The sequence below is a fragment of the Natator depressus genome, chromosome 4 (assembly GCF_965152275.1).
Source record: "Natator depressus isolate rNatDep1 chromosome 4, rNatDep2.hap1, whole genome shotgun sequence".
NCBI lineage: Eukaryota > Metazoa > Chordata > Testudines > Cheloniidae > Natator > Natator depressus.
The window spans coordinates 139,098,184-139,230,778 of record NC_134237.1 but is presented as its reverse complement, the minus strand read 5'-3'; the positions used below and the strand labels follow the sequence as shown (position 1 = coordinate 139,230,778).

Sequence of the window (132,595 nt, the reverse complement as noted above, 5' to 3'; positions counted from 1 at the left end):
AGAATCCGGGCTGGGTAGGTGAGGGAGGAGAAATCGCAGTGGGGCAGGTTTGCGCAATCCCTGCAGCATGGTCCGATGCGGTGCGCATTGAACAGTGCGGCAGGAGCCCTGGGTTCTGTTCCTGGCTCTGCCGGGTGCCCGTGGCTAAGTCACATCCCCTCGCTCCTCTATAATGGCGGCTAATCACATTCCCCACCCTGGCGAAGGACTTGCAGATCTGTGCCGGAGTGCTAAGCTGTGTTGTCTAGAACCCCCTCACGACACTCTCATCGGCCCTATTACAACCAGCGCCGGTGAGTGGTGCCCATTAGCACAACAGCCACGTGCCCGCTGGGTGTGAGAGTCCCTCTGCCCTGCCGTCTCTTCGTCCCAGTGGAAAATCCCCCCAGTGCCCAGCACAGGACAGAGCCCGCAGCGAACACACCCAGGGAACGACGCCCTCCCAAAATCTCCACTGCACAGAGCGCTGGGAGGAAGGAAGCCAGGCCAAACCACTGGCAGAGGCATAGCGAGGCCATGCATCTAAATGGCATTGTCCTGCACCAATCACAGAAAGGCACCCATGGGCCAGCGCTGCACTAACTGCTTAGCAGCTGCAGCAGGGCCAGGTCTCAAAGGCCTCTTTGAGAATGGGGTTAAGGCGTGGCAGCCACTGAACTGTTTGTTTTAACGGGGTTTGCCACTGCGTGCCTCAGTTTCCCCATCTCAAAGCGGCGGGTGGAAGGGGGCGGTAGGTTTGCAAAAGCGATCCAAGATGCTCAGGAGAGCGCTATAAACGTGCCAGGGTTCCAATCTTTCCCGTTATAGGTGAGACCATTTACTTAAACCTGGTGCTTCACCCTGTGTTGCGATGCAGCCACCTCTAGGGTGAAACACAGCCGTCCTGCTAGCAGCCGCATTGAGAATTGGTGAACAGGAAACCAGCATGTTTTCTCAGCCCCGTTGCTGAGTCTCAAGCCTTGCTGAGCCCCGGCAGGAAACGCCACACACCAAAAGCGCTGACCTACAAGCGACTCTGCCAGGGTTATTTTAAACTCGGCTGCCACGTGAGCAGCCTGCGAAGTGCTTGCCAGCCCCTCCCGGGCATGTGGGCAGAACTTTTCCAGAGATTAGCAAATCGCTTCCAAAACAGGCCCTGGGGAGTGGAAAGAGAGTTTCATTTTTCTCGCCCCTTTGAGGAAGCCAAAACTGTACACGTGATGGGTGGGGCTGGTTCATGGAACCACGTGAAATCTTGGCTCATTTGGCTAAGCATGTAAGAGACACCACCAGAGATGCAGCGGGGCCAGGGTATTTATAAGTAGTTGGCTTGCTGCTGTGATTTAAAACTTTTTTTAAAAAATCACTCAAGCGTTGGGATTTAACGTAGCTGCCTCCACATTAAAGCTAGGCAGGAATTTCCCCCCTCCCCCACACTTATATCCTTTAAACATTACAGCCCAGGAATCCAAGCCTCTCGCAGTTTGTATGGAGACTGGGAGAGTCACTAAGGCAGAGTGGGTGCGAATCAGGCCTTAAATAGCCCAGACGTTTGGAAGACGAGGCCCTTATAGCAGCAGGTTTTAGATTTCCTGCATCCCCCCCATCACCCCGCACAGAAACCCAGCACAAAGCCCAGGCACTAATATTAGCCCTGTGTCTACAGTGAATCTGCACCCAGCTGTACAAATGTCATTCCGCCATTAGCTGGTGGAGACCTGCCTACTGAGTCCTGGGCCCGCTGAGCTCGGATGGGGTTGCACCTGCCGACTGGGCCATTGCATGGGCTAAGGGAGCAGAGTTAGGCTAGTGCCAGTTACACAACCACAGCTTGCAATCCGTGCTGGTGCACCTAGCAGGATCCTTTGCAAATTCCTCTTAAAGAGCCCAGGGCCCCACTGTCCTCGCCCAGAATTCCCTTCCTTGGAGGCTCTGCTCAGCCCAGAAACTGTTGTGGGGAAAAGTGGTGTGTGGAGCTTGGAAAGTATGTTGGAAGCTTTTATGGTCTCTGACTGCCTCACTGCAGGATTGCAAGGAATTCACAGGCTTGACCCGGCCGGAGAGGCTGCTACACCTCCCTAGGCCATAAAGTGCCCTGCAGCACCACAGAAATAAATGGCAACCTGAAGGCTCATGCCATTGTTCGCACTGGGTGTGTGCAAAGTGGATGTGAAATGCTAGCAGTTCAGAACAGCAGGGACTTACGGGGGCAAGTTATTTTGTGCCTGTGCAGGAGGCCGTAGTGTAAGTTTGCTCTGGGTGTGGCTACACCAGTGCAGTTTTCACAAGAGTTCGCACATGTGGAGCTGGATTCTCCTGGTATAAAACCAGTAAGGTCAAGTGGATTGAAGAACAAACTCAAGGAACCTGACCTGACAAGGCTCTTCCCTTGGTAGTGGATACAGTTAAAGCTCAAAAACACTGATTGCACAAGGCGTACTTTTGACCCAGAAGTTTATTTTTCTCTTGGTTACACATCACTGCAGAGGAAACAAGGAGATGCCTTGGGAAATAAGTCATGACGGGGGTGTAAATCTTTTAACACAAATGTACAGACAAAGAAAACAAAGCAATCACGCAGCTCACAATACCCAACCCCTGCAATCAGCTTCAGTCCAATGAGTTTCCTGCACAACACAGGCCGCGGTAGAGGCTGAGCACCCCTATGTTAAAGGCAGGAAATTTACACTGGAGGGTAGTTTAGCCTGAGTCTCTGCTGCCTTGCACCTCATGGTGTCATTTACACCAGTGTAAGTTCGGATCGGGTAGCATTTCCATTGTGCGGGCCAGATTGGTTTAAAGCTCGAGTTACCACCACTTAAGTCAATGGCATTGCTCCATACTTACGCTGGAAGATGCAAGCTCAGAATCCAGCCCACTGTGTGGGCTACAAGTGGTACATCGTTTAAGCCTCCAGCTACATAGGGGGGTTTATTCTTGTTGCATCCACGAGTGACTGATTTGATGATTTGTAAAAATAGACATTGGAAAGTTTTGGGTCATAAATATACATGAAAGATAACCCTGGAAACCCTCCCCCCACACCACATAAAAATCGCTGAACATATCCGGAAATAGTATTATTAAAATACAAAATCTGTTAAATAATTAAAAAAACCCAACACACACCTTGCGTCAGATGCAATCGAAGAGTTAATGTTCCCAATGATTCAGAACTCGGATTGGTGCCGGAGGCACCGCCTGATCTCGCCTCCCCTTTCACAGGACACCGTCCTCACTCGGACTCCAATGCAGTTACTCCTGATTTACGCCAGAGCACGCAGAGCATCAGGCCCTTACGCAGGCACAAAGCTACAGCCAGTCTTGCTCTTTAGCTGCAAATTAGGTTTAAGTGCTTTTCCCACATCGCTGCTAACTGAGCCCCGGTGTGGGCATCCCAGTGCTTCTAGTTTCTTGCTATTAAGTTAGATTCAATCCTTGTGGTTGCCTTCACTTAGGAAGCACCAGAGGGGCCAACACAGCCGTAGCTGCCCAGGATGATCACAGAACACGGGATGGAAGAGTTTCTCCCAGGTGGTTTTAGTACATGGCTATTCGAATAGGCTGCAGGATTCTCGGTTTCACAGCCTGTCTGGTTTCATCGGGTCAATTCACACTAGTTATTACCCATTAGATACACCCGTGGGATAGCCCTGAAGTCAGGTTCCTACTGTTTCAGTGCAGTTACACTCATTGAGCATCGCAATGGTGAATCAGGCCCCAGAATTCCACTGGTCACAGAGAAGAACACAAGCTAGCCTACAAAAGATACATTTGCACAACAACAAGCTCCCCGGATGGCGTTTTTACCCCTCGCCCACTTGTGCAAAGACAGGTCAGTATTTGTGGAAGGCGGTCAGATACTACAGTGATGGGCAGCAGTGTCAAATCCTAAAACATGTAGATGGGGAAGCTGAGGCAGCGAGAGGTTAAAGCCCTAATTCGGTTCTAAATTTACCCTGATGAAAATCTGGATTGACCCCACTGAAGTCAACGGAGCTAAACTGGGTTTTTACACCTGTAATTAAGAGGAGACTCCGGCCCAGAGCCTAACTCAAGAAACCAAGGTGGCCCTGACTTCCCCAGGCTCGACTCTAACCACCAGACTCTGCTGCCTCCATGAACTGAGCATTGTGATGTAGAGGGAGGAAGCAAAGCCAATCCTCAGGCTGCAGAGCCTTCCCCACCTCCCCTAGGAGGGAGATAAAGTGGCCAGTTTAGGCTAACCAAGGTCCCCTGAAGCAAGCAATTTTGCAGCCTAGCAGGACCGCCGCAGTCCAGAGGTTGGATGCTTCGCTACCCTCTGATCTAGGCGCCTCACAGGATTTGCTTTCAGTCACGTCACAAGTCCTGCCCAGCAGCATTGCCTCAGGTAGAAGTTGGTATTTCCACCTTGTGCCACAAACAGGCACTCTAGGTGTGACCTGGCAGGCGTTAAGGGAACCGTCTCTGACCTCAAGAGCAGATTAAAAAAGGCACTGGGGTGCCTGTCTAGCAGAGCTTTTTTCAGCACTGAATTTGGCTAATCCTGGAGCTTTCCCCCAGACCCCAAGGCCCTTCTTTTTTAACACCCCCACCCCGCCCCTGGAGCATTCCCACTCTTGGCCATGATTTAAACAATGCATGTAAGATTAAAAGGACAAACAACGTCCCTGGCTAAGACAGCAATCCACGCTGCACCAAGGGCCATGCGGCTCCAGGAGGCCTAAGAAACTGAGCTGGGCCAAAATGAAGATCTCAGTCAAGCACGACCTTCCCCCGAGTCAGCTTCCGATTGCATTTGGTTTGTTTAACCTTTCCAGAGACTGAAGGCACAACAGCTTGTGGACACACACATCCACACTCAGGACAGCTTGCAGGGGGCGGATGCAACACTCACACCTCTTGCAGCAATTGGTGGATGCTCGACAGCGCACTGGTTTTCACCTCCTCAAGGCAGTGCGGGTGCTACTGCAGATACTGAAAGATGATCCCACCAACCAGGTCAGAGAACAGTCGGCACTTGAAACACGCAGACTTGGACAGCGTCAGCCGACCCTCGCATGGTACCTGAAATATCCAGCCTAGCTTCTATGTCCAGTGCAACCACACGTTCGTGGAGGATCTGGGTCAATGTCAGAGCTACAAATCCTACCCCCGGTAGGAGTTTCACAGCATGGAGAGGGCAACTAGCCCAGGGGATTCGGAAGCCCTTGAGCGCCACACAGTTCTGTCGTTATGGGAGGTATGTGCGGTTACGGGAGGTATGTGCATGTGTTACTCTGTCCCATGGCTTCCTGGCCAAAGAGTAGATGGATCTCCAACCGTGTCCAAAGAAACTGGCTTAGCAGAACGGTTCTCACCTTGGGAACCAGCCCGAGCCTTGCGGCAAGGTGTGTCAAGTCTCTCTTCAATGCATGTGGCAGTCGCCCTGTGGCCCCCCCACCCTGTCCCCCTTCAGAAGTTCTTGAGGCGGCTGTACAGCTCCCGCTTGCTCTTTTCTCCTGCCCACGTGCGGCTCTTCTGGCGGAACTTCCGCAGGTCCTCCTTGAAGTCCTCGTGGTGCATGGGACGGTAGTCCCGAGGTTCACAGTGCGCCTGGGGACAGATGCACAGGGCTCGTGTTAACAGAATGGCCAACCGCCCCCAGGGTGACCCCAAGCAGGGCTGAGCCCCTTCCCACCCACAACTCTGCTACAGTCAAGAGCCCCTTGGAACAGCTGTTGGTTTACCTGCTAAGAGCGGCCAGATGTACAGCAGTGTCTAAAACCGGTGACAATGCCAGGAGGTCCCAAGGCACTGCAGCCAGACTGCTCTTGGCCCTGTCCTTGGTCCCCTTCACAGGCTAATCAACAAACCCCACCCAGAGACACTGGCTCCTTTGCTGGCTTCCTGCAGCCACCTGGAAATCCCCCTATTTGGTTTTTAAACTTGCCATGGACTCAGTCACCACCAGCCCCGCTCACAAGGCCTCTCCTTCAACCATGACCTCAGACCCCATCATGCCCCAGTCCCCAGGGAGGGGAAATGCAGCTCTCTTGTGTCTCAAGCTCCCCCAGTCTGTGTACAGTGAGTCACTTCCCTTCTCTAAGTCTCACTTTAAGACCCGTCCCGCTCTCTGGGTCCCCTTATTCTGCCATTATGCGGCACTCAGCTGCAGGTTCTGCAGAGGCTCAAAATCTGGAGGTTTTAAACAGACCCTGGAACCTCTTGCTTCCAGGATACTGGCTGTCCCCATTCCAGAGGGTGAATGCGCTGGGGCAGGGAAGGTATTTTGGTGCATGCCATTGCCACCTGGCATCTGCCAACCTCAGAGCAGGTAACACAAGCCTTAGTCACATACTCGGCTATGCTTCCCATTGCACCAGTGGGTGCCCCCAGCCAAAGGTAGTGCTTCTGGGATGGACAGACAGACACACTTCACTGACAGGAAGACTCCGCCATGACTTACTTGGTACTGCGGGAAGAATTCTTTGTATCCTCCTTTCAAGATGTACAGTTCGGGATAGTGTAGGTTGGGGTACTCATTGCATGCCCGATCTTTTTCCCTGACAAACCGGCACCTTCAAGACACAGAAGCATGAGGTTAAAGATCATCTGACCCTGTTCAATTTTGCGCACACAAGGGACTGCGTTGAATGCCATTGTGCCATGGAATGATTGGGCCAGATCCTTAGCTAGTTGCTCTGAAGTCAGAGCTGGGTCAATGTACATTGGGCTAAGGATCTGGCCCACCGTTTTCCATAGCACCTTTGGCCCAAATACATTCCACCCTAGAGGTGGCTGCATTTCATAGCCCGAATGTGACAGCAGCACTGCACAATCCCTCAATCAGCTACAGACTTCAGTGGCATCGCTCCGGGTCTATGCTGGTTAGAGAAGGGTCAGGCCCAGTGTCCGGAAGGAAGGATTTAGCCTGATGTGGAAGCTGCAGGGAGAACCATAGAGTTGGGATTCACCCAGGCCATGAGTGGTCAAGAGCGCGGATTCTTTCGGTTCTCTCCCAACAAGACAGGCTATTGCACTCAGACAGAAAGACCGCAGTTCTGGAGTGCTTACAGGACCATAAGCCAGACAGAGCGAGTCAATGGACAACAGAGTCCTCCGGAAGCCTAGATCCAGGAGGCAACTGTCTATCATTTAGTCTTGTAGGTAGATCTGTCAACACACAAGTTTCTTGGGGACCCAATGGCTCAGGGACGGATTAACCGCTTTGTACCCGTCCCAACATCTTGGGATCTATAATTTGGTGGGATGGCATCGCTAGGCCAGGGATCATTCAAACAATTCCTGACTGGTACAGTCAAACTGGGTCCTTAACAACCCCCTGCAGCTACATCGTTTCAAGCTCTTTTAAGTACACTAGTGTCTAAACAGAGACCCCCTCCTCTGTGGCCGGTAGACAAGGGTGTTGGGAGGACGTGTAGCTCCCACACAGCTTGTGGCCCACTTACATTCTGGGACCCCTCTCCGAAGAAAATTCACAGTGGAATATCACTATCACCCTCTTCTGCACGTCGAACGGGACGATGGGGTTCTTCAGCAGGAAGTCCTCTACGTCCTGCTCCAGCGGCAGGTTCACAGCCCCCTGGAGGAAACGGCATTTCCAAGTCAGAGGCAGCAGGAAAGACCATCCCCTTTCTCACTGACCCAGAGAAGCAGCAGGAGGTGTAAAACCCTACAGGACCACTGAGGTCTTAAGAAACAAGAGGGCTTAAGGGCCTGATTCCCTGCGCCACTGCTCATCACTCAGCATGTGCAATGGGTGAACTATGCTACACAACCAGCATTTCCCCTCCCCGACCCATTGCCAACAGCAGTGTTCGCATCCACCATTGTTGTATGCTCCTGGGATCTTTGTCCAGTGCCCACAAACCCACTAAGCACCTGTACCCCCATTCAAGTGAAGGGAATTTGCAGGAGCAAATGAATTTTGCATCGGTCTTCATTGTTGAGGATGTGAGGGAGATTCCCAAACCTGAGCCATTCTTTTTGGGTGACAGATCTGAGGAACTGTTCCAGATTGAGGTGTCATTAGAGGAGGTTTTGGAACAAATTGATAAACTAAACAGTAATAAGTCTCCAGGACCTGATGGTATCACCCAAGAGTTCTGAAGGAACTCAAATGAGAAATTGCAGGACTACTAACTGTAGTCTGTAACCTATCATTGAAATCAGTGTCTGTACCAAATGACTGGAGGAGAGCTAATGTGACACCAATTTTAAAAAAGGGCTCCAGAGGTGACCCTGGCAGCTCACTTCAGTACTGGGCAAACTGGTTGAAACTATAGTAAAGAACAAAATTGTCAGACACAAAGATGAATGTAATTTGTTAGGAGATAGTCAGCATGGTTTTTGTAAAGGGAAATCATGCCCCACCAATCTACTAGAATTCTTTGAGGGGGTCAACAAGCATGCGGACAAAGGAGATCCAGTGGATATAGTATATTTAGAGATTTTCAGAAAGCCTTTGACAAGATCCCTCACCAAAGGCTCTTAAGCAAAATAAGCAGTCATGGTGTAAGAGGCAAGGTCCTCTCACAGATTGGTAACTGGTTAAAAGATAGGAAACAAAGGAAACAAAGGGTAGGAATAAATGGTCAGTTTTCAGAATGGAGGGAGGTAAATAGTGGTGTCCCCCAGGGATCTGTACTGGGCCCAGTCCTATTTAACATATTCATAAATGATCTGGAAAAGAGGGTAAACAGTGAGGTGGCAAAATTTGCAAATGATACAAAACTACTCAAGATAGTTACATAAGAATGGCTATACTGGGTCAGACCAAGGGTCCATCCAGCCCAGTATCCTGTCTACCGACAGTGGCCAATGCCAGGTGCCCCAGAGGGAGTGAACTTAACAGGTAATGAGCTAGTGATCTCTCTCCTGCCATCCCTCTCCACCCTCTGACAAACAGAGGCTCGGGACACCATTCCTTACCCATCCTGGCTAATAGCCATTAATGGACTTAACCTCCATGAATTTATCCAGTTCTCTTTTAAACCTGGTTATAGCCCTAGCCTTCACAACTTCAAGTCCCAGGCAGACTGTGAAGAGCTACAAAAGGATCTCACAAAACTGGGTGACTGGGCAACAAAATGGCAGATGAAATTGAATATTGATAAATGCAAAGTAATGCACAATCGAAAACAATCCTAACTCTACATATACAATGATGGGGTCTAAATTAGCTGTTACCACGCAAGAAAGATCTTGGAGTCATTGTGGATAGTTCTCTGAAATCATCCACTCAATGTGCAGTGGCCATCCAAAAAGCGAACAGAACGTTGGGAATCATCAAGAAAAGGATAGATAATAAGACAGAAAAGATCATAATTGCCTCTGTATACATCCATGGTACGCCCACACCTTGAATACTGTGTGCTGATATGGTTGCCCCATCTCAAAAAAAGATATATTGGAATTGGAAAAGGTTCAGAAAAGGACAACAAAAATGATTAGAGATATGGAACAGCTTCCGTAGGAGGAGAGAGATTAATAAGACTGGGACTTTTCAGCTTGGAAAAGAGGCAACTAAGGGGGGATATGATAGAGGTCTATAAACTCATGAGCGGTATATAGAAAGTAAATAAGGAAATGTTATTTACTCCTTCTCATAATACAAAAACAAGGGGCCACCAAATGAAACAGGTAGCAGGTTTAAAACACACAGAAGAAAGTATTTTTTCATGCAATGCACTGTTGACCTCTGGAACTCCTTGCCAGAGGGTGTTGTGAAAGCCAATACTATAACGGGGTTCAAAAGGGAGCTAGATAGATTCATAGAAGATGGCTCCATCAATGGCTATTAGCCAGAATGGGCAGGAATGATGTCCCTAGCCTCCATTTGCCAGAAGCTGGGATTGGGTGACAGGGCATGGATCACTTGATAACCTGTCTGTTCATTCCCTTTGGGGTACCTGCCATTGGCCACTGTCAGAGGACAGGATACTGGGCTTGATGGACCTTTGGTCTGACCCAGTATGGCCGTTCCGATGAGCTCAGCATCTTGAAGAGAATCATCCCACTTGTTTGGGTGCCAAACTCTAGGCACCCAAACATTTTACTGTTTTTGCTTGAAGGACTGACCCCGGGGTGACGGAGGAGAGCAGAACTCCCCGGCACTGGCTCCTGTGCTCACACCACTGGGCCATGCTGCCTGTCAAGGTTAAACAGAGACAAACAAGGCAGCGGTTCTGACCTTGATGTGACCTCCTTCATATTCGTAGGGATACCGGCAGTCCACGATCACACAGTTCTCAATGAGGCTGTTGAACTGGCCGTTCAGTACGGCCACCATCTGCAGCGGAAAGAAGAAAAGCACACGGTCGCTTGATGCAGGACTGTGCTGTTCCGCTGGTCTAAACAAGCCCCCGCTTCCCCGGGGCCTGGCCCTCCTGCCACCGCGCAGGCTAAACAGCTGGAGTTCAGACTCTGGGCTGCAGAATCAGGCCTAAGCAGCTGATGGTCACAGTGAGGGCTGCAGGGGGTCACGGCGAAGTCACGGACCAGATTTAGTACAAGTCACAGGTATATTGCAAATGAGGGGGCACCAGCCAGCCACAGCAGCACCCTCTGCCCCAGCACCTTTACCCTAATCCCAGCCTGTTGGAGGACGGGAGGCTGGGGGAGGGAGAGGCTGGAAAGTAAACCTCCCCCACACTCACCCCGGGCCTGGGTCCCTGCTCCGGCCATTCCAAGCTACAACACGGGATCACAGCACCACTCAAGTTTGGCCCTGCCACTCCTCCATTAGGGCCAGGACAGTGACGCATGCGAGATTGAGTGAGTGATGCTGCAGCCCCGTGCGCCAGGTTGTAATGCCCAGAGTGAAGAGCGGAGCCCATCCCTGCAGGACACAGTGGAGCAGGGCTTGCTGTCCATCTGCCCCACCACCCCAGGGGCTCCCCTCCACACAGGGCAGGGGACCCACTCCAAGCCTTCCTGCAGGAAGTCAGACAGAAGTCAGACAAAACAAGAAATCACAGTGTCTAACTTTTTACTGCACTGTGATAAACCTGCAGCCCTAGTCACGATCAGTTGCCTCCTTACCATTTCTGGGGAGATGTATTTCAAGTCCTGATGTTTCCCCTCCACAGTCTGTAGAAGATAGGCCTACAACAAAGGAGCAGTTAGCGACTGAAGTTAAGCTCTTTCCTTGTGGAATGTATCCGGAGCTGGGGTGATGGTGATGGTTTTTTAGAGCATTTCCCAGCATTCCCAATACCTCAGATCAGAACTTTATAAAGGGGCACTATGAATTCACTTGGGGGGCAAAGGTTACATTTTTAGAAGAGTTTTAATAAGACTCATTAAGACCAAAAGAAATCATTCCTTTACCACTCCAAGGCAGACAGTTGTTTCAAACCAATCGTTCATCTGTGGGGTTGGAAATCCCAAAGTGGGACCAGTTCTGCCCTCTCTCCTGTTGTAATTGTACAGCTGGGGAGGAGCTGGCATGAGCAGCTGCCATTTTGATCTGGTCGCTTTTATAAAGTTGGCATAGGTGGAAGGAAGGGGCAAGACAGAAGAATCCACCACCCTTGTGTTGTCTGTAACATGCCAGGCACGATTCACAAACAAACAGGCATTCCTTTCCGTTTGGACAAGGACATTCGACTGGTCTGTTTCACATCGGCGTCTAGTCCGTTTCACGGCCCACACAAGGGCAGGCGGCTACTGGGTTTCCAACACAGCCTGGGGAAGGTTTCAATAGCTTTTGGGGGTGGGGGAGGTTCATTTTGGTCGATTTAGTATGAAGGGGTTTTCCTTCTCCCCCCCCCGCCCCAATACCTTTGAGAAGTCCCCGATGAGTTCTCGGTGGTCATTATCCAAGATGTTCTCAATCTCATCATGGCAGAAGGACCTGGAGCGCAACAGCCGAGCTTTCTAGGAGGAAACCGAGGCTGGATGTCAAATCCATACCAGAGAGCCTTCTCTACGAGAATGCAGCTAGCAGCTCTGGGCGGAGGAACCCGGGGTGGAGGTCTCTGGCTTGGGCTAGCCAGGAGGTCAGACAAGAGGACGAGAATGCTTCCGCAGACTGCAAGGCAGAAGCGACCATCATGATCATCTCGTCAGACCTCCTGCCTAGCCCAGGCCAGAGACCTGCCCCACAGTAATCCCTAGAGCCGAGCTTTTAGGCAAACATCCCATCTTGATTCAAAAATTGTCAGTGATGGAAAAATCGACCACAACCCTGGTAATTGTTCAATCTGGCCCTAAAGACTATGATCACCGACTTTTATGCTCCCAGCACAGACACATGGATCACCAATCCTGGCCAGATTTTGCAGCTATATGGTTAATTCAGTTTGGTCCATCTTGGTTTTACCACATGGGGGTGCCAGAATCTAAAGAGGCAAGAAGCCTGCAGCCTTTAACTCATGTTATCAGCCCTATCGAAGTCTGTGGGTCTGGATCCCTCTCCTCCAGTGCCTTGAATGTGGTGAAGTTCCTTATACTCTGCACCAGGAGTGAGAGACAGGGACAGCACGGTTCTGACACAGGGAGCGTCTCACAGCCGCTCCGCGGGAGTGCCAGGGAGGACACACGGCAGCCAAGTATCAGGCTCACAAGGGCTGCAACTGCGCTTGACAGAGACTCCTCTCGGCCGTATCTCTTAGGTCTCACCCGCCCCATTTTCCTAGTGGCTCCTTGCCCCTTGTGGGGGCTCAGCTCGCGTTGTGGTCTGTGGGCGACAGGCTGGTGCGCCTGCGGGCTATGCGGAGGTGGGAGATTCCAGCTGGGTTACAGCAGAGAATCGCTGGCTCCTCCCAGGACAGCAGGAGGAGGGAAGAATGAAGAAAAACGGATTTGGGAGGAGCAGGGCATGGGGAAAACACCTCCCATGTAAAGGGACAGCGCCCCTCGACTGCCAAGGTGCTGGGGCCCATGTTCCAGCGCTGGGAGAGAAGGACGCATGACATGGCGGAGCTAGCCAAGAGGCTTCCCCCTACCACCCACTGATTTCCGATGGCCGGCTGGGCCATTCCAGATGCCTACAGTACAGCCCTAGCTAGTGATTTCCTGCTGAAGGCTTTGGGGGGGCGGAGGAGAAGGGAGATCTCAAAGCATACCCCCGTATGTCTAGTAGCCAGCCCTCCCTGGGCTGGGAGGTTCTGGAGCCAGGGAATGGAGAGGGAGATGTCCCTGGCCCCAAGTCCGTCTCTGTATCACCTACCGGCTCCTCCGCCTTCTCCTCGATCGGGGTGCCAGCCACACTCTTCCGCCTCTTGGTTTTGACCGGAGTGTCTTTGTCCTGTGGCCTGTCCAGACGCTTCAGGATAGGCCGGATCATGCTGCTGGGCATGGAGGGGGACCGGAAGAGCTGGCGACATTTGCTGCGTCTCACCAACCTCTGCAGAGACAAAAGCGAGACGTGGTTAGAGCCTCATTCTGGCCTCTCGCTCCCCCATGGACATGGAGGGCAGGGCAGCCGTTTGCTGCGGCCTGGGAGGGGCAGGTCTAGTCTGCCCCATTTCACATCCCAGGGGGGGCAGTTTGACCCAGACACACCGATTTTGGCTTCACGCTTGGTTTAGGAGACACTAAGAAGCCACGGGCCCAATTCTGCTCCCAGCCACACCCGGGAGGGGGAGCGACTCCGATTTGGTGTCAGTGGGGCTCAGGGAGGAGAATGAGGTGCAGAACCCTGCCCCATTTGCTCCTTGCACATCAATTGCCTTTCTAGAAAGGCCTCCCAGCAGGCCTGCCTCAGACTGACCCCAGCACGACGGCCAGTCGTCGGCAGAGAGCACACGGGCACCCCTTCAGAACAAGGGGAGCACGGTCTCCAGGCTGGCTCGCCCGGCACCTTTCACCCCCTGCAAGCTCCCTGAAAGGAGAGGCCCCGACCCTGCACCAGGCTCCCACATACCAGATCAGCACCTTCCTTTTTCACCAGTGGGGCAGTCAGCAGGTTCTCCATCCCCGGCGGCACGTCCGCATCGCTCTGAGAAAGAGGCAGCGGGATCAGGGCAATCCACACCAAGAATGAGGCAATGGATTCCCACCAGCCCCATCCCATCCTCCCCTCTTGGCAGGGAGACTGAGACAGGAGTTGGCAAATCACAAGCTACTGAGGGGCTGCAGGAGCCAGACAGACCCTGTGGTTCTCTCTGGCTCTCAGCAGGGGCCGGAGGGTTTCCCTAAGACCTGCGCTCTGCAGATTGCTAGCTATATTTGCCCCATGAACATTCATTTGTGATTCTGGAGTCAGAGATCACCCAGGTACAGGGGAGGGACTGGCAGGTCATCCAGACTGAGTGTGGTGGATCGTCAGACAGCCCGGGGAAGAGGGCAGCGCATCCCCTGCCTGAGGGAGGCCAGGAAGGAGCGAGGGGCTGGGTGGTAGCGCATGAGCCAGGGGGATGGGGTTGTGCTCCATTTCGGAGCAGGATGGGAGCACAGGCTCGAGGCTTAGCTCCCGAAGCCAGTGCTCCCCAAGCTACGATCCAGCAGCCTGCAGGAGCAGCTGGGGCGCAGGATGTTAGGGAGCCGTGAGGGATGACCACACGCACGCTGTACCTTCAGCTCTTCCTCGTCCAGGATCATCATAAACCCATCATCCTCCTCGTCGGTCACGAAGGAGGTCAGGGAGGAGCGGCGCAGGCTCACCGGGCTCTCAGCTTCCATCCCCATGTTCTCCTTCTCGGGGGTGCCACACTGGGGAGCACACAGCGAAGGGGGAGGGGTTAGAGCGTGCCTGGGGGCTGCAGACTGAGCGGGAGCCGTCTGGCTGCGGGACCTGCCGTGATGTGGGGCTCTGAAGGAGGCCTCTGACAAAGGAGGCGTGCAACTGGGGGACAAGCCACCAGGAAGTGCAAAGCCATGGCATGAGACGTGGACCCAAAGTCACGGCCACCTGTAGGGATCCCAAAGCACTGAGCTAGCTTGCTGCCTGCCGGGTGCTGCCAGAGCAGTGCAAAGTAACCAGAGCAAGGGACAGATCCTGGCCTGGTACCTCCTTCACCTCCTGTCCCAGACAGTCAGTCACTATTAGACACTGACTGTACCCTGCCCCAGAAGCAGGTGCATTTCAGCCATGGGTAGCTTCTGTATTTACACATCTCCACCCCGGTCCACACGGCAGCCCAGGTGCTATGCAGATGATAGGGATTAACATGAAGAGGGACCCTGCATCAGCTTCACGGGCGCAGGATCCCGGGTCCTGGCATCACCACATTAACAGCAGGTGTTACGTGCAGCTGGTACCACACTATGCTCCAGACCTCCCCACTACAGCCATGCACACCCCCCCACACCCTATCCCGCCCCCATCCCCCACCCCAGACCCGCGCTCACCAGGAGGTCCGGGGCGGAGTTTGGTCTCTGTGCAAAAGGGTCCTTCTCGCTGCTCCCATCGAAAGGGTGAAGCCGGCTGTGATTCGTGGGCCTCAGCGGTATCTTAAATACAAACCCCACCTGCGAAGGCCAAAGGCCTGAACGTTACCCGACCGGGGATGCACTTCACAGGCATTTTGCCCAGCCCTTCTGGGCCACCCATGCTCGGACTGCTTGCCAGCAACACGCCATCCGAGCAGGACGCAGCCCTGGCTTAAGTGGACATGACTCAGTCACCAACACTGAAGGGCTTGTGCCACTCACACCGGCTCTCCCCAGGCCAAGGCACGATGGTTTGCCAAGGACAGAGGCAACACAAGCCCAGGGCTAAGTCCCACCTGCCTGAGACCAGCCCTTTTCTGGGCTCGCGAGATGGGAGGGTCAGGCTGATCAGAAAGGGGCAGCCGCTGGAGGGCTGAAGGGGCTGAAGCTAAGAGGCTTGGGATGAAACTGAGCAGAGAATTCAGGCTCAGTATCTGGGAACATCTCCAGAAGGCAAGACCCCTTCATAATCCAGCAGGAACTAGATGGGGCACGGCCCCAAGGAATGGGCTGTAAGGGACAAGCCCACCCTGCTCCTTCCTTCAGTGGTGGGGCTGGGACAGCTCTTGAAATCTGCTCCCCCGTCACATCCCCAGTCCATCCCTTCTCTGCCTCCCGACTCACATTCTCCTTGTTCTCTTTCCGGCGCGAGGGCCATTCATGTGTCTCCAGGCTGCTGAACTCCTTGGCGTTGGAAATGTGTTTCAGGGCAGGACTGGTGCCCAGGAGCCTCTCCTGGACGAGAGGGGGAGAGATCATCAAACCTGCTGCCACACAGGCTCCCGCCACCATTCAGGGCCCTTCCCTACAAGTGGAGACTGGCCGACAGGGGGTGGATCCCTCGATAATTGCCCTGTTCTGTTCATTCCCTCTAGGGCACCTGACACTGGCCACTGTCAAAAGCCAGAATACTGGGCTTGATAGACCATTGGTCTGCCTCAGTCTGGCCATTCTTGTGGTCTCTCCAGGGTCCACGGTTCTGACACAGGTTTGCCATCAGTGGGTCACCTATTTCCCCACTTCAACGCAGCACCTGGGGGCTCTTTCTTCCCCCACTCAAGCACGTGACAGGGGACTGACCCATTATGTGTGCTGGATGCTGCTCCCTTCAGAGCCCATTACGGACACTTCTAGCCCAGACACAGGAAAACTGGGGGGTCGGGGAAGTAGCAATGCACTCACCCCCTAAGGGATGAGCTGAACCCCCAAAACACTGAATCCCTCCCCTCTGTCATGGGCCAGCAGCCGTGGGCTCATCTCCTTGGCCAGCACAGCATCCAGCCAGCCCCAGCCACCCTGGCCGCAGCAGGTCAGTAGCTGTCACCCTTGGGTTTCCCCGAAGCCGGCACTTCCGGCCTTGTGATCAGATCCACAGAGGGGAGACGGGAACTCACCGGCAGGGAGTGGATCCTCCGGACGGGGAATCTGTTGCTAAAAAGACAAAGCAGGAAAAGGTGTTGGTCAGCAACCCCTTCCAGAGGCTGTGCCATCCTGAACCCACCCTCCCCTTCCCACTCAGGCCCCAAAAGCCACCAAGAGACCCTGCAAGAACTGACTGGTGCAGGCAACCCCACAGCTGACTAGCTCTCACAAGTGACCCTCCCACAAGTGAGGGCAGGGGAAGCAAATCTCTGTGCAGGTTGTTGTACAGGAGGGGCAGCGCTAGGGGTAATCTACACAGGTGGGTTTGATTCTCCTACGCACAAATTAAGGCTGCTTTGCACCCTTCCGGCAGCGTAAAGGCCTCTCAGAACAGAATGGGGTTGCAGTCACACTCAGTATTTCCGTGAGGGGAGCGGCGGAAAGTGGCCTTAGCGTGAATGAGAACCGGGCTCCGTGCTGACGGGCACCGCCTTTGTGAGCGCAGCTCCGCTCCCCGACCCGCTCAGCGGTCTGGACATGGCATTAAGGCCTCTCCCTGTAGCGACTGATGCTCTGAACATGGCAAGATGGGAGAAAAGCTCTCGAGAGGGCAAACAGCCACTGCAAAGGACAGCAATGGATGTGGGCTCTACGTCAGCGGCTGGACGCTGCCAGAGGTTTGTTTGGGACCCGATCGACCCTATCACAAGTGGGAAATAAAATCCAAACAGCCTGATCTGCACCGAAGAGCTTGGCCCTTCCCTTCCCTGGGTTCAGCATGCATGTAGGGGTGCAGCACAGGGAGGAGAGACTGCGAAGGATAAAATTCAGCCTTTACAAAGAGGGAAAGAAAGGTCAATGCACTTACCCTTTGACAACTCTTCCCGATTCCAGAATTGCTTTCTCAAAGCTGCAGGAGGAGAGGGAGGAGAGCTGCGTGTTACCTTCACATTAACACGAGCAAAGGGCCTGCATCTGAGCCAACTTACAGTGGCACTGACTGCCCAGGGAGAGGTTAAGGAGGCGTTTTAACTCCTGGGCCCAATTCGGCTACCCTTCCTCACACTCAGCAGCTCACTCCACAAGCAGGAGCCTAGGGAGCAGCGCCGTACTCCACGCACCCAGAGACTAAGCCATCTGGCCCAACACGGCTTCCCAGCTGGTGAAAGGAGAGGAGACAGTGGGTCTCCGGTCACTCCGGACAGCTCCAAAAAGCAACAAAGTAACTGAGAAGCGATCAGGTCCATGGGTCAGACTTCCACCACCCTGCTTCCCTTCATCCCCTCAAACACCTCCTGCCCCACAAGCAAGCCAAGGAAGCTGCATAACAGAAGGATGGTGGTGTGTTTAGAGTACGGCACAGGCCGGATGCCTGGGTTCCAGTCCCACGCTGCTCAAGGTCATAACAGCCAAGGTTGTTGAGAGTGGCTACTGATTGCAGGTGTCTCTGAATCTGGGCCTGCGGGATGCTGTGCACCCAGTGACTTCAGACGAAATTCAGGGGGGGAAATCAGGCACCCCAAAGACTGTTTGCATATTTATGTGGGGGGATGGGGGAGGAAATCAGACCTAGGCTGTCCCAAGTTGCGCATCCTAAAAACAGAAGCCTGCAAAATTTGAGGCCACGTCCTGCATTGTGCCTGTCAGCCTGCAAGATCTCAAAGCCCCGACATACAGACTAGGGCCCTGGTTGCATGTGGGGCTAAGCCATGTTTGAATACAGCTGAGGTCAGCCAGGTTTAAACCCTTGTGCGGGCAGGGTCTTAAAGGAACGCTGGCTCCCTGCGTGCACGAGCCGTGTCGTGCCACTTGAGTGAAGGAGCACGGATTAATTAAACGCCCTCTGAACAACAGGGTGGTCTTGGAAAACAACAATCCAAGAAGCCGCAGTTGCTGCTGCTGACCTAGTTCTGATTCCCATGAAGTTAAATCAAAGCTTGGCTGGGCGGGGCGCGGGCGGGGGGCTCCCTAAAGCCAGCCGGGGACAAAGCTCTCCCAGAAAGAAAGCCAATAAAAGCGCCTTTTGTGAGCTGGGCTGCAGAGCCAGGCTCCAGATAGCGGGGGCATTTCTATAGCAACTGGCCCGAAGCGGCTGCTTTCCACCTGTATGTAAATGGGCCCCGTGGTGGGAGGAGAGGTTGCCGGGGCTCAGCAGCTGGTCGGGAGGGGTGAAGTGTGGCAGCACAATGGGAGGGGGCTGCCCCTCAGCACGTGGGTGAGGGGGGCCCCCCCAATGCCAGGCAGATGGAAGAATGTGCCCAGCCCCAATTCACTCCAGACAGGAGGAGTGGGGGGGCTGCAACCTTTGGACTCTCTCCCTTGTGGAATTCAATCCTCCAGCCTGCCTAGCAACCTTCCCACCACCCCCCATCACCAGGTGACCCAGGGGGCTCCCGCTGGAAGGGAGCTCGCGCTGGCCCGCTTAGGGAGTGCAGGCATGTGGGCAGAGGAGCCAGGAACCATCTGTTCACCTCCACCCCAAAGTTACACATTCTCCAGCACATCTGTCGGGGGGGAGGGAAACTCCTCCCAAACCGTCAGAGCAGGTGCGAGGAGGGCGAGTGAGGGATCGCGGGAGGAGAGCAGCCGCTTGCCCAGATGCAACCGCCTTTTTTTAAAATGTCAGATGTCAATCAAAATTGACAATAGAGCTTCCAAGAGCCCAGGAGGGTCCCCAATCGCCCGGCTCGGCCTGACTCACCCGTGGCCTCCAGCGTGTGCAGCTGTTGACCCCAGTGCAAAGCAGTTTCAGAGTGAAGCATTTGGCGCTTGTTTCAAGCAGGACTAAACACCCCCCCAGCTCTAACACCTGAGAGTTTACAGGAGTGGGGGGGTGAGGCTCTGTGGCCTGCGTTGTGCAGGAGGTCAGACTAGACGATCGTAATGGTCCCTTCTGACCTTAAAGTCTAGAATTCTCCCTGCATGCAGCATCTAGCGCTCGCTGCCAGATCTCCAGTGGCCCTGTTCAGAACGGCCCCCACCCACAACAGGAATCCTGAGCCATTCAAGGGGAAGGACGTTTGAGAGCAAATGCAGAGCTACCAAGAATCCTCGGTGGCACCCCACGCCCAAGACAATTGTTAACAGGAACTCAGGCAGCCCCACGCAGCAGCAAACTGCAGTGCAAGAAAGAGCAGACCACAGAGACCACCACAGCTCCTTGATCTGGCTGGGGTGATGGGTTTAAGATCCCCTCCCGCTTTTACTGCCTTCACACCTGAACCCAGCCGGGAAGGAATTTTGGAGATGCTGTCCAGGACTCTGGAGGTCAATGGATTTGCACCTGGGAGAGCAGTTACTCCACATTTACACCCATGTAACCAGAATCTGGCCCAGCAACGGTGACATAAAGCACCTTCGTGAGCGCTGCCTTCGATTTCCTGTTTGCAATCGATTCTGCCGAGTTCTGTTTGAAGCAGAGGCCGATTCAGTCCGTTGGGGGAGTTGCACAAGGGATGAACCTGGCCCGTGGTCCATCTACAGCTAGCTGGTTTCTGAACTCCAAGAAAGATTTCAGACCCCAATAGCCACAGCCCAGAAGGCCTAATTGCTCAATACCTTCATCCCAGTATTCAGCTGACGCAACTCCAGTGAAGTAACAGACGGCCATCCCGCACAGAGATCTTTAAGCTCAACTTGAAAACAAAAGCCTATGTCCAGAATGGAATAACTAACACCGATTTCCAGGCTCAAATCTCAAAGGGACTAGAAAGAACCCTCTGCCCATATACATCTATTGAAAGCCTGAGCTCCAGATTCAACAGTGCCCGGGAGCCCCTGGGGCCTGCTCTACACTGCAGACCAACAGCGGTCTATCTACATCACTCAGGGATGTGAAAATCCACCCACCTGAGCAATGTAGTTACACCAACCTAACCCCGCTGTGTATACAGCGCTATGTGGATCGGAGAGTTTCTCTCACCAGAACAGCTACTGCCTCTCGGGGAGGGGGATTAACTACGCTCTCCTGTCGGCGTAGAGTGTCTTCACTAAAATGCTGCAGCAGCCCAGCTGCGCCGATGCAGCGTTTTGAACCGCAGGTGCCAGATGGCTCTGGAGAGATGCCAGCTGTCCCTTAACGGCCTCGTCTGTGCACGGATACCCTGGCCACCAGCGATCAACACAAGGAGAGTTGGCAGCAAGGCCTGGGGATGCAGCATCAGAAGTGAAGCCAACACCAGTTCTGTCTGTGGGTATGTCTACGCTAGGAACACGACAACCGTGGTCGCATAGACACTTTCTTCAGAGCCAGGAGGGTTCTTCCACCGCTGGTGTTAATCCACCTCTCTGAGAGGCCGTAGACTTATTCTGCTGACTTAGCAGTGTCTACACCAGGGCTTAGGTCGGCTTAGTTACATCTCACAGGGCATGAAATTTCATGGCTGGAGCTAGTCACTGGACTCAGATAAACAATCCACCCCTTCCTCCTCCCTGGCTTCTTCCCCCGCTCTCCAAAAAATGGATTAAGCTCACTTGTGGACAATCCTTGGAAAAGTAGATCCAATTACAACTTCACTTTATACTGGATTACAGGAGTCAATTCCCCCACTACTGAAATGCAGCCACCTCTGGGCTGGAGCACAGAAGCTGTTTAACAGTGCACAGCAACACTTCATGCAACTGTTTGGGACAGGAATTGATGGGGGATGGGGGGAGATACTGGGAGGCAGAACGGAATTACTTCAAAACAGGGTTTGCAAAAAGTGCCCTGACTTTAAAGGCCATGAGCAAATTCACCTCTGATTTGACAACAGGCATCTCCAGCAGCACAGCACCCCCAAGCGATGCACTGATTCAGTGCTGCCTTCCAGAGAAAAGCACCAGTCCTGAGTCACCAACACCATCTTGGGCAGCATCTAGGTTTGCTTGGGTGTCTCCCATCCAAGAATTAACCAGGCCTGTCCCTGCTTAGCAAGGCTTCCTAGGATCACAGCACAAGGTAGATGTACCCAAACTCCCACATTAACCCTTAAAACTCCAGCTATACTGTAGCTCCCTCTTTTCCAGGGTTAAGTGGAATCCAACAGGCCAAGTGACAAGGAAAAGGAGACATTAACTTACACTTCTTCAAAGGGTTCTGGGTCCAGCTGTCCAGGGGAATCCAGCCCAACTCCTGTGCAAATGAAACACCCATGGATAAGTCCCTAGGAAAACGGAGGTGGGGGCCTAGCAGCAGCAAGGGTGCAAAACCTCAGCTTCCTTCACATATATTTCATCTCTTGGGGAGAGGTGAATGGCGGCAGGGTGAAAGGCAGATACTGCCAGGTCTGCCGACTTCTCCACCAAGCTGCCCGCAAGCCAAGCGGAGATGGATTTAAAGTTCATTGTGATTAGGGGAACCAAGCACACTAGCCCTTGCCATTCCTTCCAAGGTTAAATTAAGCCTCCCCCGGGTCATTAGTCAAGTGTCATCTCCATTTTATAGACAGGGGAAGCGACTTGCCCACAGCAAGTCAGTGGCAAGCTGAGAACAGAATTCAGGAGTCTTATCTCCCAGTCCCCATGGGCAGCCACAAGACCCACTGCCTCCCGGAAACAGGAGTTGAACCCAGGAGTCCTGATGCCCTGTGCTCTGCAGCAGTCACTGCCCTCCACATAGGGAAAGAAACTTGTTACATACAGTTACTTCTCGCTCTCCCCAGGGCACAGAACGAAGGCTTCCCAGATTCCAAGCCCTGCCCGCCCCAAACTCCCCCCTGGGCCAACGGTGCTGGACTGCAGCTCCCCCCCAGAGCCCACAGTGCAGGAGGTGCCAGAAGCTGCTGCCTTTTCCCAGAGGGATTGATTTAATCACACACCCCTCCACCACATAAAAGGTTTCCCTTATCTGGGAATGGCCAATAACTTAAAGGCAAGTCAGCCTCACTTCTCCCCCATACACACACAGTGCTCCCATTCCAGACAGATGGCTTAAATGTAGGTGGGACTTTAGAGGAGATTTCAAACAGGGGGCAGGTCACTCAACCCAGATCATTTTTAGTGATAATAGTGTAAACAAAACCCAGCTGGTGGGGCGGGGGGGGGGGGGGGGATTAACTGCGTCCCTAGTCCATACATCGTAATTCAATCAGGCAAGGACTGGATTCCTAGGCATCCTTTCCCCTGCACTCAGAGCATCCCTCGCTGGCTGGGGACCTGGGACCCTAGCAAGGCTCTGGGCCTTAGGAAGCATTGCAGGAAGCTCCCGAAGGGAAGTGAAGGCTCTCCCCACAGGGAGGAGAGAGGGCCAAATGGAAGAGTGTCTCTTTAGCAGATGTTCCCCCCACGACGGGGACAGCAAAGGAGAGCCCAGACACAGCCGGGATCTGTTTAAAGGGGAGGGAATTTAGTTCACGTGGAAGTGAGCTGCGGACAGCACGGATCAGAGGCAGGCAGTATGTAAGCACGCTTCCCAGTGTCCCTGACCCACAGCCTCCTGCGGGGCCAGTCCTGGGCCTCCCCCCGGGCCCACGCCGCTTGCTCCTCACACCCGGTCTGCAGCACGGTACCCCCTCCACGCTAGTCCAGGCCTCGGCATGCTTGGCCTGAGAGGCCCAGCACAGCAAACTGCATGGTGGGGAAGTGGTACAAAGACATGGGAGACCTCCCCCTTACACTCTCCAAAAGTCAATTGCACTTGGAGACCTGGCCCTGCCCCAGCGTCCAGGGACAAAAGCCAAGGGAGTGGCCCCACACCACAGCAGTGCTGACCTGAATCCAAAGACTCGGACCACCCGGAGTCCTGCGACGACTCAGACGAGACGGAGTCCTGCGACACTGAAGACCATTCGCTCTTGAAGCCGATCCCCAGCTTCTTCCTCTTTGGGGTGTCATATGGACTGGAGGGGGGGGCAGAGAACACAATTACTAAGAAGCCAAAGCAAGAGGCACGATGACCCACCTAGGCTGAGGCAGGGGGGACACACAGCGGTTTGGCAAGGCAGCGAGGTTCAGGACTCCTGGGTTTCTCTTATGCGACCCCGGCACAGAGTCCCTGGATCTTGGGCGAGTCTCTCAGGCCTACGGTTTCTTAGGTGTCCACTGATTTTGGGTGCCCAACTTGAGACACCCAGTGCTTGGTTTTCAGGAGGTGCTGAGTCCTCAGGTGGGCGACACAACAAAAAAACAAAAAGAGGCCCCGCCTGCCCACCCCGAGGCAACTGAAAATCTTGGACACCAGCCCCACCTCATTGGTAAAATGGGCATAAAGCTGTCGCCAGCCATCCTGGGCTCTGTCACTCACACCTGCAGAGCCCGGAGATCCTCAGAGGGAGGCGGGGGGGGGGGGGAGCTAGCAGGGGAGCTCGAAAGGATCGTTAGCTATGAGCCAGAGATAATGGTGTTTAGCGCCCTTCCTCCAGGGACCTCCAAGTGTTTTATAATCCTGCGGCAGGCCCCTTATCTCCACTTAGATATGCGAAGCCAGGGGGCAGAGAGGAAGTGATTTGCTCAAAGTCAGAGATGGACTCTGCGGCAGAGCATCCATCTCCAGAGGATTAAAACAGGGCAGATCCTCAGCTGCATAAACTGGATATCAAAGATTTCCATGGAGCTGGACACTGGTTTATACCCCCTGAAGGGTCTGGTCCAACATTTCCACAGCACCTGCCACCTGGAAATGCCTTACCGGGACCTGCCCTGTTAGAACTGCTTGAGCAGGGCACTGTACACCTATGTACAAAGCCCTTTACACATGCTAACGAAGCCTCACAATAGCCGTTAAGGAAGGTGGATTTTCAGAAACAGCTGAGTGAATATGGTTGTTCAGTCTAAGGCCACTGCCGGGGCCGGGCTAGCACCAGGAGTGCATTAGACCCACTGTGTAGTTCTGGAAGAACAGGAGTCCTTTGAGGGCAGAGGGCTGAAATGAGGAGGAGTAGGAACCTCAGGGGCTTGTGAAAACATCTCCCAGCCCCTCACCACCACTGGCTTCTCTGCCCGAGGGGCTGGCACAAACGCAGGCTTCCTCCTGCGAAACCTGCAGGAGGCAGCTGGCCCAGTGTCTCCGCTCACCCTGCCGCTCTGGAGGAGGCTCTCTGTACTAGGCCATGTGCTTAGACACAGCGGCTCAGGCTGCAAGAAAACCCCCCCCCTTTCTCTTCCCTGAAAAGTACAGCCCTGCCAGCCTCGAAGGGAAGACAGCATCCTGGGGCACATACCGCTGATCAACCCGCCCCTATGAGAAACAACAACTCCCCCAATCTCACCCCCACATTCAACCATCACAGGCTCAGTCCTGGGGGTCAGATCTAGGGGGGGGAATACCACGAGAGTTAGGGTCAAATCCTGACCCAACAAAGCCAAGGGGGGATTGCCTGTGGTACCACTGGAATCAGGATCTGGCCCACGGCGCAATTATCCAGAAGCCCATAAGCAATACTGCCAGAGGTTTCAACAGGGCCAGGATTTCACCCCTTCCTTTCCCAAACTCTCCCCCCGGAGGTGAAAAAAATTACTCTGCTGTGTGGAGCAGGATCCTGGACACCCGCCCTCCTGCTCAATGGAGAAGGGCCAAAGGTTGCTCCCGGGTACGTGGCTGTACGTCCCTACCAACTGCACACATGGAAACCAGCGCAGAGAACTCAGTTCACTCATCGATTTGGGGACGGAGCTGGCACGGTCTGCCAGCGAAACCAAGGGGAACTTTGCACCCGTGCCTCCGGGGAGAGCAGGATTGGGCCCCTTAGCACCGCACTATGTGGTCGAGACTGCAGCTGATGGTAGAAGAAAGCTCGCCTTCCCCAGGAGCCCATTTGGAAGGGAAGCAAGCAGGCAAAATGAAGCTAGGACAGGCCCGGCTCGCAGCGAGCCAGCGGCTTCCTGCGCAGAGTCATTCTGAGCTTTGGCAGCGGGCTGCTCCCACCCAGATCCCACTCGAGCAGTTATTCTACAGCAAGGAACATAAGCAGCTCTGTTCCCCCTGCATTTGGGCCTTGAACGAAGGCATGGAAATAACATGCATTACACCGCATGTAACTTCCCCCGCCCTGGCCTCAAAGCCAGCTTGGAAAAAATCTGTTCCCCGAGGCCCAGCTCTCAGAAGGTATTGCCTCAACACAGGGTGCAAGGGAGATTGCACATTGCCACTGAGTTCAGGAAAAGCAGGGCCTAGGGTGCCTCACAGCAGGGCTGCCATGGTTGGTTGTTTAGGCCGGGCTCTTAAAACAGGTCTCCGCAGCTGGAGAATTGGGACACTGAGCAAGAGAAAATAAGACTGGCTGGTTTTCTACCTGATTTGCTCTGGGAATTATCTCCGACCTGGGGAACGCAGCGGGTCAGACGAGGTGATCACAATGGTCCCTCCTTATGAATCGGGACACCACTAATGGGGCTCGATTGTGCGTGCACCCTGGTCTAGGACTGTACGTGCCCTGGCAGAGCGGGCACTGCCCTCCCCGTCTCTACCCTCAGACACACCAGGGGCAGCTTCACTGGTTCTGGAGCGGGGTCAGGATCAGGCTTGCTTAGTTAACTTCCAGCCACGCTCTTCCCGGATGAGCCGCATGGCGATTTGCCCTTCCCCCAGGGCAGGTAGGGCTGACAGCCCAGCTCTGCCCGGTTCTGGAACCCCCTCTTTGGGAGCGGGGAAGGGGAACGCATGCCCCAGCTAAGCCCTGGGGCCTGCCCAGCTGGGGATCAGGGCCAGGGGCTGCTCTTGGGGTGAGGGGAATATTTTGCAGTTTGGGGTTTTGATCATGCCCCCTCTGCATGGGTTATATGAAATACAGGAGGCAACCCCAGTCCCTCACCCCCCCCCCCAATACTTATAGCCCCCCCCCCGCCACAGATTCAGCAGCCAGGTCATCTTCCTCCCCACACCAACAGAGTCTGCATGTCAAACACATACTACACGGAATATACATGCAATCCACCCCCACCCTGCATACAATGCACCCACATCATCCTCACAGAGTGCATGCAATCCTCTCCTTCCCCTCCACTTCATACAGTGCACCCACATCATCCACGCACACAGGGCATGCAACACACACACACACAATGCACCCACCCCGCACGGCAGCCAGCCACCCTTGCACGCCGCCGCGGCACTCACCTTCCCAGCCCGGCCAGGTTGTTCAGATTGAGGGTCAGGTTGGTGACTGGAGACAGGACCCCGGGCGACAAGAGGCCGCTGGCCCCCCGGGGGAAGCCGCCGGAGAGCCCGGGGAGCCGGGACGGTCTCACCGCCGCGCTCCTGCCCCGGGCAGGGCTGGAGCCGCCCGGGACGCCCTGGCCGTCCATGCGGAGCGGCGCGGGGCGGTCGCTGCGGGGCCGGGCTCGGGCTGTTACGGGGACCCCGGGGGCGGCTCTGCGCTGCGGCTCGGGGCATGCGGGGCCGGGCGCTGCGGGGCGAGCATCCAGCGAGGCGGCGGGGAAGCGCCCCCCGGGGGCAGCGAGCGCCAGGCAGGACTCGGGGCGCTGAGCCGGGCTCCCCGCTTCGCTCTCTCCGGCTCTCTCCGGGCTACAGCGCGCCCCAGCCCCGGGCCTGTCCTTATATTCGAAAAATAACACGGGCGGGCGGGGAGCGGGCAGCCAATCGCACGGGCCGCCCGGCAGAGCCAGCCCCGCCAGCCGGGGGGGGACCCGCAGCCCCCAGCCGGGGAGGGGTCAGGCTGCAAGGGGGGGGAGCATGCGGTGCTGGGAAAGCGGCTCGCTGGAGCAAACGGCAGCGGGGCGGGGGGGTTGCAGTTTACAGCGCTTGGGGGCGCCCTGGAATAGGGGAGCCCCCTCGCCTCATCCCAGGAGTCCCCCCATCTTTGTTCCCCTCACTAACCCCAATCCAAGCCTCCTCCACGCCCTCTCCTACCGCCTGGGACGGGGATCGAGCCATCAAAAGTCTGATTCCCCCCTCCCCTTTTTTGTTTTTTGGTTTTTTTTGCTTCCGCAACCTCAATGTTAAACCCCCTGCAGCTTCGGCCCCAGAGAGGTGAAGTCCCACAAAGCCAGGAGCCCCTCTGTCCGGGGCCTTGAAAAGAACTTGGGTGGCTAGAAATGTTCCAGGGTTTTTTTTATTTAAATGGTGCAATCCCAGGGGAGGCTGTTTGGGATTAAATCCTCTCTGCCCACCCCCCTTCCCGCAATGTTTGCAGCCCACATGTTGCAGCTTGATCCTAAGGAGATGGGGGGGGGGAGTTTCTTGAGGTGGTGGGGAACCGCTGGGGCTGGGAGAAGCTGAATGTGAAACTGGCTCAGAGCAAAAGCGAAAGCTGCAGGGCCTGTTATCATTGCCAAGAGTAAAAGCAAAGAGAAATGCCTGGAAGTAAATTAGATGCTCCCTATTGGGACAGGGTTTTAATGGTCTGAGTGACGGGGGCCTGGGGAGAGGGGGACGTCTTAGACCCTGATCCTGCCAGCAGGTCCATGCTGCCGAAGCCCCTGCAATGTCTCAGTTCACCCCATCCCATTGCTTAAGGGCTAGAGCAGCAGCCTCAGCCCCCCTCCTGCATCCTGCCCCCACCCCACCCCACGAGCAGGGTGACGGGGTTGTGTGGCTGCTCCACCTAAATGCTAATCTGTGGCCCAACTTTGCAGCTCCCTGGGCTGGGCTACTTGGGCTTGCCACAGAGAGCATCTGCTGGGCTCAGGTACCCCTCTTTACCTGCTCTTTCCCTCCATCCCCAAAGCCACATCTCAGGGCTTACGAGACACCGAAGGTCCTGCATGGGGCCTGCACCAGGGTGAATTTAACACAAGGGCACCATTCCGAGCCACCCAGCCAGCCCACCACGGAGCAAGGATCCTGGCTGGATCCGAGGAGGCCAGTTGGGTCAGGCAGGTCAAGGGAAAGTTCGGGGAGTGTCCATGGGCTCCGTGACTGTGCAGATTCAGGGGCCAGATCCCTGCACGGTGGCTGAGAAAACTGGTTGTTTATTTTCTCAAGCAAAAAATGAACCAGGAAGTTGTGCAGTGAAGGCCTAGCCCTGCCCCCGTTGAAATCAATGGGGTTTTTGCCATGGATACCTGCCAGGAGTAAGAACTCATACTCCAGTGCACCGTCCATTAACCCTTTGGAGACTGCAGCCCCTCGGTGCAGAATGAGCCCCTAAGTATTCAGGGAAAGACCCGGGCTAGAAGAGCTATTCTGAAGGTAACAGCGGATGCAAACAGCTAAAGGAAGCAAGGTTAAAGGTGCCATTTCAAAGCATGAGGCCTTCCCGGGGTTCCTGCATGTGCAGAGAAAGGGGAATTCTGCTCCTTGGCTGTTTTCTGTTTTTCTTTCTTTTTTCTTCTGTTCAATCCAAAGCCCACAAAAGCCCACAACATGTTCTTTATCTTTTTGCCTCCCCACCTCCAACCTAAATATTAAACCCACCACAATTTTCAGACTCAGGCATGCTATGGGGAATTTCCACACAGCCATAAACAAAACCAGGTACATTTTATCACGTAGTTTGAAGGATTTATTCCACAGATTCCCTGGGAAAACGGTGAGATCCCTCCTCCTCCCCACCCGCCCAAAGGCAATTCCCTTGTACTACATCTGTAAACACTCATAAATGGCATATGGACATTGTTTGTGACTTTCCTTAGTCGTTTGTTTAAAAGCTGCTTTTTTATTTCACCCAGTCTTGTTAAAAATCAAACTCCCTCACACCACATCCCTGAGAATGATCTGCCCCCTAAAGACAGGTTTTGAGGTACTTCTCAGGCTCCTAGTTTAAAGAGATTAGATAGATAGATAGATAGATAGATAGATAGATAGATAGATATAGATGATACGGGGGTGGATGGGGATAGATAGATTAGATTAGATATTTGTATTATGTAGCAGATAGGAGCCCCAGTTATGGATTAGGATTGTGCTAGGTGCGGTACAAACTCAGAACAAATTATTACTTAGATTGGAAGCTGCTCGGGGCAGGGACCATCTTTTTGTCCTGGGTTTGTACAGCAGCTAGTGCCATGAGTAGGGCTCCTCCTACACTCCTGCACCAGTAATCCTATTAGAAGTAAAGAGAATATTTGCATCTTTCAGAGTTGTTCTTTTCGCCCTGTGCAATGGTCTACCCAGCCCCTGCTGGGTTAGCACTTCACATTAGGTGGATGTTTCCGCTGAGACCAATTAGCAGTGAGGGAATTAACAAGGCTGACACTGAAATGGTCATTTTTGCCCCAACACCCCATTGACCTGAACAGGTCGGTTCACACCTTCTCCCTAGAGATATTGTGTTGGGCTTTCTCCCCACCTGCACTAACCGGGTGGCCTTACCTTCGCAAGCAGACAGGGCTGCCCTTTGGTTTGTGTTTGTCCGGCACCTGCACAGTGGGGTCCTGGCTCCTCGGCACTGTGATAATACAAATAATAAATCCGAATAACACCTGTGTGTATTTTTACCGTGACAGCGTGGATTGTGGGAAACATTAAATAGCCAGGATTGCTGCAGACACCCTGAAGCCACATTCCCATGTGGAAGTTCCCGGGATCCCCACTCATCATCCTGTGATATGCTCCTGCAGTTCCAGCCGTTCCTCGTCTTACCCTCCCCCAGGATCCCCCCAATCCAGCCTCCCCCATCAGTGTCCTAGCAGTCTCCCCGCCTGTAACACCCAGCTCCTTCGCACTCATATTAGCCCCAGACATGCTGGGGGGCTCCCGTGATGATGGCACACTAAGAACATGGCTGTGCCATGCTTTGGACATACAGACCCCGTTCGAGAACGTGGTTATGGTTGTAGCACGTTTCGGCTGGACCTTTTGACTGGGTCCTTTCGTAGTCAAGGATGTTGAGGCCAGCAGGGACTGTTATAAGCATCCAGTCTGAGCGCCTGCGTAGCACAGGCCAGAGACCCACCCCCAGAGATTCCAGCGTCCAGCCCCATCACCTGTGCTGGAGCTAGAGTGCGTGGAGACTGCGCCACACCCCTGGGCAATCTCCAGTAAAGTTACCCTCCTTGGTTAAAATTGCCTCTCGTTTCCAGTTCGCTTTGTAATCTGGCGTGTCCCCTCCAACCCAGAACCAGCAATGGGTTCAACCTTCCACAACCTCAGAGCTTCCGAGATCATGCCAAGGCCATCTCCACCCTGCCTCCCAGCTCCCCAGGTCCCTAGGGGCTCTCCCCACAGCTCCATCCCACACAAACTCCCACAGCAGTTGGACAGGCTCAGCCTGGCATCGCTGTAGGCTTGGGGGGGGGGGCAGGGGATCATATTGTGGATCCCGACAAAGGGGCCCCCCAACCATCCTTTGCCACCCACAGGATCAGCAGTTATCAGGGAGCAGGCCTGCGAGTGGGCATTTGCTCCCCTTTCACTCACCCCCAGCCTGGGCCGGCTGAATTTTGCACCCAGAAGGGTGAATACGGACTGGTAACAACCAAGGCCTTGTCTGTCCTGGGGTTATCCATTCAGCTGTGCGTGGCACAGCAGAGAAGGCAATGGTGGAGGGCGGGAGGCAGATTGTGTCCTAGGATGAGTTAATTACTGCTGAAAAACACCTCTGATTTAAGATGAGCATTCTGGGCCAAATTCACCCTGGTGTAAGGGCTGTTGTATTCCGTGGAGTTGCAGCAGCCACAGACTGAAGTCACAGGGGCCTAAATTGTTTCATAAGTCTGTTTCATGGTGGTTTCTTCAACAGGAAATCTACAAATCTACTGGGTGTTATTTCAGGAAGGGCTCTAGGCAGGAAGTGTAGTTTTGTGGCTAGGGCAGAGAGAGGCTGGGAGTCAGGACTCCTGGGTTCTAATGCCAGTTCTGGGGGTGGGGTCTAGTGGCCAGAGATGGAGGGTGGGGAGGGCTAAGAATCAGGACTCCTGGGCTCTAGTCCCAGTTCTGAAAAGGGAGTGGGGTCTAGTGGATTAGTGTAGAGGGGATTCAACACAGATTGGGAGTCAGGAGACTTGGAGTCTATTCCTGGCTCTGCCACTGTCCTGCTGAGTCACTTCCTCTCTCTCTACCTCAGTTTCCCCTTCTGGGAATGATGAAGTTGACTCACCTCCCAGAACAAATTCATGAATGTGCGAGAAGTGCTTTGAGAGGCTCAGCTGGAGCTGGGAGGGGCAGAGTGCTACGCTGGGTCATATCTGCCTCTGGTGTGACTCCATCCACTTTAACAGAGTCACAGCAAGCGTGAGCTTCACCAGGGAGCTGCAGCTGTCAACTGCCAAGGCCCAGACATGCCAGGCTGCCCTTTAAACCCCATCAGCTCTCCCATTTATCCCATGCTAACCAAGGAGGGCTGGTCCGTTTTGGTGATTGTTAGTGGGGGGCTTTGTCTACACAAGGCTTTTTTGCCAGACATCTCAATCTTTGCTACCCTTGGGCACCAATGGTGGGAGTGCTAGTGTAGACAGGTCTCTGGCACCCACTGGAGTTTTAAGACAGAGTCTATAGGTCTGATTCTCCTTTCAGTTATGCCAATTTTATAGCATTGAAATTCCATTGACGTCAGTGGAGTTATTCCTGATTGACATTAGTGTCAATCAATTAGGGGGCCATCAGTCCCAGGGAATCTAAGGGAAATGTGATCTACTCCCCCATTCACATCAGTTGGGGTGTTGACTCTGAAACATAACGATGACCATTTGAATATCAATGTACTTTTTCGCTAGTGACGACTTTAGCAGAAACATTCAGCTAATGGTCGTAGATTCTAAAGCTAGAAAGGAACACTGTGGTCTTCTAGTCCAATCTGCATAACTCAGGCCAGAGAATCCTTCCCGGAGCTGGATTAAAGCCTATCTATTAGAAAGATATCTAATCTTGTTTTAAAGACCCCAAAGCAATGGTGAGTGCACCAACGCCCCTGATAAGCTGTTCCAATGTTTAATCACCCCTCGCTGCTAGGAAATTGCATCTTATTTCAAGGCTGAATTTGTTTAACTTCAGCTTCCAGCCATTGGCTCTTGTTATGCCTTTGTCAACACGATTGCAAAGCCCCTCCACTATCAGATCTCTTGTCCACGTGCAAGTCCATATACCCAGGGATCAAATCACCTCTCAACCGCTCTTCCATAAACCGAATAGATGGAGACCCTCCACCACTGCAAGGCTTCTTTTCCAGCCCTCTGATAATGTCTGCAGTTCTCCTTTTGAACTCTCTCCCCATCCTTCTTGAAGTCTGAACACCAGAACTGGACGCTGCATTCGAGTAGCTGTCTTACCAGCGCAGTGTACAGAGCCAAGGTCTCTTCCCTCCTTTCTACTTCTTATACATGTAAGGATCCCACTAGCTCTTTTAGCCAGAGCAAGCATCACCCTGAAATCACTCATGCTGAGCTCAGGGCCTGTGCTATATCCCAGAGCATTTGGATTCCTTTGGAAGGAGAAGCCACGGCGGGGATCAGGGGGGAAAGGAGGCTGGACATTTTAAATGCAGTTAGTGTAATGTTCTCTCCAGTGCCTGCTTTCAGTTCTTTGTTTGTCCTCAAAATAGGAATCTTGGGAGGGGAGGGGGGGGAAGGTAATCTTGATTAGGGAAAGCATGGTGAAGGCAAATTCTAGTCTTCAAAAGACAAGAAGAGGGTGAAAACACCCCACTTCATTCAAAGTTAGTAGCAATATGCTAAAGTGTTAGAGTTTTCAGCTGTGTTGGGAGTGAATTTGCTTTAAAACGTGTCTGACTAAAAAAATAACCCCATGGAACAATGTACGGTGGGCGGGCTGGGTGCGTGTGACAAAGCAGGAGTGTGCACACCACCACAACCCTGCTGATATTTTCCCAGTGCTTCCACTCCTTTGGGATTCAGCTCGAGCTAGAGCGTTTGTCTCATCGGCAGCTCTCGTGATTTCGTCGTGACTCCCATTATATCTGGATGTTTTGCTGAATCATTTTCTAAAGTCTTGTCATGGTTTTCTTAAATCCCCAGCTCCTGTAGTCATGGGGTTAACCGAGTCTCAGCTTTTACTTTTTAAAATGTGAGTTTCTGGAGTCATGGCTGCAAATAAAAGCTCAAAAACATGAGCAGTCCCACCCCTACCCCAAAGGCTCAAAAACCCACAGGCAAATAAAAAGACCCAATGTTCATCTTTGTAAAAAATCTGATTTTGTGGGGTCCTTACTCTGATTTTTGAGCCTTTGACATTGGCAATACTGTATATATTGTATATTACAGTAATGCCTAGGGGTTTTGTCTGTATTGAGCCCCAGCGTGCTGGGTGCTGTATAAACATATAGGACATGAAGTGCTTATAGTCTAAAAGAAGATAAACCCTAGACTGCAGCTGTGTCTGATTTGTTGTTCCACGCCACTTCCCCTTTGATGGGTGGGTTTATATGGTCCAGCTGCTGGGTGAGCTCAGGCACCTCACCCTGCCTCAGTTTCCCCAGCTGTAAAATGGGGATCATGATGCTGACCCATCCCACAGGGCAAATCTGGAGACTGATTAATTAACATGTGTGAAGTGCTTTGATGGCAAGTGCTGTAGAAAAGCTGAAGATTATTTTTCTAATGAAGGAGCTCAGAAGACAGCTGGCCTTTCTACATGGTTTGTCCAACTGGAAAGTTTTCACACCATCCCCCTGAATTTATCTTTGCTCAGATGCTCCTGCAGATTGAATCTCGAGGGATAATAGCTGCATTTTGCAACCAGTTTTCAGGAAATTTACGTTCCTCATAAACTGGAGGCAGTTGCCCAGTGAATGAACACTTAAGAAACATCGTTATCACAAATCAAGGACTACCCAGCTGTGACTTGAACCTATGAAGAGAATTGGGCTGATCCCTGGTCCAAGCCTCCCAGGGCAGAGTGATCTAATCATGACTGTTATGCAGAGCTGGGGTGATTGCAGTGTCCAGACAGATCTAGATGAACTGCCTGCTGAAATCAATTGAAAGGCTCCCATTGACTTCGGTGAGGTTTGGATTGGGTGCAGAGGGCATGTCTATGCTGCAGCTCACAGGTGTGATTCCCAGCATGGGTAGACAGACTGGCACTAGCTCAGCTAGTGTTAGCGTGCTAACAACAGCCGTGTGGACACCATGGCCTGGGCAGTGGCTCGGGCTCGCCACCAGAGTCCAAGTCTGCCTGACCCCCTGACATTTCTGTAGCCTCTAACAACCTATGCACCCTGAGTTAGGCCTTGTCTACACTGGGTTACGCGGATTTCAGCCATTTATAGCTGACCCAGTGCAACCATCAGTGTAGACAGACAAAGCGACTATTTGCACTGATGGTGCTTAGCCCTTCTTGAAATAGGGGGTAACCTGTCCTACAGCTGGACAAATAGTGGCTTTGCCTGTCTGCACTGATGGATGCACCAGTGCAGCTGCACTGATGACTGATATAGAATCATAGAATCATAGAATATCAGGGTTGGAAGGGACCTCAGGAGGTCATCTAGTCCAACCCCCTGCTCAAAGCAGGACCAACCCCAATTAAATCATCCCAGCCAGGGCTTTGTCAAGCCTGACCTTAAAAACTTCTAAGGAAGGAGATTCTACCACCTCCCTAGGTAACGCATTCCAGTGTTTCACCACCCTCCTAGTGAAAATTTTTTTCCTAATATCCAACCTAAACCTCCCCCACTGCAACTTGAGACCATTACTCCTTGTCCTGTCATCTTCTACCACTGAGAATAATCTAGAACCATCCTCTTTGGAACCACCTCTCAGGTAGTTGAAAGCAGCTATCAAATCCCCCCTCATTCTTCTCTTCTGCAGACTAAACAATCCCAGTTCCCTCAGCCTCTCCTCATAACTCATGTGTTCCAGACCCCTAATCATTTTTGTTGCCCTTCGCTGGACTCTCTCCAATTTATCCACATCCTTCTTGTAGTGTGGGGCCCAAAACTGGACACAGTAATCCAGATGAGGCCTCACCAATGTCGAATAGAGAGGAACGATCACGTCCCTCGATCTGCTGGCTATGCCCCTACTTATACATCCCAAAATGCCATTGGCCTTCTTGGCAACAAGGGCACACTGCTGACTCATATCCAGCTTCTCGTCCACTGTCACCCCTAGGTCCTTTTCCGCAGAACTGCTGCCTAGCCATTCGGTCCCTAGTCTGTAGCTGTGCATTGGGTTCTTCCGTCCTAAGTGCAGGACCCTGCACTTATCCTTATTGAACCTCATCAGGTTTCTTTTGGCCCAATCCTCCAATTTGTCTAGGTCCCTCTGTATCCTATCTCTGCCCTCCAACGTATCTACCACTCCTCCTAGTTTAGTATCATCCGCAAATTTGCTGAGAGTGCAATCCACACCATCCTCCAGATCATTTATGAAGATATTGAACAAAACCGGCCCCAGGACCGACCCCTGGGGCACTCCACTTGACACCGGCTGCCAACTAGACATGGAGCCATTGATCACTACCCGTTGAGCCCGACAATCTAGCCAACTTTCTACCCACCTTCTAGTGCATTCATCCAGCCCATACTTCTTTAACTTGCTGACAAGAATACTGTGGGAGACCGTGTCAAAAGCTTTGCTAAAGTCAAGAAACAATACATCCACTGCTTTCCCTTCATCCACAGAATCAGTAATCTCATCATAGAAGGCGATTAGATTAGTCAGGCATGACCTTCCCTTGGTGAATCCATGCTGACTGTTCCTGATCACTTTACTCTCGTGTAAGTGCTTCAGGATTGATTCCTTGAGGACCTGCTCCATGATTTTTCCGGGGACTGAGGTGAGGCTGACTGGCCTGTAGTTCCCAGGATCCTCCTTCTTCCCTTTTTTAAAGATTGGCACTACATTAGCCTTCTGGGCTATCTGGGCACAACTCCCAGTGCAGACAAAATCGTACAAATTAGGAGTGAGTCCTCCTTTCATTTTTACCCAGTCGTTACTCAGACAACACTCCAGGCCATTCCTGCACTAGGAGGTCTTTGCTTGAATATCCCACGATTGCTACCACCAGTTCAACTCCACCCGTGACAGCAACAGCGATGGCAGCGCCAGTGTAGGCGGGGGGCTCAGGTGGCTGCTGGTGTTTGAACCAGCACATCCCATAGACCTAGTCTGAGTGGGGTTAAATGGCATGGTGCTTGAAACAGCTGAGGCCACCCAGAGACCTAAATTGCAGTCACCAGTGGAGCTGAACTTGGTGGTAGCAGTGATGAGACTTCGGGGGGGGGGGGGGGGGAAAGCCTAGTGTAGACACCTCTCCTCCGCATAGGGTCAGAGCCTGAAGTACACCGGCAAACGCTCCTATAGGCAGTATAGCCTAGTGGATAGGGCACTGAACCTAGATCACAGGAGACTATGTTTTCAGGGCACTTCACAGTCTATTCGCACCATACCTATCATCCCTCATTTGCTGTCAAGCTCTGGATCCTCACCTCTGATCCGCCTCCATCGCCCACTTGTTACATTTTCAAACAAGCCCCTTCACGCTTCCTCCCACAGGACCCTCACGCTTGGGAGGAGCTCCCTGTAAACATCCACAATGCTAATCGTCCTCCTCCAAACCCCTCCTTAAAACTCTCCTTTGCCGCCACGCCAGCAAAAACACTGGCACCGATTAGGCTGCGGCTGTGCTGAGACCCCGGCTGATCATGCTGAGCTGTATTGTCTCATGGTTTCCTTGCACTCCCCTGTCTGGCTGTCTCCATCTGTCGCCTCTTGTCTTGTACTTAGCTTGTCAGCTGCTGGGGGCAGCGCGGTGGGACACGCCCCCGTGCCTGACAGCCAGCCATCCAAGGAGCATCCTTGCACTCTGGCCGTGCCAATTCGGTGCACCCGCAGAGCGTGCTGCGTCTGGAGAAGGGGAGCTTGAGAAGGTGAAGCTGGCCACAGAGTTGGAGAGAAGTTTGCGCAGGAAGAGAGGCTGCAAGAGAGCCCAGCCCAGCCCACTCGCCTTCCCTCCCTTGCGTAGGCAGACGTATGCCACAGCCCTGAGAGGGGCTCTGGACATTGGCTCTGTCAGTGCCCTGCAGGTGGACTTGAGGTGCGGCCCCAGGGTCTGGAGGTAACTAGAGTGAGAAAGGACCCAGGGGTAAACCCAGCTCTCTCAGGGAACAGACTGTGCCCAGGACTGCAGTTTCCAGAAAAGATCCAGGGGCCAGGGACATAAAGAGATGAGACCGGCTGACTGTAGGCAGGGACTGTCTTTTTATTCTGTTTGTACAGCGACTAGCGCAATAGGGCTTGGGCCATGACCAGGGCTCGTAGGTGCTACTGTAATACAAATACATTATAACAATTAACAATAACAATAAATTATAACTGGCTCACTGGGTGGCCTTGTGCAAGTCGCTTCCCCTCCCAGTGCCTCAGTTTCCTCATCTGTAAAATGAGGCTAATGATACTGACCACCCCCATGTAAAGAATGTTGAGATCTACTGATAGAAATCGCTATATAAGAGCTAGGTGTTATTAATTATTATTGTATTTAATGAGTAAGGACTGAGCTAAAAACTGAGTCTGTATCCATCCATCCATCCATCCACACCCCGCTATCTATCTCTACCGTGTCCGTCGCTGTGGTGTCTGAGCTGGGATGTATCAGTGTCCTGTCCTCAGGGTGCTGGGTGATCTGTGCATGGATACGCCTGCACCCAGAGCCTGATCCAAAGCTCACTGAGGTCAATGGCAAAGCTCCCACTGGCATCGGTGCGCGTGGGATCAGGCCCTCATGAGGACGCCGATGGGGACACTGCATGACGCGGCTGGCTGTGGCGCTCACCCTTCCGCTGCTCAGTGCCTCACACGCACCCACAGCGAACTGGGAAATCAGGGGAGTTAGGCGCCCAAATCCCACCAAACTGCCTCTTCAGGCACCAACATACTGGTGCAAATCTGGCCCCAACGTGGGCGACTGCCCCCATGCATCGTGGGGCTCCTGCAGCAGCTATCCCACAAGGCTGAGCGCTGGTGCCGAGAGCAGGGCTGTGGAGGCAAGTTCCCAAAGGCTAAGGAAAAGATGCTGGGAAAGATCATGCACGCTTGAGAAGCCGCCTCAACCAGCCGGGCTCCGTCCTGACTCTCCCCACCAACCACCCGCCTGCCTGAGCTCCCAGAGCTCAACCCTCCGGCTCCTGAGGGATTTCGGCATGCGCTAAAGGAGGCCTGGCCTAAGACGTGCGCCTCCCACACACGCCCTGCCTGGCTGGTGAAAGAGAGTCACGTAACGACTGGTGCCGGTCCTGACCAGGACAGCCAAGGAGCCAATCCTCCCTTCCTTCTTCAAACACACAACCGTCCAAATACCACTGGAAAAACCCACCCTGGACACTTCAGTCCTAGGCCACTGCCACCCTGTGTCTAACCTCCTGGAGAAGCCAGAAAGGCCAACTCCAAACACTTCCAACAGCACGGTCAGGAGTCAGGCCAGGACACAGAACTGAAACGGCTTCCGTGACACTGAGGGATGCTCTCCTGCTCTCAATAGACAGGGCAGACATCCATTCCCGCCCCGCTGGACATCTCTGCAGCATTGGACGCTGCTGACCTGCCTGAGGGAGGTGGCCGGGATCTAGGATAATGCGTTAAAATAGTTTGAGCTCTTCTTGGAGGGACACACCCAAAGAGAAGTGACGGGAAACTGCACTTCCACCACGGGACCCCCCTCCCTTGTGGGGTCCCACAAGGATCCTTTCTCTCCACAGTCCTATTCATCATCTACACGGAACCACGAGGTGAACTATTCAGAGGACAAAGACTAACATGCCAGCAATATGCAGATGATGCGCAGCTCTACCTATCCTTCACCACATCCGACCACGCCACTGCCACCAAGATGGCCCGGTGCTTGCATGAGACCAGCTCTTGGCTGAAGAGCAGCTGGCTGAAGCCGAACCTAAGCAAGACAGAGGCAATGCTGATGGGCAGAGGGAAGTATTTGGAAGAGCTCGCAGCCACGCTGCAGTTGCTGCTGAAGATACACCCCCGGAATTGATCAGTTCAGTCCAGAGTCTAGGAGTACTCTTGGATTCCTCGCTGACGCTGAGCTTGCACATAGCAGCATCCTTGAGTTACGCTTTACAACATCTCCGGTTGCTCAGAGACTCCATCCCACCCTGGTGGACAATGAGCTGGCCTCAGTTACTCTCACACCTTCACCACCTCGCAGCTGGGCTCCAGCAACATCATATACCTGAGCATGAAACCCGCAGTGCTTAGGAAAGTCCAAGCTAGAACAGAAGACTGCGGCTTGTCTCCTCAGCAACACGGGCTACCGTGGGCGCATCAGACCTGTCCTCTGCTCAAGTTCAAGATCTCGGCCCTTATCTGCAAGGCGCTCCATGGCCTGGGCCCAGGATACCTAAAAGACTTTCCAAAGGTCTAGGTCGAAGGTGGTTGACAGCTCTGCTCCTCTGACTCAGCAGAACTTTACCATGAGGGCAAAGCTTGTCTGTGCAGGAGACAGAACCTCCTCCGGGGTGGGCTGAGATTGTGGCATGAACTCCCCCAGGAGCTAAGGACTATCACAAACCTCATCTCCTCCCGCTCCAAGTGCAAGTCACCTTTCTTTGACCTGCCCTCTCTACTATCAACAGGTAGCAACAGGTATATTTATATTAAACAAAATCGCCAGGAGACACATTCTACCAAAACCAGACACTCCGCGGCACACGCCTCTCTCTCTGGAGAGGATGGGAGAGCAAGCAGCACGTGACCGATGTGTGGTCATGTGGCTGAGCACGACTGCAAGGCTCATCCTACGGCGCTGAGCGTGATATGAAAACCTACCTAGGCTAGCATAGAAAGTACCGAGTCCTGTTGGGGAGCTGGGCAGCCTGGCCCGGCTGAACTGGTGCCGCTCCTGCTCTTCTGCATCCAGACCCCACAAAAGGGGAGCTGTTGCAGGTGACACCGGTTGAGTGGGGCCTGAGCTAACGACCCCATTGCAGGCCAATGAGTGCAATCAGCATAGGAACAGAGCAACTGCTGCATCTGATCAGGCCACCAGCCAGTCCCAGCCGCTTCAGAGGAAGGTGCAAAGAAACCCATTTGTGGACCATTATAGGCTTGAAAGAGGACAATAACCCGCCTACCGGGCAAATTTCCTCACCCCCCACCAATGAGGCCCCATCTAGCCAGGGTGTTTTCACACTAGTGTAGCTGCACCAACATGGTGGTGCTAGTGATATATTGGTGCAAACCCCTACCTAGATATGTTGCTGACACGGAGCTGTCCCACGGCCGCTCTGACAGCAGAGTGCGATGCACCCCTCTGCAAGCTTCGCTTTCCACCAGCTGTAGCACATTTTACACTAGGGATTTGCACTGGGGGAACTACGCGGGTGCAAAAACCCCTTTACAGATGGGGCCCTAGTGGGTAGCTTCAGCCCCAGAGTAGGAAAGTTTGTAACCCCATCGAGCGTGACTCTGGCTGTTCCCACTATCCATCCTTCTTTGGACCCCTGCAAAGCTCTTGTCTCAGGAATATCTTGTGGTGATGGGTTCCATAGGACAATTCTTGTTAATTACTGTTATTATCTGTGTCTCAATCATTGTGCTAGGTGCTGGACAGACATAGAGTAAGAGACAGTCCCTGCCCGGAACAGCTGACAGTCTAATGGCTGTTGCATGTAATGCAGTATTTCCTTTTATCAGTTCTATGGCCCCGATCTTGCAGGAGAACCCATGCAGGAGGACCCCGGGCCTGTGTGGAGCCCCATTGCAGGGGTCTAACCACATGGAACCGAGTTCAGGATCAGGGCCTGAGTTTGTTGCTCTTCACTTTCACTGGACACCCTTTTACGCCATCCTTATGACTGGCAATCCCTTGTCCAAATGCCTCTGATGCTCTCTGTGTGAGGACAGGCCCAGGCCTCCTGCAAGCTCAAGACCTTCCAAGCTGCGGGGTTGGGCCGGGTCTGTACTAAAAAGTTAGGTCAAGCCAGCTATGGCGCTCGGGGGGTGAAAAATCCTTACCCCTGAGCGACAGAGTTAAGCCAACCTAAACCCCGGTGCAGCCAGCACCAGGCTGACGGAAGAATTCTTGCAGCTCTGCCGCTACTGCGGTTTAAGTGAAGACATAGCCTTATCGTTTGCAAAGCTTTTGGGATTAGTGTGGACGGGGCCCACCTGTCAACGCCAGCCAGAGCTTGTGTGACTTGGGAGGTTTCCAGGGCTGAATGGTGTGGAGCTTTCTCATGTAAAGCAGCTGTTATCAGCATTCCACTGCCCTGACCCCGGCTCTCCGAGGGCTCCCCAGGGCTGGGGGTGGCATTCCTTTCAAGCCAGTGTCAGGGAGGGCTTCATTCTTTCTTTTCGAGAGGGGGACCCAAAGGGGAACAGAGGGGCGGGATCTATTTTGCCTTTGCCCAGGAGATCTGAGCCTTGCTTTGTGCTGGGGCCAGGAGTGGGGAGCCGGGTGTTTGTGAATGGAGGATGGGACCAGCAAGCTGGGTTGACAGACCACAGGGGAACCTCTCAGCTCACCAAGCTGAGCGGGGGAGGTTGGAAGGAGACAGAGAGGTCAGCAAGATCACTTGCTCCGTGGGGAATAGACAGTGGGCCAGATTCGATCAGGGACATGGGGTAAAGGCCAGATTCTGCTCTCAAGTCATTGACTTGGATAGGGCCAGGGATCGGCCCTAACTCCAGAGAAACTCAAGCCCAGGGGGACACTTTGGATTGACACCAGCGTCACTGAAATCTGGCCCAGTTTCTTTATTATTACTCCTGGGAGCAGGGCTGGAGCCAGACAGGAGCCACGAGGACAGGACCTTGCTTACCTAACACATTGAGCTAGGTTTGAATATTAAAATTCAGTAATACGCCAACACCTTCCCCATTTCCCGAAGGAGTCAGGCTGTCACTGATTCCTTCCGCCCTCCCCTCCCCAGCACCCCTGGTGTCTCCTGGTCTTGTCCTCACCCAACTTCCTGCCACATCCGTGCACTAGCGAGTGCCGGATCATGGCACTCCACCGGCTCGCTGGAAGGGCGTTCGTGCTCGAGCAGGGAACATCGCAGGGAGGCTTCTTATTCTGAGGCTCTGCCGCGGTGACAGGCAGCGGGGCCGCTGATGAAACCCCACTCGACACTGACCAGCCCCAGTGTGGAGTTGGTGGAGGCTACGCACAGGGTGGCAGGTGCTTGGCTGGTGGGAGCCGGAGCAACCCTGGCGAGGGAGGAACATAAGTAATGTAGTCCCCCAGCGTAGGCCATCTCCCTGGCAGCAGGGACGTGGTTCATCGCTCCCGATAGCAGCAAGATCGGAGGGGAACTGATTTAACGACTGGTCGGGGGCCCCTCGGACCCTGGGGCGCACGGCCCTCGTTTATCACAAGGCCAGGCACCCGTTGGGCACTTAGCAGGATGTGATGAATTATACTGCCCTGGCCCTGCATCTGCCCTTCCCGATTGGCCCCCCTTGTAGTCCAGCCAGCCAGAAAGCCCTGGGGGCCAGACCCCCAGCTGGCGCCAATGAGTGCAGCTCCAGTCAAGTTGACGCCGCTTGGAGGATCTGGCCCAGAGAAGCGAGAGCAGAAAGCACCAGAAGGCTTTGCACCATACTTTCCAGTGCAAGAAGCCTCCGCTGCATTCCCAAGCAGCACTGGCCACCAAAGGTGACTTGGGATGGCGGGGGCCTTCCATGGTCAAAACACAGAGCCAAGCAAACAGAGCTCTGTCCCTAGCGCGCTGCCTGGCCCCATCCAACAGGGCTGCCGTGCCGGGGCTAAGGCCTCCCAGGGTCCTTAAAACTCGCTGGAGCCAGCTGGCTGCATTCTCATTCTGCTGGCGAGGGGTTTAATTGCTTCCAATTAAATAAACAAAAGCTTGATGGGGGGATGGGATGAGAGAAGGCGCCTTCGCCCGGAGGCCATCGCTTCCACTTCCGGAGCTGCTCGGGAGGGACCGAAAGCTGCCCCGGTCCAGACGCCATTCCGCCACCCCCAGGAGCTGAGATGGGGGAGGTCTCGATCCGGCCCGCTCCCTGGTGTCCATAAACAACCACAAAACCAGGGGGCCTTCCCCCCGGGGACCCCGGGATGTGCTCCTGGAGAGCAGTTGCTGCCAGGCTGCTGCCCATCCAGCTGCTCCCAGGGGATGGGCCGCTTCGTGGCGGTGTCACACTTTGTGATGTTCGCGTCCAAAGAACCCAGACCCGGCCCGGTCAGGGAGCGAGGCCGGTCCAGCGATTTGGGTGCTAGCCCGTGGCTGGCGAGAGCAAGGCTCAGGTCCTAGTTCTGCCCCAGACACCCTGTGTGACCTGGGGCAAATCATGTAACCTCTCTGGGCCACAGTTCCCCATCTGTAAATCAGAGCGAACAGCACGGCCCTGCCTCCCGGAGGCACATGGGGATAAATACGCTAACGCCTGCGAGGTGCTCAGATATGTGGCACTGACTGGGGGCCAGATGAGGACCTGGGAGGCCTCCAGTTCTCAGCCCCACAGAGCTCTCTCAGCCAGCAGGAAGCAGCTTGCAGCCCAGCTCAGACACTTGCTGGGCCACGAACCAGGATCAGCCAACAAGCCCTGGGTAGGGTTTGAGGTTATTTTCTGAAGCAGTCGCCCAGCCCACGCTGAAATGGGGCTGGGGCAGAGTGGGCCACCGAGGGTGTGGGGTGGATCCCCACGCAGCAACCCTGAGCTTCCCACCTGCTCCCTCCCAGCGCCCAGATCCCTTCCCTGACTGCACCGGCCATGGGGTCAGGGCAGAACCCTCCCTTGCCCTCCTCAAGGGAATGCAGCCCAGGAGAGTGGGAAGGGAGGGGGCTCAGTCCAGAGGGAGCTGGTCTCACTTTAATGGCTGCGCTGGGAGAGCTGCCATAACAATTAGTTTAATTAATGGCAATGGGGCCCTGGGAATATTTCCTGCCTTCCAGCCCAGCACCTGTCTGGAGAGACTAGGGCAAGGTTCGTACCTCCGCATTCCCAAACGGGGTGGCTCAGCCATCAAACTGCCAGGTAAGAAACCCACATGGATTGAAATCCCGGCAGTGCCTGCCCAGCTGTGCCTTCCTCTGCGCTGGGCTAATGGATCGCCAGGCACTTGCTGTGGGTGGATCTTTCAGATCAAACCCACATCCTCTCCACTCTGAGCACATGTATCTTAACAAAACCAACACGGCCACTTGGCTGAGGCTCCCTCAGCCCACCTGCTGGTTGCCCTCCATGCCAGAGTGCTAACGGACACCTGGGCAAACAGGCCCTGAGATGGAGAAACGGAGAGAAAGACAGACAGACAGTGACCCTCTTTACGAACACAGCCATGCTGAACAGCATACCCACTGATAATAACAAGAACACTTCTCTCTTGTAGACCATGTGTCATCAGCAGGTATCAAAGCACTTCACAAAGCAGGTCAGTAGCATTATCTCCATTTCACAGATGGGGAAACTGAGGCACACGGTGGTGAAGTGACTTGCCCAAGTTCACCCAGCAGGACAGTGGCTGAGACTCAGGGTAAAAAATCTGTATTTTCTCATAGTAACTTCCTTGTTTGCAGAGGTGAACACGTACTGTAAAAGGTAGCCGTGAAGTAATAAAGGCCACACATTTGCTATTGTGATCCCCTGTCATTCACTTTCCAGGAACGTTGGCACAAGCAAACATTTGTTTCAAGGACAGGGAAGGTGAGGCGGATACTTGTGCAAATGCATTTGGCCCATGAATGCTTGTGCAAACCTGTATTCTCATGAGTTTTCACACGGGAAGTCTTCAGGCAGCCAGTTTGAAGACCCCTTGTAGGTTTGGGGGTCATCCACCCAGAGAGTGGAAACAATGCCAGGTGACTTAGGTGGGCCGCGTGAATAGCACATTATTGATCGCAACAATTCAGAGCAATAGTCCTGGTAAATTGTTTGCGAGTGACCCAGGAGGCTGGAATCACTTTGCTTCCACCATGTGTGAACATTTAAATCTGTTACTGGATGATCCACACATGGGAAAAGTGACTGAGTGTGCCGAATGGTTCCTTGCCAACAGCTGTCCTTGCTCTAGTTACAGAGACTATCTTGCATTGATGCAGCTCCCATCACTGGAAAAATCCCCATTCCTTTAAAAAGCACAGGGGCCATTTGTTTGCTGTGTGCACTTTGCTAGCTAGACTGGTCAGCTTCACTTTTGTTTGTAGTCAGTTTCATTTTCCAGTTCCCATGCAGACGAGGGGCTTGTCTTCACTTGAAACGGCGCACGGAGCAGCGCTGTTGTAGTGCTTCAGTGTAGACACGACCCACTCAAACAGGAGGGGTTCTACGTCACCGTAGCTAATCCCCCTCCCTGCGAGCGGTAACTAGGTCGAAGGAAGAATTTTAGGGCTGTCTACACTGGGGGTTAGGTTGTCTTAACTACATCCCTCGCGGATGTGGATTTTCCACACCCCTGAGCAATGTAGCCTGGTCAATCTAATTTTCTACTGTGGACCATCCCTAGGAGAGCAGATTCTCATGCATGCTGTGCTCCTGTTATCTGGACTTTCTCTTACAATGCCCATGCAATGATCACACCGAGCAGAAACACTCCTGGTAGGATATTGAATAAGTAGCACTTACAGAGCATTGTACCTTCCACCTTCAAAGCACTCTACAGACATTAACTAATTAATCCCTCTAACTCACCTCACTCCAGAATCGTGAGCTGGGTGATGTGTATGTGTTCCGAGTGCCATCTACTGGATGGAACTGGAGCTGCTCAACCATGAGTCATAGGCCCTATACTATGGAGTGCTAATAATGATTCTCCTGTAGCTCAAGGTTACAAGCTCTTGTGGGCAGGGCCCTTCAGATATGGACAGCACCTAGCACATTGTGGGTGCAACTGGGACACAAATAATAATATTGACAAGTGGCATGTATTATTGTTCCCATTTTACATAGGAGGAAGCTGAGAGGAGACTCCATAAGGAGGATCCAGGGAGTTAGGCCTCATTATTTCAGGCTCCAGGACCCCGTGTGTTGTCTGTGTTCCGACTGCATCACAATTTCTCCCCTTCTATCTTAGTTGGGTCAGACTATGGAGAATGATCTCCCACTGTTTGCTTCATGGGCCATACAGGCCCGCAACGCTCCCAAAGTAAAGTCTGCCATGTGTCAGCTGCCACTGTCCTTGGAGCTGGGCACATCACACTGAAAACAGCCCCCAGATTTGGAAAGACCCTGTTGCTTTCAGTCTGTTGTTTGAGTGCGAGTGTGTGTTGGGGAGACACTAGAGTGACCAGACAGCAAGTATGAAAAATTGGGACAAAGGGTGTGGGGTAATAGGCACCTATATAAAACAAAGCCCCCCAAAATCGGGACTGTCCCTATAAAATTGGGATATCTAGTCACCCTAGGGGACACTGATATGTCCTCATTTTGTGGCACTGTGGCAAGGTTGTTGCACTGCAGGGAATGTGATCAGAGGCTTTCCCGCACACTGGCTCCCTGATGAGAATTTCAAGCAGCCTTGGGCTTCTTTGAAATGGGCTGAGGGGAAGTGTGTGCGTGTGTGGGCCTAGATATCACAGTGGCAGATGGCAGGACTGGGCGGAGCTCCTGGGCTAAGCAGAGGCAAATGCAATGGGGCTGTTTTGTCTGGTGAATGTGTGATTGGCAAACCAAGAGGCCAGGTCTCTTTCCTTTTAACTGATTCATTCAAGCTCTTTTAAAGGAAAACTGCAGGACTAGTTATAAAACTGTAGGCAGTTAGATATTTACTAAGTAAGGCCATGTCTACACTGTTTGCCTTTATAGATCTATACTAGAGACATAGTAGGGATATACTAATTCTTTTGCCAGTATATCTTAAACCAGTTCCCTGCATGGAGTAAACTCTACCCGCAAAAGAAGCTTTTGTTGCTATAACTGTGTCTACACTACAGGATTTGTTGCTTTAGCCATGGTGGACGGGGGCAAAAAAAGCACACCCCTGACTGATGCAGCCACGTAGCAAGACTTGTAAATGTCGACCGAGTCTAAGAAAAGACACTGCAACAGATCCTAGGCACTCATGGTGGTGCTGCACCCTTGGAACGTCCTAGAAAGAGCAAAAATAGAACTCAGATCCTGCATTACTGCTGGAGCTAAAAGAGAATCTCCATTAGCTACTAGCAGTATAGGATCTATGAAACACAGCTGATCCATCCCGCAGAGGGCAGTGCCGATACACACTATGAAAAGTTATTTTTCAAAAGTTTTTCTTTTTAGAACACCTGTCTGTTTCTCGCCACAATTGCCAGTGGCGCTGGGGGTTTCTCTCTGCAACAGCTGCCATTTTACTGTGCTTCCCAGCAGGAGCCCCAGCCCAATGTAAAAGGGCTGATTTCCAGGAAAGGCAGCTGGTTGGTGTAAGGCATAACAAAGGCCTTTCAGAGCTGGTGGAAGTGGAGTTTTTGTTTATTCAAATCAGCTTTTACAAAACTGAAAACCACTAGAAGGATTTCCTGAGTTTTTTAAAAAGGATTAAGTTGCAATGGATGAAATTTTTAATATAAACACGTAACCATTCCCCTGTGCCTCCTGCAACCCAAACACTGAGCTGGTGCACAAAAAAACTAAACAAAACACCAAAAAACCGTCACAGTGAAACTGTTTGGGGGCTCTAAGCGATTGTCTGCCCAAACTTGCAACCATTTAGCTCTAGGAGTATTTTGACAACAATTGAGTGAAAGCCGCGCAGGCTTGTGCGTGGAATTCCTATGCCGGTTTCAAAGTGCTTTGTGGCAATTTGGCTTAAGTTGTTTCCTTACCAGTTTAAGCTACACTGCAATAAGCCAATTTTAAAACCAAAAATAAGAGCGTGAACAGAGGGTGTGAACTCGTTTAACTAAATCATGTGAAAAAGCTGTTTCAGTTTTAACCAGCGGGACTCTGAATATACACAGGGTCTGCCTATGTGGAGCAGATGGCAGGATTGTGGTCCAAGGCTTTGTCTTTAGGCAGCTCCTCACACTTCTTGTAACACACGTTGCGTCCACCCACAAAAGAGCAGCCACAAGCCACAGTTTACAGGCCCGCTCAGAGCCGGCTGGCGTCGATCCTGTCAATCGGGTTGAGAACCAGCTCAGTCTAAACTGGTTTATTCTGAACGGAGTAAGCCCCAGACACAGACAAGCGGAAACGGTTCAACTCGTCTACCCGCGACTCTTCCGCAGTGCACCAGAGTGGCTGCCTGAAATCTCCCAGGAGCCGTGCCGAGAACTCTGGGATAGGTGAGCGGAGGGCATGGCAGCTGACGCGGCTCAGGACAGCGCTGATGTGGATATGGGGCAAAAGTGCCAGGGTTCCCAACCAGATTCAGCAAGGGCTGGTGTGAACAGGCTGAACGGTTCGTGCTGACACCTGGTCTGTCTGGACACTTTGTCTAGCGCAGAGCTGGAGGCAGGACGTCTGGCACCGCGCCACAGAGAGCAGGACGTAGCGCCCTGCAGCGGGGCCGTTACCTGGCTCCTGAGAGAAAAGCCTAGGCTGATGGGGAAGCAGCCACAGCTGGGGCCAAGCCCCAATCAGCCCACAGCTGGCCCTATAAAAGGGCTGTGAGCCAGGCAGTAGAGAGAGAAGGACCTGGCTGCCTGAGAGTAGGGTACCAGAGGTAGAGAAGTGCTGGGGGAAGGCAAGAGGAGTTGGGGAGCTCCAGCCTGGCAACTCTCCAGGCCCTGTGCAAGGCCCCAGAGAGGGCTGCAGGGAAAGGCAGCAGGTCCAACCCCCCCTTGCAAGTGATGAGTGGTTTACAGACTGTAGCCTGCCCCAGTGAGTGGGGGCTAGATGATGACTGGCAGTAGCCACTGAGGTAAGGTGGGGATAGAGGGTTGGGGGTTCCCCTGGGAGGGGAGACCCAGAGTGTGGGGGCACTGTTAGGGGGCAGCACCCCAAGGTAAAGGGCACTGGGGTCTGGGAGGGACATGGGGGGGCCAGCAGCAGGTGAGACACTGGCCAGGAGGAGGTGCTCCATATGCTAGAGAGCTAATTCCTGAGATGACCAGTAGGAGGTGCTGTGGTGGTGAGTCATTGCTTTGCTACACACCCCTATGGGCTCAGACAAGAGAGAATATTTTAGGGAGCTTTGCCAAGGGTACATACAAGTGTATGTACCTAAGGTACTTATCTACCCCCTATTACCTCAGTACCTGTGCCTGTCACAATCATTAATGTATTTAGGCTCATCACCACCACCCCTGGGAGGCAGGGCAGTGCTGTTATCCCCATTGCACAGTTGGGGAAACTGAGGCATGGAGCAACTAAGTGACCTTCTCAGCTCAAACAGGGGCAGAGCAGGGACTTTAACCCTGCTTTTTCCACCCCCAGTGAGCACCCTAAGTTGTGGATTAGCCTTCCCTGCAGGGGCCTGGGCCTCCCCTTCTCCTGTCCCCCCCCCCCGCCCTGCCCCCAGGCAGTGGGAGCCTTGTCACTGGGGGAGGAAGTAGCGATAAGCAGCACCAGCTGTGTCAGCCCCCTTGGGGAGAGCGGAGCCCTCCCTGAGGACACCACCCTGTGCCAGCTCAGGAAACCAGCGGCCTCTTTGTGGTTCAGAAGCCTCTGCAGGTGAGGAAGGCGTCGGCAGGCAGGGGATGCTTGTCGGGAGCAGAGGCAGAGCGCAACAGAGACATGCCCCCCCAGCGAGGAAGTGCTCACCCTGCTCAGAGGAGCGTCGCACAGACATAGCGCGGGACACACAACTGGCTGCCCGTACCTGCCCAGCTCGCAGTGGGCGTGTCTGGGGTGAGCACCCCCTGCTGTCTCGGCGTGGAAAGCTGCCTGCAGCCGAGCAAACGTGCTCCTGGAGAGTCCAGGCCGTTCTCACGTGGCCCCTGCCGAGCTCATAAGCTGGGCTTAGGCTGCGGGCTCCTGGGCGAATGTGTGGCTGTGACCGGCCCTAGGCGAGGGGGCAGCAGCGCCAATGGCCTCCCAGCGCCCTCCACTTGCCCCCAGTGCCCGCCCTGGGTGGGCGGCCGTGCACATCCAGCTGCCGCTGCCTGTCTCTGCTCTGCCGGCAAAGTAGGGTGGCCTCTTTCCAGGGCCCGATCCTGAGGCGTGCCGAGCCCCTGCAGCTCCCTTTCCCTCCAGGATGGGAGCCCACGCGCCAGCAGGTCTCCGTGCCGCCCAGCACCCCATGTTCCTGCGTGTACAACTCTGCCAGCGTCCCCTGCTTCTTATTTGGCTGCAGTGAAGCCAGTGGGGGAGAGCAGCTTGCAGAGCAGGGCCCAGGACAATGGCGTCTCTCCCTAGGCTGCCCTTTGCAGGCTAGATTGGGTGATAATCTGGCCCTCCTTTAGGAAGGCACCTGGAGGGGTCAGAGGGCAGGTGCAGGCCTTCTGCCCCTCTGGGTGGGGGAACACAAGCATTGCAGAGGAATCTGCTTCTTAAACAGGGTTTCTTTTGGCTTCAGGCTCTTGAATCCCTCTGGGCCCCATTGCCCCCTCCTGCTGGAAAACCACATGGCAGGCAAGCCAGGGCCTCTCTAAAGGGGCAATCCTCACTAATCAGGAAGGAGCTGGTGGGGTCAGGGAACAGTGTAGCCTCAGGCTGAATTCTACTGGCAGCCCCAATCGGATCAGGGCCCAGCGTGCTAAGCGCTGCTCACCCAGAGAACCAGCCCTGCCCTCAGATCTCACCATCTAACACAGTGGTTCTCAACCAGGGTGTGCGTGTACCCCTGGGGGTACATGGGAGTCTTCCGGCGGGGGACAGGAACTCCTCTAGAGATTTGCCTAGTTTTACAACAGGCCACATAAAGAGCACTAGCGAAGTCAGTACAAACTAAAATTTCATACAGACAATGACTTGTTTATCCTGCTCTATATATGATACACTGACCTGTAAGTACAAGATTTATATTCCAAGAGATTTATTTTATAACATATGGTAAAAATGAGTGAGCAATTTTTCAGTAACGGTGTGGCTGTGACACTTTGGTATTTTTATGTGTGATTTTGTAAGCAAGTTGTTTTTAAGTGAGGTGAAATTTGGGGTACACAAGTTAAATCAGCCTCCTGAAAGGGGTATAGTGGTCTGGAAAGGTCAAGAGCCACTGGCCTAACAGACAAAGGAAGGATCACAATCTCCACTGAACAGAGAGTAAGTTATGTGCCCAAGGTCACACAAAGTGTCTGTGGCAGAGCCGAGAGTAGAAGCCAGGTTTCCCGGGTGCTAGCCGGCTTAACCACACGACTAGCCTGCCTTTCCCTTAGCCTCATTTCTCTGCTCTGAACTCATCTTTGGTGGGTGTGTGGCAACGGGTATCCACCCTGCACCCCTGCTTCTCCCACTCCTCTCCAGTTCTTCATCTCTTAATCCTACACAGATCCTTAGGTCGTGAAATGCTGCTGGGGAGTCTGGAGTAACAGAGGGGGTTTACTGCCAGGGAGGAAGCTAACCCTGCCCCCCCCCACACCTTTAACATGCCACGGTACTAATGCTGAATCACCTGGGTCGAAAGGACTGGTGAGATGGTCGGACTGCTGGAAAACTTTAGGACAGACATGCAGAGAGAATGGAGCTGGTTAGATTAAACAGAGAATTCCTCACCCACGTTACGAATAACCTTATTCTGTAAGAGTCTTAACACTGATTCGCCGTTTGAGAGAGGCATGGGTTTAATTTTTGGGGGTGGCTAGAAGCACATTATGCCATGAGATGGAGACAGGACTCCTGGGTTCTGTCCCCAACTACTGCATTGACTCACAGGGCTGCCTTCTGTGAGCCACAGCAGTCCTTTGTGCCTCAGTTTCCCTACCTGTAAATTGGGGCTGGTGACACTGGTCTTGCATCCTTTGGCTGTAAAGGGGTGATCTTGACTTGGCCTGGGATACTGAGCATCCTCTTCTCCCAACTGAAAGCAGGAGGTTCTCTGCCAAATGGGGGTCAGAGCCTAGAAAGGCTCTGTGTGGGATTGGGCCCTGCTAACATGGTTAGGATGGCCGGGTGCACAGCGTATTAATATAAGGAGGGGGCGGGGGAGAGGCAGAGGGGAAAAAGCCAACTGATGATTAATCAGCTGCCAGTTTAAAGAAAATGCAGTGAAAATTGCTTCCTGCAGCAGATCAGAGACCAGGAGCCATGACAGATGCCTAATTCAGGATGCTCTTTAGGGCTATTGTCAGCAGCAAATGCTCTTTCCCCATCTGGCCCAACTGTCCCAACGGGTGTGCGGTATTGATTTAGAAGGCATCAGAGGTGTTAACATCACCCCATCACTGTCCCGTGTTACCCAAGGTTTGGGGTTTGATACACAGACCTCAGCCAGCTTAGGACCATGGGAGACACATTAGCAAAAATCCTTTTAACTTCTATTAAAGATACAGAAAAGAAGAAGAAAGTCAGAGCATTTGCAATGGAAAGTGTTACAATGGAAGCCTTGGTAACATCCCTTGTTCCCTTACCCTCTAACACACTGTCAGACAAGGGGCTTTTTCCTTCTCAAAACTCTCTCCAGCTAAAGGGCATCAAAGATGAGATAACTGGGCTTTTGGGGACTAGAGAAGGAGTTAGCCGAGAGCAGCTGGAGCTGTCATTGTTGCTGCTTTTGTTAAAGTCTGATCCTGAGGAGACAAAACAAGGCAAAGGGAAGAGAAAAGAAGAGCAAAGGGAGAAAATGAAGCATCTGTCTTTAGTGCTGCTTATCGCTTGCAGCGTCGCTGCTGAAAAACTCAGGCCCAGCGCACGGGCCAATGGGCCACGCCGAGACTTGTAAACCCGTACCAGCATCGGGCTGTTCAGGGCATTGCTTTTAGCTGCCTCTTCCTGGCCACAGGCTCACAGCAGTGTGGCAAAATGTGAAATCCTGGCTGAGTAGGCAAAAGGGGAAAGAAGAAATAATTTGCCCCTGGGGGGGAGGACATGTAGAGGGAGGTGTGTATTACAGGCCTGGTCTAAACAAAAAAACTAGGTTGGTTTAACTATGTCAGTCAGGGGTGTGAAAAATCCCCACCCCACCCCCGAGTGGCATTGTTAAGCCGACCTAAGTCCCCATGTAGACAGCACTAGGTTGATGGAAGAATTCTTCCACTGACCTAGCCACTGCCTCTCTGGGAGGTGGACTAGCTACCCCGACAGGAGACCCACCTCCCCCAGCGGCATAGGTGGTGTCTACAGCTGCACAGCTACAGCAGCAAGCCCCTAGTCTCACTTCCCAGGTGATGTTCAGGATTCAGCCAGAGCTGGAGGAGGTAGTGATGTGATCTCGGTCTGTACCCTGACCAGAGTGAGAGAAATCTCCTGGCTCAATCTTCCAGAACTGTTCCAAGCTGCAGAGGGCAGGTATCTCATGCTGGGGGACAAGGAAGGCAGCGGGAGAATGCAGAGGTTTGGATAACAGGGTTTCAGATAAACGGGAGGATTCTGTATATGGCAGATCCTGGAGGGGAATGGTGGAACGCTCCCGAAGTCTTGTCAGATGTATACTGATTCGTATTTGCATTAGCGTAGAAGCTCGAGGCCCCAGCCAAGGTCAGGGTGAGAGATGGTCCCTGCGCCAATCCTGCAGGGGGATGTGCACAGACAACCCTTGTGCCTGCAGGCAGCTTATTGCAGGATTGGGGCCTAAACAGACAAGGAGCGGGGAGGAAAGAGATTACAATTGTCATCCTGGTGCTGCTGGATGACAGACTCCCAGAGGGAGTAAGGGACTGAAAGAGGCCCATGAGAAAATCGGGAACCATTTTTAATTTCTAGTGCCTGTTTTCTCCCAAAAAAAAAAAAAAAACCACCCAGGAAAAGGGAAGATAAAATTTACTGAGCACTGGAGTATCACAGCCTGCCAAACTATGGGCTGATTGTGAGGAGGGTCTGTCTACACTAATCTAGGCTGATATTGTGCCCATCACCACAGTGTCGCCACAGCCTCATCAGAGAATGTGGAATGGACCAGAATATGCAGGTCCCCTGAGAAGGCTCGTTTCACCAAGAGGCAGATGTTACCTTAGCAAGATTGGACTAGAGGTTAAATGGATGGTGGCGTCTCCCCAGTCTCTTGGGGCTTCCTCCAAGAGCTGTCAGAAGACAAACACCAGCTGGCTCAAAGTGGTTAACTTGGATTTACTTACCTCAGGGTGTTTTTCCTTAGCTTTATCTCTGCCATTTAATACACACACAGAGGGATCACCTTACCTAGCACTGAAATGCAACCATCTCCAGGGCGGAACTCAGTGCCATTTAACAGCCATCAACAGCACAATGATAATAAAAGTTAGTTTAGGGCAGGAAGTTGCAGAACACCACAGCCAGCTGTACCTACAGGAGGAATTCATGGAGATGGAGTGTAGATATTCAGCCAGCATACACCCAATCCTTGCAAAAAGTGTTAAAAGATCTTCAAGTACAACAAACAGTCAAGAACTCCAGATGGACAGGCACAATCCCTTTGCCTCTCTTTCTGTGAGCCAATTGTCCATGAATAGATCAGGATCAATGCAAGTGTAGTTGCAATTGCAACTGGAAATTATTTGTGGAATAATTGTCATGTAAGATTCTTGGTCTGTGCCTTGTTCACCATAAGCATTTGGGATTCAGAATTCAAGCTGTTTTGACTGGACCCTCAGCTCACACACTATCATTTCTGTTCTCTGACTGGATGAGTGTAAAGCCAAATCTACCTGCAAAAGTTGTAAACAAGGTGTCAATTTTTAGCAGAGTAATTAGCCGTTGGAACAATTTCCCAAGAGTCCTGGTGGATTCTCCATCGCTGACCATTTTTTAAATCAAGACTGGATGTTCTTCTAAATGATCTACTCCAGGGATTATTCTGGAGAAGTCCTATGGTTTGTGTTGCACAGGGGCTCAACTAGATGATGACAATGGTCCTATCTAGCCTTGGAATTTATGAATCTATGGGATAGTTTCTACTATTGTAATGACACCAGTTGGGTGAGCCCACACTGTGCGTGCACTGGTTTAAACGCCATCATTTGGAAGCATGGTGTCCAGCCAGTGCAGCGCGACAGTGAGAAATGCATTTCACTCCAGGTATGCATCCCGGGAGACTAAGCGCTGCTTCTCTAGACTGGTTTCAGAGTAGCAGCTGTGTTAGTCTGTATTCGCAAGAAGAAAAGGGGTACTTGTGGCACCTTAGAGACTAACCAATTTGTTTGAGCTTAAGCTTCCGTGAGCTACAGCTCATCATCCGATGAAGTGGGCTGTAGCTCATGGAAGCTTATGCTCAAACAAATTGGTTAGTCTCTAAGGTGCCACTAGTACTCCTTTTCTTTTTTCTTCTCTAGACTGTGCATTCTGAGTAAAGTTCACAGTGGATTGTAGGATCCCAGAGGTTCCTGCCGCATTCAGTGACTTAAAAGTTTGCTGCCTTGGCAAAGGATTGTTCCCACCGACAATCTCGCTCTCTAGCATAGTTGCGGGAAGTGAGCATGAAAGAGACACGGACAGAGGCAGAGCAGGTTTGTTTTAAAAATTCAAACCAATTCTCCAGATTAATTTATTTGCAATGTTTACCCAGCTCTAATCCAGATCTCCGGTTCCCAGCTCCCCTAGCAACCTACAGCACCAGCTGGCACCATGACCGAGCACTGACTCAGCATCCCCAACCACCATGACAGAGCACGGACAGAGGGAAGGGTGCCACTTATCTACTGGTTCCCGTACCACCTCGTTTTTCCTTGGCAGCTCCCCGGCTGAGCGCTCACTAAGCCTGACCCTGCCTCATTGTCCCAGCCCAAGCTGGAATGGCTTCGTGTTTAGAAGACGGGTGGTTTTTCCCAGTCAGTCCCCAATTTCCATGCATGTGTCCCATAACCCCGGCAGGGGCACGGCTAAGGTTTCAGGTTTAATTCAGCTACCAAAAGCCCCTTGCCATCTGTCAGCTGTGATCTAACGCTGTAATGTTGCAGCATGATCTAACAATAACGGGGTTTTTCCCCTTCTTCCTGTCTAATAAAAGGGCCTGTCCCCTACGAAGGCTGCCTTGTAAACTCAGACCTCCAAGAGTTACTTCCTGACTGCTGGGGTCAGATTAGGCTGTGTTAAGTGCCCCACCTTCCCTTTGCCTTGTATGCACCATCCATACCTGTCCTCCAGGAGGTTTAGTGCTCTGAGTAGGAATCAGGATGCTGCCACTGACTCTCTGTTTGGCCATGGATAAGTCACGTCCCCGCTCTCTGCCTCAGTTTCCCCATCTGTAAAACAAAGATGGTACTGATTGACTTCAAATTGCTTTTGGAATCCTTATGACAGGAGATATTTGCCAGCATCTGCCAAAGCCAGGAAAGCAGGTCTTAGCTCCATCTTCCAGAAAGAGTGGTTTAAAACCTTACTAGCCACTTTAGAGCTTGCTGTTGGCAGAGCTGCCTGTTTAACTGAAGGCATGATTTTAAACCTACTTAGTTATACCAGGGCAAAAGGCCGTGTGGACATGCCTATTTCAGTTTAAACATGGGTTACTTCAGTTTATGTTAAATAGATTGGGAACAGGTTTAAACTAGACCAAAATGAACTAACACAAAGCAAAATAAGAGCACGCACACAGGGATTTGCACCAATTTAACTAAACCAAAGCAACTTTTCTGTGTAGATGAGCCCTTAGTCTGTTTTCCATTCTGAGACTGGAAGCGTTCTAGTGTTTCTGTAAAACTCTTGTGTGAGGCAGAAGCTGGGAGTGCAGACTTTAAGGCCAAAAAGCAGAGTTTAGGAGGAGAGAAATTGGGGGAGCAAGGGGTTTGTACCCTTTTTTGCTTCTTTATTATGTATTAGGAAGGAAAGAAACACTGTTTTTCTGCTCATTTTTTAAATTCAAATTTCATGCTTTTTGTACCCCTGGATGGATGACTGGAGAACCAACAGGTTTATGAGCTCAGACACAACAAGGAAGTGAAGTCTGGTTAATTGAGCGTGGGAGGGGTTTTTACTAGAATCTATTTACTTGAGTCAGATTAACACAAATGTAGAAGAAACAGCTGTGAGAAAAGCGCTCTTTGTTAAAAATTAAGCACTCATATCACTTGTATTAAAGGCGAAGAAAGGTCCCAAGCCATATTTCTGAGTCATCTAAACAATTCACTAACAACACAAACTGGAAGACAAGGCTTATTATTCCTGATATTTTTAAAGTAAAAAAACAAATAGGAAAAAATGAAAAAAAACCAAAACCTTCCAGGCCTCCTTTAGCCATCCTAAGGAAGCAAAATAGGGTAGAAGCTCCAATTGATTTCCCCTTGTAAGTCACTTTGAACAGAAGGGTGGGAGGTTAGTTTGCTGCCTATGCGATGTGAATGCAGGTGGCTTCTGTTATGGGTGCTGTTGTGCTCTATGCTGCTTATAAAGCAAGGAATTGCCATCTTCATTCCCTAGCGATAAAGCAACAGGCTCTCTTTCCCTGGCGTCTCCGCTCTCTCTTGAGCACCCGGCTCATTCTCAGGGCGGCCCCCCCAGCTGCTTTTCCCGCCTGACAGTGATTCCTCAAGGAGGGCAGATGGGTACATTGCTTCCCGTTGGCGCCGTGGTGCCTCTGGGGATGGGAGAGCTTTGGCAGAGTGTGGGGAGTTGTCCGGGAGACAAAGGCAAGTGTGGGTCAGATGGCTGGGAGGGTCTGGCCAGGCAGATGTTGAAGGGTAGACTGGAACATTTGTGTTTGAAATTTGGGTCTTTGCAGCCTAAGGAGCCGCCTGCTGCAGGGAAGGCTTGTCCTCACCAGCTACAAATACTGCTTTATTGTAGCCCTTTCGAGGCTATAGTGTCTGGCTCGGTAGAGGAGAGATAGGCCTGGGCTGGGCTGAGTATAAACGGGGGATTCTTTCTTGAGGCTGCAGGACACAGACAGACGCGGTTGCTCCCAGATGGACAAACGCAGGCTGCGCTGCCAGGGGCCCCTGCACCTGGGGGGCCAGATTCCCAGCACTGACTTCAGTGGAGACAGGCTGATTGCCATCAGCTGAAAACATCCCTAAATCCTGACCCGGATTAAGGAGTCCCGGAGCACTCTGGTGACTATACTGCAATAATCCCTAGCTCAGATAGACTTTCCATGTGTGACCTTGGGTACGTCCCTTAGGGTAAAGTTTTCAAAAGTATCCGAGAACTTATCTACACTGCTGGGGTATCATGCTATGCGGCTATAACCCAGCAGTGTAGATGCAGATTACAGAGATTGACGGAAACTCCACCTCCCCAGCCAATGGTAGCTAGATGGACAGAAGAATTCTTCCCTCAACCTAGCTGCCTCTGCCCTGGGTGTTAGTGCAGCGTAGCTAAATCGCCATATGGATTTAACATGCTCCTGAGTGCTGGAGCTACGTCAACCTAAGTTTTCAGTGTAGACCAGGCCTGAGTGACTAGGAGCCTAAGGCTCATTTTCAGAGGTGAGGTAGACATTTAGGGCCCAGATCCACAAAGGTAGTTAGGCACCTACATACCACCAAGGATCTGGGCCCTAGAAGCCGCAGTCTCATGGCTGAATCGCTTTGAAAATGTAAACTAGGCTCCATCACTTTTGAAATTTTACTCTTACTCTCTCTCTGCCCAAAGTTCTCCAAGCACTTCACAAAGGGAAGGGCGATGTCATTATGCCTATTTTACAGATGGGGAAACTGAGGCACTGAGTGATCTGTTCAAGCAGGTCAGTGGCAGAGTTGGGACTAGAACTCAGGTCTCCTGTGTCCTAGTCTCCGTTGCCAGGCCCTACATTGTTATGTTTAAGACATAAAAGCAGAGAATTTAGCTAAAACCATCAGTATTCTCGCTGGAAGGTTGCAACATAACAGGACTTTATTCTTTAGAATTCAGAACAATAACACACCAGAACCAAAAACAGAGGGAGAAAAACCAGGCTGCTCTCTAAACAGCAAGGCACAAGTTGCCCCACCTTACTGGTGGCTGCCTGCCTGTCTGCAGAACTGACTGCTGCTAGGCCCAGATCCCACGCTTCTCTATAGAGCCCCTTAGCCTGGAACAAGCTGGACCAGGAAATCCCTCCGAAATGCATAGTGACAGTCTACCATTTTAACCCAGTTTTTAACACCCCACCGCACATCAAGAATGATCATACACAGAACTTTTCATCTGTGGGTCTCAAAGCATTCATTATCCCCCTTTATTTTCCAAATGGGGGAACAAGGGTATGGTGAAGTAGAGACACTAACAGTATGCCTGCTGTTTGTGAAATTTGACTAGATCAAAACCACTTAAACTCATGCTAAAAATGATTTATTTATTCCAGATGATGAGCAGAGTAACAAATAATCACCCTTCGGTATTATAGAACTATTTCAAGTGGATCGGGGCAGAGAAGAGCTACCAGGATGATCAGGGGAATGGAGAGCGGATTTTACGAGAGGAGACTAGAGGAGCTTGGTTTGTTTAGTCTGGCAAAAAGGCAGAGTGAGCAGGGATCTATAAAGACATGGGCTGGGGGAGTAAACACCAGAGAGGGTGAAGCACTACTGAAGCTAAAGAACAATGTTGGCCCAAGAACCAGTGAGGATAAACTGGCCGGGCATACGTTTAGACTGGGAATGAGAAGAAGGTTTCTAACCCAATAGGCAAACAACCTAACTAGTCTGAAGATGGACCATGATAAGCTTCGGAACGGGAGGGGGTTGCCTGCGATGGCAGGAGCTGGACTCAAAGATCTGGGAGGTTCCTTCCCGTCCTGCATCCGGTGTTCCTAGGTAGCATACGTTCTGCCGGGCCCCACGAACACGATGGTGCTTGGGAGTCTTCAACACTTGCTCACATCCGTGGGTTAACATTTTAACTCCTGCTGTTATAGCAATATAAAATCTATGATGGGGCTAAATCCAATAGCAAAAATAGCATCTACAGAGCATGCTATAGGGTCAGACCAAGCCAGATGGAAATGCAAATCCTAAATGGCTTACAGACGCTTCTGAAGGCCTCTCTAGTATGAAGTGTCATCTTGCCAGCATTAGAGGCTTGATCCATTGCCCATTGAACTCAATGGGTTTCCACTGAGTCCAACAGGAGCTGGATCAGACTGTGATTCAGGGCTGATGGTCATGGGGGCCTGTTGTTTAGTTTCCTGGGCAGGGCGGGGGGGGGGGCGCGTGTGTGATGTTTTTCACAGCTCAGGGGAGAGGTGTCACTTACTAACTGGGGTGTGGGGTGCCGGCAGCACAGGTGCAGCCCATAGGGGAGGAAGCAAGACTGGGACGGAAAGTGGATCAGGGAATTAACTATTCTGATAAGGGTCACGCTAACAACCTTCCATTGCAGTGTGAAGAGGGGTCTGAGCACAGGACTGGGAGCCAGGGACAAGCGTAGAGCCTGGCTTACAATTCTTAGGGTGCGAAGCAGAGCGAGGCTGGCCCAGGGGTTGGGGTGGCAGCCTGGGACTGGGGCGACTTGGGTTCAATTCTCTGCACCACTACAGGCTTCCTCTGCGACCCTGGGTGAGTAACTCAGGCCCAGTTCTTACAGGGTATTTAGGTGCCTGCCTGCCTTGGAGGACCTGGGTATCAGTACACCCCAGCATGCAGTGGGGATAACACCTGATAGGGTGTTGCTAACAAGAGTAAGGGGGCATGTAAATACCTTAGCTAGAGACGCTGCTGGGGTTGGGGTGCGAATAGGCTGTGAACTGCATCCCAGTTTGGTCCCACTGCCGTAATGGGGCGGGAGGGGGGAATTAGGCTGAGAGCTGGACTCCTCCCCCCTAGCCCTGCAGCCAAAAGGAGTGGGGGAGTGGAGGGCCTGCCTTGGATGCAGGTTGAGCTTTGAGCCTGCACGGGGACCCCAGCCCTGCAGCTGGTTTCACGGTAGCTCTGAGCAGGCTGGGATTCTCTATAACACCTCCAATGGGGATCTGGCTTGTGAAAACAGGACACATACAAGACCTGCCTGACCTTTGTGCTGGGGTCTCTATCCCTGCTGCCCTATCATGATACTGCAGGGCGTTGAGCTGCCCAAGGGGGCGGATGGGAATGAAGCAGCCGTAAATCAGAAAGGCTGCAGCCTCAGATAAACCCCAGCACACAGAGAGGGAGCTGGGGAGGATTCATATCAGCTGCTGACCCCATTCCCTGTGCTCAAGGAGCAGAGCAGTCTAAGGGGATTCACTCCGATCCATTGCTCCCCTGGCAGTTTAGTCACTTGCTACCTTGATATTCACATGACACCCCGCGTATCTATCCCAGCTACTGCCCCAGTCCTGCAACATGTAGCATGCTGGCCTAGTGAAGTCAATGGGTCTTGCCCTGGGCACAGCAGTCAGCTCGCCAGAGGCAGGATCAGGGCCTCTCTCTCTCTGCTGGGGCAGCCTGACTGTCCCATTTGCAACCTGTGGCAGCTGGGCATCAGTTGTTTGCTATTTGGTGTGAAATTTCCATCTTCCTGAGGTCCACAAAAGCCAGCCAGGGTTTTCACTCTCTGCCTCAGTCCTTTGCAAAGCAAAAACCTGGCTGTGTATTACCAAGCAGCAGCAGATTCCAGCAGAATTCTTACTTTCCCCGCCGGAGGAAATTGGGGGATCTTGTATTACCCTCTAGTGGTGCTCAGAAAGATTTCCAGATACTTTATTTAATAGCAAGGTAACAGCCGGGTTCTCTGGGAAACCGCCAAAGTATGTTAGCACCCGTCTGGTGTGCTGTGTTTTTGCATATACAAGCCCTGATTCTGCAAAGATTTAGGGATTAACTTTACTCATGTGAGTCATTGGGGTTCCTTGTGTAAGTAAAATTAAGCACATAAGTGATTGGAGCATTGGGGCTTTGAGGTAGGGTTGCCAAATGTCTAATCACACAAACCCAAACACCCATGCCCTGTCCCGTTCTTGAGACCCGCCCCTGCCCCGCCCCTTCTCTGAGGCCCCGCCCCACTCACTCCATCCCCCCTCCCTCTGTCGCTCGCTCTCCCCTACCCTCATTCACTTTCACCGGCCTGGGGCAGGGCGCTGGGGTGGACTCAGGGCTGGGGCTGAGGGCATAGGTGCCGACTCCGTGGGTGCTCCGGGGCTGGGTTGTGGCCTCCAGCCGGGTGGCACTTCCGGGAGCAGTGTGGGGCCAGGGCAAGCAGGGAGCCTATCTTAACTTCACTGAGCTGCTGGATTTTTAGCAGCCTAAAATCTACTGGTTTGGCTTCAGTAGCCTCCAGGAGATAGAGCCTGATTCCGGGAGACTCTCGGCGAAACCAGGATGGTTGGCAACCCTACTTTGAGGTGAATTTTCAGGCTAAAATTGGCATTTTATAAATTAAATGGCCTTACCTGTGTTATTATTTATTTTACTAAAATAAAATTGTATTTTTAAAAAATTAAATATGCCTTTAAGCGCCGTTTAGGTTATAAACTGTGTGACTACTTCTGGAATTTGTGCTCTGCAAAATTGGCACTGAAATTAAAAGCATTGAAGAAATGAATAACAGCACCTGCTTTTGTGCTGTTTGTTTCTTGTAAAATCCTTTCAGCTTGGGGCGACGAAGAGACTCCAGTTAGTTTCACTGTTGTTTCTTGTCAGTTTTGGATCAGCTTCACTGTTCCTGGGTCAGCCCAAGGTTAATCTGATAGTTCAGAAACAAAACTGGGAACCAGAAAAACTGTTCTCTTTGGCTTTGCCATGGACTCCTTAGGTGGCCCTGGGAAAGGTCACTTGATCTTTCTGAGTGTGAGCTTCTGTAAAATGGAGATAATGCTAGTTCTCTACTTCACAGGGGTGGTGGGGAAATAAAGGCATTAATATTTGCGAGGAGTTCAGATATGGCAGTGATAACTAGCATAGAAATAGCTATAAATAGCTCTTTGGGTTGCAAACACTTTAGGGGGAATATGTCAATCCAAACAAAACACTTATTCTCAAGGACTTTGAGAGAAAGGGCAGCATTTCTATTAATCCTGGGCTTTGAGAAAAAGCCCTTTTTTAAATAGCAAAACCCAGTTAACTTTACATCTGGATTGTAACAAGTAAAGATGGATTATAACTTTACAGACACAAACCTCATTTGGGGGCACAAACTACCTTTACTATTACATATATTGCAGTAGCAAACAGAGTCCGCAGGCATCTATGGGGAGCCTAAGAGGGAAATTGAGGCAGCAGACAGATGACCAGCTGGTTAAATAGGCTGTAAACCAGTCTCTGTAGGATTTCAGGTACTTCCTGCTTCTGCCTGACCCCAGAAATAGTAAGAGAAGATCATTTACATCAGCTACCTTGTTCCCATTCTCAGCCAGAACAGCAGAGGGGCAGATCAGTGGGGGAAGGAGGGAATGACCAGTTAACCAAACATTTTACTATTCATTTAAAACCTCCTGGTTTTGATCCTGTTTCTTCACACACTCTTAGCAGCCAACCTGACAGCACTTCAGAGGGTCAACCACATACATCAGAGCCTGGTAACTATGGGCTTTGCAATCAGGGATGGAGGTAGCACTTTGTAGCTAGAAATAATAATCAGTTAGACTGTAAATTCTTCAGGACCGGGCCTCTCTCTCCCGAGGTGTATGTACACAGTCCAGCACAAGGGGGCCCTGATCAGCTAGAGAGTGGAGATGCAGCATTGCTAACCCGAAGTGCTCAAAAATCATGAGATATTAAAAATAATACACGTTGGGCCTTGTGGAGGGGTGGCCCCTCCCACCATGCCTTGAAGGGCTTACAACAGCCCTGGGAGAGGGAAAAAGCTGGGCTGTTTGGGAAAACAGCTACAGCTGTAGCCTGTGTAATTAGGGCCCAGCTGGCCCTTATAAGGGGGCAGTGGGCCAGAAGGAGAGAGATGCTCTGTCTAGCTACATGGAGAGAGGAGGACCTGGCTGTCTGGGAAGCTGAGGAGGGTACCTAGGGCAGAGCAGTGCTGGGGAAGGGTAGAGGGAGCTGGGGAGCTCCAGCTGAGCAGAGCAGAGCCCAGGCCAGCCCAGCCCCAGGCCGAGATAAAGGCCCACGAAAGGGAACTAGGCTGCAGAGGAGCAGCCCAGACCTAGACAGAGGCAGCTGGTTCGCCCCCCCGCCTTGCTGATGATGAGTGGTGCAGACGGCAGTCTGCCCCAGGGAGTGGGGGCTAGACGATGACTGACAGTAGCCACTGAGGCAAGGGAGGGATAGGGGTTGGGGGTTACCCTGGGGAGGGGAGACCCAGACTGAGGGGGTACTGCCAGGGGGCAGAACCCTAATCTGGAAGCGCACCGGGGTCCGGAAGGGGCACGGGGCCAGGGGCAGGCGAGACATCGACCAGCAGAGGGCGCTCCTGGCTGAAAAGAGCTAATTCCCTGAACAACCAGCAGGAGGCGCTGCAGGGGTGAGTCCCACACCATGACAGGCCTTTTTATTTGCCTCCTGTTCCAAGACTTTAGGGCTCACATTGTAAAACTTTTGTCCACAACCCACAGGGCTAGAGACGGGATGGGATCCACAAAGGTACTTAGGCACCTAAACCCTGGCCTGAGGCACCCAAGTCCCAGTTTTGGCTCCCCTATGATCCACGAAACTGTCTTCCCAAACCCTGTGGGTGCCTAACTTCACTCCATGTTTAGGTTTTCGGCGTTCCCACCCCACCTGTTTCTGACTTCAGGCATGCGCACTGCTGCCTCCCACCAGGCACTGGGTGGGCCCCCTATCTCCCCCAGGAGCCCGAGAGCGACCTATGAATCGGAGAAAGACAGGCATTCGGGTGCCCAGGTCAGTCACAGGCAGACCTGATCCGTGCTCAGAGGCATCCAGCCCCAGCCAGCCAGAGGAGGAGATGGGGGCGGCGCCCACCTTGTTCAGCCCAGCGGTTAGAGCACTCACCTGGGATGCAGGAGACCCAGGTTCAACTCTCCCTCTCTCTGCCAGCTGGGGAGAAAGGCTTTGAACAGGGGTCCCCCGCCTCTCCGGACAGTGCCCCAACCACGGAGCTATTCCGATGCGGGGAATCTCGCAGTCTCTCCTGGTGAAGCTGCTCCATGGTGGCTCACCAGTGAGAGAGCAGCTGGGGCGGGGGGGGACCAGGACCAGGGTCGTGAGGCTGCAGCATCTCCCCCGGCCCAGTGACGCTGTGCGTTTATCCCCGTGGAACAGCCACCGGCCCAGAGGGACAAGGCGAGCCTGGCCCTTTGTGGATCGCAGCGTTGTCCCTGGGAGTCGCTAGGCCCCAACCCGTTGCGCGCCCCAGCCCGGCCTCTTTGTTCATGGATCGGGGCGCGCCGGGGCCCCGAGCAGAACCCCTGATTGTGGGCGGCTGGCGGTAGCAATGGGCGGTGCTGCCGTGGTGCAATTAATAATTAATCCCCCAGACCCGTGCACTGGTTATCGGCTGCATCCTTTCAGTGCAGTGCCCTAGCTGTGTTGCTAGGCGAGCTCGTTGCCTGGCAACAGTTGCCCCCTAGCCTCTTCAGGAGGCAGAGGACTACAACTCCCAGAATCCCTTGAGTGTCCCCGGCTAGCCAGCCGTTGCCATGGTTCTCTGAAAACACTATGGCTGCCTCCAGCCCTGCGGGCAGGCAGAGCCAGGGGCGAGCTTGGCCGTGCCCTGCAGGCGCGGGGGTGGAGAGGCCTGGCCTGGGCCCAGCTGGCGGCCGAGCCGATGGCGAACGGGGAGCTGGACGAGGAGAGCCTGCAGGAGCTCTACAGCTGGGTGGATGCCATCCCCCTGTCCCGACCCAAGAAGAACATCACCCGGGACTTCAGCGATGGAGGTTGGGGAGCCAGATCCCAAGCTCCTGGAGCTGGCCGCAGTCCGGCCGGGGTCCAGATTCACAGCTTGAGGCCTATGAGTGACCCAGGAATGGATCCTGATCAAATACCCTGAGCTCGGGGAGAGCCCAGACCCAGATCCAGACTGGATGGCTTGAGCCCTGTATGCAATGGGACCGACCTGGGATCCCAGATCCAAATTCACTGAGCTCAAGGAGAGCCCAGACCCAGACTGGATGGCTTGAGCTCTGAATGCAGTGGGACTGACCTGGGATCCTGGATCGAAATATTCTGAGCTCTGGCGGAGTCCAGACCTGGATCCAGACTCTGCTGTTTGAGTTCTCTCTCTGTAATGGGACTGACCTGGGATCCTGAATCCAAATAGCCAGTGCTCTAGGGGAGTCTAGACACAATTCTGATCTTTACAGCTGACCCCTCTTTCTATAACTGGCCACATCCACCCTTGGGATGCAGTGAACTTTGGGAGAGTTTGGATCCAGCTCTGAACTCCACAGACAGGGCCTCCTTTACCATTTGCAGATTGGGACTGTGGGAAATGTGGGGGGGGGGGAGTGTGTCAGGTTTGCACTGATTGGTAAATGTCCATTTCACCCTCTGGTTAAAAAACAAGTTTGTGTTTGTTTTTTTTAAAAATCAAGCAATATTCACAGAGAGGAAAACTAAATTTAAAATAAGATTGCTCTAGGGTTAATAAGGAAGAGGTGAATGAGCGACTGTGGACAAATTCCTAGTTTCTGTGTCCAAACTGCACACAGCGCAACTCAGGATTATCTGCAAAGGTGGATTTAAGTCTCCTCTATGCCCCCCAATCCTGGAGCCATCTAGCCAGATCCTTGATAGCAGTCTCAATTTATGCCAGCTGCCCACAACGCCTAAAGAGATAGGCTGCACATAGGGTAACCAGACAGCAAGTGTGAAAAATCGGGACAGGGAGTGGGGGAGGGAGAGGTAATAGGAGCTTATATAAGAAAAAGACCCCAAAATTGGGACTGTCCCTATAAAATCAGGACATCTGGTCACCCTAGGTGCACAGGTGTTACTAAAGGTAAATTTTGGCCAGCAGAACCAGGTGGTGTTGCCAACTTTTGCACACTTATCACAACTCTCATATTTCATGTTTTCCTTAAAGCCCCAGCTGCTGAAGTCAGCTGACTATGTGAGAACTTCAGCTTTCATTTCAAAAATAGGAAAGTAGGTCTCTAGCTCTCTTGGTTACAGAAAAAAGCTTGAAAACATGAGTTCTAAAGGCTCCCAAAAAAACAACAAAAAAAACCAAACAAACCCCCAAGGCAAATAAAGAGCCAACATTTATTTTTAAAATCTTGGATTTTTTTTTAAGCCAATCTTACAATTTTTTTCTGGGTCTGGATTATGATTTTTGACTGTGTGGGGTTAGTAATGCTGTTTACTGCTGTGGATTACGCATGAAAGTGAAATAACCTGGATGCCTCTCTGATCCCAGGGCAAGTTTGCAGGGTTGCTGGTTAAAAGAGATGAATTCTTCTTTGTGTATTTGTCCAAGTGGCTCTCGCTTCTAAAGTGCATGAGTCCCATCCGTGCACTCAGAGGTGGATTAAGGTTTCCTGGGCCAGAGCAAGTGAGTGGCCCCTCCCCACCCCTTCCACCTGCAGCCCTGCTCATGGCCCCAGCCTGTTCTGCCTCTTCCTACCCCTGTTCCACCCACAGTACTGCCCCATTCTGCCCCTGCCCCTGCAGCCCACAACCTGTTTGCTCCTTTCTGCCCCCCCCCCCACTGGAGAAGCTCTGTCCCCCCCCTCCCCCCCCCACGACAGCCCTGGGGCTGCAGTGGGGAGTGAGAGTGCCTCCAGTCCCTGGACTGCAGCTGGGGTCCCGGCTCTGGCGCTTCCCCCGCTGCTCCGTGCTTCTGCTGGGGAGCGCTCCACCCACCCACCTGGTGCTTCTGCCGGGGCTCCGGGCTTCCACCGCCTGGTGGCAACTTTTTTTCCAGTGCCCCCCTGTAGACTGGGGCCCGTGGGCACAGGCCCCGTTGGCCCAGTGGCTAATCTACCACTGCATGCACTCCCTGCATGGAGCTCATCTGCTCCAGAGTAGGATCCACTTGGACAAGTACTTGAAGTAGAATCACAGTTGCTATGAGGTAAGGAACCCTTCTTTTTCACTTAGATCTGGAATCTCTGACAGACAATAACTAGTCCTGGCTGTGGTTTATACAGTATCTTTCCTGAGCATCCATATATATATATAAAGGCGTCTCATTGTTTTCATTATGCAGATCATGGCGTGATGCTCATCTGATCTTTCCGAGCACTGCATTGTCACTGATTCCTCCTCTTCTTTCCTATGCAGTTCTAGCAGCAGAAGTGGTGAAATTTTACTTTCCCAAAATGGTGGAAATGCACAATTATGTCCCAGCTAATTCAACGCAACAGAAACTCTCCAACTGGGGCCATCTCAACAGGTAAACATGCGCCCAGTGCCCCTCAGGCAGCATGGTGCTGGGGAGGTCGGGCCATGGAGCTGCGGGTGCATAGGGAAAACAGTGATTCAGTTTCCTTGTTGTTTTCCCACTCCTCTGCATCTTTCCGACCTCACACCCACCTGACAATACCATGCAGCTTTTCTGCTCTGACACCCTCTGCCAACGCCAAACAGTGGCTTGGACTTCATACCTCTCTTATCTCCCCCCAAGTCCTGTGCAGCCTTCCTGAGCTCAGACCCCTCTTTCTGGGGCAGCGTGGATGCAACTGGAAACCAATAATTAGAGCAGCGAGATCCTAAACATTATGCAATGTTCTCCTCTGCATGCTGAGCATGATCCTCCGCTGGGGTAAATCAGTGTTGCTACATTGTCTTTGAGGGAGCTACACCCACTTACCCCAGCTGAGGATCAGGCCCCTTAGTCCAGGAGAGATACTTCCACATGAGACTATTATAGGAACTCAAGCCAGTTCTGCAGAGTGGGTGCCTGTACTGTGGTTTAACCATTCCCCTACCGGGGGGCGGTTTGTGCCCTTGCAGGAAGGTGCTGAACAAGCTGAATTTCTCCATCCCGGAAGACATGATCCGGAAGATCGTACAGTGCACGCCTGGCATGGTGGAGCTAGTGCTGCTCCCACTGCGGCAGAAAATGGAGGACAAGCAGAAGCGGAGCAAGGTGGCATCTAGCACATATCAGGTCAGCGGTGCTTGAGGGACGGCGGGCAGCTCAGATGGTCAAACGTGGTGTAGGATCCTGTTGTGTATATGGGCCATGTGCTGAGGTCCTTGCTCAGGCAAACTGCCTTGGGAACAAATGCTGGGTGAGCACTTTGGAGCTTGGCCTACAGCTGTGACAACTAGGTGTAATTTACAAACACAGAGCCATTAAACTGCATTCAGAAGGAGCATGGTTAAAGTGCAGGAAGTGTAGGAGTCATCACAGAGACTGAGGCATGAGTTCTGTTTCTGACTCTCGCAGATGTGCTGTGTGCCCTTGAGTGAGTCACTTCATTGCTGTGTGCCTCAGTTTCCCCGTTTTCAAAATGGGCTTGCTAGACCCTCCCAGCGAGTGGGTGGGGGTTAATTCATTTATTGCAGAATAGTGACTCACCAGCCAGCACGTCTCCCTGTGGCTGTTCATGCCATTGCAAGACCTTCCCCTTCTCCATCTGATGGCCATTCAGGCCCTGTGGTGGTCTGGTTCTAGTCACTCAGCCCAGTCACATACACTGATGTACATGGTTACCTCCCTGGAGCCTTTCCCCTATTTCAGGGCCCACCACAGGGCTCCACTGTAGCTTCCCCTGGCTCCTTTCCCAGGCAGCAGGAACCCCAGACTCCTTTGCTGCTGGGTCTCTCACTCCCATGTCTCCCCCCTTCTGGCTCTCTTCTTCCCCTATTCTGAGCTCCTTCCCTTAGGGAATCAGCTGGGTCTGATTATGAGTTATGCCGAACACCCTCTGCCCCAGGTGGAAATGGGAGAGCTAACTGGGCCCACCAGCTCCCGTTAACCCTTCATCTACCTGTGTGTGGTTTATACACCCCATCATGTGTACGTACAGGGCTTTGAGATCCTCAGATAGAAGGCATTAAACAAGTGCACAATTGTTGTTCTGAGCAGCTCACAGGGTGTGGCCGCGAATAAAACGGTTATACCTGCCACCAGAAATGCGCTCTTGGCCAGCGAGTGATGGAAATCAAATTGAAAAAACCATCCATCCAAAACTCCATGCAAGCAGCACTCCATGCAGTGTGGTAGTCGGACTCGGACCACTAGGGTCGAGAGAGAGCCCAGCTACCAGTGCTGAGAGTTCAGGGCTAGGAATGGAGTGCCCCAGCCGACCCTAGCAGACTGGGTATGGGGTGAGAAGCAGGTCTTGTCAAGATACCAGTTATCCCTCAGAGTCATCAGAGGGCATCAGTGTTGTTCTATGGAGCTGACAATTTAGCTGATCCCGCTGATGTTGGGATAGATGCACAGGAAGGAGGAAACTGAGTGGTGAAGGGCTAATGAAGGGGCACTAAAGCCAGGTGAGTGGAGCTGTTCTGAAGCTCAGGCATGGGTCGGGGAGGTCTCTCCTCCTCCTTCAGTGTGAACCCACCTCCAGCTGCTCACCCTTAACCCCTTCTCAGCCACACCCCTCATCCCTGCTGTGCCTCATGACGAGGCTCCGAGGGAAGCCTCGCGGAGCTGATAGTGTCGAGGTGCATGTATAGGAATGGCATGGGCTGCCGCCCGTGTCGGGATGCCAGGCAATGAAATGGGCAATAAAGCAGCAAAAAGTACCTTAGAAAACAAGGCGGTTGATCTACAGAGTCCCCCGAGGCTCGGTCTACACTACAGACTCGTGTCGGTGTGAGTTCGGCGCTCGGGCAAATCCGCACCTCTGAGCGATGCAGTTCTACCGACCACACTGCTGCCGCAGACAGCGCTACGGCGACCTGAGGCAGGAGCGCCGGAACCTCAGTAGAAGTGTGTGTCTGGGGGGGTGGGAATGAAGCCCGGTCCCTCTGTGGCCCTGCTGCTGCTTCGCCTCTTCCCCTGGAGGCCTTGGCCAGGCTGGAAGCAGGCAGTGGTAGGAGCTGCCCAGGGAGCCTGGGCCACTGTAGGGAGCCCTGAACTCTCCACCTGCCCTGGGACCGGGGTGCCCGTGTCCCCGGATCACACCACCATGGGCAGGTGGAAGCTCCAGGGCTCCTGACAGCACCCTGGGCAGCTCTTACCATGGCCTGATTGCAGCTTCTGGCCTGGCCAGGGGTGGGGCCTGGGGCTGCGGGGGGGGGGGAGAGGAGGAGCAGGGGTGGGCCTCTGAGACGGACTGGACTGCATGGTGAGGGGGGCTAAGGGCCACCTTAGCCCTCCCACGAGGAAGAGGCTGGCGCTGCCAGCAGGGGCTGCGCCTGCCCAAGGCTTGCAGATTAGGGGGGGACAATGTGGCTCCTTGACCCCCAAACAACACCCATGTTAAAAAGTGGGTGGGCATGGCCCTCCCACTTCCCAGTTCTGGCCCCCCTGATGGGGGTGCTTCTCCTGTCAATATACCTACTGCCTTTTGAGGAAGTGGAGTACCTACACCAATGGGAGAATCTCCTCGCCGGTGAGGTCGTGTCTCCTCCTAAGCCTGCAGTGCTGTATGCGTAGACAAGCTCTGCCTCAACAGGAATGCAAAAGTGTGGTTAAGAGAGAAGGCACGGCAAGAACTATGGCGCAAAGAGGAAAATGAAGGGTCTATGAAATGTGCCCGAACCTTGAGGATGCCGTTATCCTTCACAGCTATGACCGCACAGTAACTACCCGGAGAGTGCGAAGCGCTCACTGAGCAGAATGGTCATTTAGTTCTGCTCAACGTGCACAAAGTCGGGTTGTGCAAAGGTAAAGAAACAGTTGAGCATCTGCTTTGGCAAAGCAGGGAGAATTTTTACAGAAAGACAGATTCTTGATGAAGAACAGAGGCCTCAAGGTAAATAGTCCGAAAGGATCGGTAAGACCCTGGGAAAGTGGGGCAGTGTGGAAAAAGCATGATTCTGCTTTTTCAAAGATACAGGACAAGGTGAGGACAGATTTTGGAATATGTGAAAACCTGCAGTCCGTGGCAGTTGCAGCCTCGCATGCTGAGCCGCTGCACCAGAATGCCCCAGTAAAAGAGAGCAGGGGCCTGCAGCATGCTGCTGGTCTTCGAAGACGACCTGATTGCAAGTTACTATGCAAAACAGCTTCAACAAGGGACTGGAGACGGGGCCAAATTCTTCTCTCACGCCTCTGTGTAAATCCAGAGTAACCCCATAGTCTGCAATGGAGCTGCTTTGGTTTTACCAGAGCAGGGACTGGGGGCCGGCTGGTGACTCTTCTCCGGCAGGAAATCATCATCCCCGGTGACCAGCCAGGAGAACAGCTGCTGGAGAGAGATGGCTCTTACTCATGGGCCTTAGGCAGACACCAGTATACAGAGTGGGCCAGACTCTTCTCCGTCACGCCCATGTAAACCCAGAATAACTCTGCTGGAGCCAGTGGAGTTGCTGTGCTGGAACTTGGTCCGGTCCCTCCTGGGGTGTAGAGATCGCAGCGGAGCAGACTATGGCTGAGCGTCACCCGCTCCTGCACGTTCACCCATAGCCACAGCTGTGAGATGCGCACCATCTGCGTGGCTAATACACCAGTCATTATGCAATTGCCCTACCTTGGCAGCTCCACTCACGGGTGTTTCAGAGGTGACGCCTCTCTCCCTGCTTGTCCGGACTGCAGAATCTTTGTGGCCGCTCCCTCCCTCACCATACACCCACGCTCTGTAATCAGCCACATAGACTTAGTGTCTTATAATCCCAGCAACTGCGGTTTGTCCCCTCTTCAGTGTGAGCGTGACGGCCCCAGCGAGTGAGCGCCGCTGGCTACAGCTCAGGCGTTAGCAGGGCAAGTTGTGCCGGAGGGACCCCGCCCCACCAAGGTGAGGACAGTGTTGTCTCCATGGCCCATCAATGCGCCCCCTCTCTGCTGAGACTGGCAGTGAGGTGGCCGATCTGTGCCGGGGTGATGGTGCTTTGGAAATGTGGACACCGGTGTCCTAGCAACCGGACTGAGACTAGACCAGACCTATTTTTATTAGACTTAAAAGAAAAAAGGGGATTTCAACTGATGACCAGATTTCTCTGACCAATATGTCTAACGGTACAAAACCCTGCAAGGCCTTCCTGGGGAAGAGGTTTCTCATAGCAGAGGGCTCTAATCTAGTAGAATGAGACCCTGCGGTTGGCAGCTGAAGCTAGACGAATGCCGTCTAGACATAAGGTGTACGTTTTGTAAATGATGAGGCTAACTGTTGGCGCAATCTACCCGAGTGACGTGGTGGGTTCCCCATCACTCGAGGGCCTTAAATCCCAGCTGGATGTCTTTCTATCTGTTGGGCTATAGCCCAACAGAAGGGCTGGGCTTGATGCAGAAATCGCTGGGTGCGGGCCTTTCCCCGGTGTCAGACTCGATAGTCATAATGGCCCCGTCTGACCTGTGAAACCCCACAGTACTGAGTTTATAGGGACCCCCATCCTCAATGTCTTTCCTAAAGACTTGTTCCATCTTTCCACTGACAGGGCAGTGCAAGTTCAGCCTAAGGCCCCCAAGTGTTCCAGTCCCACCTGTTATCAGACATTGTACCAGGAACTGGCTGGGGGGGGCGCCACTGCCCCCTACTGGATGGGATCAGAGCTGCTCCGCCCATGTCATTTCCTGGGTGCCACCTTGTATTCTGCCTTCACTCAGACCCACTCATCTCTGCAACATCCTGATCGTTGCCATCTTGCCGCTTATGGAAGTCTTGCCAGGCCTCTCCTGGGAGGAAGCTGACAGTGGATTGCAAGGCATTTTCACTTGAACCATGTGTTTTCTCTGTGCAGGAGCTGGGCACACGCTATGCACTCAATGAGAATGGCCATATGGAAACAGGTAGGAGTGACAGGAGTGTCTCTGAGCAGTATGTGAGTTCTGGTGGAGTTAGCTTCCATCCCTGCCACCTGGCTCTGTGACCCTGGGCAAGTCACTCAGTCTCCCTGTGCCTCAGTTTCCCACCTGTACAATGGGGATGCGCTGTCCTGCATTGCAGGGGTGTGAAGAAGATACATGATTTGCATTACAGTAGCACCTAGAGGGCCTGATGGAGTTTGCGGCCCCATTGTGCTGGATGCTGTACAGATGTAGTGTCGACTCAAAGACACAACAGCTGAGGAGTGGGAGAATGGGAAGATTCTCTCCTGTAAGCTGACACACAGAGAGGGACTCCTAACGGCTACTGAAATTGATGGACATCAGGAGTCTAAATACCTTGGAGGATCTGGGCCGGAGTGACTTACCCAGGGCCCGTGACAGAGCCACAAATTGAGCTGGATCTGCTGGTCCCAGCCCAGTGCCTTAACCACAAAACCAGCTACATTAGTTACCGTTGCTGGAGATTCCAGCTATTATGACGCTGCAGCTCTAGAAATACCTGCAGAGATTTCATAGGTCAAGTGGCTTCTTCACCAACTGCTTGGCCTCTAGGAATCTGCAGAGTCTGTAAGTCCTTGTAGCTTTTTCTAAGGGGACCAGCTAGCAGAAGGAAGGATGGTCTTGGGTTAAAGAACAAAACTGTAAACCAGGAGATCTGGGGTTCAGAACCAGCTCTGCCATGGACTTGCTGTGGCAAGTCACTTCCCCTCTCCATGTGCTAGGTAAGGCAGGGATAACAACAAGGCTGACTGACAGCACTAGGCGTACATGAGCTTTTCAGATGGACGGTGCTAGCAAGATGCCATCTCCCCAGTGGGCTCAAGCATGAGACCATTCCTGTTAGCCCCACTGGAATTCAGAGCTGCCCCCTCTGAAGCCTTACGACTCCCAGCCCATACCTGTGAGCTCATAGAGCCCGAGGTGAGATTGGCACACAAGTAAACTACCCCAGCATGTGTGCGCGGCACCTCTCCACTGCTCCCTGGGGGAGTCACTGGGACTTGCAGTGACAGCAGTTCCTTGCTCCAGACAGTAGTTCTAACCTGACCCTGCTCACAGAGGCCAGATGCGCCTGTCGCAGAACTGGCTGGCCACGCCCAGCCAATCAGCCAGTGTTTAAGCTGCCCAGGGTCCTAAGGCCTCACTTTCCCAGTTTCAGCTAAGGCTCAGTTCTGCCCTTGCTGAGGCTCCCACGGAAGCGGGTTACACCGGGGTAATGGAGGGCTTGATCTGCGGCTGTAACCGAACGTGGTTTGTGTTACCAGGCTATTCGTCAAAGCCAAAGACCAATGCAGCGGGGATCTACGTGCAGCAGTCCCCACGAGCTGAAAGGTAAAGTCTGCCCTGGGATCACCCTACAAACTGACAACAGTGTTTATTGATACAGTCCCCGCCTGACCCTTTAGAACTACAGCCCCTTCCTGGTTACTTGGCTGGGAGCTGTCCAAGGAATGCTCAGGTGCTCCACAAGGGTCCGGGGGAGCGGCAGGTGGCTGGCCCTTCTGTCCTCTGGGCTGTACTGCTCTGTGGAAAAATGGAGGTCCCCGCTTCACAGGACTGTCAATCCAACCCTTCCCAAAGGGCAAGTGAAATGCAAACCCTTCCTGGCCGGGGCAGCTTTGCCTCCAAGATTTATGGAAGCGAACGGCCCACCTGAGCACAGAGGAAATCACCATGGTACTTTTGTCGCATATTTGCACACAGGCCCAGATCCTCAGCGGGGGTAAGTCAGTGAAGTTCCACTACCATCCACAGAGCAAGGCTGAATTACCCCAGCTGAGGATCGGGCCCTTAGCGTGTGCCAGGACGCCCCCACCCCCAGCACTGCTCAGTGCCCCTGCACACCTTCTGCCTCTTGCTGCTACCAGGGTTTGTCTAAGCTGAGCCGCCCTGCAGCCTCACAACAAAGGGCACAGGGGAATCAGACACGTGCTTGGGCTTTCAGTTTGCCTGGGCCACTCTAGTGGTGCCAACCTAACCCCCGCTCGGCAGAGGCCTGGCGCTTTCACCCCTTCACGCTGCTGTGTGTAGCCCTCTCTGCTGCCAGCCCAGATCCCAGTGAGCAGCAGGGACTGTTCCTAAAGCAAAACATCCAAGGACCATCCTGCCACTCACTGAGATGGTTAAACCTGTGATGTCCCGAGGAAGGAAGAGGGAACTTGATGTCTGCCTTGGCCTCCTTATGTCTACCAGTGAGCCAGGGTTTATCCCAGGGTGGCTTATGTAAGTGAGAGAGGCAAAGCCCGAATCTCCTCACCTGGTGTAACCCTGTTGATGGCTTTGGAGCTCCTCCTGACTTACATCATCAGCGCATGGGAGGGGAGAATCAGGCTCATCAATTCACTCGGCCCTGGTGCATTCAGGCCAGTGGGAGATGGGCACTCTGATGCCAAGGCTGAGTGTGACCTGCGGAAGGAGAGATGGGGCCTGTTGTTCATTCCAGTCTGTCTGAAATGCCCAATGCCATATCCACTGCTTCCCTTTAGACACTATTGCCCATCTAGTCCAGCAGGTGGCTGATGGAGGGCAGTCCAGTCACCTGCGCTGCGTCCAGCCTAGTTCTCAATGGCCCCCATGATGGGGCTCCCACCCCTTCCATAGGGGACCCTCCGCGATCTGACGGAGCTCACTGTGGGCAAGTCTCTCCTCCTCCTACGTGTATATCTCTGGTTTTACTTCTTTCCCCAGGATGAACAAGGGCCAGCAAGGCTATGCCCAGGCACTGCAGGGAGACACCAGCTTCCGCATTCAGTTAGTGGAGAGGGAGCAGGCTCTGCTGGCTTGTCAAGAGATGGTCCAGGTGAGGACAGTTACCTTGCCGTTCCACGGACAGCACGCGATCCTCTGAAAGTATGCCAGACTTTGCCCACAGCCACCTCCATGGCTCATCCTACCCCACCCCACCCTCTGGGTAGGGAATACCCACTTCCCATGATGCCCACGGGACGGGAGTCCTCAGCCAGCGTGGAGGTGACTGCACAAGCCTGACTTTCCTGCCTCCAACTCAGCACCTTCACTAGTCGCAATGGTGGGACCATTAGTATAGACCAGCTGCCAGGATCTTAATCAGCTCCACGTCGGTCCAGCGGTTGGAGCTGTAGGCGGTCAGGCTTGAGAGGTCAACCCAGAGTTGGTAGCTGGGGTCTGGAGCCAAAGGTCAAGCCAGAATCAATAGCCATGAACCAGAGGTTGGGGCAAGGAGTGAGGAACAAGGCCGAGTCTATCTCAGCTGCAAGTCAGACCTCCTTGTTGCACAGACAGCTTCCTGCTCCTCCCTCCAGGCTTAAATAGTAGGTCTGGACAAATGATTGCTCATGGGAGGAGCTGCCAGTCATTTCTACCAGGGCAGCACTTCCTGCAGTGACTGGTCTCCCAGGATGTAGGCAGAACCATGGTCCATGCACCCAAGGCTGCCTGGTGATGCTGCCTGCCCAGGGCCCCGTAGGTCTGGGCTCAAGAACTCTGGGTGAGGATTCACGGTATGTCGACACTGCACTCAGATGAGTGACTGCAGCCCATGCAGTTCGGGTACCACCAGCAGTGAAACCAGGGCAGGAGCTGGGAACGGGCGACAGGGGATGGATCATGTGGTGATTCCCTGTTCTGTTCATTCCCTCTGGGGCACCTGGCATTGGCCACTGTCAGAAGACAGGAGACTGGGCTAGATGGATCTTTGGTCTGATCCAGGCTGGCCATTCTTATGTTCTTATGGCAGCATGGGCTTCGGTGCAGGTTAGCCACTCAACACCCGTGCTGCTGGGGCTTGGCCGCTGTTGGTATGTGAGCAAGCTAGAGCAAAGCTAGTGGATTGGAGTGGAGACAGACCCACTGTGGTTAAAATGCTGGGGACGGGTAGGGTCCCATGGACTGCTGTGCTGGGGCTTGCAATGGTGGGAAATGATAGGACAATAAGTCTAGTGTAGACAAGGCCAAGATTTCAGCAAGCCATAGCCCATCATGACTCGTGTGCAGGGCTCCCTGTGCAGCCACATGGCCTGCTGGTCAGCCTGGCTCTGTACTTGCATATGAGATGCAGCCGCAGCTCCAAGAAGCCTGCAGTCAGGTTCAGACCCAGACAAAACAGCTCAGACAAGCATAAGCCCCCAGGTGATGGCACGGTCCCAAGGGGGTGAAGACAATGTGAAGTCCTACCTGGGCCATTCTTGCAAAGCTCTGCAGAAGAAGGTGTGTTTTATGGCCGTCTTTGAAGGTGGTGAGAACTAGCGGTGTTATGACAGTATCCGATACCCAAGAGCTGGGTGATCCTACTGATCTTGTGTCACTTACTGGGGACTCATGGAAATGTGAGGTAGAAACAAGGGTCTGGTTGCATGTTTGATGGGAGATCAAAAGAAGAAGAACATGGTCATTGCTGCCAGCCCCAAAGATCCTGTTAGAGCTTGCCATTGGCTTAAAGTACAAGATATAAAAAAAAAAATACTGGATTCTTTTTCATGAGAAACAGTATAGCCTAGTAGGTAGAGTGCTTGACTCAGGAGGCCTGGGTTCTAGTCCTGGTTTTGCTACTGTCCTGCTGGGTGACCTTTAGCTAATCTCTGCCCCTTTCCATACCTCAGTTTCGCCATCTATAAAATGGGGATCATGATACTGATCTCCTTTTGCTAAGTGCTTTGAGGTCTACTGATAAGTCCTCGATTAAAAGCTAGGTAGGAGAAAGAGGACACATGTAAAAGTAGGCAGAGACGGGCATAAGCTGCAGAATTCAGAACTGGCTCCAGCCTGCAAGGCCCATGGGGCTGGAACAAAGGGCTTGGTTTGGGCCCCTCTCTTTAAAAAAGGCCGATCACCACAGCCAGCATGTGCTTCCCTTTGCTCAGATCCTGCAGATGAAGGTGCGGCGGCTGGAACACCTGCTCCACCTGAAGAACGTTCGGATTGACGACCTCACGAGGCGCCTCCAGCAAGTGGAGCAGAAACAGAAATGAGGCAGGGCTCGGTTTCCCTGCGACTCTCTCACCCTCAAACCTCTCACAGGCACATTTGTAAGAGCCGGCGTTCCTGTGCCTCTCCCACTGCTAATCGCTCCTCCTGGGCTTGGAGAGACCGAGCCATCACAGGCAGGACTGGTAGAGGTCTGCATTTGAATAATGACACAGGGCTCCCAGTTACTTACAATCCAAGGGCAAGACTGAGAGGAAAAAATAAGGCCTAGAGTCCAAGAGTGAGAAATGCACAAGCAGAGGTGGCAAATGCACATCTAGAAGTTCACCTGCCATTGTGCACGAGGGTGTTGTAATTGTCTACGTGCACCGGTGATTGTGCATGCATTTGTTAGTCACGTACATGCAGCTGCAATCAATCGGCTTTGCAGTTATGGACATGGACCCACAGTTGTGCATGCACTTATACAATTGCAAGAAATGCTAGTGCAAATGTGCACTCACAAATGTGCTTGAAGGTGATCGGGCTGAGGCAGTATTTCGAGTGCCAGGTTTTCTATCTATAACCAAATCCAGCGACTTTGCTGAATATAGACTCCTTTTGCTTTCTGTGCTTTAGTACCAGGGCACCCCTTCGCTTGTTAGTTGTTTTAAAGAGCCCCAAACTACCCCCTCTTGTTCCATCTGGTGACTCTTGGGTGACAGCTGATTGGAGATGCATGGGGAAGGAATGGATCATTCACAAGGATGCTTTTCGACAGGTGCGATCCTGGAGCCCTCACTCAGGGACAACTCCCACTGAAGGGTAAGGATCTGTCTACGCAGCTAAAGCTGTGCACAGGGCAGCCTACCTGAGCCAGCTTGAATCCAGCTAGCACAGGTAACACAGCCATGAAGCCAACACAGCCCAGGGTACTGAGCAGAATGTGTGGCCAGGCTCTGTGCCAGGCAGCACTACCCAGGCTGACGCCCCACCCGCTCTGTCATGCCCAGCTGGTGCTGTGTAGACACACCCTGAGGAAGGCTCTCTGGCATCAGACCCTGTGGAGATCAGTCGCCTCCACTCATTGATCAGTTTACTCTGGGCTCCATTTGGATACAAGCATGAAAAGACCCTCAGCTCCTGGCTCTCTGCTCCTTACAGTTTGTTGGGGTTCTGCGGCCCTTGGGTGGGTTTCAGAGGCTGCCTGATGAGAAAGGAGCCGTCTCTGCGGCACTCCAAGGGCTGATAATAGCAACAGGCGGAGGGCTGACCAATCACAGCCACAGAGAGCCCCCTGCTGGGGAGGGGCTGCGCTGCTCAGACATGAAAGCTCCAAACTCCGGGCCAGCCCCTCACCTGCTGTGAACGGGAGAAGCTGTACTGAGTCACAGCAGCCGGGACCTGGTCCATTGAACGGGAGTAGCTGTACTGAGGTCAGTGGGCCAGGTCCCGGCTGCTGTGAACGGGAGTAGCTGTACTGAGGTCAGTGAAGCGATGCTGACTTGCATCAGTGGGGAATCTGGCCCATAAATGCTCTTCTAGCTAGGGATGGGACCGAGCTGCCGAAGCTGGCCCTGCATTCTGAACATGTGGAAGCTGGAGGGTGTTTGGATAAAGAGCTGCGCTTTGACCCAAAGGGAGCCTGTGTGTGGGTTCAGACTGACACTTCCTGAAATTCTGAGGTATGGGGGTCAGAGGCTGGGGTTCAGGCCCTGCTCTGCTATCTTCTCTACAGCCAGTGACCTCGCTGCACTATCGCTTGGCACAACACATTTGCCTTCAGCTTCCTTGGTCCTGGAGAACTGCTGAATTCCCACGCAAGCCCCAGTGACTCCCCCGGGAGGGAGAATGCCCCATTGACCTCTGGGGAGTTAGTCCTGGTTTGCAGCAGGGTCAGGGAGAGCAGAGTCTGGCCCCGTGTTTCTCCAAGGCAGGAGCAGCGTAAGGATACCATTAAGAAGCAGCTGATGGGAATGCTCAGGTTAGGAACCATCCTGCTCACTGGTAGGGCCCGAAAGTGGCGCCCATCTGATGAGCACCCAGTGCCAATCAGGCCCTGATCCAGCACCCACTGGTGTCATTGGGACTCTTTCCACTGACATCAACAGACTTTGGGCCCCTCAGGATCCCACTCCAGTTCCAAATGGAGGGGGTCCATCAGGGCCAGGGCAGCCAGCATTAACTGGTCCCCTTGTTGGCAGCCTCAGAGAGACCACTGACTGAATGAGCCAAGAAGACTGAATTCCCTGGACATCCGTTCTGGCTGGGACAGTGCAGGGAAGTTTGCTGCTGGGGTGTTCAGCCCCCAGGGCTGTCAAGCCAACACTAAACTGAGCCAGGGAAGTCACTTTGCTGCTTTCCCTTATATTTCCTGTGTGGCGAGGGGAGCATCGTCCCTTTGTGCTTTGTAACTAGGGGTGCTGGATCAGGATCCTTGCCTCTCCGGAGTCAGTCTGCTCCTGCACCCTCTCCTTGCATCACTGTTGCTGGCAGCACTACAAGCACCGGAGGATGGAAGGCAACAGGAGGTGGAGGAAAATCTCCTCTGATCTTTAATCTCTGCTCCATCTTGTGCATTCTACCATGGCAGTCGATACGTCTGCATCATGCAGGCTGAAAGAGCAGAATGCCAAGCAAAGCATGGGAGATAAAATATAGGCCACAAATTATCCACTTTGCCGGTAGGCCTGTTGGTCACCTTCACCAATATCCAGGTATCAGATACTTGGGGGCAAAACCTAGCTGGGTATGTATTTCAACACCTGCCAAGGGGACCCCCCCCCAGTTATCTACCATATAGACCTCATTATGTACAATATGGACCGCAGTAGCAACCCTATGTACCTTATCATCTCATGACGCTCCATTGCTATTTCAATGGAGCATAGCAGCCCAGATGCTGGAGTCGAGGGTTAGGTTATTCTGGGTTGTAAGACTTGGCATTCTCTGCTAGCTCCACCTTCCTAGCTGATCAGCACCCGTGTGCTAATTTTCCAGACTGGCACTGGCAGTTACTCAATTGTTGATGATTTTTTAATTGTTTTATTTACCAATCTCTGTTTAGATTATTGTGTTGCTGTTTGGTGTGGACTCTGCTGTCAGCATAACCCAGGGGGTTATGGGTATAAGGGTTCCCTGTATCATTTTCAGTCTAAAAGTGTTTATTTCCTTTCCTCCTGATTGGGGGGGGCGTGGGTGGGTGTGTGTGTGAGAGAGAGAGCGAGAGAGAGAGAGAGAGTCGATGCAGACATTTGAGAGTAAAACCTGATGCTTGCAAATGTCTCAGCAGTTGGGTCTCCATGTGAAGTCAGCAATGCTCTGCTTGTTAGTCAGGATTTCTTGGCAAGTAGTGGGTGGGGTGGGCAATAAACTTTGGAAACATCTGGCTTCCCACATACCCAAACCCAGGCCGCCTGCTGTGCACCGTCATGCCCAGATGGCAGCATGCCGGGGATAGAATCCCAGTATTGATCAGCCATCTCCATGCTATTCCCAGAAGCATCCCATGGTTCGCAGGGCAGTGCTGTGGCATTAATCCCACCAAGATGTGGGTGTTTCCGGCCCTGTTCCCATATTATACGGTACCCTAGCTTCCTGGGGGAAAGGGGAAGGTAAATAACCCCCAATCTCTCATCTCGTTCAGAAGGCTGATTTTAACCCTAGGCCTGCGTTTGCAGCCGTGAGGGGGCGACTGTGGGACCTGGCCTAGTGGATGTGTATGGCACTCTTCCCAGAGGCAGTCCAAGGACAGTTGATTGAACAGGACTTTGTAACCGCTGTGGTGGTGGTAAAGAAAAGAGGCCGTGCTGCCCCCCAGTGGGAAAGACATAGTTTGCAGCTCTGTTAATTACAACTGCCAATATTGTGAGTAGGAAACTATCACCCTGCTGATTAGCTCAGGGTCTAACTAAACCAGGTCGGAGGCTGCACTGAGATGGAACTAGCAACCATGAAGCTTTGGCTGGGCTGAGAAGGGACAAGCCCGGTGCAGGGACAGGTGATAAACAGGAGGGTTTCATTAAACTTTGACCACAATCCAACCTCTCTAAATTGTTGACCCAACGCCCCTGCTGCAGGAGCCCTCCCGGAGCCCATCACACTCTGCTTCCACTGCACGTGGACGACCACAGCCAGGCCACCTGTGATCCCATAGCACAGCTCCAATGCTTCTGGGGACAGGGTGCAGGACACTGCGGCTCTGGCATTCCACCCCGTTTTGGACACATTTTAGCTTAACAGTATGTGCTGGAGGGTGTAAACCCCACACTGGATCTGAAGGGGTTAAGGAGCAAGTCTGGGTCCAGCCGGCCCTGCCCATCCCCACCTGCAGAGGATGCCACAGCTGAAGGTGTTGTTCAGAAGGGAGACAGACATCTCAGAAGGGACCTGCCACGGCAGGGAGAGCAACAGACCCTGAGAGCTCCTGGAGATGGGTGCTGCAGAAACCCTTCCTTAGGAGGAACTTCTGCCTGCCTGGTGTGCTCGGGCAGCTGAGGGTCCAGTTCCTCGCCTTTTCTTTGCTACTGCATCAAACTGTAAGACTTTGGTGGAGCAGGGAGTGGTAGGAAGCAGCCCCGGGAGGCAGCCATAAAGCACTCCCGGGGGCTGGACATTGTAGCTTCTCACATGGCCCTGGGCAGGACCTCAGTGGAGGCCCTGGGCTCCTCTACCAACCGCCTTGTTACGGAGCATACAAGAACCTTCTCTTCCGGACGCCCCCTTGGGGAAACCCCGAGAGCATAAAGACTTTGCAAACTGCACAACTGGGACTGGCCACCTGCAGGGGTCACTGAACAGACTGAAGGTGCTTCCCCGCCATGCCTGCCCTTCGGCAGAGTGCGGATCTGCCGTATTCCTTGGGATATGGCTAACTGGGGACCTGAGCGGCAGGCTGGGTTGTCAGCCACCAAAAGGCGGACTGCCAGGGCACAAGATGGTGGCTAGTGAGAGACCCTAGAGGCCGGGTGACTAGAGACCTAGACCGCCAGTGAGTGCCACCCACCGCATGGTGCTACACGCCTCCCTCGTGAATGTAACATCATCCCGACATTAGCGGTACAAAGTCCACCAGCCCATCACAGTTCCTCTCCTTTCCCCTACATTCTGGTGCTGGTGTGCGAAGGGGGCCGTTCCTCCTCTCCTTATCTAAGGGCTCATTAGGACACCCTGGCCTTTCCACAGCCCAGTCTCCCAGCTTGCCGGGTCTCCTTCACTCTATCCAGCAGTCTCTCTATGGCCTGGCAACAGGGGCCTCCGGCAACCAGGACTCTCCTCCTCACCTTGTAGGAGGGAAAGAAACATCCTTTTGCTACAGCCCAGCAGTCTTACCCTTTACTCTGCAGGGCGGGCCTCTGGGTCCGCTTCTTGGGTGGCTCCTTTCCAGGATACTGACAAGGAACCTCCCTGAGATAGTCCCCAGCCTCTCCGGCTGCTGCCCCACGCTGCCTGAGAACCATATTTCCCAGGGAGGCAGCTACTTAGTCACAGCTGGGGGAGTAATTACTCCATCCATTAACCCCTTTGTGACTGCTACAGTAGGGGGGTTAATGGATAAAGTGACTGGAACCTGCAGCGCTGGGTGTTTTGGGCGTGTGCAGGAGGTTTGGGGGAGGGAGGCCATGTCTGGGCAAACGGAGAATGAGCGAGATCTTATTTTACAGGACACTTTGTAAAACTGCCTCCCCGTGTGAAACAGCGCCACTGAGCGGAACGGCGCGGGCCAGCTTGCCGTCCCAACAGAGCACGTGGGACGGTGGGATTGCTTGATCAAGCCATCCTCAGACAGCACGGTGTTCAACAGGTGCCAGATGCCCCGCGCAGCCTGGATGCTCCATAGCAGAGGAGCGGGGAGGGGTGATCAACACGCGCAGTATATGGCATCTGCGCAGTTAATTGGCGGCTCACCTTGCCCCTCACTCCCTGAGCAAACCTGGAAATGGGCCAGTTTTACAGAATTAGACGAACACTATCAACGTCTTGAGGCCAACATAGGGAGTAAACTCCTAGTGTCCCTCCCCGGAGCATGGTCGCTGCATCAACACAACTCCTTGGTGCTAACGCTCCGGCAGTGGTCCCCAAATTGTGGGGTGTGCCTCCCTAGGGGGGGTGCAGAGGAATGTTCAGTGGGGTGTGGTGGGGCCTTGCCAGCACCCGGGGGGAGTGAGTGTCACCCAGCCCCCCTCCGCCCCCAGCTCTGCTCCGGCCCCGCCCCCAAATGCGGCTCCGCTCCGGGCTCCAGCCCCTGGCTGCAGCTCGGTTCCCAGCCCTGGTCCGGCCCCAGACCCACCCAGCTGCAGCCCCAGCCTCAGCCCCCCTACTGCTGTCTGCACACCCTTCCCCCCCAGAGCTACGGTCCCAGCCCCGAGGGGGGAGGGGTGCAGATGGTTGGGGGGAGCACAACCGTGAAAAGTTTGGGGACCACTGCACTACGGCTAAGCAGGAGATGCCCGTTCCATTCTGAGTCACATTTTCACTTGCTCGCAATGTTCTCAAACAGAATTCCTTTGGGGCTTCACTTCCCCGGGCTTGGTTTTGGCCCACTGGAGACTTTTGTGAAGGAAATTTGACACAAACTTGGTTGTGCTTCTTTTTCTGGGTTTATTCCAGCAGGACGAATGTGCGTTTTGGAAGGAAACTGTGCCAGCATTTTTCATATGGAGAATACTTAAAGTTGGCTTTATTGTACATTTTCTCCACTGACCTGTCAGTGAAAGGTCTTCCTTTAAGACCTCCTTGGGTAAGGGCACCTCAGCCAAGGCTGGCCATATCAAGACGATCTCAGCAGAGGGCCCTGTTGTATTTATTTAGATGGATTAAATGAGCCAAAGCTGTTAATATAACCCAGTCGCTGTCCAACATTAAACAGTGGTAAATAAGGTCTGAGGTTTGGTACACAGACTTCAGCCTGCTTCAGAGCAGGGCAAACACATTACTAAAAATCCTTCTGCCCTTTTATTATACAGAAAAGAAAGAAAACCAGAGAAAGCATTTGAAATGGAAAGTACTGAGTCAGGCTTTGATTTTAACACCATCCCTTGCTCCATTTGCCTTTAGCTGGAGAGAGTTTTCAGAAGGAAAAAGCCCCTTGACTGACAGTCTCTTAGTACTTGCCAAAGATGCTAATAACCATCCTTGAGGGGAAAGAGAAGTGAGTTGAGATGGATTGGAACTGTTGTTAAAGTCAGATCCCGTTTCATCCCAGGTGGTGGCTGGGTTTCAGCTGGAGCCAGCAGAGGTGGTGATATCATCTGGGTCCCTCTCTCTGGCCCGGGCTGGCCATGACATCCCTCCGGATCAGGAGGACAAAGGCCCAGGGTCCCAGGAGACAGTGGGGGTGGCAGCCATGATGGTGACACTCACTCCAGTAGCCTCCATCTGTTCTTCCCTAATCTCTCCCCAAAGTCTCTTTCTTGAAGGACTCACAAAGGGAATGGTGGGTGGAATAGCCTGGCCCCTCATTATTTTGTCCACCAGTGAAGCCTAATATCCGACACATCAATGCTGGTCTATTCATTTCCAGGTCCATATCTTCTCTTTTTACCCAGCATGGTTTCAACACCACTGTCCTTGAGTTATCACAATGTGGTCTCTTTTTGATCTGGGCTAATCCAGTCTCTCTGGCCAGTTCTTGTGCACCTGCTTATAACACACATTACTGAACACGACTGGCCCTACTGTCCATCAACACTTGCCTTTATAGGTTATGGTGACATCTCGTGAACTTTCATAGACTTTTTACAACTGAGCTCACCATTAGGGTCAATTTGTCAGTCCAATTATCACAACAGTCCCCATGGAAACATGCCTCAATCCAAGCCCTCCCCGTTAAGGCCACTGCCTTCAAGGACATGTTTCTTCAGGGCTCATGTGCTCCAGGCACCTCAGAGAAAAGTGATCTGCTAAAGAGGCTGAAGTGCGCCTAAAGCATCTTTGATTTCGGACAGTGAAATCTGGTAAACCAGTGGTTCCCAAACTTTTCAGGGTCATGGCCCCCCTTACCCCTCTCAATACCCTCTTCCTCCCCCCACCCCCCTGAGACACAGACAGGGGTAAGAGGGCTGAGACTGGGGCTGGGAATGGAGCTGCGGCCAGAGGCTGAAACTGGGGGCTGGACTGGGGCCGGGGCCAGGGCCTGGTGCAGAGCTACAGCTGGGCTGTGGTCCGGGGCTGAGGCTATGGGGTCGGGCATGGGGCCGGGAACCGCGGATGGGGCCAGAGCAGAGCTGGGAGCAGAGTGGGGCTGGGTGGCGCTCCCTCCACACCCCCTGTGGGGGCTGTCCCAGACCCCGTCGTGCCCTCCAAATGTTTCTCCATGCCCTCCCCAGGGGGGCCCACCCCACAGTTTGGGGTCCTCTGTGCTAGATTGTGGAATAGTCCCCCATCACTTGGGACGCTTAAGGCTGGACAAAGGCCTGGAGCCTGGATTGTATGGAAGGATCCTGGCCCGGCCCTGGGGAATATGGTCCAGACAGGCTCCAGCAAGGCGCGCTCTGCTCTGCCACAGAGGAATATGCCAGGGGTGAAGTTCTGTCATTCTCACCTGGCAGCAGCTTGCCAGCTGGCAAAGGGCTGGGGCGATGGAAACAAAGCCCCTTTCGGCTGCGGCCCAGAATCGATCCTGCCCATTAGCGAATTACAGACTCTGATTGAATTACCAGAGCTACCCTGGGATGCTCTCACCAACCAAGCTGATGGGTCTGTGGAAAGTGGATAGGTTTCATCCGTGGTCATAATTACTTTCAGCACCTGGGGCGGTTCTGGACAGTCACATGAGCTGACAGGCCCTGAAGCACGGAGAGACAAATACAATGTGTCAGTAACAACCGGCCAGGAGAAAGATCACCTCGTTCCTGTGCCAAACGGCCATAAAGTCGCCTGGGAGAAGGTCGGGGTCCCAGGTGAGGGCTTTGGGCAGTGAAATATTTTAACGCCAAAACCAGCACATTTCAGAGGAGGGATTCTATGGTCATTGTTATTCCATCAATTCTTAGCACGATCGTCACACAAATCTTTCCCCACATGGTGTGTCAGAAACGTAAAGGCACCTCCCCCAGCTCCGAAAAGCCCGTCTACGTTAGACAAGACACAGGGCAGCCACTCGGGAGGGGGATACCAAGGAGGGCTTCGAAGGACAGGAGAGCAGCGTTCGGGGCTGCAGGACAGCAAGCAGGACGCTGAGCGCGGGAGGAGAGGAACAAAAGTCGGGAGCAGGAGGGTGGGGATGTGAAATAGCAGCGGACACGTAGGTGTGAGGTAGAAAGCATGTGTGGGTGTGGATCCGACGCAGGCAAAGAGAGGGAGCCCTGCAGCCAAGCACTCATGGCCAACCCTACGCCAACGAACCAGAAAGGGCGGGGGAGTAAGAAAATCAGATCGACTAGCCCCCTTGTTTCCAGGGACGTCAGCATTCACCTGCTGCGATAAAGAAGCAACACAGGGCCCTGGCTGGTGCCAGGGACGGGGGAGGTTCTCAGCCCAGTTCCAAGCAGGCAAACGGCTACATCACGTGCTAGTTTGTTTCCTGCCGATGCCATGGGACGCGTGGGCGTTCTCGCTGCGATGGCAGGACCTGGTGTGGAAAACAAGCGGTAGGAGGAATAAAGCGGGCAGGGAAAGAGACACTGGTCAGGGTCAGGGTCGGGAGGCTCAACCCAGTTTTCTTCCACCCAGCTGCGGGATCTGTAGGAGCGATGTCTCCGTTCCCGCTCCCCACCCTAACAGGGAACAGTGCTTTTTCTTCAAAAAGAAGTGGCGAATCAGGGCCCTACAAGATGTACATGCGGCCCAATGCACACCCCCTCCCTGTGCTATATTGCCCCGCCCCAGAGTGCCCTCTTGTGGCTTTCTAGACTGGCTCCTGCCTGTCATGTATGGCTGGTACAGGGCAGGTTGCTGATGAGGCACTTGTACCAGATGTGGACTGGCTCCCGGGCTTCCTTCCCAGAGGGACACACCGGGACGTGTTCTCTGTATGGTCATGTAATGTACTGCCAGGAGTGGCCATTGTGCGCTGATAAGGCATGTTACACATGTCAACACTGAGCAGCTGAACGTATAGTCCAGTTTAACCTTCTATTATACAGCCACTGGGACCTGGCCCTCTGGCTAGAGTCCCCTAACATCCGACCCCTTCCTGAGTGACAGTGTCCTCCTTCCAGTCTATCGCGATGTCCTGCACCAGTGTTCAAGCCAATGTAGGAAATCCCAGCCAGTTTGCTGCCCCGTTAGATCTTCCCTCCAGAATTTGGCTACCACCAGACCTGTTTCTCTGCTGCTGTGTTTAAGATCTCCTCCTCCTCTACCATGCTCTTTGTTCTTTCCTCAGGACCTCTCATTCCTGGGACACCAACTGCTCCCCTTGAATCTGGTTGCTGTCCTTTCCTCCAGTCCCTAACTGACAGAGACTGCTTCCCTTGAGTTATGGGCCCATTCCAGGCATTGATCCTATCCCCTGCAGCCTCCTTTCTCAGTACTTCTGGATAGGGTCTGTGACGCTAGCAGACCAGCTCATGCCAAGATCCCCATGTCTCAGCTGAACACTGACAAATACATGGCTGAAATCAGTCTGGCTCAGCTGTATGTTAGTATTGTTAAAACGGGGGATTAGGGATATAAGAAGGTGTTTAGTGCTGAGACTTTATTGAATACTTGTGAGTTGCTCTCCGCATTAGGCTGACATACCTTACAATAGGGAATACAGATGTTACTACTTGAGTGGTTGTATTGTGAGCCTCTGTGACCGTGTAAATCATCAGACTGGAGAGAGACAGTAACTTGTGTGAAGTGCTGTTCTCCAGCAGAAGGTGTTACGTCCTGCCCAACAGGGAAGGCGCATTGACACCAGACAGACCATTATGGGACATTAAAGAGGACAAAAGACATTGGCTGTTCTGCCCTCCCTCCGTGAAGATGAGTTGTGCAAGTGGATTCCTCCCGTCAGCTGAGTTCACAGCTCAGAGCACTTGGGGGGTGTTACAGAGCGTGGGGGAGTCCGGGGCCTGCACCCCTCTTCCTGGGATTCACTCTGACTCTCAGCCAGCCAGTAAACGGAAGGTTTATTGGACAATAGGAACACAGTCTAAAACAGAGCTTGTGGGTACAACCAGGACCCCTCAATCAAGTCCTTCTGGGGGAAGAGGGAGCTTAGACTCCAGTCCTGGGGTTCCCTGCGTTCCACCACCCAGCCCAAAACTGAAACCAAAACCCCCCCAGCAGGCTGTCTCCTGCAGCCTTTGTCCAGTTTCCCAGGAAGAGGTGTTACCTCCCCCTCCTGGCTCAGGTTACAGGCTCTCAGGTCTCCCATCCCCAGTGAAACTCCCCTGCCACATTCCCAGGTCAACACTCCCCCCTCCCTGCTGCATCACATCTCTCCCCCCTTCGAGACTGAACTGAGCAGGGTCACTCTGACCAGTGACCTGGGGAAGTTCAGTGTCCCCTCTCTGAGACAACGCAGCCGCTATCATGTTGGCACTTCCCTTCACGGGGACCACGTCCATGTCATAATCCTGCAGGAGCAGGCTCCATCTCAGGCGTTTGGCGTTGGCTCCTTTCATCTGGTGCAGCCAGGTCAGGGGAGAGTGGTCGGTGTACACGGTGAAGTGTCACCCGAAGAGATAGGGCTCTAGTTTCTTGAGGGCCCACACCATGGCCAGGCACTCCTTCTCGATGGCCGCGTAGTGTTGCTCCCGGGGTAGCAACTTCTTGCTCAGGTACACGATGGGGTGTCTCTCCCCCTTTTCATCCTCCTGCATTAACACCACCCCCAGTCCCATGTCTGAGGCATCGGTGAACACCATACAGGGCTTGTCAAAGTCTGGGTTTGCCAGAACTGGGCCACTGACCAGAGCCGCCTCCCGCGTCTGGAAAGCCTCCTGGCACTGCTTGGTCCAGACCACCTTGTCTGGCTTCCCCTTCTTGCATAGCTCAGTGATGGGGGTGGCTATGGTGCTAAAGCAGGGCACAAACCTTCAATAGTATCCTGCCAACCCAATAAAGGCTTGGACCTGCTTTTTGGTGTGGGGAGCGGGCCAGTCTCTGATCACCTCCACCTTAGCTGGTTCCGGCTTTAGGCGGCCGCTCCCCACCCGATGGCCCAGGTAAGATATTTCAGCCACCCCCACCTTGCACTTCTCAGCTTTTATGGTCAGCCCCACCTCCTGGAGTCGGTCCAGGACTTGTCTAACCTGGGACACATGGTCCTCCCAGGTCTGGCTAAAGACACAGATGTCATCAATATACGCCACAGCAAACTCTCCATCCCCTTCAGTAGCTGATCCACCAGGCGCTGGAAGGTGGCCGGCGCTCCCTTGAGGCCGAAAGGTAGGGTCAGGAAATCATAGAGCCCCAGAGGGGTGATAAAGGCCGATTTCAGCCAGGCATCTGCATCCAGTGGCACTTACCAGTAGCCCTTTTTAAGATCCATGGTGCTAAGGTATTGAGCTCCTCCCAGCTTGTCTAGGAGCTCATCAGGCCTGGGCATGGGGTAGGCATCCGATACAGTGATGGCATTGAGCTTCCGATAGTCCACACAGAACCGGACTGACCCGTCCTTTTTGGGGACCAGCACCACCGGCGAGGCCCAAGGACTGGCAGATGGCTGGATCACCCCCAAAGCCAGCATGTCCCGGACCTCTCTTTCCAGGTCCTGAGCAGTTTTCCCTGTGACTCGGAAGGGGGAGCATCTTATCGGCGGGTGCGACCCTGTCTGCACCCAGTGGACAGTCAGATTAGTGCGTCCAGGCTGGTTGGAAAACAGCTGTCGGGACGGATGCAGCACCCCCCTGACCTCAGCTTGCTGGGCAGGGGTTAGTTGATCCGAGAGGGGGATTGTTTCCAGGGGGGAACCAGCTCTGGTCCCAGGGAATAGATCTACTAAAGGGTCATCTCCCTGCTCCTCCCACTGACCACACACAGCTAACACCACATTCCCCCTGGCATAATATGGCTTCATCATATTCACATGGTACACCCGGCGGTGGTGCGCCCGGTTAGACAGCTCCACCACATAGTTTACCTCATTGAGCTGCTTGACAACCTTGAAAGGGCCTTCCCAGGTGGCCTGTAGTTTGTTCTTTCTCACAGGGATGAGAGCCATCACCGGATCCCCGGTGGCGTAGGCACGGGCCCGCGCCGTGCAGTCATACCAGACCTTCTGCTTCCTCTGGGCTCTGGCCAGATTCTCCCTGGCCAGGCCCATGAGTTCAGGAAGTCTCTTTCGGAAGATCAGGACATACTCCACCACTGACCCTCCATTGGGAGTGGCCTTCCCCTCCCATTCGTCTCTCATCAGGTCCAGGGGGCCCCTTACCTTCCTTCCATATAACCGTTCGAAAGGCAAAAATCTGGTAGACTCCTGGGGTACCTCCCTGTACGCGAGCAGCAGGTGAGGTAAGTACTTGTCCCAATCCTGCGGGTGCTGGTTCATAAAGGTTTTCAGCATCATCTTTAGTGTCCCATTGAACCTCTCCACCAGCCCATTGGACTGGGGGTGATAAGCTCAGGCCCAGTTGTGCCGGACCCCACATTTCTCCCATAAGCACCGGAGCAGGGCCGACATGAAGTTGGACCCTTAGTCTGTCAAGACTTCCTTGGGGAACCCCACTCGGCTGAAAACGGTCAGGAGCGCATCTGCCACGGTGTCTGCTTCAATGGAAGCTAAGGGCACCGCCTCAGGGTAGTGGGTGGCGAAATCTACCACCACCAGAATGTATTTCTTCCCCGACCAGGTCGTCTTGCTGAGATGTCCCACTATGTCCATGGCCACCTTCTGGAAAGGTTCCTCTATGATGGGCAAAGGTTTCAAAGCTGCTTTCCCCTTGTCCCAGGCCTTCCCCACCCTCTGACAGGGGTCACAGGATCGGCAATACTGCCGGACAGCGGTAAAGACCCCGGGCCAGTAAAAGTTCTGTAGCAACCTCTGCCGGGTGCGCCAGATTCCCTGGTGCCCTGCGAGGGGGATGTCATGGGCCAGGGACAGGAGCTTGCGGCGATACTTCTGGGGGACCACCAGCTGCCTCCTGATCCCACAGGACTCCACTTCCCCTGGGGGAGCCCATTCTCGGTACAGGAACCCCCTTCTCCCACAGGAACCTTTCCTGGCAACCTCTCCTCATGCTCCGTCCCACACCGAGGTCGGCCAGGTCCCTGAGCTTCCGCAAGGAGGGATCTTTCCTCAACTCGGCCTGGAACCCAGTGGCTGGGGAAGGGATGGGGACCGGTTCCCTCTCATTGGCCGGGTCTGAGGCCACAGCCTCTCTGGGCTGTGCCCCTCGGCGCTCCCTCCCCACCAGTGTAGGGTCCTGCGCCTCCGGTGTGGTACCCTTCCCAAGGTCAGGGCGCAGTGCCCCTTGCTGGCTCTGGCTATGGGTCACAACCAGGGCGGTCTGGAGGTTGCTTGGCCAGTTCTCTAGGTCTCCCCCCATCAAAACTTCAGTGAGCAAATGGTGGTGCACCCCCACGTCCTTGGGGCCCTCCTTAGCCCCCCATTTCAGGTGTACCCTTGCCACAGGCACCTTGAATGGGGTCTCAGCCACCCCCGTCAGGGTCAGGTAGGTGTTGGGCACCACCCGATCTGGGGCCACCACCTCAGGCTGGGCCAGCATCACCTCTGTGCCTGTATCCCAGTATCCATTGACCTTCCTCCCATCCACCTCCAGGGGAACAAGGCACTCTCTCCAGAGGGACAGCCCCGCGCCCACCCTGTAAACCGAGAACCCCGAGTCCAGAGCATCCAGCCCTCCGGAGGAGCTGGCCTGGGGTACTCTTCCCTCCTGAGCAGGTGATAAGCTGGCAACCCCCCTTGCCTGGGCCGTCTGCCCCTCGTCCAGCTGGGTCCCTACCCAGTTAACCCTGGGTCGGTTGGGTCTGCTCAGTCTGTCCCTGAGCCTGGGGCACTGGGTCCGTACGTGGCCTCTCTGGCCACAGTGATAGCAGCTCACGTCACGTTGGTCCCCTCGAGCGGGTCGGATGGTCCTGACGCCAGGCGTTCCCCTTGGGAGGGGGTTCTCCATATTTCCCCGCTGGGAGGTCCCATGGTGACTCTCTCTCTCTCTGCATCGGGGGGGCCTGTTCTTTTGGGACTCCTCCCTGCTACCCCCTGACCGACTGTTCACAAACTCGTCGGCCAGCTGCCCTGCGTGCTGGGGGTTCTCTAGCTTTTTGTCCACCAACCATAGCCTCAGGTCGGAAGGGCACTGTTCATACAGTTGCTCCAGTACGATTAGGTCCAGCAGGTCCTCTTTAGCTTGGGCCCCAGCTGTCCACTTGCGGGCATATCCCTGCATTCGGTTGACCAGTTGTAGGTAGGTGACCTCAGGCGTTTTACACTGACTCCGGAACCTTCTCCGGTACATCTCGGGGGTCAGCCCAAACTGATGGAGCAGGGCCTTTTTGAACAGTTCGTAGTCCCCTGCCTCTGCCCCTCTCATTTGCCTGTACACCTCCACGGCTTTGGGGTCCAGTAAGGGGGTGAGAAACTAGAGCCTGTCGGCAGGGACAACCCTGTGCATCTCGCAGGCATTCTCAAAGGCCGTCAGGAAGCTATCTATGTCCTCCCCCTCCTTACGATGGGCCAGGGAGCACTTATCAAAGCTCCTTGCAGTCTTGGGTCCCCCTTTACTCACTGCAGCCGGGGCCCCACTGCTCCTCAGCCTGGCCAGCTCCAGCTCATGCTGTCTCTGCTTCTCTTCATGCTGCCTCTTTCTCCTCCTCCTCCTGCTCATGCTGACGTTGCCTCTCCTCCTCCTCCTGCTCATGCTGATGCTGCTTTTCATGATCCTCCAGCTCCCTCATTTTCATCTCCCTCTCCCATTCCAGCCGCCTCCGCACCAGGGATGGGGAGCTCCGCCAGGAGGATCCCCTGCTGGCTGCCAGGGTCAGGGTGCCCTCGGTATTCGCTGGGCTTCCCCCAACCCCTCCCCAGCCATAGGTAGGAAGGGTCGCGGGGATGTCCTCGGCAGCAGTCTGAACCCTCCCAACCCGGTCAGGCCCCAGGGCCCACGCTGCGTCTACCAGGCGGCTTCCCTCAGGGACAGGAATCTGGTCATCCAAGTGATCCTTCTCCTCCAACTGGGCAATCAGCTGTTCCTTGGTGGACCTCCCAATGTGCAGCCCCCTCTGCCTGCACAGCTCCACCAGGTCGCTCTTAAAGCGTTTAGCGTACATCTCACTGCTGGCCACTCGCAGGCCTGTGCAGCTTTCCACAGTTTCCAGGAAGAACCCCAAGGGTGCCAGTACTTCTTGAGGTCACCACCTCTTTGCCAGGGTTGAGCTGCAGACTTCTCCACCCCTGGGACCGCTCACTGCAATCCCCCGGGGGACCCTGTTACTGCAAAAGTCCTTCTCTCTGGTCACATACTCCCAGGGGTTAACCGCCCCCTGAAACTGTCTCTCTCTGAATCTTCAGCACGCCTGGTCCCCATCAATCCCCCTTCGTTTTACTATTTCCCAGTCACTTACTGCAGGAAGCGCCGTTCACGGGATGCAGTACATCCCACCGCTGCCACCAGTTGTCACGGAGTGTGGGGGAGTCCGTGGCCTGCACTCCTTTTCCTGGGATTCACTGTGACTCTCAGCCAGCCAGTAAAACGGAAGGTTTATTGGACAATAGGAACACAGTCTAAAACAGAGCTTGTGGGTACCACCAGGACCCCTCAGTCAAGCCCTTCTGGGGGTCAGCGAGCTTAGACCCCAGCCCTGGGGTTCCCTGCATTCCACCACCCAGCACCAAACTGAAACCAAAACCCCCCCAGCAGGCTCTCTCCTGCAGCCTTTGTCCAGTTTCCCAGGCAGAGGTGTTACCTCCCGCTCCCGGCTCAGGTTACAGGCTCTCAAGTCTCCCATCCGCAGTGAAACCCCCCCTGCCACATTCCCAGGTCAAACACTCCCCCCTCCCTGCTGCATCACAGCAATCTCGTTAGATATGCGTTAGATTCTGTTTTGTTTAAATGGCTGATAAAATAAGCTGTGCTGGATGGAATGTATATTCCTGATTTTGTGTCTTTTTGTAACTTAAGGTTTTGCCTAGAGGGATTCTCTATGTTTTGAATCTGATTACCCTGTAAGGTATTTACCATCCTGATTTTACAGAGGTGATTCTTTTACTTTTTCTTTAATTAAAATTCTTCTTTTAAGAACCTGATTCCTTTTTCATTGTTCTTAAGATCCAAGGGTTTGGATCTGTGTTAATCTATGCAAATTGGTGAGGATTTTTATCAAGCCTTCCCCAGGAAAGGGGGTGTAGGGCTTGGAGGGATTTTGAGGGGAAGACATTTCCAAGTGGGCTCTTTCCCTGTTATATATTTGTCAGACGCTTGGTGGTGGCAGCAATAAAGTCGAGGGACAAAAGGTAAAAAAGTTTGTACCTTGGGGAAGTTTTAACCTAAGCTGGAAAAATAAGCTTAGGGGGTTTTTCATGTACCCTAGAGTTCAGAGTGGAGAAGGAACTTATGCTCAAATAAATTTGTTAGTCTCAAAGGTGCCACAAGTACTCCTTTTCTTTTTGCGAATACAGACTAAGACGGCTGATACTCTGAACCCTTGGATCTGCAGGTTTTTTATTGCAATGTAGATGTACCCTGGAAGTCCAGGTTTCCCTTTCCGCCTCAGAGACTCAGCTTGACCTGCTTTACCACTCTGACCAGGTGACCCCCACCACCAGCCCAGTGGCCCAGCTAGCTGGCTTATCCATGATCCTGTCTAAGACCTGAGACTTGCCTCCAGTGTTAACATTTACAGGGGAAGGAGACTGTTGCATCTCAAACAGGGAGCAGAGATTTAGCTGAGCACGATAATGAGCAGCCAAGTACGGTGATGACAAAAACTAAATGACTCCTCCCCCTTCTAGATAATCTCACAGTAGATCCAGTGTCAGCTTTTCCCAGACTGGAGAGAAGGTGACCACTTCAGCCAACACAGTCATCATTATTCATAAACAACACAATCTAAACTCTGTCCATTCAAATGTGTTTCACTGTGTCTGTGTGTTCTGAACTACAAGGGCCCAACCTTGCCCCACATCACTGGCATTACATCCCTGGGCAATCACATGTGTTTAGAAACATGCTAGCCAATAAGAGCAATATCCCCCTTACCTCAAGGCATTTCACAAACACACATCCCTGTAGGACAATCACCTCTGCTTAAGCAGCTTCCAGAGTTCACAGACATATCAGTACATGGCCCGAAAAAAACTGCAAGACATCTGCAAACAAAGGCCAGTATTAGACAGGACGGAAGGAACTGGCACGGACCTCTAGAGACCTGGAAACGCAGTGCCCCCCTGCTCCTGGGAAAGGAGAGGATGTGGAGATTCCTACCAGGGCTTTCTCAAAGGACAGTGCACAGCTGTTTCCACCTTTTCTATCAATCTCTGGCAAGTAGCAACCTCAGCCCTGGGCTCCTCTTTTGTTGATGGAAGAGAAAAAGACCCCCCCCCCCCCAAAAAAAGACTCCCTGGTAGTTTTGGAATGTGGGAGGGGTAGGAAATAGACACGGGGTAAAAGAGGTTTGATAGTTTACCCTGTACCCTATCCCTCCTCTGCCTCTGTTTTCAGCTCCTCCACCCCGCGCGAACAGCTGAAGCGCTCCTTACTGCTGATCACAGCTTTAGCCCAAGCAGCCGCTAAGTGCAACTGACAGGATTCTTGACTGTTCCCTGGGGCTCACAGCTGCAGTGTAACTGCCCAGTGTCTTGCTCCTTCCGCACTGCTGCGCCTTGGGAGAGAGACAAGCAGCAGCCTTGCAGACACAGAACGACTACGCAGCACTAGTTCATACTCCGTGGGTTTTCTTTGTCATCACAATGAGATGAACATCAGTTTCTACATAACGAATGTGTAAGGCCAGCGGTTCTCAAATGCGGTCACCAGGGGCTTTTCTTGCGGCCACAGCCTCATGGACTGTTATGGGGGGCGGGGGCAAAATAGCAGCCCCTTCCTGTAGCTCCTGGATGCCCGGCCTTGGTGTCGATTGCTGGGGCCACCAGCATTGGTTGGGCCCTGCTCCCCCTGTGGAGATACCTGGGGCACAATGCTGGAAGACCAGGCAGCTGGTGAGTTTCCCACCTTCCCAAGGGCGGTGGGGTTCAGGCTTTGGGCTTCAGCCCTGGGGTGGCGGGGCAGCAGGCTCTGGCCACAGGGCTTTGGGCTCCAGCCCTCCACTGCCTCCCCATTCCCCCTGGCGCCTCCCCGGACCCCTTCCCCCCCTCACCCCATCTAGGGCTTAATTTGTCCCCAGGCTTGTTGCCAGGGCTGAGTAAGTCTGCTGTGAATAGTGATACTTCTATGTTTGTTAATATCACTTTTGCCAGCTAGCAATAAACAAATTACAATGATTTGGCCGTGTATATTTATTTGTTTTTCCTAAAGCTAAATTAAGTATTTTTGGAAAAAGCATGAGAGCAGCCACCAGCTTAAACAGTGAGAGATCAGCTTAAAGCCCTGAAACAGGAGCATTAACTATTATCGCTCTGCATATTCTTGTTATCAATATAAATGTCCAGTCCCTTTTTGTTGCTACATTTTTAGCCTCAACAGCATCCAGTAGCAGTGGGTTCCACAGGCTAATTATTCACCATGTGAAAATGTCTTTCCTTTGATCACTTTTGAATTTCCAGCCTTTTCATTTCACTGAATGTCCCTCTGTTTTTGAGTTATGAGACAGAGAACAGACGCTCCCAATCTACCTCCACTAGACCATACAGACTTTTGTCCCCTCTCATTCATCATCTTTCTCAGGTAAACAATACCAGGCTCTTCAGTCTTTCTTCATAAGAGGTTTTGTTATTTTTTTCCCCCAGCCCCTTGATTCTTGTATGAACTCCCCATCAGTGATCCCACTGATAGGAGTCCTGTCACTGGCTTGTTAGGTATCCTCAAGCAAGTCATGTCATCACTTTGTGCTTTGCTTTCCCACTCTGTTAAATGGGGATATCAATTCTGACCTACTCCGTGGGGTGAGGTTTGAAGTTTTCTGAGTAGACAAGAGTGGACAGTTATTGGTCTGCGTGAAGTGGGCGACTTTTACTGTTAATATTGGCCCAGTTTTATTATTTTGTATAGTAATTAGCTGAATGTGCATCTAGACTCATTGATTTTAGGGCCAGAAGAGACCACTATGATCTAGTCTGACCTCCTGCATAACAAAGGCTAGAGGAGTACTGTTCACGGGCTCTGTTTTTCATTTCCAGCATCTGGCCTATAGGCATCTGATACATGAGGAAGTATCATTTCTCCCCCTGTTCCTCTCTCTGTCTCACACACACCCCCAGCTCCAGAAGGGAGAATTGCTGTCTTGCCCTTCCTGAGGCTGCTGCATGGTAGGGTGTCTGCTACTCTACCCTTCCCCCAGGCTCCATATTTTGGGCAGCTTCTGCCTCCCACACAGCTCCAATACCAGCCTCTGCAGCAGCTGAGAGCTGTGCTAAGCATGAATTTGACATATTCTTGTCAGTTTCAGAGCCACACCTTAAGTTCCCAAAGGCTGCAGTGAAAATCACTAGGGTCTTCCCCACTTCTCTGCTGCCCCTTAGCAGAGCCCTGAGCAGCACCAGGTGCCCCGGAGTTGTCCAGATTCACACAGATAGCCCCGCATCAGGTCATGCTGGGAAATTTTCTCTTCCTAAAAAGAAGAGCTAGAAACATAGGGCACCATTTTCAAAGGCACTGAGCACCCACCAATTCCACTGGAGCTCAGCACCCTGGAAAAGTTTGGCTATTTAAACAAAAGAATAAAAGCTTAGATTCTGCAGGAACTAAGGGTTCATGCCCCAGACTCACCAGTAAGGTAGCAGCATTTGAGTGCTGATAGAATTGTCTAAATGCCATAGAACCCCTTTCTACACAGACTCTGCCGTGGGCCATGTCTACTACCAATCCCACTGGCTTCAAAACCGGCGTTCCCTGTATCTCGGGTACCTAAATGATCCAGAATTCCTACTCATTTCCATTTAACCCTCTCTCATCGCACCCTCGCCCAAGCTCTTCTACAGCCAGGCTACCAAGAAACACAACATCAGACCTTAATACCCAGTAATATATAGGGGGAGAGCTCATCATGCGCCCCAGCTGCATTGCTCCTTCCCTGGCACACTAGTTATTGTCCCAGCAGCTCAACAGACATTTCCCTGGCAGGGCTATATTCATTGTGGGGAGAGAGGCTCCCAGCCAAGCCAGGCTCAGCACAGCTCCGGCTGAATCAATGAGTTCCAGCCCAGCGGCTGCCTGCAGAACCCACAAGGAGCAGGTAACCTACAGAGACAAGAGACCCACCAGAGACAGGGGAGATTAGCCAGCTGAAGAGCAGGGCTGGCGGTCACACGTCTGCATTCTTACCGGAGGCTGCAGCATGAACTTTGCTTTGCTTTCCCACTCTCCAGCTGCCTCTACCACACTGAAAAGCCTCCCCAGCAACCAGGCAGGGAACCCGCAGCAGACAGACCGACCCTGCCTTGGAGAGAGAGTTTCTCTTGGTGTCACAGGGGAAACTCCCCTCCCCACAGATGCCCAGGGAAGGGAAGGGAAGGGAAGACGGGGTGAGGAACGAACAAGGGTGGGAAGGAAGGAGGGGCGGGGAAGGGAAGAATTGAGCGGAGCAGGCAAGGAAGGGGAGAAGGAGAGGGAGGGGGAGCAGACGAGAGGAGTCGGGGCAGAGCAGGAGGGAGCTGAGGCAGGAAACAACTAGGGGGAAGCAGGGCGTGGGAGGGGAGCTGGGGGACTGGGACGAGGCAGGAAGGGGGCTGGGGCAGGTGGGGGAAGTGGGGCAAGAGCAGGGCTAGGGGAGCAGGGAGACTGGGGCGGGGCAGGTGAGGCTGGGGCAGCGGGGACGGACTGGGGCAGCTGGGGACAAGAAGGGGTGGGGCGGGAGGGGGCTGGGGTAGCTGGGCTGGACTGAAGGGGGCAGGGTAGGAAGGGGCCAGGGGACCAGGACAGGTGAGGGGGGACGGGAATTGACTGAGGCGGGCGGGGCGGGATAGGAAGGGGGAGCGGGAAGGAGCCTGGGGCCGGCGGGGGGCGGAGTAGATGAGGGGGAAGGGGCGGGGGCGGGGCACATGAGGGGGAAGGTGGGGGGTCGAGAAGGGACCGGGGCACATGAGGGGGCGGGGTAGATGAGGGGGAAGGGGAGGGGCCGGGCGGGGCGCGGGGCTCCGCCCCCCGGACTCACCGCTCCCCGGCGCGCTCAGCACCACAGCGCTGCCCACAGCCCCGCGCGACCCGCTCTCCGGACACGCCCCCGCCCGCTCCCATTGGCCCGATCTCGTCCCCGCCTCCTCGATCGCTCATTGGCCAGGGCTGTTCCGGGGCCTGTGAGGGCACGAGGCGGCCCCTCCTTACGGGGGGCGGGACCTAAGGGGAGGGGTCACCCAGTTGCGGGGCGACGGGTCACGAATGGACCAATGACAAACCCATGGGGTGGGACTGTGAGTCTGGGACTGGCAGCCAGGACTCCCCCCATGTGCTTCCCTGAGTCAGCCGTGTGCTGCTGGGGGCCCCGCTCCCTGGGGGCTGGGTCCCTCCCCACCCTCTGCCCATCCTCCCCTTCCTTCCCAATCTCACCCCCTCCTTCGCATAGCCCACCCCCTTGGGCCCACTGCCCATCCCCCCCCTCCTCCCCAATCTCACACCCCGCCCCTCGCCCAGCCCACCCCCTTGGGCCCACTGCCCCTTCCCGTCCCCGTCCCCCTCTGCTGGTGGCCGGTTTGGAATGAGAAACTTTCCAGACCTTTTCCCTGGGGTTGACCTGGTGGCAAGTCGGAGCCGGGCTGCATCCTGGGGGCCGGTTTGCACTCAAGAGAAAATGGCTGCTCCTTTTCACTGGGGGACCCAGGGGTTGGGGGCTGGAGGTGCAGCACCCCCAGGTGTCACTGTGAGAAGGTGGCCGGGGCTGCGGTCAGAAGCACACAACATGCTTTGCAGCAGAGGCCCCCCCAGGCTGTGCGGCAGCCCCCCCCTAATGGGGGAGGAGGAACTTTTTGGGGGGGGGGGGCGCTGAGTATCAGCTGCAGGACCCGCCGCCCGGGGCTCAGGCACCTCTCCAGGCCCCCGGTCCCCCAGCTGCCGCCTGACCCCGCCCCCCTCCCTCAGCTCCCGCGCCAAGGGTCCCCCGGCTGCCCGCTGGCCCCGCGCCCTGGGGGGCTCTGGTTCCGGCTCCACACTGGCAGCGAGAGGGCTAGGGAGAGCCTTGGGACCCGATTGCGTTCCACGGAGATGGATGTTAAAAGACGGCGACCTACCCCAGGTCAGGGCTGACCCGGAAGGAGAGCAGCGCTCGATTTCTTTTGGTGGGAGACAATCCTGGTTGCAGCCCTGAGCCGGCACTTGCCTGCCAGCCTGATGAGCTCCTACCAGGGGGGTCGACCGGAGCCTGGGGGATCACAGAAGCTTGTTGGAGACAAGCCCTGAACAGAAGGGTGGGGTCCCAGCGAACATTCGCTGGACCAGCCTGCTTGGAGTGGTGGGATTGTTTTGGTTCCTGATTCCCTTTGGACGTTAGTGGGAAGTGGGCCTTGGCCCACCGCCACCTCACAGAGACATGCCGCTGGGGGAGTTGTGCCCTGGCAGGCCACAAGAAGGCACTACAAAAGGTCCCCCCCTGCTCTCCTGCTGGTAATAGCTCACCTTAAGTGATCACTCTCGTGACAGTGTGTATGGTAACACCTATTGTTTCATGTTCTCTATGAATCTCCCCGCTGTATTTTCCACTGAATGCATCCGATGAAGTGAGCTCTAGCTCACGAAAGCTTATGCTCAAAGAAATTTGTTAGTCTCTAAGGTGCCACAAGTCCTCCTTTTCTTTTTGGAGAATCCACCATGACCCTTGGTACATTGTTCCAATGGTTAATTACACTCCCCATTAAAAACATATGCCTTATTTCCAGTCTGAAACCTTCCCTCCGCCCCCATCTGGGTTGACAGCAGGGTTTGAACCCAGAACTTTCTTGTGTGAAACGTTCTGTTTGTAGAGCATCCTTTCATGGTTGGAGTGGCATAATACGACCCCTGTGTGTGTGAAATTTAAAATAACCAAGCCTGGCGCTCAGGAAATGCTCCCTTAATGAAGTACAATAACTGCTCACTTAAAGCCCTCCCAGTTAATGGTGTTTCATTGTTACGTTGCTGATCCATTAGGGAACATGCTCGTTTAAGTTGCGCATTGCTCCCTTATAACGTGGTTTGGCAGCCACCTGCTTTGTCCACTGCTTGCAGGAAGAGCTGCCCGGTGGAGCTAGCTGGGGGGGGGGGGTGTCTTGGAGCCAGGGTGGGCCGGCAGCCCCCCTATCAGCTCCCCGCTCCCCTAAGTTCCCTGTGCGGCAGCAGTTCAGCTGTCCCTCCCCCCACTGCCGTGTGATGCTCCTGCCCTCTGCCCTGGAGCTGCTCCCGGGAGCCTCCTGCTTGCTGTGCAGGAATGACGGGGGCTAATGTCAGGGTGTCCCCCTCCCCCCTGCTCCTGCCCCCCACTTACGCCATCTCCATAGAGCCGCCTAGAATTTACATTTGCAGATACTGTTGCAGTAGGAATGAACTTTTATGAAGTCGTGACTTCTCCTCTGGATGTATTGTGTGTGTGAGAGAGATTCTTGACTCACAGGAACATGGGAACAGCCAGACTGGATCTGACAAGTGTCCCTCTAGCCCAGTATCCTTCCTTCGACAGGGGCCAACACTAGGTGCTTCAGAGGAAGGTGTAAGGACCCCATCACTAGGCAGATATGGGAGAATCATAGAATCATAGAATATCAGGGTTGGAAGGGACCTCAGGAGGTCATCTAGTCCAACCCCCTGCTCAAAGCAGGACCTAATCCCCAACTAAATCATCCCAGCCGGGGTTTTGTCAAGCCTGACCTTAAAAACCTCTAAAGAAGGAGATTCCACCACCTCCCTAGGTAACCCATTCCAGTGCTTCACCACCCTTCTAGTGAAAAAGTTTTTCCTAATATACAACCTAAACCTCCCCCGCTGGGTGAATCTGCCACCATAAAGGTCTTGTCTTGATCTCTAATAATAGGAGATGGGTTTAAAGCCCTGAAAAAGGTTTACCTCCCTTTCAATACTTTTTTTTTTTAAGCACTATGTATTATAATCTTGGATATTCTTATTATCCATATGAACATCCAATCCCTCTTTGACTCTTCCTAAAGTCTCAACAACATCCTGTAGCAAAGAGTTCCACAGGTTAATTTACAGCTGGAATGAAAAAGTAATCTACATTTTTCACAAAATTCTGCCAGGGGAGGATACACTTAGTTTCCAGCCCCTTAATTCCATCCTGTTTCAGGTGACACCAAATCTTACACGCTGTTATGCTATCAATAAAAATAGGTCAAGATTTTCTCAAATAAGGGCCCAGAGTTTGGCTCTTTACTCTGTATTTAGGTGCCTAAATAAGTGCTAAGCACCCAACAGCCCCCATTGACTCTGGTGGGGGATGCTGGTGCTTCACATATTTGAAAATGAGGCCACTTCATGTGGATTGAGGAGTCTAACTGTAGGTTCCTACTTTTGAAAATCTTGGTCTTTCTATACTTTTTCAAGGACAAAGTCGAAATGTTGCCAGAGGAAGTTGCGTTAATGGAATCACCTTGTCCCAGAGGTGCTGGCTCGTCCCTTGGCAGTGGTCACAAAAAAGAGGGTTTTGTTTAAGTGAGTAAAGAAAATGAATAGATTTTTCCAGTCCCTTATTGTCCTTCTGCATAGCTCACACAGCCCAGGTTGAATATTAACAGCACGTCACTGCACGGTCAGTTTCTGGTTCCCTGGCACTTGCAGGCTGTTTCATTACTGATGCTACAGCCAAGCAAAAAACTGGCATTCTATCCCCAGATCTTCCACTGACTTGCTGTGGGACCTTGGGCAAGACACTCTGTGCATCTCTTTCACCCTTCCTCTGTCTTGTCTCTTCAGACCGTAAGCTCTTTGGATCAGGAACTGTCTCTGTGTTTGTACAGCACCTAGCACAATTGGGCTGGGACCTCAGTTAGGCTTGGAGATGCTACTGAAATACAAATAATAATGGAAAGAGATCAATTCACATTCTATTTTTAAACAGAGCCTGAAACTGGGGCCTAACCGGCTCTTAATCTCCCCATCAAAGGGAGGGAATCCAACGTTATGCACGCATTTGAAAAACCCTAACCTTTCCCATTGAAGCATCTGATTTATATCATAATCAGGAAAGGCAAAGAGTCCAATATGTTTTCCCTTAACCATGTGTCCTAGGTCCTGTCACCTGGACCTATTCCAGGTAGGCACCAGTAGCAGAAAGGTCTGTCGGAAAAGCATTGTTGCTATATGAATGTCTGGCACAAACTTTTGTTGAATTTTATTTTCCAATATGATTTGACTCTCTGTCTAGGTTTTTCCGTGGCCCACGTCGCCGTGATATCTTGGGGCCGTGGGGTCTGAAACTGGAGTTCCGAGGCTTTATCACCATATCTCAATTCACCTCCCCTCATATCGTCCCAACTCCAGCAATTGCTCACAGGGAAATCTTTAATATGGTTTTAGTTGTTGAGTAGGGTGTGATGATAAGCCTTCGCCAAAGGGAATTGTTAACAGCTTGTGGCCTATTCTGAAGAAGGTGGCAGCTATTAAACAACCACTGCTGCTTTTCATAAAGCTTGCCCAGTTGAAAATACCCAGGGGTACAGAAATAGTCACTCTTCATATTGAAAAGTGTTGGAGAAAGGCGCCTTGGAAAAGGTCAGAGCTATTGTAAGGGCTGTAAATATTCCATTGCTCCTGTGTGTGCCATACGTGACCCGAGGATAATCCCAGGATTTAGGTTTTCCAGAGATGCTGCTCCCTCCAAAACAAATTCAATTAAACGAGGAAAAAATTGCCGCTGGGGGAGCTGCCAAGCCAGTGGTTCGTTCTGGCTCTGTTTCCTCCTCTGTGCTAAGCTCCTGTGGTAAATTGCTTCTGCATAGCTGAGAGAAATTGGCCAAAATAAATCAGCGAGGAGCACTAGCACATGTTCTGAAATGAAAGCAGAATTTGCTAAACTAATTAGGATAATATCCAAATTGATGGGCTTGCCGATACCAACCACATGTGCCTTCTGGGTAGTCTTGTGCATTGCAGCAATGTCTGCCAGGAGGCCTAACCCAAGAGGGACTGGTTAGGCTCTAAAATTGGACCACTGAGTTGCTTGTTTCATTAGAAACCTGACTGAGCTAGTCATTGGAGAGTTGAACACTCTTTGGGATCCTTTTCAATTTAAGGCCAGAAGGACCCGATACGATCATCTAGTTTGACCTTCTGCGCAGCACAGGCTGGAGAATCTTGCCCAATAATTTTGGCTTCAAGCCCATAGATTCTGTTTGAGCTAGAGCATATCTTTTAAAGAGACATCTAGTTTTGATTTAAAGACTCCAAGTGGTGAAGAATCCATCACTTCCCTAGGTAAGTTGTTGTGATGATTGATTACCTTCACTGTTCACAATGAGCACCTTATTTCTAGTCTGAATATGTCTAGCTTCACCTTCCAGCCATTGGATCTCATTCTACCTTTTGCAGCTAGAATATAGAGCTGCAAAAGGTAGAATGCTGTCAGAAATCTCTTCTACATGTAAGTACTTGGAGACTGTGATCAAGTCACCTGTTGACCTTCTCTTGGATAATAGTCTATCACAGTGAGGCATGTTTTCAAGACCTCTATAGCAGTTGGTATTGACTCTAGCCATTCTTGGGGTAACAGGAAAGGTACCATTGCCTGGAATGGAGTGGTGTTCTTGCTACTTTATTTTAAACTCCAGGGGGTACCGAAGTATACTGGAGAGAGATGCTTTAGAAATGGAGATATTTATCCTTGTAAATACAAGTTGTTATTTATATTGTGGTAGTGTCTAGGAATCCCGATCATGGATCAGGGCCCCTTGTTCTAGGTGCTGCACAAACACAGAACAAGAAGAGGTTTCTTGTCCCAAGAAACTGACAGTCCCAGTATAAATACATTATAGATTCCAAGGCCAGAAGGAACTAATTTTCACAGTATGCATCCGATGAAGTGAGCTGTAGCTCACGAAAGCTCATGCTCCAATAAATTGGTTAGTCTCTAAGGTGCCACAAGTCCTCCTTTTCTTAATGTGATCATAGTGTCTGACATGCAGTATAACAGAGTCTAGGACTTCCCTGAATTGATAACAGAATCTCCGTATAATAAAAAAGTAAAAACCTGTACCTATGCCATGCCAAGAGTCCTCAAGCATTCTGCTAATAGAGTTCTAAGGAATCAGTGCGATGAAGGGGACTGCTCAGAGTGGGGATTACTTAGTCGAGCTGCCACAGTTCTTCAAAGGTTGATTCAGCACCTGTACAATCCAACATAAAGTGGCCAGCGCAACCCACCCATAACCCCCTATAGACAAATCAATACAACCAGCACACACAATTACAACACACACTCACGGCCTCTTACTGCAATTCTTACACCTCAATGGCTCCTCCAGAAACTTCCCCCGCCACCTCCCTAACTGTCAGCCTGTGCCCCCATACAGACAGCGCCCCACTCCTCCCGACCTTCCCCTGCCACCTCCCTAACTGCCAGCATGTGCCCCTATACAGACAGCGCCGCACTCTTCCAGAACCTTCCCCCAGTACCTCCCGAACTGCCAGCCTGTTCCCCCATACAGACAGTGCCCCGCTCCTCCCGAACCTTCCCCCACCACCTCCCTAACTGCCAGCCTGTGTCCCCATACAGACAGCGCCCCGCTCCTCCCAACCCTTCCCCTGGTACCTCCCTAACTGCCACCCAGTGCCCCCATACAGACAGCGCCCCGCTCCTCCCGAACCTTCCCCCACCACCTCCCTAACTGCCAGCCTGTCCCCCATACAGACAGCACCCCGCTCCTCCCGAACCTTCCCCCATCAGCTCCCTAACTGCCAGCCTGTGCCCCTATACAGACAGCACCCCGCTCCTCCCCAACCTTCTCCCGCCACCTCACTAACTGCCAGCCTGTGCCCCCATACAGACAGCGCCCCGCTCCTGCCGAACCTGCCCCCGCCACCTCCCTAACTGCCAGCCTGTGCCCCCATACAGACAGCACCCCGCTCCTCCCAAAACTTCCCCCCCCACCTCCCTAACTGCCAGCCTGTGCCCCCATACAAACAGCGCCCCGCTCCTCCCGAACCTTCCCCCCCCACCTCCCTAACTGCCAGCCTGTGCCCCCATACAGACAGCGCCCTGCTCCTGCCCAACCTTCCCCCGCCACCTCCCTAACTGCCAGCCTGTGCCCCCATACAGACAGCTCCCCGCTCCTCCCGAACCTTCCCCCGCAACCTCCCAAACTGCCAGCCTGTCGCCCATACAGACAGCGCCCCGCTCCTCCCGAATCTTCGCCCGCCACCTCCCTAACTGCCAGCCTGTGCCCCCATACAGAAAGCGCCCCGCTCCTCCCCAACCTTCCCCCGCCACCTCCCTAACTGCCAGCTTGTGCCCCCATACAGAGAGCACCCCGCTCCTCCCCAACCTTCCCCCGCCACCTCCCTAACTGCCAGCCTGTGCCCTCATACAGACAGCGCCCCGCTCCTCCCGAACCTTCCCCCGCCACCTCCCTAACTGCCAGCCTGTGCCCCCATACAGACAGCGCCCCGCTCCTCCCGAACCTTCCCCCGCCACCTCCCTAACTGCCAGCCTGTGCCCCCATACAGACAGCACCCCGCTCCTCCCCAACCTTCCCCCCCCACCTCCCTAACTGCCAGCCTGTGCCCCCATACAGACAGCGCCCCGCTCCTCCCGAACCTTCCCCCGCCACCTCCCTAACTGCCAGCCTGTGCCCCCATACAGACAGCGCCCCACTCCTCCCGAACCTTCCCCCGCCACCTCCCTAACTGCCAGCCTGTGCCCCCATACAGACAGCACCCCGCTCCTCCCGAACCTTCCCCCGCCAGCTCCCTGCCAGCCTCTGCCCCCAGACAGACAGCACCCCGCTCCTCCCAAACCTTCCCCCGCCACCTCCCTAACTACCAGCCTGTGCCCCCATACAGACAGCGCCCCGCTCCTCCCGACCTTCCCCCGCCACCTCCCTAACTGCCAGCCTGTGCCCCCATATAGACAGCGCCCCGCTCCTCCCGAACCTTCCCCCCCCACCTCCCTAACTGCCAGCCTGTGCCCCCATACAGACAGCGCCCCGCTCCTCCCAAACCTTCCCCTGCCACCTCCCTAACTGCCAGCCTGTGCCCCCAAATAGACAGCACCCCACTCCTCCCGACCTTCCCCTGCCACCTCCCTAACTGCCAGCCTGTTCCCCCACACAGACAGCGCCCCGCTCCTCCCGAACCTTCCCCCGCCAGCTCCCTGCCAGCCTCTGCCCCCAGACAGACAGCACCCCGCTCCTCCCAAACCTTCCCCCGCCACCTCCCTAACTGCCAGCCTGTGCCCCCATACAAACAGCGCCCCGCTCCTCCCGACCTTCCCCCGCCACCTCCCTAACTGCCAGCCTGTGCCCCCATATAGACAGCGCCCCGCTGCTCCCGAACCTTCCCCCCCCACCTCCCTAACTGCCAGCCTGTGCCCCCATACAGACAGCGCCCCTTACTCCCAAACATTCCCCTGCCACCTCCCTAACTGCCAGCCTGTGCCCCCAAATAGACAGCACCCCGCTCCTCCCGACCTTCCCCTGCCACCTCCCTAACTGCCAGCCTGTCCCCCATACAGACAGCACCCCGCTCCTCCCGAAGCTTCCCCCGCCACCTCCCTAACTGCCAGCCTGTGCCCCCACACAGACAGCACCCCGCTCCTCCCGAACCTTCCCCCGCTACCTCCCTAACTGCCAGCCTGTGCCCCCATACAGACAGCGCCCCGCTCCTCCCGAACCTTCCCCCGCCACCTCCCTAACTGCCAGCCTGTGCCCCCATACAGACAGCGCCCCGCTCCTCCCGAAACTTCCCCCGACTTCCCTAACTGCCAGCCTGTGCCCCCATACAGACAGCACCCCGCTCCTCCTGATCTTCCCCCGCCACCTTCCTAACTGCCAGTCTGTGCCCCCATACAGACAGCACCCCGCTCCTCCCGAACCTTCCCCCGCCACCTCCCTAACTGCCAGCTTGTGCCCCCATACAGAGAGCACCCCGCTCCTCCCCAACCTTCCCCCGCCACCTCCCTAACTGCCAGCCTGTGCCCCCATACAGACAGCGCCCCGCTCCTGCCGAACCTTCCCCCGCCAACTCCCTAACTGCCAGCCTGTGCCCCCATACAGACAGTGCCCCACTCCTCCCGAACCTTCCCCCGCCACCTCCCTAACTGCCAGCCTGTGCCCCCATACAGACAGCGCCCCACTCCTCCCGAATCTTCCCCCACCACCTCCCTAACTGCCAGCCTGTGCCCCCATATAGACAGCACCCCACTCTTCCAGAACCTCCCCCCCACCTCCCTAACTGCCAGCCTGTGCCCCCATACAGACAGCGCCCCGCTCCTCCCGAACCTTCCCCTGCCAGCTCCCTGCCAGCCTGTGCCCCCAGACAGACAGCACCCCGCTCCTCCCAAACCTTCCCCCGCCACCTCCCTAACTGCCAGCCTGTGCCCCATACAGACAGCGCCCCGCTCCTCCCCAACCTTCCCCCGTCACCTCCCTAGCTGCCAGCCTGTGCCCCCATATAGACAGCGCCCCGCTCCTCCCGAACCTTCCCCCCCCACCTCCCTAACTGCCAGCCTGTGCCCCCATACAGACAGCTCCCCGCTCCTCCCCAACCTTCCCCCGTCACCTCCCTAGCTGCCAGCCTGTGCCCCCATATAGACAGCGCCCCGCTCCTCCCGAACCTTCCCCCCCCACCTCCCTAACTGCCACCCAGTGCCCCCATACAGACAGCACCCCGCTCCTCCTGATCTTCCCCCGCCACCTTCCTAACTGCCAGCCTGTGCCCCCATACAGACAGCGCCCCGCTCCTCCCGAACCTTCCCCCGCCAACTCCCTAACTGCCAGCCTGTGCCCCCATACAGACAGTGTCCCACTCCTCCCGAACCTTCCCCCGCCACCTCCCTAACTGCCAGCCTGTGCCCCCATACAGACAGCGCCCCACTCCTCCCGAATCTTCCCCCACCACCTCCCTAACTGCCAGCCTGTGCCCCCATATAGACAGCACCCCACTCTTCCAGAACCTCCCCCCAACCTCCCTGCCAGCCTGTGCCCCCATACAGACAGCGCCCCACTCCTCCAGAACCTCCCCCCCACCTCCCTAACTGCCAGCCTGTGCCCCCATACAGACAGCGCCCCGCTCCTCCCGAACCTTCCCCTGCCAGCTCCCTGCCAGCCTGTGCCCCCATACAGACAGCGCCCCACTCCTCCAGAACCTCCCCCCCACCTCCCTAACTGCCAGCCTGTGCCCCCAGACAGACAGCACCCCGCTCCTCCCAAACCTTCCCCCGCCACCTCCCTAACTGCCAGCCTGTGCCCCCATACAGACAGCACCCCGCTCCTCCCAAACCTTCCCCCGCCACCTCCCTAACTGCCAGCCTGTGCCCCATACAGACAGCGCCCCGCTCCTCCCCAACCTTCCCCCGTCACCTCCCTAGCTGCCAGCCTGTGCCCCCATATAGACAGCGCCCCGCTCCTCCCGAACCTTCCCCCCCCACCTCCCTAACTGCCAGCCTGTGCCCCCATACAGACAGCGCCCCGCTCCTCCCCAACCTTCCCCCGTCACCTCCCTAGCTGCCAGCCTGTGCCCCCATATAGACAGCGCCCCGCTCCTCCCGAACCTTCCCCCCCCACCTCCCTAACTGCCAGCCTGTGCCCCCATACAGACAGCACCCCGCTCCTCCCAAACCTTCCCCCGCCACCTCCCTAACTGCCAGCCTGTGCCCCATACAGACAGCGCCCCGCTCCTCCCCAACCTTCCCCCGTCACCTCCCTAGCTGCCAGCCTGTGCCCCCATATAGACAGCGCCCCGCTCCTCCCGAACCTTCCCCCCCCACCTCCCTAACTGCCAGCCTGTGCCCCCATACAGACAGCACCCCGCTCCTCCTGATCTTCCCCCGCCACCTTCCTAACTGCCAGCCTGTGCCCCCATACAGACAGCTCCCCGCTCCTCCCGAACCCTCCCCCGCCACCTCCCTAACTGCCAGCCTGTGCCCCCATACAGACAGCGCCCCGCTCCTCCCGAACCTTCCTCCGCCACCTCCCTAACTGCCAGCCTGTGCCCCCATACAGACAGCGCCCCGCTCCTCCCAAACCTTCCCCTGCCACCTCCCTAACTGCCAGCCTGTGCCCCCATACAGACAGCACCCCGCTCCTCCTGATCTTCCCCCGCCACCTTCCTAACTGCCAGCCTGTGCCCCCATACAGACAGCACCCCGCTCCTCCCAAAACTTCCCCCCCTCCCTAACTGCCAGCCTGTGCCCCCATACAGACAGCGCCCCGCTCCTCCCCAACCTTCCCCCGCCACCTCCCTAACTGCCACCCAGTGCCCCCATACAGACAGCTCCCCGCTCCTCCCGACCCTTCCCCCGCCACCTCCCTAACTGCCACCCAGTGCCCCCATACAGACAGCACCCCGCTCCTCCCCAACCTTCCCCCGCCACCTCCCTAACTGCCAGCCTGTGCCCCCATACAGACAGCGCCCCGCTCCTCCCGAACCTTCCCCCGCCACCTCCCTAACTGCCAGCCTGTGCCCCCATACAGACAGCGCCCCGCTCCTCCCGAACCTTCCCCCGCCACGTCCCTAACTGCCAGCCTGTGCCCCCATACAGACAGCACCCCGCTCCTCCCGAACCTTCCCCCGCCACCTCCCTAACTGCCAGCCTGTGCCCCCATACAGACAGCGCCCCGCTCCTCCCGAACCTTTCCCCGCCACCTCCCTAACTGCCAGCCTGTGCCCCCATACAGACAGCACCCCGCTCCTCCCGAACCTTCCCCCGCCCACCTCGCTAACTGCCAGCCTGTGCCCCCATACAGACAGCGCCCCGCTCCTCCCGAACCTTCCCCCGCCACCTCCCTAACTGCCAGCCTGTGCCCCCATACAGACAGCGCCCCGCTCCTCCCGAACCTTCGCCCGTCACCTCCCTAACTGCCAGCCTGTGCCCCCATACAGACAGCGCCCCGCTCCTCCCGAACCTTCCCCCGCCACCTCCCTAACTGCCAGCCTGCGCCCCCATACAGACAGCGCCCCGCTCCTCCCGAACCTTCCCCCGCCACCTCCCTAACTGCCAGCCTGTGCCCCCATACAGACAGCGCCCCGCTCCTCCCGAACCTTCCCCCCCCCACCTCCCTAACTGCCAGCCTGTGCCCCATACAGACAGCACCCCGCTCCTCCCGAACCTTCCCCCGCCCACCTCGCTAACTGCCAGCCTGTGCCCCCATACAGACAGCGCCCCGCTCCTCCCGAACCTTCCCCCCCCCACCTCCCTAACTGCCAGCCTGTGCCCCATACAGACAGCGCCCCGCTCCTCCCGAACCTTCCCCCGCCACCTCCCTAACTGCCAGCCTGTGCCCCCATACAGACAGCGCCCCGCTCCTCCCGAACCTTCCCCCCCCCACCTCCCTAACTGCCAGCCTGTGCCCCATACAGACAGCGCCCCGCTCCTCCCGAACCTTCCCCCCGCCACCTCCCTAACTGCCAGCCTGTGCCCCCATACAGACAGCGCCCCGCTCCTCCCGAACCTTCCCCCGCCACGTCCCTAACTGCCAGCCTGTGCCCCCATACAGACAGCACCCCGCTCCTCCCGAACCTTCCCCCGCCACCTCCCTAACTGCCAGCCTGTGCCCCCATACAGACAGCGCCCCGCTCCTCCCGAACCTTTCCCCGCCACCTCCCTAACTGCCAGCCTGTGCCCCCATACAGACAGCACCCCGCTCCTCCCGAACCTTCCCCCGCCCACCTCGCTAACTGCCAGCCTGTGCCCCCATACAGACAGCGCCCCGCTCCTCCCGAACCTTCCCCCGCCACCTCCCTAACTGCCAGCCTGTGCCCCCATACAGACAGCGCCCCGCTCCTCCCGAACCTTCGCCCGTCACCTCCCTAACTGCCAGCCTGTGCCCCCATACAGACAGCGCCCCGCTCCTCCCGAACCTTCCCCCGCCACCTCCCTAACTGCCAGCCTGCGCCCCCATACAGACAGCGCCCCGCTCCTCCCGAACCTTCCCCCGCCCACCTCGCTAACTGCCAGCCTGTGCCCCCATACAGACAGCGCCCCGCTCCTCCCGAACCTTCCCCCCCCCACCTCCCTAACTGCCAGCCTGTGCCCCATACAGACAGCGCCCCGCTCCTCCCGAACCTTCCCCCGCCACCTCCCTAACTGCCAGCCTGCGCCCCCATACAGACAGCGCCCCGCTCCTCCCGAACCTTCCCCCCCCCACCTCCCTAACTGCCAGCCTGTGCCCCATACAGACAGCGCCCCGCTCCTCCCGAACCTTCCCCCGCCACCTCCCTAACTGCCAGCCTGTGCCCCCATACAGACAGCGCCCCGCTCCTCCCGAACCTTCGCCCGTCACCTCCCTAACTGCCAGCCTGTGCCCCCATACAGACAGCGCCCCGCTCCTCCCGAACCTTCCCCCGCCACCTCCCTAACTGCCAGCCTGCGCCCCCATACAGACAGCGCCCCGCTCCTCCCGAACCTTCCCCCGCCCACCTCGCTAACTGCCAGCCTGTGCCCCCATACAGACAGCGCCCCGCTCCTCCCGAACCTTCCCCCCCCCACCTCCCTAACTGCCAGCCTGTGCCCCATACAGACAGCGCCCCGCTCCTCCCGAACCTTCCCCCGCCACCTCCCTAACTGCCAGCCTGCGCCCCCATACAGACAGCGCCCCGCTCCTCCCGAACCTTCCCCCCCCCACCTCCCTAACTGCCAGCCTGTGCCCCATACAGACAGCGCCCCGCTCCTCCCGAACCTTCCCCCCGCCACCTCCCTAACTGCCAGCCTGCGCCCCCATAGAGACTGGTGGCCACTGGGGGTCGGGGGGCAGAGTACCCGGGCTGCGGTGAATGGGGAAGGTGGTTCTCCCGAAGGGGTCGAGCCTGCCTCTCTTACCCAGCTACAGCATCCACAGGGCGGGGCTCACGAGCCGCTTCTCCCGGGGCCAGCGGGCGGCTGCCTTTTTCACCTGGCTCATTTGTGCGGGTGCCTGCGGGTTCTTGTCATGATGCTGTCGAGCTGGTCAGTGCAGGGACAGGCTCGGCGTCCCGGGCATGCTGAGCTTGGTGTGAGGAAGGGGATGGAGCTACTTCTGGGCCCGAGAGTGCTCCTCGTCCACCTCCCCTTCCCCCCCCTTCCTCACTCCTGTACCGAGCTGACCAGCTAAGGGCCACCTGGAATCTCCCGCAGGGACAGGTGGTCGGGGAAACACCTCCGGGGTTTCTCCACCATGGGTGCAGCGTGGGGTTGCTGTGCCTGTCCTGCGGGGCTTCGGTCTCGTGGGGTCAGACTCAGTCAATGGCACGTAGGCTCCCGGCAGCCTGCGTGTTGGCTCTCGAGGGTAACGCACTGCGCGTGCGCGTGTGTTCGAGTGTAGAGCCCACGTGCTGACATTCCGGTCCCTGCGGTGTAATCCTCACTACTGCGCCCGTCAGGGCCTTAGAGAGGTGACTCATGGCCATGGTGGAGCCGTCGGTCCACCCGCCGGAGTATCATGACCAGCAGTTGTAACGTGACGGGCCTCAACTGTGCTGCCAGCGGAGGGCGCGCCCCCAGATTTCGCTGGAGCCAGTTAGGGGAACTCCCGCCTTCGCTCTACTCTCGGGCCTGGTCCGCCCTGGGCTACGGACCTGAGCGAAAACTGCTGCTCCCCACCGCCAGGGAGGTGGGGTCCGACAGCTCTTTTTCTCGCGGGGGGGTTGACCTGGTGGCCGGTTTGGGATGAGAAACTTTCCAGACCTTTTCCCTGGGGTTGACCTGGTGGCCGGTTTGCAATGAGAAACTTTCCAGACCTTTTCCCTGGGGTTGACCTGGTGGCCGGTTTGCAATGAGAAACTTTCCATACCTTTTCCCTGGGGCTTTTCCCTGGGGTTGACCTGGTGGCCGGTCGGAGCCGGGCTGGATCCTGGGGGGCCGGTTTGCACTCAAGAGAAAATGGCTGCCCCTTTTCACTGGGGGACCGAGGGGTGCGGGGCTGGGGGTGCAGCACTGGGAGAAGGTGGCCGGGGCTGCCGTCGGAAGCACACAACCTGCTTTCCAGCAGAGGCCGCCCCAGGCTGTGCGGCGGCCCCCCCTAGCGGGGGGGGGGGCGGTTCAGGCTTTAGGCCCCGGCGGCCAGTCGCGGGGCTCCGCTCCCGGCCCCGCCGCTGAGTATCGGCTGCAGGACCCGCCGCCCTGGGCTCAGACTCCGCTCCCAGCCCCGGGTCCCCCGGCTGTCGCCTGGCCCCGCCGCCCTCCCTCCGCTCCCACGCCCAGGGTCCCCCGGCTGCCCGCTGACCCCGCGCCCTGGGGGGCTCCGGCTCCGCTCCCGGCCCCTCACCCCACGGCTGTCGCCGGCGCCCTCTGCCCCGGGGCTCCGCTCCCGGCCCCGCCGCTGATTATCGGCTGCAGGACCCGCCGCCCGGGGCTCAGGCACCTCTCCAGGCCCCCGGTCCCCCAGCTGCCGCCTGGCCCCGCCCCCCTTCCTCAGCTCCCGCACCCAGGGTCCCCCGGCTGCCGCTGGCCCCGCGCCCTGGGGGGCTCTGGTTCCGGCTCCACACTGGCAGCGAGAGGGCTAGGGAGAGCCTTGGGACCCGACTGCGTTCCACGGAGATGGATGTTAAAAGACGGCGACGTACCCCAGGTCAGGGCTGACCCGGAAGGAGAGCAGCGCTCGATTTCTTTTGGTGGGAGAAAGAAAAAAGAAAAGGAGTACTTGTGGCACCTTAGAGACTAACCAGTTTATTTGAGCATAGCGACCCTCATGTCTGTGATTGCGTGACCAGAGAGATTGAAGTGTTCTCCGACTGGTTTATGAATGTTATAATTCTTAACATCTGATTTGTGTCCATTTATTCTTTTACGTAGAAAAAAAAAAAGAATAAATGGACACAAATCAGATGTTAAGAATTATAACATTCATAAACCAGTCGGAGAACACTTCAATCTCTCTGGTCACGCAATCACAGACATGAGGGTCGCTATCTTAAAGCAAAAAAACTTCAAATCCAGACTCCAGCGAGAAACTGCTGAATTGGAATTCATTTGCAAATTGGATACTATTAATTTGGGCTTGAATAGAGACTGGGAGTGGCTAAGTCATTATGCAAGGTAGCCTATCTCCCCTTGTTTTTTTCCTACAACCCCCCCCCCCCAAGACGTTCTGGTTAAACTTGGATTATTGCTGTGCACATTGTAAGATGAGCTATTGCCAGCAGGAGAGTGAGTTTGTGTGTGTGGTTTTTGGAGGGGGGTGTGTGTGTGTGTGTGTGGGGGTGGTGGTGAGAAAACCTGGATTAGTGCTGGAAATGACCCACCTTGATTATCATGCGCATTATAAAGAGAGGTTTCAAAGAGGGATGGGCTATTACCAGCAGGAGAGTGAGTTTGTATGTGTGTCTGTGGGGGGGGGGGGGGGGGGGAAAGGGTGAGAAAACCTGGATTTGTGCTGGAAATGGCCCTCCTTGATGATCACTTTAGATAAGCTGTTACGAGCAGGACAGTGGGGTGGGAGGAAGTTTTGTTTCATGGTCTCTGTGTGTATATAATGTCATCTGCAGTTTCCACAATATGCTATGCATCCGATGAAGTGAGCTGTAGCTCACGAAAGCTCATGCTCAAATAAACTGGTTAGTCTCTAAGGTGCCACAAGTACTCCTTTTCTTTTTTCTTTTTACGAATACAGACTAACACGGCTGTTACTCTGAAACCTGTCATTATGTTTTGGTGGGAGAGAATCCTGGTTGCAGCCCTGAGCCGGCACTCGCCTGCCAGCCTGATGAGCTCCTACCAGGGGGGTCGACCGGAGCCTGGGGGATCACAGAAGCTTGTTGGAGACAAGCCCTGAACAGAAGGGCGGGGTCCCAGCGAACATTCGCTGGACCAGCCTGCTTGGAGCGGTGGGATTGTTTTGGTTCCTGATTCCCTTTGGACGTTGGTGGGAAGTGGGCCTTGGCCCACCGCCACCTCACACCTCGCAGAGACATGCCGCTGGGTGAGTTGTGCCCTGACAGGCCACAAGAAGGCACTTCCTGGGCAATGCGGGTACTCACCAAAATACCTGTGAGTCCCCGAAACGCGGGTTGAGGCAAACGAGGAGGTAGGAAGGTGCCTGGCTCAGCATTGAGCTGTCTAATCTCTGTCTAACCCCTCTTCTTCTCAGTCAGCATGGAGGTGTCTGAGAGATGCACCTATTGATGCTGAATTCTAGGTATCCAAGTGGCTCCCCCCACTTCCCTCCCCGGCAAGTCAGACCCGGCGAACACGCCTCTTGCCGTTTCTCTATGGCTAGGGCCATAGTTTGTGGACTCTAGTGTGTCCCAGATCCCTTTTCTAAAGCACCTGATAAGCAAAAAGTATCGTTATCCCCTTTCGAGAGGCTTCCCTGAGGTCACGCACTGCCAAGTCTGAGCTAAGATCAGACCTCCCGCCTCTCCTTCGGCCACTGTGACCCCTGATCACGGTAGCCACCGCCAGTGCCACATGCCTTGGAAGGCCTGAGGGGGAGAGCAATTCCCTAGGGCACCCCAAGGGGCTGTGGCTCGGAGTCAGGGGGTGACATTAGGAACGGGAGAACATAGGCTGAATATCAGGAATACTTCCCAGCCAGGAGGTCTACTAGACTGGGAAATAGCCTCTTGAGTGAAGTGGTGGAAGTTTTGGCCCTAGAGTGGGCCAGGAAACAGTCCCTGGCATAAAGGCCCGTCCTGTATTGACCCGCTCCAGCGCAGGGGATGGGTACAGGGCGTACCACCCAGCCAGAGTTACCCAGCATAACTTTTTCTAGCCATATTTACCAACGCCACCCACATTGCTCACTACACATTGCATCACATGCATCGGGGTTGGCTTGGTCAACCCAGAGGACGCAATCCCTGCACAGCACGCTCTGGCCACACACTGCCCATGCACCACCTGCTGTTCACCTTGCCTTTCATCCCAAGCTTAGCCTGTCCCTTGTAAATGGTACCCCTTATCTCAGCTAGTGCAGGCATCCTGTCTCTAGCCTGCCTAGCCAGCGACCTTCCCAATCGCGTCCACTCAGAAATGAGCCAAGTTCTTTATGCCCAGGCCTATGTCGGGACACAGCTCAGATCTGTCGCTGGAAGAGCAAGGAGAGGGTCTGAGGGCCGGGGTCCTTTCTGACGGCCGGGGGAGAGCTGCAGGCTGGGATGAAGAGGACTATCAAATGCGTTGAGTTGTGGCCCTGTGGCTAGAGCAGCAGCTGAAGAGTCAAGAGGTCTGGTCTCTTCCCAACTCACCATGATCTTGGCAAGGTCACAGCCACTCGCCCAGCCTCAGTTTGCCCATCTGTAGAGGGGGGATAAGAGACCTACCTACCTCTCAGGGACACTGTGAGGCTAAAGCACATGGAGGCTGTTGGTTGGAAGGTGATGGGCAGAGCGTTATTATTGCTTCTCCGTAAGCCCACGATTGTCCCACTCAGGAGTGATCTGCATTGGTCTGTTCCAATAAACAGCACAAGCCCAACAGTATCTGCCTGCCTCTGAAATGTGATTAAAACCAGGGGGAGGTTTTAAATATTCAGCTTCCCTCAGGAGCTCGCAGCAAGAGCTGATGTTAATTGAGAGTCTGGCACACAAATGATTATTGATTCCTTGGCTCTTTAAAACACACTAGGCTCAGGGCCCAACTTGGCAGCATCCTGTTGAACAAGGCAGACAGCTGAGGGGGAGGAGGGTCTGCTAGCAGCTCTGGGGACTGCACTGGGAGATATTTTATCCACTGCTTGTGTTCCAGAAGCTCTTGGAGGCCCTAGCCAGGGTCGGACACATTCTATGAAACAGTCCCTGCCCCAGCCATCTTACAGTCTAAACCAAGAGGAGATGGGAGAAAGGACGGATTATCATCTCCAGTGTACCAAGGGCTGAAATGACTGGCCTAAGGTCACACGGAGAGTCTGTGGCAGAGTCAGAACCTGAGCTCCGAGCTCCTGCGTCCCCCTTCAGAGCCTGATCCTCTCAATACGTGGGCAATAGACTGACATAGTGCTTGTGATCATGTCTCCGAGGGGCTGGCCTCACCTGTGACACTGGCAGACGGGCTGCCAGCTCCGGCCAGAGCCCCAAGCCAATTCACTTGTGTGTTAGTGTAGTTCAAAGGGATTGTTAAATGTGTATGAGTGTATTTGGGATTTAAACGCCATGAAAACGAGTGGGATGTTACCTGCATTGTTTTCACTTATCTGTATCCCATTATAACATAGGAGCAAACATTTACACTGTGTAGACCCTGTAACTAAATAACCCATCAGACAAGAAAGAAGCCTTGTTGAATGCAAATGAAGAACTTTAACAGAAAAGAGCTAATTTCAAAGCCAGTGGCCATTGTGTGTGATGACTGGAGGTCAGAGACTCAAGGTGCATTCCTCATTCACCATCATCAAAAGGAAAGCCCACGTGGGTAGTGACACTATCCGCTTTTTTTCTGTGAGAAGAAGCTATAAGAATATCCTGCCTCTCTGGACTCTAACAGGGAAGTGCACTAGATACAAAGTGGAGATCCCCAGACCCAATCCGGGTATCCTGAAAAGACTTTTTGGAAACTGGCTGTTTATTTTATCACGGCCACCATTTGGAATTACACACTGTGACTCACCTGTGCATATAGTTTACCTGTTTTACCCCCTCAATAATCCTCATTTCCTTTTCTTAGCTAATAAACCTTGAGTTAGTTTACCATAGAATTGGCTGTCAGCATTGTCTTTGGCGTAAGATCTAGAGTACCGATTGCTCTGGGGTAAGTGACTGGTCTCTTGGGTCTGGGAGCAACCTGACGCAGTGTGGATTTTTGTTTAAGTGACCTTTTATCAGGAGTTCTAGTAGGGCGGTACCCTCCAGTACGCAGTACCGCAAGAGTTTTTAGCGGGTTCGGGGTACCGGAAAGACTTGGGGCTAGGCCCCGCTCCGGAGCAGGGTAGGGGGGGCTGCACTCTGCTCCTTGAAGGAGCAGAACACAGCTAGGGAGGGCATTCATTCTTTAAATGGCTTTATGAGCACAATACATATGCTAACAAACTTAGACAAAGGCTTTGTTTAAGTTTGCTAGCATATGTATTGTGCTGTTAAGTTGGTCAGGAGTCCTCAAGAGGGGAGGGGTGGGGTGGACAGAAGGTGTTTAAATAGTGGTTTTGATTCTGTTTCTCCCCATTGGTCTGAATGATCCGTGACACCCATACTGCATCACATCCAGTCCAAATCAGCAGAGGAATGCCTCTGCCTGCACTGACCAGCGGATGTTTGGATTCTGATGTCAGCCCAGTTCTGCAGCCCAACGGGAATCAGGTGTTGTCCCCAGTGTACACAGAATTCTTCTTTGCAGCCAAACTAGTCTAACATGCATTTTGTGAACTGGAACTGGAGCAGCAAAACAAATGCCTCCTTTTCCAGCTTTGTGGGTGAGAGAACTATAAGTGAAGATGATAGTGCCGGACACTGAGGGCCTTAAACCGGCTGCCTCAGGAATCTGCCAAGAACTTTGCTGAAAATATGTCCCTCAACGGAGCTAAGACATATCACACATCTGCCCACCTTTACGTGACTGACACTCCTTCTGATCTGAGAGCCCAGGCATTGGCAGTTTCATCCAGAACAATTTACAAACTTGGAACCTTACACTGTAAACCCTTCATCATTTGATCAATCCCATGGAAGACAATGGGACTATCTGCATGACTATGGACCACTTTTGTGGACTGGTAAGCGTTTCAGGAGTCTGTTCCTATAAAGGAAGTTGAATCCCCCATTGAAATGCAGTGTTTGGGTACAGTACCATAAAGCAGTTTAGGATACAGTTCTCCTTAAAATTTGTCTTTTAAGAAGTCAGACATATACTGAAATGGCTCCTCACCCAGCTCCCATATTCCATATAAACAGACTGAAATACTACATATGTGGGGGGAAAGTGAGTTGTTAAGCATGTTGATGTTTGTATATACAAAGGGAGGTGTCGGAGGGGATGGGGAGAGTGTGGGGGCCCCAGGTTGGGGTAGGGTGGGAGGAGTCACAGGGAGGGTCACATGGGGAGGTCACGTGCCCCCCCCTTGTGTCCCTCCCATGAGTGCAGTACCGGCAAGAAATGATTTCTACTTGCACCACTGCCTTTTATCACAATGTCCGGTTTGTCGGGGTGGCAAGATAGACTGGAGAGTCTTAGAGGACTGTCTGTGACTCCAGGGTAAGACTGGTAGAGGGATCCAGGTGTTCACATTTGTCACTGGCTTGGTGAAATCTAACTATAGAACTCACCACCAGCTTGGGGGATCTGTCTTTTTCTGGAAGCCTGGCCTGAGGTTGTGAGCCACTCCAGACAGCGGGACATGTCTCCTCCTGTGGACTGGCCTCAGCAACTATAAACGCCTGTTGCATTAGCCAGGTAGTTTGGGGGGTTGTGAGGATTTTTTTCTATCTTTAAATTCTGTAGTACAGGACTCATAAACACCCCTACAACAACAGCAACGCAGTGTGCAAAGCCCAGCATGCAGGAGTGACCCTACGATAACAAACCAGTGTGCAGAGCCCAGTGCTTGGAGTGACCCCACAATAACAAAGAACGTACATCTCAGCGCTGGTGAGTGACCCCGCGAGAACAAAGCGGCGTGCGGAGCCCAGCGCTGGTGAGTGACCCCGCGAGAACAAAGCGGCGTGCGGAGCCCAGCGCTGGTGAGTGACCCCGCGAGAACAAAGCGGCGTGCGGAGCCCAGCGCTGGTGAGTGACCCCGCGAGAACAAAGCGGCGTGCGGAGCCCAGCGCTGGTGAGTCATGCGACAGCTCAGCTTGTCTCTCAGGTTTCTAGTTCACACAGTGCTTGCTGTTACTGACATGAGCACCTCCTACTTTACACCAAACAAACGCATTTTAGTTTTTACTATAACAGCAAAGTCTCCTGCTCTCATAACCACCCGATTCTCAGCCTTTGGGTATATTTTACACTTGGAAGGGGAAGGGGAGGGGGGGGCTATTGCATGTATTAACATGCTTGCAGGGTTTAAATAGATGCCAGGGAATGGAATGCAGCTGCAAGCCATTAGCAATGGCATAGATTTGCATATGCACTAACTGATTCTGTTTTTGTTTTCTGGCAGGCAGCCCCCCTGCAATGGGAACTTCCTTTTGGATGGATGAGCTCTGATTTCTAACAACTTGTAAATGGTATGTTCCATAATGTCTCCGGTCGTTTTATTCCCCTTGCTGTTTCTCATAATATCTTGAAAGCTTGACAGCAAAATCGGCTTCCTTATCGTCATTATCCTTCGCTGTCCTGCCCGCAGAGACTTACTAGAGCAGGATGCTCAAATCTCTTGTACCGTGTGCCACACGTGAGAATGGAGCGGTGCAAACTCTTGTTACTGTGTGGTCTCGTGGCGCGAGTCCTGAACCGTGCACCTTGGTACATTATTGCTGGTTTGCTCAGCGACAGTGGGCCGCACACGGCGGTTTGTTATTGTAGGCTAGCTTATGTGTGCGGGACTGTGTGCACCAATCTGTTGTTGTCAGGTAGTGTCATGGGGTGACTTGGCCCCTTTCAGGGGCTTCCATCCATCTACAGGAAGGGATGGGGGAATTAGACTTGGCTGGGGCTCATTAGGGAATCCCGGCTTGGAACTGACGCTTGTGGACCATCTGGAGTGCTTGATCCACCTGGTCTGTACCATCTGGGGAGGGGGTGGTCAAGTGGAAGAGGGGATTTAGGAAATGGATGGAAGTGGAGGCAGTCAAGGTAAGAAGGCCCAGGAGTGAGGAAGTGTTGGGTCCTTACCTGGGAGATGAGGTCAGAGCAGACCCTGTCATGCTGTCCTGCAGGGGCACAAGAGCATGAGAACCAACCTTGGGGCAGACTGTTAGGAAGCAGAGCACAAACCCAACTGGTTGTCAGTTCAGTACTTAGATTTCCAACTAGTTATCCAATGTAAATGCCTCAGGCACCATAACAGCTAACGGTCTGGTCACAGATATCCCCTTGGGTGCACTGATCTCTCTTGTCCCCATGGTGAGCCTGCCTTTGTGACAGCTGGTCCCTTACAGCGAGAATCACAGCAACATCCAGGTTACTCCCGGTCCCAAAGGAATGGTCAGTTGCACTGTAGATCTCATACCCACGACAATGCTTGCAGCCAATCCTATGATAAACTATATACAGATTTATTAAAAAGGAAAGAGTCATTTACAAGGTTAAAGCAAGTAAACATAGATACACTAATGAGTTCAATCTTAAATTTAAAAAGATAATACAAAGCTTCTATGATAAGCAAGTTTGTATGTCTTTTAGGGCTAACTCAGGCTACACATTGGGGTTCTCTTGCTTATGCCTAGAAACCTTGCCACTCCAGAGTCCAGGCATCATAGAGATCCAGTTCCTTCTTGTTAAGGGTTTTTATTCCCTTCCCCCCATGTGCTCTGAGCTGAGAACTCAGCTGACGGGAGGAATCCACTTGCACAACTCATCTTCACGGAGGGAGGGCAGAACAGCCAATGTCTTTTGTCCTCTTTAATGTCCCACAATGGTCTGTCTGGTGTCAATGCGCCTTCCCTGTTGGGCAGGACGTAACACCTTCTGCTGGAGAACAGCACTTCACACAAGTTACTGTCTCTCTCCAGTCTGATGACTTACACGGTCACAGAGGCTCACAATACAACCACTCAAGTAGTAACATCTGTATTCCCTATTGTAAGGTATGTCAGCCTAATGCAGAGAGCAACTCACAAGTATTCAGTAAAGTCCCAGCACTAAACACCTTCTTATAACCCTAATCCCCGTTTTAACAATACTAACATACAGCTGAGCCAGACTGATTTCAGCCATGTATTTCTCAGTGTTCAGCTGAGACATGGGGACCTTGGCATGAGCTGGTCTGCTAGCATCACAGACCCTATCCAGAAGTACTGAGAAAGGAAGCTGCAGGGGACAGGATCAATGCCTGGAATGGGCCCATAACTCAAGGGAAGCAGTCTCTGTCAGTTAGGGACCGGAGGAAAGGACAGCAACCAGATTCAAGCGGAGCAGTTGGTGTCCCAGGAATGAGAGGTCCTGAGGAAAGGACGAAGAGCGTGGCAGAGGAGGAGATCTTAAACACAGCAGCAGAGAAACAGGTCTGGTGGTAGCCAAATTCTGGAGGGAAGATCTAACGGGGCAGCAAACTGGCTGGGATTTCCTACATTGGCTTGAACACTGGTGCAGGACATTGCGATAGACTGGAAGGAGGACACTGTCACTTAGGAAGGGTCGGATGTTAGGGGACTCTAGCCAGAGGGCCAGGTCCCAGTGGCAGTATAATAGAAGGTTAAACTGGACTATACGTTCAGCTGCTCAGTGTTGACATGTGTAACATGCCTTATCAGCGCACAACGGCCACTCCTGGCAGTACATTACATGACCATACAGAGAACACGTCCCGGTGTGTCCCTCTGGGAAGGAAGCCCGGGAGCCAGTCCACATCTGGTACAAGTGCCTCATCAGCAACCTGCCCTGTACCAGCCATACATGACAGGCAGGAGCCAGTCTAGAAAGCCACAAGAGGGCACTCTGGGGCGGGGCAATATAGCACAGGGAGGGGGTGTGCATTGGGCCGCATGTACATCTTGTAGAGCCCTGATTCGCCACTTCTTTTTGAAGAAAAAGCACTGTTCCCTGTTAGGGTGGGGAGCGGGAACGGAGACATCGCTCCTACAGATCCCGCAGCTGGGTGGAAGAAAACTGGGTTGAGCCTCCCGACCCTGACCCTGACCAGTGTCTCTTTCCCTGCCCGCTTTATTCCTCCTACCGCTTGTTTTCCACACCAGATCCTGCCATCGCAGCGAGAACGCCCACGCATCCCATGGCATCGGCAGGAAACACACTAGCACGTGATGTGGCCGTTTGCCTGCTTGGAACTGGGCTGAGAACCTCCCCCGTCCCTGGCACCAGCCAGGGCCCTGTGTTGCTTCTTTATCGCAGCAGGTGAATGCTGACGTCCCTGGAAACAAGGGGGCTAGTCGATCTGATTTTCTTACTCCCCTGCCCTTTCTGGTTCGTTGGCGTAGGGTTGGCCAGCCAGTGCTTGGCTCCCTGTCTTTGACTGCGTCAGATCCACACCCACACATGCTTTCTACCTCACACCTACGTGTCTGCTGCTATTTCAGATCCCCTCCTCCTGCTCCCGACTTTTGTTCCTCTCCTTCTCCCGCGCTCAGCGTCCCGCCTGCTGTCCTGCAGCCCCGAACGCTGCTCTCCTGTCCTTTGAAGCCCTCCTTGGTATCCCCCTCCCGAATGGCTGCCCTGTGTCTTGTCTAACGTAGACGGGCTTTTCGGAGCTGGGGGAGGTGCCTTTACGTTTCTGACACACCATGTGGGGAAAGATTTGTGTGACGATCATGCTAAGAATTGATGGAATAACAATGACCATAGAATCCCTCCTCTGAAATGTGCTGGTTTTGGTGTTAAAATATTTCACTGCCCAAAGCCCTCATCTGGGACCCCGACCTTCTCCCAGGCGACTTTATGGCCGTTTGGCACAGGAACGAGGTGATCTTTCTCCTGGCCGGTTGTTACTGACACACTGTATTTGTCTCTCCGTGCTTCAGGGCCTGTCAGCTCATGTGACTGTCCAGAACCGCCCCAGGTGCTGAAAGTAATTATGACCACGGATGAAACCTATCCACTTTCCACAGACCCATCAGCTTGGTTGGTGAGAGCATCCCAGGGTAGCTCTGGTAATTCAATCAGAGTCTGTAATTCGCTAATGGGCAGGATCGATTCTGGGCCGCAGCCGAAAGGGGCTTTGTTTCCATCGCCCCAGCCCTTTGCCAGCTGGCAAGCTGCTGCCAGGTGAGAATGACAGAACTTCCTGGAGCCTGTCTGGACCATATTCCCCAGGGCCGGGCCAGGATCCTTCCATACAATCCAGGCTCCAGGTCTTTGTCCAGCCTTAAGCATCCCAAGCGATGGGGGACTATTCCACAATCTAGCACAGCGGTCCCCAAACTCTGGGATGGGCCCCCCTGGGGGGGGCATGGAGAAACATTCGGAGGGCACGACGGGGTCTGGGACAGCCCCCACAGGGGGTGTGGAGGGAGCGCCACCCAGCCCCGCTCTGCTCCGGCACCATCCACGGCTCCCGGTCCCATGCCCGGCCCCATAGCCTCAGCCCCAGACCACAGCCCAGCTGTAGCTCTGCACCAGGCCCTGGCCCCAGCCCCAGTCCAGCCCCCAGTCTCAGCCTCTGGCCGCAGCTCCATTCCCAGCCCCAGTCTCAGCCCTCTTACCCCTGTCTGTGTCTCAGAGGGGTGGGGGGAGGAAGAGGGTATTGAGAGGGGTAAGGGGGGCCATGACCCTGAAAAGTTTGGGAACCAATGGTTTACCAGATTTCACTGTCCGAAATCAAAGATGCTGTAGGCGCACTTCAGCCTCTTTAGCAGATCACTTTTCTCTGAGGTGTCTGGAGCACACGAGCCCTGAAGAAACATGTCCTTGAGGGCAGTGGCCTTAACGGGGAGGGCTTGGATTGAGGCATGTTTCCATGGGGACTGTTGTGATAATTGGACTGACAAATTGACCCTAATGGTGAGCTCAGTTGTAAAAAGTCTATGAAAGTTCACGAGATGTCACCATAACCTATAAAGGCAAGTGTTGATGGACAGTAGGGCCAGTCGTGTTCAGTAATGTGTGTTATAAGCAGGTGCACAAGAACTGGCCAGAGAGACTGGATTAGCCCAGATCAAAAAGAGACCACATTGTGATAACTCAAGGACAGTGGTGTTGAAACCATGCTGGGTAAAAAGAGAAGATATGGACCTGGAAATGAATAGACCAGCATTGATGTGTCGGATATTAGGCTTCACTGGTGGACAAAATAATGAGGGGCCAGGCTATTCCACCCACCATTCCCTTTGTGAGTCCTTCAAGAAAGAGACTTTGGGGAGAGATTAGGGAAGAACAGATGGAGGCTACTGGAGTGAGTGTCACCATCATGGCTGCCACCCCCACTGTCTCCTGGGACCCTGGGCCTTTGTCCTCCTGATCCGGAGGGATGTCATGGCCAGCCCGGGCCAGAGAGAGGGACCCAGATGATATCACCACCTCTGCTGGCTCCAGCTGAAACCCAGCCACCACCTGGGATGAAACGGGATCTGACTTTAACAACAGCTCCAATCCATCTCAACTCACTTCTCTTTCCCCTCAAGGATGGTTATTAGCATCTTTGGTAAGTACTAAGAGACTGTCAGTCAAGGGGCTTTTTCCTTCTGAAAACTCTCTCCAGCTAAAGGCAAATGGAGCAGGGGATGGTGTTAAAATCAAAGCCTGACTCAGTACTTTCCATTTCAAATGCTTTCTCTGGTTTTCTTTCTTTTCTGTATAATAAAAGGGCAGAAGGATTTTTAGTAATGTGTTTGCCCTGCTCTGAAGCAGGCTGAAGTCTGTGTACCAAACCTCAGACCTTATTTACCACTGTTTAATGTTGGACAGCGACTGGGTTATATTAACAGCTTTGGCTCATTTAATCCATCTAAATAAATACAACAGGGCCCCCTGCTGAGATCGTCTTGATATGGCCAGCCTTGGCTGAGGTGCCCTTACCCAAGGAGGTCTTAAAGGAAGACCTTTCACTGACAGGTCAGTGAAGAAAATGTACAATAAAGCCAACTTTAAGTATTCTCTATATGAAAAATGCTGGCACAGTTTCCTTCCAAAACACACATTCGTCCTGCTGGAATAAACCCAGAAAAAGAAGCACAACCAAGTTTGTGCCAAATTTCCTTCACAAAAGTCTCCAGTGGGCCAAAACCAAGCCCGGGGAAGTGAAGCCCCAAAGGAATTCTGTTTGAGAACATTGCGAGGAAGTGAAAATGTGACACAGAATGGAACGGGCATCTCCTGCTTAGCCGTAGTGCAGTGGTCCCCAAACTTTTCACGGTTGTGCTCCCCCCAACCATCTGCGCCCCTCCCCCCTCGGGGCTGGGACCGTAGCTCTGGGGGGGAAGGGTGTGCAGACAGCGGCAGGGGGGCTGAGGCTGGGGCTGCAGCTGGGGCGGGTCTGGGGCCGGACCAGGGCTGGGAACCGAGCTGCAGCCAGGGGCTGGAGCGCGGAGCGGAGCCACATTTGGGGGCGGTGCCGGAGCAGAGCTGGGGGCGGAAGGGAGCTGGGTGACACTCACTCCCCCCGGGTGCTGGCAAGGCCCCACCACACCCCACTGAACATTCCTCTGCACCCCACAATTTGGGGACCACTGCTGGAGCGTTAGCACCAAGGAGTTGTGTTGATGCAGCGACCATGCTCCAGGGAGGGACACTAGGAGTTTACTCCCTATGTTGGCTTCAAGACGTTGATAGTGTTCGTCTAATTCTGTAAAACTGGCCCGTTTCCAGGTTTGCTCAGGGAGTGAGGGGCAAGGTGAGCCGCCAATTAACTGTGCAGATGCCATATACTGCGCGTGCTGATCACCCCTCCCCGCTCCTCTGCTATGGAGCATCCAGGCTGCACGGGGCATCTGGCACATGTTGAACACCGTGCTGTCTGAGGATGGCTTGATCAAGCAATCCCACCGTCCCACGTGCTCTGTTGGGACGGCAAGCTGGCCCGCGCCGTTCCGCTCAGTGGCGCTCTTTCACACGGGGAGGCAGTTTTACAAAGTGTTCTTTAAAATAAGATCTCGCTCATTCTCCGTTTGCCCAGACATGGCCTCCCTCCCCCAAACCTCCTGCATACCATCTTTCGAATTTTATTGTGTTGCCTTTTTAATATTATTGTTACAACCTCTTTCACCCCCACCACCAACCCCCATCACCATGGTACCCCGGCATCTCAAAAGGCTGAAATGGAGACATTCAAAACCTCAGTAAGAAACCAAACATCATGACCCTCTGCAGGCCTCATCCTATCCTTAACGCTAGGAAACCAGGGGCACGTCTACACTGCAATAAGAGACCCACAGGGGGAGGGTCTCAGAGCCTGGGCCCAGCCTGAGCCTGAACATTTACGCTGCTATTTTAACCCCCAGAGCCCGAGCCCACTGAGCCGGGCTGAGTCTTGGTTCTGCAGGTTTTTTATTGCAATGTAGATGTAAACCTGGAAGTCCAGGTTTCCCTTTCTGGCTTAGAGACTCAGCTTAACCTGCTTCAAGCACTCTGACCAGGTGACCCCCACCACCTAGCCCAGTGGCCCAGCTAGCTGGCTCATCCGTGATCCTGTCTAAGACCTGGGACTTGCCTCCAGTGTTAATGTTTACAGGGGAAGGAGACTGTTGCATCTCAAACAGGGAGCAGAGGTTTAGCTGAGCGTGATAATGAGCAGCCAAGTACGGTGATGAACAAAAACTAAATGACTCCTCCCCATTCTAGATAACCTCACAGTAGATCCAGTGTCAGCTTTTCCCAGACTGGAGATAAGGTGACTATTTCAGCCAACACAGTCATCATTATTCATAAACAACAAGATCTAAACTCTGTCCATTCAAATGTGTTTCACTGCATTTCTGTGTTCTGAACTACGAGGGCCCAACCCTGCCCCACATCACTGGCATTACATCCCTGGGCAATCACGTGTGTTTAGAAACATGCTAGCCAATAAGAACAATATTCTACCTTTCTATATCCCCCTTACCTCAAGGCATTTCACAAACACACACCCCTGTAAGACAATCACCTCTGCTTAAACAGCTTCCAGAGTTCACGGACATATCAGTCCATGGCCTGAAAAAAAATTGCAAGACACCTGCAAACAAAGGCCAGTATTAGACAGGACGGAAGGAACTGGCACGGACCTCTAGAGACCTGGAAGCCCAGTGCCCCCCTGCTCCTGGGAAAGGAGAGGATGCGGAGATTCCTACCAGGGCTTTCTCAAAGGACAGTGCACAACTGTTTCCACTTTTTCTATCAGCCTCTGGCAAGTAGCAACCTCAGCCCTGGGCTCCTCTTTTGTTGATGGAAGAGAAAAAGACCCCCCCTCCCCCCCCCAAAAAAAAGACTCCCTGGTAGTTTTGGAATATGGGAGGGGTAGGAAATAGACACGGGGTAAAAGAGGTTTGATAGTTTACCCTGTACCCTATCCCTCCTCTGCCTCTGTTTTCAGCTCCTCCACCCCGCGCGAACAGCTGAAGCGCTCCTTACTGCTGATCACAGCTTTAGCCCAAGCAGCCGCTAAGTGCAACTGACAGGATTCTTGACTGTTCCCTGGGGCTCACAGCTGCAGTGTAACTGCCCAGTGTCTTGCTCCTTCCGCACTGCTGCGCCTTGGGAGAGAGACAAGCAGCAGCCTTGCAGACACAGAACGACTACGCAGCACTAGTTCATACTCCGTGGGTTTTCTTTGTCATCACAATGAGATGAACATCAGTTTCTACATAACGAATGTGTAAGGCCAGCGGTTCTCAAATGCGGTCACCAGGGGCTTTTCTTGCGGCCACAGCCTCATGGACTGTTATGGGGGGCGGGGGCAAAATAGCAGCCCCTTCCTGTAGCTCCTGGATGCCCGGCCTTGGTGTCGATTGCTGGGGCCACCAGCACTGGTTGGGCCCTGCTCCCCCTGTGGAGATACCTGGGGCACAATGCTGGAGGACCAGGCAGCTGGTGAGTTTCCCACCTTCCCAGGCTTTGGGCTTCAGCCCTGGGGTGGCAGGGCAGCATGCTCTGGCCACAGGGCTTTGGGCTCCGGCCCTCCACTGCCTCCCGCCGGCGCCTCCCAGGACGCCTCCCCCCCACCCCATCTAGGGCTTAATTTCTCCCCAGGCTTGTTGACAGGGCTGAGTAAGTCTGCTGTGATGCTTCTATGATTCTATGTGATCTTCTATGTTTGTTAATATCACTTTTCACAGCAGACTTATTAGCTAGCAATACATAAATTACAATGATTTGGCCGTGTATAATTATTTGTTTTTCCTAAAGCTAAATTAAGTATTTTAGGAAAAAGCGTGAGAGCGGCCACCAGCAAGAGTTGGTGGCCGCACTCTGAGGCCACCAAAAAATTTGTTCTGAGAACCCCTATATCTAGGCCCTCTATTCGACACTTTGGCAAGAAGAAAATTTTCCCTTCCTAAAAAGAAGAGCTAGAAACATAGGGCACCATTTTCAAAGGCACTGAGCACCCACCAATTCCACTGGAGCTCAGCGCCCTGGAAAAGTTGAGCTACTTAAAAAAAAAAAAAAAAAAAAAGCTTAGATTCTGCAGGAACTAAGGGTTCATGCCCCGGACTCACCAGTAAGGTAGCAGCATTTGAGTGCTGATAGAATTGTCTAAATGCCATAGAACCCCTTTCTACACAGACTCTGCCGTGGGCCATGTCTACTACCAATCCCACTGGCTTCAAAACCGGCGTTCCCTGTATCTCAGGTACCTAAATGATCCAGAATTCCTACTCATTTCCATTTAACCCTCTCTCATCGCACCCTCGCCCAAGCTCTTCTACAGCCAGGCTACCAAGAAACACACTATCAGACCTTAATACCCAATAATATATAGGGGGAGAGCTCATCACGCGCCCCAGCTGCATTGCTCCTTCCCTGGCACACTAGTTATTGTCCCAGCAGCTCAACAGACATTTCCCTGGCAGGGCTATATTCATTGTGGGGAGAGAGGCTCCCAGCCAAGCCAGGCTCAGCACAGCTCCGGCTGAATCAATGAGTTCCAGCCCAGCGGCTGCCTGCAGAACCCACAAGGAGCAGGTAACCTACAGAGACAAGAGACCCACCAGAGACAGGGGAGATTAGCCAGCTGAAGAGCAGGGCTGGC

General features: G+C 53.8%; 2 protein-coding genes and 2 long non-coding RNA genes across 9 annotated transcripts; 2 read left to right on the top strand and 2 right to left on the bottom strand.

Moving 5' to 3' along the window:
• Window positions 1-4,548: 4,548 nt before the first annotated feature.
• On the bottom strand, window positions 4,549-26,937 carry CDC25B (cell division cycle 25B). Its single transcript, XM_074951981.1, has 16 exons — window positions 26,738-26,937; window positions 23,395-23,522; window positions 21,766-21,817; window positions 17,573-17,614; window positions 16,737-16,773; window positions 15,967-16,077; window positions 15,262-15,381; window positions 14,485-14,622; window positions 13,835-13,909; window positions 13,139-13,315; window positions 11,749-11,844; window positions 11,008-11,070; window positions 10,157-10,255; window positions 7,413-7,546; window positions 6,410-6,521; window positions 4,549-5,556 (listed from the first exon to the last, which is right to left on the bottom strand). Exons 1-16 carry the CDS (start codon window positions 26,923-26,925, stop codon window positions 5,416-5,418), a joined length of 1,713 nt encoding a protein of 570 aa, XP_074808082.1. The 5' UTR covers window positions 26,926-26,937; the 3' UTR covers window positions 4,549-5,415.
• Window positions 26,938-65,767: 38,830 nt separating this feature from the next.
• Window positions 65,768-81,848, top strand: SPEF1 (sperm flagellar 1). The gene is made up of 7 exons (XM_074951980.1): window positions 65,768-66,007; window positions 68,355-68,466; window positions 69,027-69,183; window positions 73,872-73,920; window positions 75,225-75,291; window positions 76,648-76,759; window positions 78,798-81,848. The coding sequence occupies exons 1-7, from the start codon at window positions 65,896-65,898 to the stop codon at window positions 78,903-78,905; spliced, it is 717 nt and encodes a 238-aa protein (XP_074808081.1). The 5' UTR covers window positions 65,768-65,895; the 3' UTR covers window positions 78,906-81,848.
• LOC141986917 (uncharacterized) lies at window positions 67,912-115,622 on the bottom strand. Of its 5 annotated transcripts, none has more exons than XR_012639398.1 (6): window positions 100,173-100,410; window positions 96,933-97,042; window positions 88,255-88,411; window positions 87,383-87,626; window positions 76,217-76,365; window positions 67,912-69,343 (listed from the first exon to the last, which is right to left on the bottom strand). It is a non-coding gene; the product is annotated as an uncharacterized LOC141986917 (long non-coding RNA). The 5 variants fall into 5 exon arrangements; XR_012639397.1 differs by lacking the exon at window positions 67,912-69,343 and adding an exon at window positions 75,311-75,483; XR_012639396.1 differs by lacking the exons at window positions 67,912-69,343; window positions 76,217-76,365; window positions 100,173-100,410 and adding exons at window positions 85,428-86,478; window positions 114,796-115,622.
• A 6,652-nt stretch (window positions 115,623-122,274) lies between these two features.
• On the top strand, window positions 122,275-128,397 carry LOC141986031 (uncharacterized). Of its 2 annotated transcripts, XR_012639108.1 has the most exons (4): window positions 122,275-122,650; window positions 122,981-123,047; window positions 126,456-126,699; window positions 127,550-128,397. It is a non-coding gene; the product is annotated as an uncharacterized LOC141986031 (long non-coding RNA). The 2 variants fall into 2 exon arrangements; XR_012639107.1 differs by lacking the exons at window positions 122,275-122,650; window positions 122,981-123,047 and adding an exon at window positions 125,723-125,832.
• Window positions 128,398-132,595: the final 4,198 nt, after the last annotated feature.

Bases quoted from the DNA above. Each gene is read 5' to 3' on its own strand.
- SPEF1 (XM_074951980.1), top strand. From the start codon at position 65,896: ATGGCGAACGGGGAGCTGGACGAGGAGAGCCTGCAGGAGCTCTACAGC. The intron at 69,184-73,871 runs GTCAGCGGTGCT...TTCTCTGTGCAG, and splicing joins TGGCATCTAGCACATATCAG to GAGCTGGGCACACGCTATGC. The intron at 76,760-78,797 runs GTGAGGACAGTT...CCCTTTGCTCAG, and splicing joins CTTGTCAAGAGATGGTCCAG to ATCCTGCAGATGAAGGTGCG.
- CDC25B (XM_074951981.1), bottom strand. From the start codon at position 26,925: ATGGACGGCCAGGGCGTCCCGGGCGGCTCCAGCCCTGCCCGGGGCAGG. The intron at 13,910-14,484 runs GTACAGCGTGCG...CCTCTTTCTCAG, and splicing joins TGGACGAGGAAGAGCTGAAG to AGCGATGCGGACGTGCCGCC. The intron at 5,557-6,409 runs GTAAGTCATGGC...ATCTGTCCCCAG, and splicing joins AATTCTTCCCGCAGTACCAA to GCGCACTGTGAACCTCGGGA.